The 144179-nt window shown below is 36.8% G+C and overlaps 1 protein-coding gene across 1 annotated transcript; it reads left to right on the top strand.

Annotated features, from left to right (window-relative positions):
* Nucleotides 1–82859: 82859 nt before the first annotated feature.
* AGTR1 (angiotensin II receptor type 1) lies at nucleotides 82860–132531 on the top strand. Its single transcript, XM_015072540.3, has 3 exons — nucleotides 82860–83114; nucleotides 92330–92414; nucleotides 126430–132531. Exon 3 carries the CDS (start codon nucleotides 126476–126478, stop codon nucleotides 127562–127564), a length of 1089 nt encoding a protein of 362 aa, XP_014928026.1. The 5' UTR covers nucleotides 82860–83114; nucleotides 92330–92414; nucleotides 126430–126475; the 3' UTR covers nucleotides 127565–132531.
* Nucleotides 132532–144179: the final 11648 nt, after the last annotated feature.

Here is a 144179-nt window from a genome sequence, read left to right as displayed (position 1 = left end):
AATTACCAAGCATAAACAGAAGCTGGAAAATATGAACCATATCTAATATTAAAAAAACCAATCTATAAAATAGAACAAGAAGTGATAAAGAAGACAGAATTAGGAGATACAGATGTTAAAGTGACCATTACATATATACACCATATTTTTAAGAAGGCAATGAAAAATATAACATGATGATGAAAGAAATAGAAAATAAAAAAAAAAAGACCAAATAGATTGTCTAGAGATGAAAATGCATTATCTGAAAGGAAATACACAGAATTGGAATAAATAGCACATTAGACAAGACAGGAAAAAAAGAGCTTGAAGGTATATGGATAAAACTATTCAAACTGAAGCACAGAGAGAAAAAAATGAAAAAAAAATATTTACTGGTAACCTATGGAAAAAATATCAAACAGTGTGATTAGAATCCCAGAAGAAGAAGGAAAGAACTGTGAGAAGAAATATAAAAAAGTGTTTTAAAGACAAAAACCTAAAATTCATACCAGATGAATTAAACCAGATGAAATCCTGTCTACAAAAGGTCATAAAGGGTGCTATAAATCAAAATATATGGCAAATATGTGGCCACATATAAAAGTTTTTTACCTCATTTAATAATCTCTTTAAATATTATTGGCTGTTTCAAGCAGAAATAACATAAATGAGTTGTGAGGTTTATAGGATTTGAGAAGAAAAATGTATCACAACAGAAGCACAGAGAACAGGAGGGGTATTAAGTATAGTGTTTTAAAGCTCTTACGGTTTATACAAAGTGGTATAATATGATTTGAAGGTAAATAGGGATAAATTAAAGATTTATATTCTAAAGCCTAGGGCTTAGGTCTAAACTTTTTTTTTCAGTACATATAAGTAATAAGAAAATGGTCATGATAAAATAGAATTTTAAAAAAAGAAAAAATGCTTCATAGAATAATGGAAAATAAGGAAGGAAAAAAACTGAGCAGAGAGAAGATGGGACAAACAGAAAAAATAATAGCAAAACAGATTTAAAACCAATGAGAGTGAAAATTGCATTAAATGTGGATGGTTTAATATTCCAATTAAAAGGCATAGATTTTTCAGACTTTTTTTTAAAGACTCAAATATACACTGTTTACAATAGGTCACTATAATTATAAAGACACAGGCTAAAAGTTAAAGGATGAAAAAAGATATACCATAAAAGTACTAATTGAAAGAAAGACAGCATAGCTATAATAATATGTTAAGTACATTAGATCAGATAGACAGTAAAAAGGTGGATTTAAATAGAACAGTATTAATTATTTTAAATGTAAATGGTATAAAAACTCTAATTAAAAGGGTAAGATTATCAGACTGCAGGCTGAAGATGAACAAAGATACAGAAGACTTCAAAATTATTATCAACCAACTTGAATTAATTGATAGTAACAGAACAATCAATCCAACAACTGTAGAATACATATGCCTTCCAAGTGCATATAAAACATTCACAAAGAAAGAAAAAAACTATTCTTGGTGATAATTACAATTAATACTTAATTTACTTAAATCATTATCTTAATTAATTTAAGAGTATAGAAATCATGCAAAACACAATCTTTGACCATAACAGAATTAAACTAAAATGATAATTAATATGAAGGCATTTGGAAAATCCCCTAAATATGTGGATCTTAAACAAGATACTTCTAAATAACCCAAGAGCCAAAGAATTCATTAAAAAATGAAAAATATTTGATACTGAATGAAAATGAAAACTTAACATGTCAAAATTTGTGGAGTTAAGCAAAAGCAGTGATTTGAGGAAAATTTATATCACTGAATATTTGTATTTAAAAAAAAAGAAACCATTGAAATAAATGACCTACACTTTTACCTTATGAAGCCAGAGGAAGAAGAGTAAATTAAACCCAATAAAAGTAGAAGGAAGGATATCACAATACAAGAGAATAAGTCAATAAAATAAAAAATAGAAAAGGAAGAATGAGGAGAAGCAATGAAACCAAAATCTGGATCTTTAAAAAGGTCCATAAAATTCATAAACCACTAGCCAGACTGATTACATATGAGAAAAGACACAAATTTCTAACATCAGAAATTAAAGACAGGCATCACTATAGAAATCTTCCAAACAGCAAAATGATAATAACACAACATTATGAGAAACTCTATTCTAATATATTTAACCATTTGAAAGTGGCTTGAAAGACAAAAACTGTCAAAGCTCATTCAAGAACAAATACATAACCTGAATAACCTCATATCTATTTAAAAAATTGAATTCAAATTTTAAAAACTTCCCACAAAGCTAAATCTAAGCCCAGATGATTTAACAGATAAAGTTTCCCAAACACTTAAGACTAATGCCAAGTCTACATTGAATCTTCCAGAAAACAGAAGACGAGCAAACACTACCTTATTCCATTTTATGAGGCCAACACTATTCTGATACCAAATGCAGATAAACATTACAAAAAAAGAAAACTATGGGCAAGTACCACTCATGAATATAAACCAAAATTCTTTAAAAAGTTAAAGCAATTAGAATCCAAAACTATATACAAGAAATAATTCATTATGTTGAATTGGTTTTTATCTTGGGAATGTACTGTTGGTTTAACATTCAAAAGTCAATCAATGTTATTCATCATTTAACAGACATATATATAATATAATATATTATAATATATATATTGACCAAATATATTAACCTATATATATATATATATATATATATATATATATATATATATAAACCAAATTTAATACTCACTCATAATAAAAACTGTCAGTAAACTAAGAACAGAAACTCAACCTTAAAGAAACATCTATAGGGGTGCCTAGGTGTTTATGCACCTGACTCTTTATCTCTGCTGAGGTCTTGTTCTCAGGGTTGTGAGTTCAAGACCTGCATTGGGCTCCACACTGGGTGTGGAGCCTACTTTTAAAAAATAAAATAAAAAAAAATAAGATTTAAACTTTTTTAACTTAAAAAAATTAAAAGAAGAAACATCTACAAAGCACCCACAACTAACATCTTAGTTCATTGTGATAAGCTGAATATTTTCTAACTAGATCAGAAACAAAGCAAGGATGTCTACTCTTACTGCATTTTTTCACCATTGTACTCTAGGTTCAGTCAAGTAAAATTGAAGAAAAAAAAATTGGGGCACCTGGGTGGCTCAGTTGGTTGAGCGTCTGACTTTGGCTCCAGTCATGATCTCACAGCTCATGAGTTCGAGCCCCACGTCAGGATCTGTGCTGACAGCTCGGAGCCTGGAGCCTGCTTCAGATTCTGTGCCTCCCTCTCTCTCTGCCCCAACCCACTCACATTCTGTCTCTGTCTCTCTCAAAAATAAACAAACATTTGAAAAAAAATTAAAGACATATATATTGGAAAGGAAGAGGTAAAACTGTTCACAAATGATGTAATTTTCTATGTAGAAAATCATAAGGGATCAGGGTGCCTGGGTGGCTCCGTCTGTTAAGGGTTAAACTCTTGGTCTTGTCTCAGGTCATGATCTCATGGTTCATGAGTTCAAGCCCTGTGTCAGGCTATGCAGTGACAGAAGCCTGCTTGAGATTCTCACTCTCTCTCTCTCTCTCTCTCTCCCCTCCTCTCTCTCTGTCCCTCCCCTTCTCTCTCTCTCTCTCTCTCTCTAAATAAACTTAAAAAATAGATTTAAAAAAACTAATTTTTGGTACTTATTGCACCAATATTTATAATAGCTAAAGAGTTAAACTACAGTTCATAAATTGTGGAGTAGCTAAATCAATTAAGATATATCCTACTGTGCAAATGTGTATTTGTTAAAACAATTCTATTAATATAGTTTGAGCAAAGGATTTTGTAAAAAAGTATACATATGTTCGTACACATTTTTCCATAAATGTTTATATATAGGTATATGTATGTATAGGTTTCTGTTTATAATCTCTGGAAAATTATACACAACATAAGTAACACTGATTGCCTTCAGGGAAGAGAACTGAGTGCCTATGCAAGAAAGTCATATAATTTTATACACTTTAGATTTTACATCATGTATATAATCTATTCAAAAATTAATGTTAATTACAAAATAGATACAAGAAAAGCTTAGTAGTTTAGCGTTGACTACCCATGGCAAGTCATTCAAGTACTATGATATATTTAGAAATTTACATTATATGTCGTAATATTAACCTGTCAGAAAGTAAACTGGACTGACTGTCCCTGTCAGAGAAGAAATACTGAACAGGATAAAATTTTGAACTAATATAATAGCTTTTCATATATTCTAGAGGTGGATATGAGGGGAGTGCATTGACAGTGGGCATGGTAGGCTTATGTTATCTCCTACTGTTCCAGTTTACTAAAGGTTTAAGGGTGTGTGTGTCGGGGGTGGGGGGCGGTAAGAGAGAGAGTGAGAAGCAGGCAACAGGCATTAATGAGAAAGGGAAGCCTGAAACTAAGAAGAGTTAATGGTTCTTTCTCTTTCCCAGAAACGGCTGCCTTTCAGCACATTATGGAGTGAGTGCCCCTACAGGATTTATTTAACTGTGACACAGGGCACATTAAGAACCTTTCGGAAGGCATGATGTTATTTTAAGACATGTTTATTACTACTTGACATCGCCAATGTAAAACAGACTTGGGGATGAGACTAGCACTGGCACTGACGTCTCTCCCTGTGTTCTAGAACTGACTAGATGGCCCAAACAAACAAAGGGAATGGCTTGCTTGAACTTCAAGCTTATATTCAACTAGTGGCTTGTGTAAATGCTAGGAATATCCTTTCCACTTAATCTACAAATACCATTACAGTTGTTCCAACTTATAATTCTAGCCTTATCACCACCTGTTTTCCTACACCACTATACTGCAAGCCAAATTAGAGTGTGCACAACCCCCCCCTCCACACACACACACACACACACACACACACACACACACACACAATATCTTATTTTTCAAAATGTCTCCTAACAAGTAAAAATGAAGGCAAACAATCACAACTTTTGTTTTATTTGGTGTGGGGGAGTGAGCTTTCTAAAGAGAAGCAATTAGTAATCCTTGATCAGCCTAATTAAACAGATGGATTTTCAAAAATATGTATGCTCTTCCTTTTCCCACAACATATCTGCATAAAGCAGCATATTCACACTGCACTTCCATGAAAGCCCAAGGTAGAAGTCGTCTTGAAGGGGCGCTCGACAAGAGGATACAGCCCAGCAACATGGTCCCCAGTGAAAACTGAGTATGTGACCCAAACACGCAGCAAAACAATAGAACACACAGACAGATATCATTACCGTGTTTTTAAAAATCTAGTATTTCATAAAAATTTTGACACATTTTGTTGTCATAAAATAAAAGTTAAAATAATTTCTCTAAGCTGTTATTATGGTAATTTTGGTTTTGCTCAAAGTAAAAACATGTACGTGAACACCAATTTTTTCATATATTACAACTGGAAAATCATATGTTGCTTTCTACATTCTCCCCAGAGTATCTTTTAGGTGATGAGCTCCTGTGTGCATTCTGTTGATGTGTTATCCTTATAAAAGTTTTTTGTGGCCTCCTTAAAAGGCTGAGGCTCCCTAGGAATTACACTCAGCCCTCTCTACGTCTCACCTCCCTGATCATTAGGATCTCAAATTCCAACTGCTTCTCCCAACTGACATAACTACAAAAAGCCACACCTACATTTCTAGTTGTTTTAGCTGCCTACCCACCTCCAAGTTCATATTTCTAATCGAATATACTAATGCTCTCTCTAGATGCCCCACTCTACCTGCACAACTAACTCTTCCTCTTCATGCTTTCCCCACTTTGGTCAGTGACATGTTTTCCAACTATATCCCTGAGAATTACATTAGCTATCTCCTTGTTTCTTTCCACTCACATTTAGTTTTTCCTCCCTATTATCTCAATAATCTGAACCCTTCTCCCAAGTCCTACTACGCTTCAAGCTTTTATTATCCCTTGTTTGTTGAATCACAGTAGATCCAAGTGCCCTCTCTTGTGCTTACCTTCCCCAGCAACTGTCTAATCTGTTCCCCAGGGCTCTCAGTATCTTACTGCAGAGCTAACCACACTGTCCTTTGTATCCTTTGATTCTCCCATGGTAGCCTATACCAGCTCATGTGGCCAATAGGTGGTCTGTTTGTTTGGCTAGCCCTTTGTAGTTAAAGCTACAAGGAATTGCTGTTTAAATTTAGAGACACGAAATTTGAGATTTTCAGCTTCTCTCAAAAACTCAACCAACATGGTAGCACTGGGACCTGCATTCCCAAATCTGTAGCAAACAGCTGAGGTTAAGTAGAAGATGCTACATTTGAATAGCAGATAATGGCCTCTCCAGTTCCCAACAACTTATGTGATACTCATGCTTCTACTCAGCAAACCACCTTTGCCACCTGTTTGACACCTGATGGCACAGGACGTCACCTGACTTTATAACTTCTGGCCTACCAAGTCTCTGTCTGAGGTTTAATCTAATAAAATCTTTTAAAATTGTTCCTCTGGGTAAAGCACATTATCTCTCAGTTCATTTTTCTCACATACAAGGTGAGAAGCAAAGACCCATGCTTTGAGTTTATTCCCATGCTCAGATCTTTCATTCTCTAGTTCTCCAATCTGCTAACTACAAGGAGATGACTGGGAAAATAAATACCCTGACCTCCCTTTTTTTCCTCTCCATTCTCCCACTGCGGTCTTCATTGCCTGAACCAAAACCAGAAGCTCAAAAGATGGTTTAGAAGAATTTAGAATCCCAAATAGTCAGGAAGCATCTAATTTACCAAACCATAACTGTGCCTCCTGGTTTCTAGCAGTCCTCTCTAGAACCTTAAAATTCATAGAGTCCAGAGTTACAGGGACAAAAGATAAAAATAATACCAGTGGGTCGGGGCGCCTGGGTGGCGCAGTGGGTTAAGCGTCCGACTTCAGCCAGGTCACGATCTTGCGGTCCGTGAGTGCGAGCCCCGCATCAGGCTCTGGGCTGATGGCTCAGAGCCTGGAGCCTGTTTCCGATTCTGTGTCTCCCTCTCTCTCTGCCCCTCCCCCATTCATGCTCTGTCTCTCTCTGTCCCCAAAATAAATAAACGTTGAAAAAAAAATTAAAAAAAAAATAATACCAGTGGGTTAAGAGGAACAATAGTGAGAGAGAGAGAGAACAATCTCATCTCTATCCCACTGTTCCTAGACATATTCTGACTATATAGATGGAACCAAATATTTGCTGCTGGCTTATAGAATAGTAGTGAACCTCACAAAATTTTTTTTTCATAGATAGTACTATAACTTAGCCTTCCTCATGCCATTAAACTGTTCTATCAAGATAATGATTTGGGGAAGTTAGGTCACAAAGTAAGATCAGAGCAAATTCCATAGGCACAAGTTCAAAGCCACACTTTTTTGCTGTAAAATAAGTCCCCTGATCAGAGATGATGTTTTATGTGCCATGGATACAGCAATCTGTAATTTATGAACCAAGATGCTGGCAGAAACCCTGAAGGCAGGGAAGCAAAATGTGTTTCTAAATAAATCTGTCCCTCTGTGGACAGGTACTACCTTCTCCTTGATAAGACTGTCAACTGTCCCCTTAGTAAATGATGCAGAAACTCAGCGTTGTCTTTTGCTATAGTCAGGTTAGACACCAAGTTGAAGTTCTAGAAGCCAGATTAGCCTTGGAGAGAGCAGATCCATGTTGTGGAGCCTATGCACAACCTCCATTCCTGATGCTATAGCCCCTTTGTAGTGAACCCATGGAACAGGTGAGTCTGGGATAAGAAACTGATTGATATCTATGATGGGTTAAGTGGTCTACCTTATCTTTAAGAATCTCCTTCACAGATGAAGCCTTCTATAAGCATTTATGTCAGTCACAAATCACTCAGTGCCCATTATAAGAGACTCACCTATATACCTATTGCCTAGACCTCTTTTGTCACCAATATTCCAAATGTGTTCTTTCAAATTCATGACCAGCCCATCAACCCATTAGCCACTGTTCATGAATCAAGTCCATGCATCAAGTACATGAATCAAGTACTGGCCATTTTTGCTTCCAGAATTGGTGTTCAATCACACGAACCACCAGTTCTTCCCATTGTGGGGATTCCCTTCTACCATTGTTTTTCATTGTTTAGTAGTTGCCCCTTTCTGGCTCATGCTAATTCTAACATGTAGTATGAGGCAGAAGGAGGCAGAGTCTTGTTCTCCTAATATTTATGGCCCAAACTATCCAGATCATGTGATAATTTCTACAGTTTCTTCTCTCAGATCTATAAAGAGTAAAGAACAGCCACCACCACCACCCTCACACATAACCCTATACCAGGTTTATCCCTGAACTAGAACTTCTTGTTTCAGAAACAATTTCAATAAGGCTTATAAGCAGTAATAGTCAACTAGCAATTAATCTTTCTACAGCATTAGAAACAGGCAGCAAAAACATTCTTTTCGAAGCACACATTTTTTAAAAAAAATTAAACTTTGTTTTAGAGCTAGGTTAGTTTCCCTCCCTCATTTCTATTGTAAGTGAACTTACTCTTACTGGAAGGGATAAAACTGATGGCAGGAAAAGCAAATAGCACTCACGCATGTAAATAATCTCACCTGTAATTCATTAACCCTGCTACCCTCAGCCTCCTAGAAAAAGTGTCCCATTTATTAGCTTCCAATCCCAAGTTCATGTTTGTCTTTCAGTTCTGGGGCATTATTGGGCAGTAAAGAAAGGAGATTTTCTATTACTGGTGACGTCTTGTACATGGATTTAGCAATCTTACATGGATGGTATAGGTTGTTTAATGAACTCTTTCCATCTCTGCTGGATTAGCCACCCCACTCTTCCCATTATTTGTATTTCTTACCTACTGAAGAAAGTAGAAAAAATACATATTATTGAAGTACCTCACTACTTTCTCATTCTCCCATCTAAACCAGGAGAAACAGAGACTAAAATAGCAATAGCTATAAAAGAACAGCAATGCCTCCCAAAGTGTGGGCCATGATTGTATTTGAGATGACTCTAGTTAGTATACAAAACTACTGATATCAGGGGATACTCTAACCAGGAAAATTATATTTAAAAATCATAATAAGAAAGTTATTTCCTTTCATGTTTTCCTTCAATTCTTTAATTCTATGAGGGAAAAAGTCTCCGTTTGGGGCTAGCCATTTAACACTCAATGTTTTAATTCAGAGAGCTGGCATGCTCAGAATATTTGGTGGGCAGCATCTTCTATCTAGAACTTATTATCATTATTCTGTTTTTGTTGTCAGTTTATGGCAAATGATACCGACTGCATAGTAGTGATAGTGAGATTTCTCTTGGTTAACAAGTTTTACAAGTAAGTTATTTTAAGTGAAAGTGTTAAGCAAATAATAGAACAGCTAATACATGAATACAGTGTAAGCCTCAAAATGGGAATACAAAAGAAATTTTGAAAACACTGCAAGTGAAAAAGAAAACTATAACTATCTATGACAGGACTTAGTTCTGAAGATAGGATTCGCTCAAAAATTGGTGGCTGCTTGTGTCTGGGTTGCATGTGGATGTGTAGGAAGGCAGTCAGGGTTCTGAACTTTCTTCTACTCCTCATTTCCACATGATGAAAACACTATATTATTGTCACATTTCCACTGTGTCAAATACATATGTACATTGTATAAAATATACATAGATATGGTAGCACTGGCTCTCTATATAATATTTTTCAAATTGGTATGTGTGTGCATCACATTTTTACTTTTTTACTGTTGTATTTAATCCTGAAAGTTCCTTCTGAAATATCAGCTATTTCCTTCAATTACATATATAATACATTGTTTTGTGAACATTATGATCTTTGAGTATTTGTTTCTGGATTATCTTCTATTTAGAACCTACACTTAATAAACTCATTTTATTGACATAAATGTGTTTGGAGATCTTGTTCTTCATAAAAAATAGAAGTAATTGGCATTTTACGTACAGGAATAGAAGAGCCTTTGTTAAATGTCATTAGTCTTATTCAACTGAGATTAATGGTTAAAATTGTATTTTTCTGCAATTATTTATATTTCTCTCATGCAGTCATATGCAAATTATATTATTTGTTAATTTCACATAAAACAACTGACTATATAAACAGATCAAAATGAAGGGCTTATGCCTATTTAGAATAATTTTTCATTTCACCATTGTCAAACATTTCCTGTCAAACATTACATCATTGAAGACTGTAATACAAGGATGTGATTACTTAAGGATTATCACTTTGCCAATTTTTGACTTTCTGACATTCCACTAGGTTTCCCAGCAATTATTAGTGCCTACTTCACTGGGAATGCTCCCCATAGGTCACTAGACATTTAAGGTATCCCAGATACTTACTAAGGCACAGCATGTTATTTTCCTTCATTGGATTCTTGAATTGGAGCTGAAAGTACTGTGGCTTTTGAACATAAATAAATGGACAACGTTCAGGATTGTTTCTGGATTATTGAGATTATGATTTCACTCATTCTCATGAAAAAAAAAAGACACTTTTGTCACATGTGTATAAACCCAAAGGGATGCTGAAAACTCTCAGAAACAGATTAGTAATCACTGTAGAATAAACAGATGTACACTTTGGCAAGCAATGAATTTTTTAAAGAAAAAAAAAAACAAGTTGGTCAAGTTTATTCCCATGCTCAAATATTTCATTCTCTAGTACAGAATGCACTTTGTAAAGCACTTTTTTAAGCATAAAAGGTTTGCTTTGATATTGAAACTATGTTTGGAGTCCTACAGCTGTAAGTAATATCCTGGGACCAGGAATTAGTTGTTCGCCATCATATAGATATTTTTAAACACTCAGCAACAACAACAACAACAACAAAAACCATGAAGTTCAAGACAATTTTTTTCCATATTATCTCTAGATATACATTGTTTTTACTTACAGGACAGCTGACATCTAGCAAAATCACATCATTTAGAAAATGGTTCATGTGTAAAATATAACTTTAAAAATTATATAAAAATATAGCTTTTTAAAAGTCTCTATTAAAGAAAAAATTTCTTTAAACCTTTTTTTTCTTTTACAATATCCAATATTGATCTTTACATTTATTTTACTTATTTTTTAAATGTTTTTATTTATTTTTTGAGACAGAGAGACAGAGCATCAGCAGGGGAGGGGCAGAGAGAGAGGGAGACACAGAATCCAAAGCAGGCTCCAGGCTCGGAGCTGTCAGCACAGAGCCTGATGCAGGGCTCGAACTCACGGACCGCGAGATCATGACCTGAGCTGAAGTCAGACGCTTAACCGACTAAGCCACCAAGGTACCCCAATCTTTACATTTATTTTAAAGTACAATCTTTCCTTATATATCTATTACAACTTACATTTAGTTTTCAACTAGTTTTTCAATTTATGTTTCATGAATATTTTAAGGAACAAAGAAATATAACTTTTGTAGTAGCTGATGAACTACTGAACAGCAAAGAGCTTTTTTAGCATAAAAGAGAAATTTCATAATACAGTCATTAAGACATTAAACATATCTGAGTACTATCAAAGTCTGTCACTTTCTCCCCAACAAGACACTTGCAATCAAGCAATTAAATTTATAAATAAAATTTATTTATAAAAAATAAACTAAAAACTTGAGACTATGTATCAGCTGAGAGTTTGAGGCCTGTATATATGGAAAGACAAGTTTTCTGGAAATAAAATGTAATATAATCAACCTGTCATCCAGATAGCTTTCAAGAAACCTTCACTCTTACATCTTATAATAAAATTAAAATCAAAACCAAGCTGAATTATTAGTTAAAATGAAAGAAAACCCCAAAGGGTTGGAATTGGCTCATCTGATGTTATTATAGGGTTTTACAATGCTTTCTTTTTTTACAAATATGAAAAAATAGTTTTTTAGGGCTTGTAAAAGACAGAATACTTTGTTTTATGTTATTTGTCTCCTGTTGAAAAGACTCATTGTGATCGATTACAAAGAAAATTATAAGGAAGATATAGTGCCAGTATAAATTATACCAAACATTTAAAACTGTATTTGGAAAGGGAAACCTTACTTAATTCATCCTGGAAGAGAAAAGCTTCAAAACAGAAATACAGCTGGTAAAAAAGGGGAGGGATGGATAAGCAAATCTTAAGAGACCATGCTATCCTGAAATGCCATTTCATATGGTGTTCACTTGTGAATGTGTGCTCTTACTCTGCCTTTTGGAACCAGTGCCTGTCCTCTTGTCTTTATAAAAAGCAAATGTATCCATGTTCTTTTTCATTTCTCCTTCCTTCATCATGTGCTAATTAATACCCTAATAGTTCAAAATCAGGCTGCATGCTTATAGTTCAAATTGTGAACTGAGCCCAGGAATTTATCAACCTTCCATCCCAAAATCTAATTAAAAATTTAAAAATAGTAACAGCAGCAGCTAAACTAACAGTAGATAATTTCTATTGAACACCAGTTATGTGTCAGGCATTCTTCTGCATGTATATAATTTAATCCTCAGCAACTCCCATTTTACAGATGAACAAATGGGGGGCACCAAAAAGTTAAGAAAATTGTGTCAATTCACAAAATCAGTATTTACTAAAGCCAAGGTTCTAATCCAGAGCCCACGAAGGGGGCCCTTTTGCTACACTGCCCATAAAGAGAAGATGATGAATAAGGTGGAGGAGAAGAAAGAAAAGGAATCAAAAAAAGTCATGAAAATAAGAAATGGTTCTTTCAGTAGACCAAAAGTTTTGAAAATTTTCTGGAAGACAGAAAACGGATTGATGTAGGGAATACAATCATAAGAACAGTGGCAGACAATAGGACAATCATTATTAGAATATTTAAATTTAAGAAATGTCTATGATATAGCTAATTAGTCATTCTCCCTCCCCAAAAAACATAGTGAAGCTGCAGAATTTGTCCTCACTCTACAGTAGGCTCTACTATATGAATCAGGGTCCCACCAGGAAACAGGAAGTATTCACAGCAGAGAGAATTTAATGCAGGGAACCAATTACACAGTGGATGGTGGTGCTAAGAAGTCACACAAGGAATAGACGACAAAAGCAGGAAGCAGGGTGGACATGGTGTTCCTGAAGGTCAAAGGTCAGGTCACTCAACCTGGCTTGGAAGCAGCCTGTCCAGGGAAAGTATAAGCCACTTCTGGAGACACTGCCTACATAAACAGGCAGAAAGGGAGTGGGGAAACAGGCCTTTTCATTGTCCTCCTCCATATCCTAATCTGCCACGTCCTTGCCCTATTGGACAAACCCATCCAGAGCCATCTTAGACAATACCTAGGAATCACACCCTACCGGAGCCAACTTTCCTGTGATACAGAGCAAAGCAAGGTCAAGGAATGAATTGAGCACACAAGCTCCACACCAGCATGAATATTTCTAAATAAAGTGAAAGACTATCCTGGCAAGCTGTCCCAGCATGAGTGTGAGGGCCAGAGATAAACACAACAGAGCCTGATATAACCCTGGACTCCTAACTTCATCAGTCATGGGGGTCTGAGCTCACCTGTCTATTTCCCACATACTCTAAAAGGAAGCCCTTAACTAGCCTCCCCATCTCAGGGTGAGGTCTTCTCCATAAAGTGGCCTACAAAACTGCAGAAGAATCACAGTATTAGTTGCCTAGAATTATCAAACTAATCCTTCATTCATAAATATGAAAGGACATCCTAGAGTCAACAAGTGTCTGGGGAAATGAACAATATCAAAGACAAGGACCATGATAAATAAACACAATGCTTAATCCTGGAGGAAAGAATGACAGGCAGAAGGGAAATTTGAAATAACTCTAAATTAAAGTCAGAGAAATTAGATAACACCTGCATCTATAAAACTAGAATATACTGCTATTAAAAAGAAGCAATCAAAGAAACAGAAAATGTTCTTGGAAAGTAGGTCATAAAGTTATTAATAAAATTTTCAAGCAGGATGAATCACAGAATGAACATTACTTAAGATGGAACTTGTGACATGGAAGATAAGGCTGAATAAATCCCTGAGGACAAAAACAAAAACACAGAAATTGAAAATATAAGAAAAAAGTTCACTCCAAATAGACAAAATAGAGTTCAAAACACTAACAAAATAATAACTGAAGTAATACCAGCAGAAGAAAACATTCCAAACTCCAGAAAGATACAAATCTCTAGGCTGAAAGGACCTATCTGGAAGTAAGCAGAGAACAATGAGAAAAAGATACACATTGAGACATTTACTAAATCCAATGAACATAGAAAGAACTCTGAAAGCTTCCACGATGTTAAAACTAGCTACCAACAAAGAAATGAGAATCAGGCTTATGCGAGAGTTCTAGTCAACTGTACCAAGCGCCAAAATAAAACAGAACAATGGCTTCAAAGTTTTGAGAGGAAATGATAGATGCCGATATGGGTATAGATACAAATAGGTATAGTCAAAAACCAGAAAAAGCATATACACTATACACTTTTATTATTATAGTATACACACTATAATAATAAAAGAAATTATTCTAGGTAGAGACTGGTAACCTGTTTGTGTTTACTCTTCACTGCATCTAGCACAGTCCCTCGCATAGATAAGCTGCTCCATCCATATTCTTGGCTCTATGAATGAACTACTGTTGAATGGAATACAGAAGGGACTGAATAACACCCTGAAGTCTTAATTGGAAGCTATATATATAACAACCACTTCACCTATATGAACCATTACAACTCAATGTTATTCTCTTGAGGAATTTTTGCTTTATGAGAATGATTTCTTTTTACCCTCACATTTAATTCATTTAAATGCAGTTTGATGCACTGGCTGAAAACAAGCATAAAGCGGGCTTGTGCCTCTGAGGACATCTTACCTAAACACTGCCAAATAGCATTCTACATCCTGTTACAGCAAGCTTTACCACTCACAACCTATCTTTGGTAATATAAATGTCAAGGGAACATAGGAAAGATCAGCTCCTCAAACTTGGCTGGTGTCTTTTGGCTGACTGACCTGTTGACGCCTGTTTTACACCTTCATTGTGGAGGACCTGGGATTCCGTGAGAAGGCTGCTAGGTGTTCCTGGCTCTCTTGTGCCATGTTTAACTACAGTTGACTTCTATCAACTCAAGCAATACCTTTCATATTATAGGAACCTGACCAGTACATATTAAAAAGGACTATTACATAGGAAATACATATTCATTGTATAAAATATAGAAGAGAGCAGAAATTAAAAATTACCCTAATTCAATAACCCAGGAAAACTTACTGCTACCATGTTCTTCTTGGAAAAATAACATCACATTTCTTTTCACTGAATTAAATATCACTACCATCCTTCCATGTCAATAAACATGCTTTTATGTCATCACTTTTCGTAAGTACTATGGTTTATTTTATGGATATATCAAAATTAATATCAGGAAGATCCTATGATTGGACATTTTGGATATCCTCAATGTAACTAAGGCATTTTGTGAAAAGTAGTATCTTAGATGGCCGGTAAGACTCTAAATATCTTTCTGATTGCATCATCAAAACTTTTTTTCAAAAAAAAACCTCCTTTCTCTCCCTTATAAAGCAATAGTAATACATTTTGAAAAGATGACTTTTTATCTTCTAAAAGTCAAAATAATACTTGTCCATAGTAGAAAATTTAGAAAATGCAGAAAAATTTCTTGAAGAAAATTAAAAACATCCTAATCTCACTACAAAGCAAATTGACCACTGTTAATATATCATTAACTATTCAATTCTATCTGAAGAATTAAATTGCACTCTGCCTTTAGGATTAAGGGAATTTATCAGCATATACTTGCTTGTTTTTCACACTGTCCTATTTCTTGTATTCCTCAAGCAATGATTTTTGAAAAGGAGCATGTAGATAAACTTTCTGAGTCCATGTTTTCCAAAACCGTTTTTTATTTTTCCCTCACACCTAATATTTTGGGTGCAAAACCTACGTTTATAATAATTTGCCTCAAAACAGGTGAGATTTAAACTGTCTTTGGAACAATTAAAAAACATTAACCAAGAAAAGCAAGAATAAAAGTGTTCTGAAAGTAAAGATGCTAAGTGATTGATTGCAATTTGGGGACTAAGGAAGACCTATTTACATAGAAAAAAATCCTAAAATGGAGTAGCAGAAGATAGGGTCAAAAGATAAGTAGAATATGAACATCTTAAAAGACAGGAAAGGCTTCTGCCAATTTATTAGAAATTCTTGGGTGGCTTGAAGGATATGAAGTGAGAAGGACTTCCAGATCTCAGTAGCATAATGACAAGCATATAGTAGGAACTTAATATTTGTAAAATGAATGGAGAAAGTTTGACATTAAACAAATCATTAGGTTAAAAGGGTCCACACTAGAGAAAGTGGTAATGAAAACAAATGAGATATTCATTAATCATGTGTGAGTTTCAGACAGGACGTAGCAAAAGGCAACAGACACTATTTGCCCAAGTATCTGAATTTTCCTATAGCAATGATGGATGTGAAATCGTTCACTCATTCTATGACTTTCTGGAACAGTGTCAGAGAATTGTAAAATAGCTTGTTTTTAGCTGGGAATATCCTAAGACATTTGTCTTATGAGTAGCATATTCTAACTTTAAATGTCTCTTTCTTAGAAGTGAAAAAAAATATTAATGTTAAAAAAGAGAGAGAGAGAGAGAGAAAGGGCAAGCAGGCTAGGGGCAGAGAGAGAGGGAGACAGAGGATCCGACACAGGCTCTGCGCTGAGAACAGAGCCCGATGCAGGGTTCAAACCCACAGGCTGTGAGATCATGACCTAAGCAAATCCAGACACCTAACCAGTTGAGCCACCCAGGTGCCCAAGAAGAGAAAATTTGTATCAGGGTACTAAAAGGCCTATAAAAAGTCCTTAGTTATATTAAAATCAAGATTCCTGGTCTTTTTTCTATCTCTGCTTCAGTCTCCCTGTGTGGCCTTGAGGAATTCAGCCAATTGGGATGTGTCCTAAGCTAACTTCCTAATGTAGTGCCCAGCACACCACAAGCTCTCAATAAATATTTATAGGACAAATATATTTACATAAGTACATTAACTGCAAAGTAGTTCCATTAAACAATTAAGCCCTTGAGTTTCTATAGTACTTTTTATTTCCTGGGGGGCACTTTCACGTGTATTTTCTAGTGAAATACAATGCATTGCATATGGATGTTTCAACTGTCATTAATAGAAAACCTAATTCAAACTGGCCAAACAATAAAATCCAAAGTGTCTAAAAATATTAAGATTTTCCAATGTTGACTCATCTGGAAACTTAATGATGTCATCAAGAATCCTGATTCTCTGCTCTACTTTCCATAGAGTCAACTTCATCATAACTGCATTTCTCAGAGGACCACTGCCAAAAATAGAACCAGAGTTACAGCCTTCCTCTTACATGTACAGTTGAAAAGAGTCTCTCCCTCAAAAGTTCTTTCAGATAACGAAGGGAAAAGGTTTCCCAGAAATTGCTCATTGAAACCCCTCATTGTCCTAAATCCAATTACATTTCTATTACTAAATCATTCACTGGCCAAGGGCTGTGACTGCTCTGATTTGTATTAGCCAATCAGAGCTAATTTGTGGACTTGGTGTGTACAGTGTGTGTGTGCGTGCACGTGTTTGTGTGTGTGTGTGTGTGTGTGTGTGTGTGTGTGTGTAGTGGGAAGTGGGCTGAGAGGATACCAGAATAAAATATGAACAATTTAGGCTAAAGGAAGGGAGGAATGGATGCCAGGAAGACATTCAACAACATCCATTCCAGTCATTTCCTTGCTTGCTAATATGAAGACCTGGAGACTGTATTCCATGCTGAAAATATAGTATCATAGACTTGTATAACTGTAGAAGTGGAAGGACCAGAGAAGTGCTTTAGTTTAATCTTCTTTCTTACAAATGAGGAAACTAAGGCCTTGAGATCTTGAGAGGTTAAGTGCCTTACTCTAGGTCACCAGATAGAACTGATAATAATACTCAAATTATTTAATGGTCCACCATACGCCTTGTAACATTCCTCTTCAAAAAGTAGAATGATGACATTGTAGATAAGATAGTTGCTGACATGTCAATAGATTGATGAAAATAACTACAGTAGTTAATGGGTAAAATTATAAAAAAAAAAAGATTAATGATTAGAATAAATATTTTTAAACTAGTTGATTAATGGATAAATTTTGTTGCCGATTGTTTATTATCAGTGGACCATAACACTTAATCTTTAGAAAAAAATTCCTAAGACTCCTTCTCTTCTACAAACTAGCCACATTCTAAGAAATGCTTGTATCATTGGATCCCACCCAAATCAAGAATAAGAAGAATGGGTAGAATTATGGTTAGCAGACCTTGCATATGCATAAAGTAGGAAAAGTATTAAGCATTTTCTTTTTTTTTTTTAATTTGAGTATACTGACACACAATGTTACATTACTTTCAGGTGTACAACTTAGTGATTTGGCAAGTTTTTTAGTCTCTACATTCTTTATTTCTGCTCTGATCTTTATTATTTCCTTTCTTCTATGCAACTTGGGCTTTGTTCTTTTTCAAGTTCCTGTAGGAATAAATTTAGATTGAGTTTTTTTCTTGTTTCTTGTGGCGAGCCAGTATTGCTTTATACTTCCTTCTTAGAACAGTTTTTGCTGTGTCCCAGAGATTTTGGACTGCTGTATTTTCATTTTCATTTGTCTCCACATATTTTATTTCTTCTTTGATTGATTCATTGACCCACTGGTTGTTTAGCAGTATTGTTTAGTGTGTTGTTTAGTCTTCATATGTTTGTGTTTTTTCCAGTTGTGTATGTGATATTTATGTTTAGTTTCATACTGCTGTGGTCAGAAAAGATTCATGGTATGATTTCAATATTCTTAAATGTACTGAGTCTTGTTTTTTGGTTTAATATGTGATCTGTTCTGGGGACTGTCCCACGTGCACTTAAAAAGAATATGTATTTTGTTGTTTGTGGATGAAATGTTCTGTACATACATATCTGTTATGTCCATCTGGTCCAATGTGTCATTCAAAGACATTGTTTCCTTACTGATTTTCTGTCCAGATGATCTATCCACTTATGTAAGTGGAGTGTTAACATCCTCTACTATTGTTGTTTACCACTAATTTCTCTATATCTGTTAATATTTGCTTTATGTATTTAGGTGCTTTGGGTGCATAGATATTTATAATTGTTACATCCTCTTCTTGAATTGATCTATCATTATGTAAAACATTTATCTCCTGTAAACAGTCTTGTTTTAAAATCTATTTTGTCTGACGTAAGTATTGCTACTTTAGCTTTTATTTTTCACTTCCATTTGCATGGTGACTTTTTTTCCATCTCTTCTCTTTCAGGCTGTATGTGTCTTTAGGTCTGAGGTGAGTGAGTCTCTGGTAGACAGCATATACGTGGGTCTTGTTTTTTTTATTCATTCAGTCATTATATACCCTTTGATTGGAGCATTTAGGCCATTTACATTTAAAGTAATTATTGATAGGTGGGTATTTATTGTCATTTTAAAAATTTGTTTTCTGGGTTTTTGTAGTTCTTTGTTCTTCTCTTGCTCTTCTTTGTGATCAATGAGGATCTGTAGTGTTTTGTTTGGTTTTCTTTCTCTTTATTTTTAGTGCATATATCATAGGGTTTGGATTTGTGGTTACTATGAGGTTCATATATAGCATCCAAAGTAAACAGCAGTCCATATCAATTTGATGATGATTTAAGTTCAAACACATTATAAAAACAAAAGAAAGAAGAGGGAAAAGAACAGAAAAAAAGCAAAGTCTTTTTTTCTTTTTCCCCTTCTCTTCCCTTTTTACTCCATCTCCACATTTTATGTATATGTTGTCAATTTTACATCATTTTATACGTATCCTTCTTATACCTAATTATGGCAATTTCTTTTCTAACTAAAGAGATCCCTTTAACATTTAATATGAGGCTAGTTTAGTGGTGATAAATCCTTTATCTGTTGTTTGGGAAATTCTTTGTCTCTTAAAATCTGAATGACAATGTTGTTGGGTAAAGTATTCTTGGTTGTAGATTTTTCCATTTCAGCACTTTGAATATACCAAGTTACTCTCCTCTGGCTTTCAAAATTTTCTGCTGAAAAATCAACTGATAGTCTTATAGGTTTTTCCCTTATAGGTAACTTTTTGTTGCCTTTTTGCTGCTTTTAGAATTCTTTCTTATCTGTATCTTTTAACATTTAATTATTATATGCTATGGTGTGGATTTCTTTGGATTCCTCTTGTTTGGAACTCTCTGTGCTTCTTGGACTTGGTATCTATTTCCCTACTTAGGTTAGGGAATTTTCAGTTCTTATTTCTTCAAATACGTTTTCTATACCTTTCTCTCTTATCTTTTCTGGGACCCCTGAAATGCAAATGTTTGTTCACTTGATGTTGCCCCAGACCTCGCTTAATCTATCTTCATTTCTTTTTTCTTTTTCTTTTGTCTATTCAGCTTGTGTGCCTTCCATTACCCTGTCTTCCAAATCACTGATATACTCTTCTTCATCCTCTAATCTACTGTTAATTCCCTCTTGTGTTTTTCTTATTTTATTTCAGTTATTATATTCTTCAGTTCTGATTGGTTATTTTTTAAAATTTTCTTTTTATTGACAGTCTCACTGAGTTCTTTCATTCTCTCCTCTTGCCCAGTGACTGTCTCTACATGAAAAATAGTAAAAGAAAAAAACAGAGAACAAGAAAAAAACAAAACAAAAACCAAAAAGAGAAAAATAAAAACAAGACAAAATTTAAAAGTAAAATAAAATAAACCAATAAATACACACACACACAGACACACACACACACACACACACACACACACACACACACACACACAACTGTGGCTTGTTTGCTTTGCCCCAACGCCACAGGCCAGCTGGTTTAGGCTTGGGGACTCTGGGTGCACTGAGGTCACAAGCTGTCTGTGATGACCAGATCTGCCATTTTGACACCAAGAGTGCCCATTATGGTGTGGGGAACTTCCAATTATGGCAACTGAACCCATTCTTTATGCCAGCCAGATCCTATTCTGTGCCCCAGTATCACAAGGGCTAGCATGGGCTTGTGGACCCTGGGCTCACTGTGAAGTCACAAATTCACTGAAGTCACAAGCTCACTGAGACAAATGGACCCACCCATTTTGGTGTCTGGATGCTGCTCTAGTCTAGACTTTTAAGAATATGTAAGAACATAAACTGTGTTATTCTCTAGTCCTTCTGACCTGGAAAACTTCCCCACAGCTCCTCTGCCACTTGGCAGAATTCTAGTGTTGTCTCTTTTATATGCTAGTTAAATCATGTTTTGTTTTGTTTTTCTGTACCCGAGGACAGAGAGATCTATTCCTATTCCCTCAGTGAAATGTCTCCCCACTGAGAACCACAGCAATAGGGGTGGTGGTTCCCTTTGTTGCCGTGTCTCCATCTCTCTTGCTGTTTTCTTGCTATTCTCTCTGTCTGGTTTTTCAGTAGCTGTTCAGTCATGAAATTATGTCAAAGAGGCTTTTAAAAGGTATATGTTTTTCCTAGTCACAAAATAGCAGAAACTACTTCCATGTCTAAAACGAAAAGTTTATTGTGTAGGAAAAAATTCACCCTTGTCTTGTTTTTTTATTCTTTTCCTGACATAACAGAACAATATGTTGCTTTCTAGAACTGTAATACCTCTGTCACTAATGATAATTGCTAATGTGTTTCAACCTTTCATGAGGTATTAACAGGATTCTAAGAAATAATCATTAAAATATTATAGAAACAAACATGTGAGATTAATAAAATTAGCCATTCCCAAAAAAGAAAGGACTAAGAACACTAACTATGGCTTTTAAGCCATTAAAACTTACATTTAATTACATTTATTGTTATGGTTCCCAGCTAGTGAATTTTTTAATGCATAACCTTGAAATGGGAAATATTTACAGGAAATACTTTATCAGGCATAAAAATTAAGTCACCAGGCAAGAGAACACCAGTTTCCATTACTTTGGACATAGCTGTCAAATAATAACTTATATCCTGATCCAGAGGACATTAACATCATTTTTCCCATTATTCATCTTCTGCTTGATATATTTGGGATAATGAGATGCAAAAACATTTAAAACTACACATGAATCCTCTGATAAAATTCCAATAATAAAAAATTAAAGATCAATCATTTAATGGTGCAAGTTAATCTATGTGTTTGGAGGAAAAAAAGAAACATCAAGTATAAATTTTAAATGTTTCAAGATAAATTAACTGGTATTACAATTACATAATTATAATAGGTAGTGTAATATAATTATAATTACATAATTATAATCTCAAGTTATTTTTGAATTCCAAGATAATCCTAGACATGTTCACGCTATTTTGAAACCACTTCTCCATACTTCTTTGCTTTTGAATTTAGTAGTTATTGTATCTTGATATTTCAACTTTTTGCATGCTGATGATCATTTAATAGTTATTGCATGCTGAAGTTTCAAGCCTACACCAGGACTCAGGCAAAGGAAATACCCATTTACAAGTAAAATTTTAATGTATATGTAAAATAATGTAAACACTTCCAGCTAACCACACCTTACTTTTGAAAGCATTTTATAAATTAATATTCACATTTATTTAACACTTGTTCATCTCTGGACAATAAAGGTGTTGTATTTGGAAACTCAAATATGCTAAGAAAGTAGTGTCCTTGACTACTTCTCTCGAGGTGTAGCTATCACTTTACTACTCTCAACTACATACCTAGCAGGTCAGTTGTTTTAGTGGTCCCATTCTACAAATTAGGAGACTGAAAACAAAAATAAACCAGCCTTTATGAATCAAAATTCAGACCTGAAATATCTAATATCAACAAGAACAACACAGAACCACACAAAGGCTTTAGAAAGGTAATGGGGGTAATATTTTTGAAATATCTTTTGGTGCATTTTGCCTTCTTAATTAGATGGCCTTTATTCCCATAACCATTGTGTTATTACTGGCCCAGAAAGAGAGAAAGCAATTACTCCAGCACCGGAAAGAAATATATGATTCAACGGAAATAATGTTTGTCAAACCATCTCATTTTCCTCCTGTGCATACAAGAAAACTACCATTCCTAACTCCCATACACTTATATCTAAGTGGGACCATGTATCTAATATGGAGCCAGTAAGGAATGCTAATTCTAGACCTCACCATTACAGTTCGTGAGTTCAAGCCCCCCATCAGGCTCTGTGCTGACAGCTCAGAGCCTACAGCCTGCTTCAGATTCTGCATCTCCCTCTCTCTCTGCCCCTCCCCCACTTGCACTCTGTCTCTTTCTCTCTCAAAAATAAACATTAAAAAAATGTTTTTTAAAGATTTAAAAAATAGGTCCTGATAAAAGGAAAAAAAGGTGACAAAATACCCAGCTGGGTGCCTCCCAAGGTAGAAGAAGCAGTACTTTTTCGAGTGGAGCCCAGGAAAACTGCAAGTCCCTAAATGAATTTTCAAATTTAATGTGATACTGAAACAGCATGGTGCCACCCATACAATAGTCTAAGAATGACCAAGGAAGTTATCATGCAGAGTGGTTTGGGCGAAGGTCGCCAGTCTGCACATGGTATCAGGAATACAGAAAATCCCACAAACCTTAAGGCTATAGACTTTTGTAAGTTTGCAAACCGAGACTAGGTAAGGAGTAAACTTCCACTGAAAAATCAGTGAGTGGATACTGATGTGAGTGAGTGGATACCAGCATCACAGCATACACCACGGTGGTAAATTAGTGAGAAGCAAAAGGAACAGCATATGGACCCAAGGTTTCTACATATGACGCCAGCTGAAGATATAATAAACTGATCTCGGCCACCATTTGGCGATGTAGATGAGGGGGAAAGGTGAGTTTCCTAAGAAGTGAGAAACAGCCATGAAAGTAAGTTTATCTTAAAATTGACCTATATATTTACGCCTCAAATGCAGAGCTATCCCTAAATTGTTTTAAACAAGAAGAGCCCAGAACACTCTGAGTTAAGTTTTTGTTTGTTTGTTTGTTTGGGTTTTGTTTGTTTGTTTGTTTCCTGTACTCAACAGGAATGGGAGCTTGGGAGAAAGGATGGGATCAATTATAGACAATAATGGTATTTATTTGGAAAGAAAAGTATCAGTTTAGAAAATTTATGAGAAAGCTGAAGACCTGGATCTGGAAACAGGCAAGAATCAAACAATGCCCCAAAAGTAGCATCAGGAAGGGCAGGAACTGGCCTGCAGCAAGTATAGTCTGAAAACAATGTGTGGAAGTTAACAAACACCTGCCATTTTCAGCTCTTCTGGTCCAGGAAGAAGCTCTTGAAGCCAAGGTCCAGGAAAACCCTAGCCATCTTAGAGTATTCACACAGCTCCCATATTCTACAGGCAACTGATCAAAGAATAAGCAGAACTCTGAAGAAAGCCTTGCTTACAATTTTTTTTCCTAAATATTCATTTTATAAGAACCACAATTCACAAAAACACAGAAGTGACAAACGACAATCCCAATTTATAGTATCCAACAAAATACAACTCTCCCATGTGAATATCTATATTTAGACCATTTCTATAAAGGTACTTTCCCAAGTACCATGACTGGATACTTGCTTTAAATATACATAAACTTAAAAGTCAAATTATTTTATTTTTTTAATTTTTTGCTTCAAGAAAAATGGTCTGTCCTAAAGGTAAATTAAAATTTCCACCTCAAAACTATCTACCTGACAAGTAGAGAAGACTGCCCCCAATAAACGCAGAATACACATTATTTTTGAGTATATACAGAACAGTTACCAAAATTAATCATACAGTAGTGCATAAAACAAGTGTTAACAAATTTTCACCAGCTAATATTATACAGAAGATGTTTTCTGACCATAAAGGAATTAAGTTAGAAATCAGTAACAGTAATGACAACAACCAGAAAAAAAAAAAAAAAAAAGAAAATCCTCTTATGTTTGGAAACTGAGTGATGTACTTCCAAATAATACTTGGGTCAAATTAGAAATCACAATTGAAATTAGGAAATATTTTAGGGGTGCCTGGGTGGCTCAGTCGGTTAAGCGTCCAACTTCGGCTCAGGTCATGATCTCGCGGTCTGTGAGTTCAAGCCCTGTGTTGGGCTCTGTGCTGACGGCTCAGAGCCTAGAGCCTGTTTCAGATTCTGTGTCTCCCTCTCTCTCTCTGACCCTCCCCTGTTCATGTTCTGTCTCTCTCTGTCTCAAAAATAAATGTTAAAAAAAATAAAGAAAATATTTTAAATCTAATGTGTAGATGCAGCAAACTGAGCATAAAGGGAAATTGACAGTATTAAAGGGAAATTTATAAAATCATAAAAGAAAAGGGCTAAAATTAACAATCTAAGTTTCATCTCAAAGAGCTAGAAAAAGAAAGGAATTATATCCAGAATAATTAAAAAATAGATAAATTTCTAAAAAGAAACAAAGAATAAACATAGTTACCAAAATTGACATAAGAAATAGAAAATCTGAATATTTCTGTACCTAATAAACAAAATTAAAATAATTATTAAAACTCTACACAAAGATGATGGTAAGGCCAGATATGCTGCACTCATGAATTCTGTCAAACTTTTAAGAAATTATGCCCATTTTATGCAGACTTTTCCAGAAAAAAATAAAAAAAAAATGATTGACATAATTCTCTATGTAGATAATTCCAAAGAATATATGTTTAGAATTAATACATCAATTTAGGAAGCGTACTGGATACAAAATCACTATAAAATCAATTTTATTTCTATAAATGAGATGTAATAATTGAAAATTAAAATTTAAAAACAATAATTTAGGGGCGCCTGGGTGGCTCAGTCGGTTGGGTGTCCGACTTTGGCTCAGGTCATGATCTCGTGGTCTGTGAGTTCGAGCCCCTGCATCAGGCTCTGTGCTGACAGCTCAGAGCCTGGAGCCTGTTTCAGATTCTGTGTCTCCCTCTCTCTGTCCCTCCCCCGTTCATGCTCTGTCTCTCTCTGTCTCAAAAATAAACATTAAAAAAAATTTTTTTTAAATAAAATAAAATAAAATAAATAATAATAATTTAGGGTAGAATAAAAAGGCTTTTAGTACTCAAGAAGTGGGGATCTTCCAACAAAAATATAACAGATTTCTCCATCATATATATATATAAATATATATATATATGGCTATATATATATGGTTTTATATATATATATATATAACATCATTTAAAATAAATAATATTTAAATAAATAGAAAAATATATTAAAACTAAGTTGTTGGACTTAGAAGACTCAAGATTATAAAAGATGTGAGTTCTTCCCAAATTACTTTTTAGATTCAATGCAATACAAAATAAAATTCTAGCAGAACGGTTGTATAGCAATCTGATTCTTAAAAGCACATAAATTTAAATGGCCAAGAAGAGCCAAAAAACAATCTCTGGGAAGAAACAAGTTGGGACACAACTCTAAGTTATTTTATTAGACATTAGGACTTACTACTAACATGTAATAAAAGACAGTTTTTCTTCTGCAAAAATGGACAAATACAAACCAATGGAGCAGAATAAAATTTCAGAAGCAGACTCACACATCTGGGGAATGTGGCATTGTAGAGCAATGGTTAAAGACTTCTTATATGGTGCTGGAAGAATTAGCTGTCCATATGGAAATGATGAAACTATAACCCTTCCTTATACCACACAGAAAAATTAATTCCAAGTAGATCACAGATCTAGAGATGAAGGATAATAACCGAGCTTCAAGAAAATAACATCGGAGAATATAGTAATGATCTTAGGGCAGCAAAAATTACTAACGTAAAAACCGAAGAACACCATAAAATAAAAGTTGATGAATTGGATGATATGAAAATTTAGAACTTCTTTTCAAGTGTGTGAATAATCAAGACACAAAAGTACAGAAGATTAATTATAATATATATATAATTGACTAAGGACTTATATATCAAATATATAAAAGACACCTACAAATCATACAAAAAAGACAAGAAAATAGAAAAATGGGCAAAAGGTTGGAATAGGCTCTTCATAAGATATTCAGATGCATGATAAATATATTAAAAAGTGTTCAACTTAATTAATCATCAAAGAAATAAAAATTAAGTCCAAATATGGTATCACTCTACACACATCAAAATAGGTAATTTTTTTTCAAACAGACTAACAACATCAAGTGATATTGAGAATATAGACCAGCTGGAGTCTAATACTCTGCTAGCAGAAGTGTACACTGGGGCTATTTCGAAAAACTGGCAAAATCTACTTAAGATGAATGAATACATGTACACCCTTTGACATAGTAATTTCACGCCTAGGGATGTGCCAACAGAAAAAGGTACGTATGTTCATGAGAAGACATGTAAAAAAATATTCAGAGTAGCAATAATGGTAATGGATAAAAACTAGAAACAATTCAATAGTAAAAGTGATACAAAATTAAATAATTCACCGAAGCCCTACTATGGAATACAATAGAAATGCAAATAAACGACTTCTACAAAGAACATGAATGATTGTACAGCATATGTTGAGAGAAAATAGCCAGACCCAAACGTTACTAGGCTAGTAGGTAAATTTTAAAATGTTCTAGATTATTCTGGCGTTATAAGCCAGAATGGTGTCACCTTTGGAAGGAGGGAGGGGATACTACTGGGAAGAGACATGAGGGTTTCTAGGGTGTTGACAATGCTTTATTTCTTGAATTGGGTATCTTCAATAACATTCCAAAACAATCATAGAATCTATATTCTTTCAAGTCACCATGATTTATATATATGTGTGTATGTATATGTATGTATATATATATACACATATATATTGCATGTGTATATATTACATATATATATGACATGTATATATAATAGTTACATGTATATATATATATATTACATATATATTAGTTATGTGTATATATATATTAGTTATATGTTAAATGTTAACTTGGAATGGCTAGAACAAGTCAACAGTGGAAAAGAAATAAAACTTAAGAGTATGTTAATGTATTGGTAAATGAAATAACAAACTTAGACCTCAGCCCTGGTTAATTATCTCCAAAATGCTTTTCTCTATTAACTTGCTGGAAAAAGATATGAATGTGACACTCTCCACACAGCCAGAGAAACTCATATATTACAACTCCATAGATTGACTTGGATCATTTCAATGCATTCTTCTTTCACTTAAGGAAGCAGTCATGAAGGAAAATGTGTGTAAGTAATAAAACAATGAAGAACATTTAGATAAGAGATTAAACCAATGTAAAATGAAAACACAGTGTTTTTACAGTTCTATTGTTACATAAAATGTTCCCACTAATGGAAAAGGAACATGAAAAAAATGACAAACTATGGGAGTTACTGAAAAGTGAACATGTTAGGCATTTGCTTTGAAACAGTACTGATTCATTCTTGGTATACAGTAACACATGAAATAAAATTTAATTGCCCCACCACAAAAATAAACAAGTTCAGACATAATCATCCTTCATCTGCAGACCCAATCAGAGCATTTGGTCTCAGTCCAGAGTTTAATGCTTCTAATACTCTTCAAGTGGGGGTATATAAGCCAAATGTTCACTCTATTTTCGGGATTTTGGTGCTATGTCAGGAAAGGCATAAATCCCTGGGGCAGGCAATGTAAGTGGTGATAGAATCAAAACAGAATTTGAATTCCTTCAAGTTAACTTACCCGACAGAAACAGAGTAGAAGGAAGAAATACTTTACATGGTATTTTACTTTGGTTTATTTTTGACATTTGAGGTTTTTGTTTTGCTTCGTATGTATGTATGTATGTACGTATGTGTGTATGTATAAGGGTTTTGAAAATCCAACCTGCTGAGAACTGGCATTTCACTTTCATATTTTCGGTTGATTTCTCCTGGTTGTTCATGTATTTGGTCAAAATCTAATCAAGTAATAAGTTAATTTCTTGGTTTCCATATTTGGAAGAAAGAGGATGAATCCATGTGGTTTAGAGTCCACTGAGTTTGGAGTTAATTCCTTAAGTGACTGGCACTTTGAAATTGCTAAATCTATCTTCAATGTTACTCTGCATTTCTGAAACTGCATGTTATTATATTAAGACTTTGCTTCAAAGGTCTTATTGATATGTTTGGATTGATTGTGGCATAAAATGTACATGTGTCCATACAGTATTTGACACTGTAAATTATTTTTCTCCTTAACTCCTTAAACCTAAACCTGTGGTCAATGTTCACACTCAGCCGTTCCCAGGAAGCCTGGTGAATGCAATGCCCCTTTGATGTTTTTCTTTCCTTGCTTTATACCATATATAACTTGTTTTACTAGATCATCTTGAGCAGGATATGTACTGTCAGGACACCATGAAAAAGGTGGTGGTGCTGGTGGAGTATAAACAGGGAGACGAGAAGAAACAAGTAGTCAAGGAGGAGATGAGAGGGAAATATTGACGAGAGTTAAGTTTAAGTGACAATATGGGAGAACCTACCTATAATTGCAAGTGCCTGGCACAGAGTAAGCATACAATAATATGTTAATTACTACCATAATCAATGATTCTCAGAACAAAACATGGTGGAAAGACCAAGATCAAAAGCTAACTTGTATGACTTTGGGCAGCTTCCTTGATCTTCGTTTTTTTTTTCCTTTTTTTCTTCTTTTTTTTTTTTACATTTATTTATTTTTGAGAGACAGAGAATGAGCAGGGGAGGGGTAGAGAGAGAGGGAGATACAGAATCCGAAGCAGGCTCCAGGCTCTGAGCTGTCAGCACAGAGCCTGACACTGGGCTCAAACCCACGAACCGTGAAATCATGACCTGAGCCAAAGTTGGACACTTAACTGACTGAGCCACCCAGGCATCCCTACTTCCTTGATCTTCTAAGCTCCTGTTTTTCATCAATAAAAGGATGAAAATCACATCCACCAAAAACTTCCGTCATAAAAGTCAGAAGAGACAATTTATGTCAAGCTCCCAGTAAATATCAAGCAAGAACTACTAGGCAATCCATAAATGATCAACTATTACTGTTTTCTAAAGTGATTGTTTATATATACACATATGTAGCTATATTCAGATCGTGAAAAATGTTGAGACCAAAATATACTTTCAAACAGGGAAAAAGTCATTGAAAGTTGTGCTCATTTTAATATAACTTGCTAAATGCCTCCTGCTAAACAGGTTTCATAACCATTTCCTGATTTTAAAATGCCTTTCCAAGGGCATGAAAGAAAAAGTAATGACTATGGCTGCCAATTTTCACATCTGGACATCATAGAATGTTAGATAGTCCTTATACTGGTAATTATTTTCTCTCTGGCTCAGTGAAATGACACAATCAGTTATTATTTATTTGAAACAAGGGATATTATGTGGTCAATAATAGTGTTACTTATACTACATAAAAGCTTGATGGCTTTAAAAGTTACTTACGCTATTTAAAAGCATATATCTTAAAAGGCTGGTATATAGCTTGGCACCTTTTATAAACTTATAACAGATGTAACTAATAAGTAACATGTTTTCCTCTAAATCAATATGGCTGCTTCCACCAGGTTTGGCAGAATCAGTCCAGTTCTGGTCATTATTGGGTCTGTCACCTTCAAGATTATGCATGGACCCTGGGAATTTATGTGGCTCCAGAAGACCAGGGAATGGGCCTGAACTTTGGTGGTCACCACTTTTATTACAATTCCATTTATTATTGCGACCTTCTGGTCCTTCACTGTTATCTCCAGACGGGTCACAGAGATGCCCTTGATAGCTATTCATAGTCATAGGGGCACCTCACACCTTGCTCCTCAGAATTCTCCCAGTAAATATACACAACTATTCCCTCCTTTTACAAAACACATCCTAAATATTTCTTAGAAATTCACTAAACCCAAACCCTCCATTCTCCCATCCTTTCCCCCTAATGGGGTTTGTTTATTGCCTTTGAAACACAAAATAGCTTCAATTTCCCTCGCGACAAGAGATCCCAGAACAGATTGGCAAGACTGTTTTCTGAAGGTGGTATGTTAGGTAATGTGAGGGACAGAGGGAAGAAAATTACTATTCATTCAACTTCCCATAGAACCAAGAACAAAGTGGAAGTTAAAATCTCAGTAGAACATCCTTCTACATAAATTATATGGAAGATGAAAAAGCAGTCTTGAGTAATTGGAAGAGAACAGAACAGGGCTCACAGTCAGACAGACCTGGGTTTAAGATCTCTGAGTCCATGTGCCCAGCAATCCCATTCCTAGGTATATATACCCAAAAGAAATGAAAACATTTGTCCACACAAAAACAGATGCAAATGTTTATAGCAGCATTATTCATAGTATCCCCACAATGGGAACAGCAAAATTTCCATTCACTGATGAATGGATACACAAAATATATCTTATCCATACAGTAGAATATTATTGAGCAAAAAAACAAAACAACAACAACAACAACAACAACAACAACAAAACCCCAAAGGAATGAAGTACTTATGCATACTACAACATTGAGGAACTTTAAAAACATTAAGCTAAGTAAAAGAAGTCCGTCAAAAAGACTTCATGTGGTCTGATTCCATCTATATAAAATGTCCAAAAGAGGCTAACTGATAGACAGAAAAAGTAAATTAGTAGTTGCTTATGGCTATCAGGATGCAGGCCAGGGTATGAGGGTGGGTGGTGATAGGTGGCAGAGGAATGAGGCATGACAACTAATGGGCATGAGGTTTCTTTGGGGGATGATGAAAATGTTCTAAAATTAGAGTGTGAGAATGGGAAGTCATTGAAAGGGCTACTGTCATTTCCTATTTCAACTCATCACCGGAGTGGAATATTATTTAGCAAGGGACAGATGCATGCAAAAAAGTCACATCGATAATACCTAAAATCAACAAAAATTTGGAACTCATTAGGATGATTTATGACCAATTTGTGTTACTAAATAACCTAATTTACTTGGAAAACTAAAGAAATATATGTGCTGACATAGATTGATTTATATATTAATTAATGAGAGCTATATCTCAATGCACTTGTATTAGGAATACACTCTTTTAGAAAATATAACACACTAACAAGGTACAACTTCTACATATTTCTTGAATGTGTGAATACCTCCCACAAAAGTCCTGGAAGTGACTTCTATTCTATTCTATCAGCTCAGGTCACAAGTCCATCACTGAACCAATCACTCTGCCCTAAAGGTTACCTTATGCTGATTTGTCAGCATGGGTCATTCGACCACCATAGGGCCAATGGATGAGGTCACTTCACTAGGACTGAGACAATAGCAAAGGCATTTTTTCCGAAGTAATATCAGAAGGGAAAATTGTTGTGAAGCAAGTAAGAACAACGGAAGCCAAGAAACACTGGGGGGAAAAATGCCTTTACTTATGTTTAAGGGATGAGTATTTATCAGGCAATAGGCTCATGTAATTGCTTTGGTTGTGACTACAGATGTCCTCAATGTGTAAAACCGGGATCCATCTATACTTCTGCACATCACTATAAAATTCTTATAATTTACTAAATAAAGGAATACAATTTACAAACTGGAAGGACTTCAAGTTCATTTGTTCCAAATCCCATGTCTTATAAATAAAAAAAGCTAAAGCTCAGAGAGATTGGCTCATCAAAGTCACATACATCATGGCATGATAGAGGCTAAACCCAGCTTCCTCCATGCCTCCAAGTGAGTTAAATGGCATTTAGCATGAACTCAAATGACTGTAATACAATGATGAAAACAGCAAGTGCCATTAGAAAGGTACAAATAGAGTGCTCTGAGAATTCAAATATAGTAATCATCTTTGGGAAAGAGGCAGACCATGCATTTCATCCAGATAGCTCAACCTTACCCCTTTGGATGCTCAAACCGATTTTTTATATCATCTTATGCAAATTTTTGAAAACTATATTAAATTCTTCTCTGCCTTTTTAAAATAGCAACTGCTGAACATAAAATGGCCTTTTTGATAACTGTGCCATCATTATGAATCGTTATCACTGCACAATTCTGTAAAACACACACAGTTCTGTGTCTGTGTTCTTAATTTTTTGCTTCTCCCTTTCTTACCTAATAACTGGCACTTCATTATTGCCAGTTTCTTTGCTTCTAACATTCCCTTGCCCCTCTCTAACTTACTTCTAATCTACTTTGAGCTGGGAAACCAGAAAACCCACTATTATTATGACCTCAGTTAAGTAAGAATAAACAATCTCTAAGTGAGAGCACATAAGCCTTCAAGAAGGGAAGTCCATGGCTTTAGTCTGGGGACATAGTCTATTTTGGGTACACAAGGACCTTTTTTGCTTACTTCTAAGTTTGCATTCCAGGGAACAGAGGGTGCTGGGAGCCTGACCTCTGGCCAAGTAAGACATTACCATGTAAAAACTTTGTAAAGATCTACTAACAAGGGGTTTCACCAACAATGCCACGTTATTGTGCTGCCAGGTGAGTGTGGCTATTGTGGCAACCGGCTCATGCAGAAACATTTTCAAGACACATTCCAGGAAAACTCCTAGAATATTGGCCGTGGTTTGAGCTTGTTTAACCATAAGCCTAGAGTATTTTATATCCCAATTTCCATTGGCAAGTAAATAACCCTCTATGCAGATCCCCTAAAGTGCTAAATCATTCTGACAGTTTCCGAGGTTAAAACCAGGAGTCTCTTCCCCACCACAAGGGTCATCCAAAATGCCTGCAAGCCAATAACATTGTTGTAAGCCCCCTGAAATGTCAAACCTGGCCAAAATTTCCAGCTCATCTTACCCAACATATAAATTTCTGTTTAAACTCAATATTCTGGGGCTTCATGAAGGAACAGGATCACAGCAAAAATTGTAACTCACATTTCACTGGCTCAGGCCTTTGACAGAAAACCTTCAGTGCCCTACAAAATCCCCATCAAATATTTGTGGTAATTCCCAAAGGATACCTCACAAACAAGAATACTCCAATGGGGCATCACAATCTCTAGCAAGCTGTTCTTCCATCTTTCCCCAGGAACCAAACTTGCCAACTGATGTCCCATTGTTCAAGGAAGCATTGTCCATCGTGGGCTCAAATGTGCCTATTACCCTACCTGCTTCATGATGTCTACAGGCATCTCTAAAGCTGTGTTATTTGTGTTCCAATGACTTGCAAAGTTTTCAGGTAAGCAGGTCTCTCTTGTAGCTGCTCTAATCTGCATAGGACTCACCCATGAGTATGGGGGTAAAGATGCTTGAGCAAGATGATAAAGCTGAAGGTCAGTTACTGTGTTGTACTCAAAAAGACTTTCTCACTCATCCATGGTCTTGATCCAGGTGCCTTTTTCTTCAGGGTTAGTGTTTTCCAAGGAGAATCCTCAGCCCCCACGCATAAAGGCCTCTGGTGAACTTGTCTAATCAATTTGTGATTTATTTCCAAAAAATAGTCTCAGAATTTAGCTCTAGAGGTTGGAAGGGGAGAATGTATGTGAATTAAAAATATGGCAATCAGGGGCGCCTGGGTGGCGCAGTCAGTTAAGCGTCCGACTTCAGCCAGGTCACGATCTTGCGGTCCGTGAGTTCGAGCCCCGCGTCGGGCTCTGGGCTGATGGCTCAGAGCCTGGAGCCTGTTTCCGATTCTGTGTCTCCCTCTCTCTCTGCCCCTCCCCCGTTCATGCTCTGTCTCTCTCTGTCCCAAAAATAAATAAACGTTGAAAAAAAAAATATGGCAATCAATAATCTTTTCCCCTCCCTCACCCTTATTTTTACTGATCTTCACCCACTAGTGGTACCTAAATTTTAACTTTACATGTTAGCCTTTCTTCATCTTGTGTCAGATAAATCAATGATTATTGTATGCAATCAGCTTGAATTTAAAGAATTCCTTGATGAACTGATTTATAAAGGGGATAATTATTTTATTATAGGATTATTCACTCTTACTTTGTTTCCTGCTCTACCATTCTCATGACCCATTTTCTAAAAATGGGAGCCTGATGCAGATGGTCGCCACTGTTGCTCTGAATCCCAAGTGGCAAAAACTGGTATATAAATGAGTAAAACAAATACGTGTACTCCGTGGAAATGTGTAAAAGTTGCACACTGTAAATGTTTCATATTTTCTAGAAGAGTATTCCCATCAAAAAGATAAGTTCATTCAGATGTAGTCCTCATTGCTTTCCATGTTTCTGAAGCAGATACTAACAGTTTCCCTCTTCCGGTTACGAGATACAACATCCTTCAAGAAAAAGACAACGTCTATCTAGATAAATAAAACAGCTGTGTTGCATGGTTGGATACCAAGACATCTCAAGTACTGATATTCCTTTATAACAAAGTTACAGGCATCTTCAGAATTTTGGAGACTGGTCAGCCAAATAGCAGAGGATTTGGGGGAAGTGGGAAAAAACATTTTCTCAGTGTGAAAAGCTCCACTGGCTTGGCAGGCCAGTCCACAGTCTTCTCAGAGACTACAGAGCCCTGTCCGTTATACCATTGAGGTCCCTGTCATCCCGAGGCCAAGTGCCCACTCTGCATTTTTAGAGGATGTTTGAGTAAAAACTGCACATACCATTGCATGGGGGCTCAAGAGTACTTTCATGTACACATAGGTGCACATGCACATAGTATTTGACACCATTTAAATGGCACCTTTGCATACATGATTCTAGGTGAGCATGCTTGAAAAGACAGCGACATTAGCCTTTTCCCATTCTATTTCTTCTTTTCTTCTCCACCTTCTCTCCCACTTTTTCCTTCTTCTCTCTCTTCTTCCTCTCTCCCTGCTTTCCCTTCAGGCATGCCTCTCCCTCCCCTTTCTTCCACATTCCCCAACACCTTCCTCTCTTTAGCTTCTGACAACATCCTGAACATGTGGGAGCACTTCTCTGGGCTTCTTACATTCATTTCATGGTTAATAACAAAGTTTTTAAAAACTAAGGGATGATGTTGTAACATTTTCCTTCATGAACAGCACAATCATTTCCTTGAGTAAAAGGCAGAGGATAGAGGAAAAACTCGATGTCCCAGGTCATCCAACCTCCCTTACAGATATGAGGTTACCCTGCCCCCCATTGGACTAAGCACCTCAACCTTTCCCCAGTCCTCAGACAATTGCCCTTCCCTGTGGATGGCGCTGAGCCTCAGGAAGTCTACTCATACTGTACAATCCAAATTGTACCTGGTCCCAGAATCACACTATGATTTCACACATTTCCATTATTGCTTTATGCCTGTGTCAACACAACATATTTTTCATCAGCCTCTTGCTGTTTTAATTGGCATTTCAAGGAAGAAAGAGATATATAGAGGGCTCTGTTTGGAGAACAAGTAATTTAGTTCAGTGTTGCCAGGGGTCAGGTGAGCCTAAAATGTTCATTTGTCACTCCCATAAACTACTAAGATTATTCTACAGAAATATCTATCTGAGCGTTTGAGAAATCTGTTAAAAATGAATCTGAACATCTGAACTCTGTACCTCTTCTCACGTATATATGAGGAAGGCAAATTTTTAAAAGAAAGGCTCCTTTTGCCTCCGTATTTTAGTCATTGAACTGCATGTTCTTTTATAGATCATTCTTATTTCTCTTCTGAGAATTGGAAAATGGGAGACACTTTAAGGGATTTTTTTCAATTAAAATGACTTGCAGAAAACTAAGAAATGTAACACTTCATTAGCAGGCATTTAATTCCCTAGCTTTTTATTTTTAAGGAAATTAAAAAACCGTATGCTCTCTGGTACCATTTGTGTTTTTTCAATTGCAGTATACATTATAACCTAGAACAGGGAATTTTTTTGATAAATATGAGGTATTAACAAAAGACTTCAACCAGAATTACTAACAGTGATTTCTGTCATTTAATGCCAATGAGTGTATGTTGTTGTTTTTGCTTGAAGAAGCAAGAAGAATGATTAAAAAGCATATATTAGAAACTGCACACACTACTGATGCAATGTTTTAGTGCACTGGTTTAAAATGGTGGATGTCAAACAGTTATTCTTTTAAAGTATTTCTAGTAAATAAAATGTTTATTTTTAATAAATACATTTTAATGTTTATAATAATGCTCTCTATAATATAAAAGTCTACTCACTCATGAAACATTTTGCCTTTACATAGCATTTTTTAGAGACCATAATATAATGCAGTCAATTCTAATGCATTCAGACTGGCAGGAGATTTTTTTTTTTCGATAAGCTGAGAGCTTTCATACATGTTATATACATATTCAAACTTCTTACAGAATTCAAGTCCAGTCAATATACGTTTTGCACTAAAGCCACTCAGGAACAAAATTTAATTTTTCTATGATGGTGGTGCAAAAATCACTGGAAGGTCTGGTAATCTGTGGGTTTTCACTATGTGCAGCCATTCTCATTGCACACTATCTGAATTTAAATTCTATATACTGGACATTTATGAAGTACAAACTGTTTGAAATCTGTACAAAGAAAAGTTTAACATAAATTCAAATTCTGCAGCATGGTATCCCCCGGCTTTGGGATGTCCAGGCACTGTTCTAACATTAAGTATCTAAGAAACAGCTCCACCAATGGAAGAGCAACTAAATGTCAAAGACTAGACCATATTATCTTGGAATAAATTAATATTGCCACATTCTCTCCTGAAGAGAATATAAACTACCCGTTTTTCCTTACTTCCTTTTCTGTCTTCCGGTCTTTAGATCAGACCAAAATTCTTGTATATTCTATCTGCATTTTAATTTTTGAATGTGACGTGTAAGAATTAACAACTTTTCGTGGGTAGAATTATACTCACTCTTGTATGCACAATCAGTAAATATTAACCAGTATAACTTCTGATCAAAATGTCACTTACAGATGATTCCAAGAGCTTCCTGAAATGCTTCATTGAGGCTCCTTTAAATGAGACTTTCAAAATTAGTTCTAATTAAAAAAAATTTTTTAGAGCTTCTCTCCAGGTCACATTAGTCACCATTCAGCTTTTTTCTCCTTTTTTCTCATTTTTTTTCTTTTCTTTTCGTTCTTTTTTTTTTTTTTAATTGCTAGGAGAATTCCTAGCTCCTATTGACTCATTCATAGCCTAGGACCACTACTAAAGATTTTAAGATACACACTCTAGAAACAGTCACAGGTCTTTTACTCAGTGTTTTCTGCCTTTATTTCCTTTAAATAAAATATTTTCCATTTCACAAGTCTAAGCAAATATAATGAGCAATTTGTGATAAAAGGGTGACAGTTTAGAGATAGTATATGCATTTTACATGCTGACTACAAAAAAGATGGAAATTTCAGCTGAGCTCTTTATCTGCCACTTACCATTCTTAGAATAATGGCTGATAATGATAGAAATCACACTGGCTAATAGCACTATTAACATCCTCCATGTTAGCGTATATTCTTGCTATATAGGAGCTCCTTTTGTAAATTTTTTAAGTTCTAGCTAGATTTTCTATGCAGGAAAAAAAAAAAAAAGGAAATGTGCCATAAACCACAGACATTCACCAGTCTGCAAGCTGCCCTCCATCTTTAGGCTTCTTTTGCTAAAACCAGAAGATTTTGATTTCATATTCGAATAATAATTTTGCTTTTAACAATCCTTTGAAACTGATCTATGCAATCTCTTATGGATCTAGTAGGCCATTAAGTGGTACAATAATCATTAGATGTATTTACCTTTCTGAACCAATGTGAGGTCAAGAAACAGCATGACAGTGATGCATATGTCTTTTCAGAGGCTGCAATTTCATAGATGCGGCATTATTAGCCCAAGATTGAAGGGGATACATGTGCATCTTTATTAAAGATACAAAACTATCATGAACAAAATGTCCTAAGTGAAATGTATTTTGTTTATTTGTTGTGCTCTTTTTGTTTTGATGACCTTAAATGGACACAACTAACTTACTGAAAGAATACTGGCTGCAAAATTGAATCCACAATCAGTTATGTAGCTCTTTCCCCTGAGGAATCTTTGCACAATTTATTTTGGCCAGTTTCTGTTCCTTATGATGAATCATAGAGCCTCTGCAAAAAAAAAAAAAAAAAAAAAAAAAAGCCTAGGTCTCTTGAGCCAAGATAATTACAGCTAAAAAGAATGGATTCATTTCTTGAAGATGGGGAAGTTAAAACAGTCGTCATAGGTTGACTAGAAAAGGATTTTTGCTGCTCTCTAAGAGATATGGCATAATTTGCTTTCTGCAGTGTAATTGTGGACACAAATAATCCATTTGCAGCAATGGTTCCCAACTTATTGTTTATAAACCAGCTTTAATTTAAACCATCAGAATAAGTTCCAACAGCGCCCTTGTAACTCAGTTATTGGGAGCTCAGAGTGTATTTTACTGTGGATGAAATATTACGAATATTCTTTAGCCAGCTAGGCAAGATCACAAAACTTATTTCATACTTCCCATCCTTCCGTTATGTGTTTATCAAGTACCAATCAGGCACAATCTAAGAAACTGTGGATTCTAGTATAACAGAAAAGAAACTCAGAATTTGTACCAGGGACATATATCCAGGCTTTTCAGCAGTGTTCTATACGAACATACCACCCTCCCAAAAATCTGCATAGATAATTCAACCTAAAACAAGGCAAGTTCTGAACAGTACACAATCAAGTATATGGGTTTATCTTCTATTACTAGAGAAATGGAACCAAGTTTGCTTGCATGACAGCATGCAGCAGCGAGACAAGTGACGCTGCGGGCAGACTTTCAAGTACTGCTGGCCTCCTGGAGTTTGTGTTGTCTGGGTTATTAGAGCTCAGAAATTTCAAGTAAGCTGAACGCTTCAGAGGAGTCAAAGTACAGTGGGAGAGGCAGGGCTGTGGTTAAGGTTACCTCTCATGGCAACCTCAGGGTTACAGGGTAGTTGAGTTCTATGAAATGGAGGCATGCATTCTTGAAGGTTTCCCCCCATGATTCAAAACTGGCATTATTCAAGATTATTTCTCCCAATGGAATGAATGGAAAGTGTTGGGGATACATCCAGCCTGCATATATCTACAATCTTTAGAATGTAGTTTTGCTTAATGCTGCTTTTTTTTTATTGTCTCAATATTATCCCTGATATTTTGCAAAGAGCTCTCTCCTAAATTACCATGGCAATATTTGGCCTTCTTCGTAGTGTTTTTAGACATCTAGCTTTGGTTCCAAAATTGCTCTATCTCCACCACTTAGTGAATATTCATGGTATTTTCAGAGGATAATTTTTAAGATTTCAAAGGATAATAACCATGAAAGTGAAAAGAGGAGTTGTATAGTGACCAAACCCTACTCCCTAAGAAGTACCAGGTTCTATAAGACTGTGATACGGTTAGCTGTCATTTCTGTTTACCAGCTATAGAAATAGACTAGTTTGCAAATTACTGGACCTGTCAGTCATTGAAATTACACAAGTACTGATTTTGTTGCTTTTGTTTTTACTCTTAATTTGGAGCATGGGACAAACTCTTGATCTTGATTTTTAGCATAAATGCAAAACAGGCAAGCAGAGCCTGAGATCACCCTGAACTTCTGGGTTTTAAAATAGATACAAGAAAAGTTACTGTAGCAATGTCACTTGATTTCCAATTTGATGTGGCAGTGAAATTTCATTAATATTTTAAGTCATAATATTTCAAATGATCATAACTCAAATGTGTATATTTACACACATATGTACACATATATGTGCACATATATGTAAATGTATAAAATGTGATCAATCCCCGGACCCCTTACAGAGCAAGCACCCTGATTTTCTTCCCCACAGTACGGCCTGTGAAATGGGGGTTATAGGTCCAACATCACATTGGGGAAAGAGTTCGTTCGGAAAGAGGAGGAAGAGGAAGTGATAGCAAAGGTCAAAGAGAAGAAAAAGGTTTGGGCCCTGAAACCTGACGTGGTTCAGCAAGTATTGTCATCCTGGCCTCTGCCCAAAGTGAGCTGGAGCTGAGGCCAGTGTTCCCTTCCTGCAAGCCCAGCGTGCCTGGAAACCTGGGTCTGATGAGGAAGTTAATGGAAAAAATGTGCACAAGAATGATAAACATTGAGCTCCGTGCCACCAGGTATAGTCTTTAAGGAAAAAGGTTTAAGAGCTTTTTTATTCAGGACCAATCTAGTTTTGTTTGAAAGGAGTGCAATGTCCACATCAGTATAATAAAAACACTGCAGAAAGGGTATTTATAAAAATAACACAAGTTTGAAAATGTGATTTGTAAAAAGAGATATCACTAGAAAAGCACAGAATTGTGACCTAAACTTTTTCTTTGAGCCTTGATTGTGACTGGTACTCTTTCATGTATCTCTTTTTCAATCTTCAGTAAATCTTAGATTTTATCATTTGGGTATTGTGCTGTTGTTTTTCTAAGCTTTATCATCTCTTTACTTTAAAATTAAGTAAAAGAAAGTGCATGTGGCTTTCTATACACGATCCCACCAACATTTAAAAAACTCCTTTCATAATTCCCTCTACTTACACCTGATGTTTTTATTAGTGCCTCTGGGAACCATGCAGGGGGTTATTGTTTACGATTCCCTCTACTTACACCTGATGTTTTTATTAGTGCCTCTGGGAACCATGCAGGGGGTTATTATTTACGCAAACCTATGGAGGAACTTTTATTGTGCTTTTCTACCAGGACCCTGAGATTCTTTCCCTCTTAAATGTTTTGCAGCATATCATATGGCTACTGACAGCGCATTCCTTTTGAATTCAGTGTCTAGGATCCTTACCTTATATCCCTATATATTGAACAACAGATACCATTTATTCACATGTGCTCTTTCTAGTGTCAGTACCCTCAGTTTCATTGTGTCCTTTATGTTTACCATCCCCCACCACCATGTTATGTCATCTGCACATTTCATCCCATCACATTTCATTTTGCAAGTGATTGCTCTAGGTGTCTATTTTAATTGTCTCTAATGCATCTGGTGAAGTTCTACAAGATGCTTTTACAAAGCACAAATTAAAATTTTAACTTGCTGAAATCTTCATTTTTTAATTCTCCCATGTTTTTCATTGCAATAAAAAATATATCGGTCTCCTAAAAGAATCATGTTTGGGGTATGTGACTTTTGTAACATCTTTTCATGACTGGGAGCCTTTATAGCAACTAAACGTCTTTATGTTTTTGTCCAAGATACACCTGCCTTATATAGATTTTGACACTAGCAAAAAGGGAGCAACCATTATATCTGGAACATGGAATCTTATCTAATAATGTGTGGAATCCCAGGAAAACAAATTACATAAATCGCTTGTAACTTTTCTGTGTAGAAATTTCTTATAAAATTATTAGTATTCAATTTTTCCTCTGTATTTTGAAATACCTCTAAATTATGTCATGACATTTTCCCAGTTAAAATCAAGTATAATTCCATAATGATATTGATTTCTGTGACTACTATTATCCTCTTATTCTAAATCAGGGAACAAAAATAAAATTATAGTTTTCTCAATTTCTAAATTCCTTTGTTCTTCTGTCCTCATTTTACTCTGTGATTACATTTCTAAGTTACACAATTAAAAGGTAACACTGGGAGATCCTCATTAGACTGTGGGCTCCTAGCGGGAAGAGACTCTGTCTTATTTATCTTGTACCCTTTTGGAAAATAACCCTGCTAGTAATAGAAAACATATTTGTCAAATTGACTTTTGAACGCATTAATTATTTTCTCCAACAGTTTTACTGCCTTCTTAATTTCCTATTAAATTCTCTGCCATCTTCAGGTTCTTCTCATTCTGTTCTCCTGCTACATTTTCTTTTGCATTCTCCACTGTAGAATAAAACACATTTTGCTACTTTTAATTAAATTTCATTAAACAATATATAATCAAAGGAGAAAAATAAAAAATATAAAATCAAATTCTCCCTGAATTCCTCACCCAGAGATAGCCATGATGATTTTAGTGAACATATTGCAAATCTTTTTCTCTCTACCTACAAATGCAACAAATACGTGTTATATATATTTGTAAAACTTGGGATTAAACTACATATGCTTATTTGCAATATCGGGAACATCTTTGTATGTCAGTAAAGACGCAAATATAGCAATGTTTTTAGTAATGGCATTTTGTTCTACTACAGATTTTCATATCATTTATTTGGGGGGGGCAGTTTGCTTTGTTTTCAATCAACGTATTCTTTAAATGTTGTATAGTAGCACCCCATGACATAGGGCCCACAACTAGACTCGTTTTTTTTTTCCTGCATATAATTTTAAAATTTAGAAATGTCTTAAAAGAAATATAGATTTCCAGTCTATTTTGACAAATCAAAAACTCTAGCAAGCCTGACGCAATACCCACACATGGCAACCGTCCACTAAAGCTACGTGTATGATTTGCCACCACTCCCTCTCATCCCATACCCTGCCTACTTTGCTAATTTCAGTCACCTTTCGTTTGGGTTAGTGCCTCTGATTTAATAATTCTCTGTTTGAAAGGACTTTTCATTATTCCGTTGCCTTATGATAAATAATCATTTTTATACATTTATCTTCGTACAGTCTTCTGATTTTTTTTAACGAAGATAAGTTCCTCATAGTGGAACTGCTGGGCAAAAGCATATTTTTAAGACTTGATTCCTATCACCAAATTACTCTTCAGAAAATTTTAGAGTTGAACATGCCTACCATCAGATCCTGTGAATGTTTCTACCCACTAGCCCTCCTCTCTCCTATCCAAGCAGCCCATGATAGTCTACTTATGTTTTATTGATCTGGAAAGGATAAGCAAAGTAATTATTATAGCAAGGGTGAGACAGAAGTGGGATATCCCATTCTTGCATAAATCAGTATTTCTCTTGCAGTTTGCCTACATTATAAGTATGCATTTAACTCTCCTATTAGATGACAGTTTCTAAAATTCCAGCATTTTTCACAGAGCTAGAACAAACAATCCTAAAATGTGTATGGAACCACAAAAGACACCAAATAGCCAGAGAAATTTTGAAAAAGCAAAGCAAAGCTGGAGGCATCACAATTCTGGACTTCAAGTTATATTACAAAACCGTAGTGATCAAGACAATACGGTACTGGCACAAAAACAGACATATAGGGGCGCCTGGGTGGCTCAGTCGGTTGGGTGTCCGACTTCGGCTCAGGTCATGATCTCGTGGTCCGTGAGTACGAGCCCCGCGTTGGGCTCTGTGCTGACAGCTCAGAGCCTGGAGCCTGTTTCGGATTCTGTGTCTCCCTCTCTCTCTGACCCTCCCCTGCTCATGCTCTGTCTCTCTCTGTCTCAAAAATAAATAAATGTTTAAAAAAAAAGACATATATATTAATGTACCAGAATAAAAAAAAAAAAAAAAACCGAAATAGACCCGCAATTATGTAGTGAACTAATCTCTGGCAAATAAGGAAAGAATATCCATTGTAAACAAGACCGTCCCTTCAACAAATGGTTTTGGGGAAATTGGACAGCAACAAGCAAAAGAATTAAACTGTACAACTTTGTTACGCCATACACAAAAATAAACTCAAAATGGATGAATGAAAGACTTAAAAATGTGAGACAGGAAACAATTAAAATCCTAGAGGAGAACACAGGCAGCAGCCTCTTTGACATCAGCCATAGCAACTTCTTACCAGATATGTCTAATGCACAGTCGAATAAACATAGACAGAAATGTTATACTATATGTCATATGAAAAATATTGTTACAATAGCAATCATATTACAATATATAAATGTATCAAAGTCACGTGTGGTACGCCTTAGATTTATGTAATGTTGTATGTCAAATGTATTCAATAAAAATTTATAAATAAATAAAAACACTTTACAATTCATAGTACGTTCACATAATTTCATCAGATGTTTATATACACATATATGTTTACATACACTTACACAAATACACAACTATATATGTGTGTGTATAGATATAGATATACATACACATATGTACTATTACTTAAATCATAGTCACAGCTACAGTACATCCTTAGGTTTTACAAACAGGGCTATTTGCAAAGAATTGTCAGAATTAACAAAAATATCTCCAAATATCACACATTTATGAAAATTCCTAAAGGCAAGAAACTTTCCATTGGCAAAATATATCCTGGGAGAAATTACATGTCTCCTTCTCCAATAAAGTCTTGGAAACCATGGCAATTTCCAAACCTCAAGTGAGACAACCGAGGGTAGTCTCTTTTCCACCAAAAGATACTGATGAGAGATACTCACATCAGCATACAATGCAGCATTATCACCAATGAAACTTTTTTCCCAAGAAATAATAGAAATAGAAATGAGCTAGTGTTATTTTATAAATCATATTTTGAATTGTGAATTTTTTCAGGTGACTAAACTGAAGGGTAGAAGATAGTAAGCCATTTGCCATTTAATCCATTTCATTTAAAGGATCACTAGCTATATTTAATGACATCCAAAAATAAACTCTTCAGATGCTGAAATACTAGTCTGGGAGGCAGGCAGTAGAAGCAGGAAGGTTATTCCAGTTTTATTTCATTTTCTTGAAGGGCAAAGGCAGCTTCTCATTCATAATAAGAAACTGACCCCAAAGTGACAGAAGGTAAAAAACTATTTCAGGCCTGTAGAACCTGAGTTGACAGTTGATATCTATCCACAATAGTAGCAAATTGTTTCCTTCTATAAAAATTCAAGATAGAGTCTCTACCTCTTATGAAGCTACATGCTATACTAGTTACTAATTAATCTAAATGATGTGAGGAAGTTTTATATACCAAAGTATAAGTAGACCAGGTACTTGGTTTTGTGCAAACAGTTCTCAGTGATTGTGTGATGTACACTTTTCAAAGGACCTAAGACTCACCAGGAACCTATTTCTTTTCAACATCCATTGTAATTGGGCCATTTTATTCAACAGTGTTCAAGCGCATTAGCATTGTCAAGCTGGATAAGAACATCAGGTTCTGAAACGTTCTCCTTGTATTTTTTTTATCTTAAATTTGCATATTAGGACTTTTTTTCTTTTGATTTCAGGTGCAAAAAATACCCACACAGATTATATCTGTCAAAAGCTGTCTTTAGTAATTAGGTAGCTATTGCACAGTCAGATGGTTTAGCTAGAGTTGGCACATAATATTTTTAAAACAATTCTTTATTGGGATGTACCTGTCTCTGTTACAACACTGTGTTTCCTATTGCCTTTTCTCCTCTCTAGAGACCCTGGATTCTAACTAAGGAGATCTCTGGCTTACTCATGTGGAATCCATTTATTCTTATTGAGATGGTAACTTAATCTCAGAACCAGTAATTATTGGTGGAACACAGGAAAGAGATATGACCTGACAAGGAGTGTCATATCAGAATCATCTATAGAACTTTGTCATGCTGCATATATAGACATCCATCATGGGAGATCTGACATTGCTTCCCTGGCAGGTAGGAATGGGAGAAAACAGTACATTCTACAGTTAGAAATCAGTGCCACCATGAGCTACTGTTGTTGCCTGTGAATATGTGGTATCCCTTAGATTGCTGGTATAGAAAAAGTTGAGGACTCCTCTTCTAAATACCACCCATTCAGAAATATACTCACAGTTCTTTTCCTCTTCAAGCACCATGCCTAGTATATAACAAGTGCATAGATGATGTTAAATAAATGAGTGAATCAATTTATGGATCAATTGTAAGTTTTTCACATAAACTGATAATTTTAACATTTGATTTAAAGTCTAAATTCTTGAAATCATTGTGGGACAGGTGATTTCATACAGCTTCTCAACAAAACAATCCGAGATCTCCATCAGTGAATTAGTAAAGTGAGTACTAATTCTTTGACATCACCAATGAGGATTTGATGTAATCAAAGGTTATAATTTTGCTCTCTCGATAACTAAATCTCCTTGTCTCCTAGGGCCACATCTGTGCACCCTCTGAATCAATCTTCCCTTCAGTGGATCCACACTTGCTCTGAAAAAAAAAAAAACAAAAAAAAAAACAAGGGGTTTCTACCATCTATGCTCCCTCTACGAGCTATCTACCACATCTCTTCAGTTCTAATTACAGCCTTAATCAAACTGATCAGTGAGAAGTCAATGTGGCTAAAGGGATAAGTTGTTCCTCGTGGCTGAGATGGCTAGCTCTCCAACACACGTGGTAGTTCTCCCTTTCAGAATATAAGCTCCTGTTGAGAAGTGGCTGCCCAGTCAGGGATTGTATTTCCCAGCTCTCCTTGCATTGAAGTGGGACCAGAGTGACTAGTCCTTGCCAATGGGATCTCTGCAGAATTGAGATGTGTCACTTCTGGGCTAAGGCATGTGAAGAAGTAGGTGTACCTTCTCCTCACTGCCTCTTTCCACTTTCGCCAGCTGGACACAAAAACTAAGTCTCGAGGGATGTTTGTAAAACCACAAGATGGAAGGAGCATGGACCCTTGAATCACTATATGGGGATAAAAGAAAGGCACTTCCCATCAAGAATGCCTTCGCTGCCCCCTTACATGAATAAGAAATAATCTGTGTTATGTTAAGCCACTGAAATTTGAAGACTCATTTATTAAAACAGCAGGAATTATAATAATAAATACATTCCCCTACCTTTTGCACTTTATGCTTTGGCAATAACGATCTATGTACAAAGTCCTAGGTTGAACATGCCCCACATGCCCCCATGTGTTTATACATGCTGGTGCTTCTGCTTATAATCCCTAATTTTCTCTACCTGTCTGACCCTTTGTCTTTTTTTTTAATGTATGTTTATTTTTGAGAGAGAGAGAGAGAGAGCGAGCACGAGCGGGGGAGGGGCAGAGAGAGAGGGAGACACCGAATCTGAAGCAGGCTCCAGGCCCTGAGCTGTCAGCACAGAGCCCAACGTAAGACTTGAACTCACAAGCCATGAGATCATGACCTGAGCTGAAGTCGGACACTTAACCGACTGAGCCACCCAGGTACCCCCCGACTTTGTCTTTGATATACTTGTATTAATCCTTAAAAATGCAGCTCCTAAGCTTCTGTGAAGAATTACTCTGTCAGTGGGATCCATTCCTGCCATGTACTTCCCTAGTTTGTATATGATTCCACTTTTGCACATGTCACAATATTTTAGGATACTCTGTCTATAAATATGTCAACCTTACAGCATACACATTTGTCATGTTTCCATATTCTCAGGCTCCTACTACAGTGGTAATAGTATGCTAGCTTCCTATCTAATTATGACTTTGTTTATATTAAATTAATCTGATCCATGGAGGATCAGAAACAGAATCTATTGACCACTGGAAGATGAGGCCAGCAATGAAGGAAAGGAATCCTGTTGTATGTTGCTAATTACTCACAGAATAAGTAATAGCAATGCAAGCTTGCAAATAAAAAAAAAAAAAAAACAAAAAGAGAACACATGCACTCCTACAGATTTCTAAATCTGGCAGAAGTTCAAGGGAAACACAGATCCTGATATGGGGCAAGGCCTGATTTTTTAGGTTAAAGCCAAGTGTTTCAATAGAAGGCGTTTATGGCATGGAGTGTTTGTGTTTTCATATAAGTGGATTTTATTTTAAAAGACATAATCCCATTTTTTCTGGCATTTTTGTGAGGATCAAATGAGATAATACACGTGAAAGCACCTAGAACAGGGCCTAGAACATAATGAGTGTTCAATAAATGTTGGACCGATGTACTTACAGAATTATGTCAAGGACCAAAACAATAACTATTTTTTAAGCCAAATCCATCTGGTTTTACATCCTAAGTGTTGACCTAGGTTTTTCATCCTCTTAATCCTTTCTTGACACAGGGTTAGAAAATGATACATGGGAGGAGAATATGAGACACTGTGGATAGTCATAAGGCACTGGGAGGTGAGAGGACATGTTTAAAAACTTTTCTGTGCCCTTCATTTGGTGCAAATATGAGACAGGTTGTTTTTTCAATTCAGAAGGAGAACCTCTCGCTGAATTTTTCTTTTTAAATTATATTTTATTCTAGTCACTAGTTTTACACTGGTCCCAATAAAATGTACATTATAAAAAATAAAAAACCTCATTTGATAAGCCTATTACCTTATGTTCATGGCTGCCAGCTTTATGCTATTGAATTCAAATTTGCCTGTGGCAGTGCTTGGTATCTAATTTGTGACTTTTACAAGGTGAACCTTGCATCATTTTCCTTTGCCTCTGCTTTCATTTATCTAAATGAAAACAGTTTCCCTTAATGCATAGGTTTGCTGAAGAAGCCATTAATACCACAGATGGGCCCTGAAATGCTCATAAAAAAAAAAAAAAGCATCACAATAAATATTTATTGTTGTTTCACCCAGACACACAAACCCGGCATATCTTTAATATGGCTGGCTAGTTGGTTTCTCTTTTAATAGCGTGTATTTACTTGATTTCATTTTCTCAAATAATTGTTCTTCCTCTGAGGGTTATTTGAGGGGAAGGGGTGGCTGAAAGAGTGGAATGAATTTTGAAATATGTGAGAGTGAGGCCAGTGGTACATTTAAATTGATTAGGAGACTGAAATGAAATGAGGGTCAAGTGTTTTGTGCTTCAATGGATGAACTTGTATGGAATTTATCTAACTCAGAAAAATATCTGTGTTAAACACAGTATTTCATAAACACAGCTTAGGGAAAAACAAACAGTTTTCCTGGCTTGCTTATTTCACAGAGAATAACTCTCAAAGGGAAAAACAAATCATGGGGGAGCTAATGGCATTTTCTTTAGCTTCTATATCCTTTATAGTTAGCACCTACTATATTTTAAAATCATATTTATATTCCAAATGACTTCTACCATATGATTAGCAATATTTGCTTAACTTTCAGAAAATCCTTAGGAACTACTTAAAACAATAAATTTCCTTAGACAGTAGGCAACAAATTGAAAAATTCCTCTCTTGTTGGCAGAACTCTGTGAAGGGCACCTCACTAGACATACAGTCCCCGAGGGTCCAGAGATCGTGGTTCAATGGAAAAGGCCACACGAATGTGCCAGTGATACAAAGAGAGGAAAATCAGCCCAGGGTGGGTTTCAGGGGGCCTTTCTTGGATTATATGGCAATGGAAATGGTTTTAAAGAATGTGAGGATACAAAGGAAGCAGCTGGCAAAAAGGGAAGTAGAGAAAAGGAATTCTGTCAGAGAGAAAAATACAAACCAAGTTTGCCAGGTGTGACACAGCAACGTGTGCAAGAGAGATTACAACTATTTCTATATTGCTAGAACATGTCTTAACTTCCTTTTCTTGATGGCATTTAAGGGCATTGTTTCCAGGAATTACATCTTCTCCACTCCTAGTTCTTTAGCTGGACATTCATGTGGTTAAACCGTGTTTTTAAGTATACGTAATGTTGAAGATGGAAACATGGAAAGCTCTAATGTCCCTTGTTACACAAGGAAATCTACCACTTGTTATATTTGTATTTACTACATGTATATACGAGACTCTGAGGCATCTGATCAATTGTGAAAGCCTTGGAAAGAAAAAGGAACACATTGAAAAAACTAAGGTTTCCTTTTTTAAAAAGTGATCATCAAAACTAAGAAAACTTTTTTACTTAGAGGCATTTTACATGGCTTTTTACAATTAAGGGAGAACTTGGGGTGAGTGAAGAATCTTTATTTAAAAGAATGATGACTTTAAAGAAAGTTATTTGAAGAGACTGTAAATAAAAGTAAATTTAATCTACTTAAGCTTAGATTTAAGAAATCCCTGGTGCATCATTTGAGCCAAATGAAAATTACCTCCTATAGATTCCTTCAGATATTTCCCTGGAAATAGCATCTCCTGGGAACCAAAAGAGATATGACTAATATTGGGGAAGCATACCCCTACTACAAAGAAAACATAGTTTGTCGTTCCTTGGGGTTTTCTGTGCTGACAGTATAATATTTACTTGTTAAAAGAAGAGGTTCATTTCTTATTTCCTCATTTTTAATCCACTCAATTTCAGGAATTATGTGCATTTGAATTTATTCCATTCCTAGCAAGTGATTATATGTGGCTTTTCTAAATAAAGCTTTCTAAATTGAAGGAGAAAATAACTTACATTTTGTCAGAGGAGTTGAGCCTGCAGAAGATTCTCATTTTATAGGTGGAATGTAATGCTAGGACCAGTGTTAATCTTGCAAGAGCAGATTCTGAAAACCTCATTTCCCCGACCACAACAATGTTGGGTAGGCTCAAAAATGTTCAGAAAACTCCTTTATGATAAACTATAATAGGCAACCTAGTTAACACATTTCAGTAACCTTTCCATATGGATAGATATTGATTCCATAATTGGATTGTGAACTCCGTGAAGGTAGGAATTACTATACTGTATACCATCTCAGAAACTGACTTTTCCTCTAGAAGAATCTGTATTTCCAATTTTCCCATTTGTCAAAAAATGCTGGTTACTATCCAATTTTTTTATTAAGATTTCATCTTTTTAGAGCAGTTTAAGGTTCACAGCAAAATTGAGAAGATAAAGAAATTTCCCATAAATCCCCTACCTTCACACATGCACAGCCTCCCTCATTATCAACACCCCCCATTAGAAATGGTACATGTATCACAATTGATGAACCTACCTTAACACATTAGAATCACTCAAAGTCCATAGTTTGCACTAGGGTTCACTCTTGGTATTATACATTCTATAGGTTTGGACAAATGTATAAGGGCATGTATTCACCATTATGATATAAGAGTATTTTCACTGCCCTAGAAATCCTCTGTGTTCCACCTATTCATCTCTCCCCTTCTCATCCCCAAACACTGGCAATCACTAATCTTTTTACTGTCTCCAGTATTTTGCCTTTTACAGAATATTAAATAGTTGGAATCATACAGTATGTAGCCTTTCAGATTGGCTTCTTTCACTTACCAATACACATTTAAGGTCCCTCCACATCTTTTCGTGGCTCGGTAGCACATTTCCTTTTAAGCACTGAATAATGTTCCATTGTCTGGATGCACCACAGTTTAGTTACCCATTCACCTGCTGAGGGACATCTTAGTTGCTTGCAACTTTGAGCAGTTACGAATAAAACTACCATTGCTATAAAGAGCCACATGCAGGTTTTTGTGCAGACAGCAGTTTTCAACTCCTTTGAGTAAATACCAAGTAACATCATTGCGAGATCTTCTGGTAAAAGTATGTTTAGCTTTATAAGAAACCACCACACTGTCTTCTAAAGTGACTGTACCATTTTGCATTTTCACCAGCAATAAATAAGAGTTCCTACTGCTCCACATGCTCACTAGCATTTGGTGTTTTCAGTGTCTAGGTTTCAGCATTCAAAACGATATTGTAGTACTTCAATGTTGTTGTAATTTACGTTTCCCTGATGACATATAATGTGGAGCATTTTTTCATGCTGTTTGCCATCTATATTTCTTCTTTGGCGAGGAATCTATTAAGGTCTTTGGCCCATTGGCCCATTTTCTAACCAGACTGTTGGTTTCTGAAGAGTTTCCAACTATTTTTTTAACTTGAAAAATAACCTTTGGAGCATTAGTATGAACTAGATGACTAATTCTCAAACACAAATCTGTCAACTAAAGGAGAGGTGACATCCCATAATAAATGACCCTGCAACACCAGGCAGATGAGCATAGCAGTGATTCCCCAAGTTCTCCCCCAAAGGGTCTTACAGCCGCTTACTTGGGTATCAATATACTGAGGGAAGGGAATACTTGTTGGACACAGGGCCCCAGTTATGCTGATTCAGGCATCTAAAGCACCATAATGGCTCCTCTGTTAAAGCAGGTACATATGGGTGACAGGTAATAACTACAGTCCTGGCCCAGATCCATCTCACAGGGAGTCCAAGGATCCATCTCATGGTCATTTCTCCATTTCTCAAATAAATATTTGGAATGGATACATATACTAAGCATTGGTAAAATCGTCAGAATGATCCTTTGACCTACAGAATATAGTAAGAAACACCAAATAGAAGACCCTGAGAATACCCTTCTATACCACCAAGATACTAAATCAAAAACAACGCTGCAACCCAGGAGAATAGGAGATTAATGCCACTCTCAAGGATCTAAAAGATGTTGGAGTTGTAGGCTCTGTAATATCACTATTTAATTCACCAATCTGGCCTTCACAGAAACTAGATATATCATGGTGGGTGACAGTGAACTACCACAAACTTAAACAAATCATAGCTCCAGTTACAACAGCTATATTGAATATGGTATCTTTATTGGAAGAGATTAACACAGCCTCAGGTACATGATATTCAGCTACTGATATGACAAATGCATTTTCTCCATACACATTAGAAGGAAGGATCAGAAGCAGTTCAAGTCCATTTGGAATGGACAGCAGAGCATATTCACAATTTTGCCCAAGATCTACATTAATTCTCCCATTCTCTATTATAATATAGTTCAAAGGAGACTGTATAATCTGATCATACAGAATATAACTTTGGTCCATTATATTGATGAATCATGTTTGTTAGACCTGATAGGCAGGAAATGTCAAGTACTCTGGATGCCTTGATAAGACACATAAGATTTAGAGGGTGGAAGAAAAATCCTGTAATGATCAAGGACCTTCAACATAGGCATCTGGTGGTCTGAGGCATACTGGAATATCCTTTTTAAAGTAAAAACTACCTCATACCACTAAGAAAACAAAAGCACAATACTTGGTGGGCCGTTTTGGATTTTGGAAGCAGCATATTCCACGCTTGGGAATACTATAATGACTCTTTCATTGGGTCATACAGAAGGCTGGTTGCTTTGAATGGTGCTCCAAGCAGATTAGGGCTTTGCAACATATCCAAGCAGTGGCAACGAAAACATCATAGGAAGTCTTTGGCATGCTAGAAGATCTGTTGTAAAGACCTCTAGAGTATTAGAGCAAGATGAGGTCATCTATAGCAGAGAAAAATATATCATTCAAAAATGTATCACCAGTCCTAGCCTGGTGATAGAAACTGCACATCAAGTGATCATACAGCCTGCTATCAAACCAGTTAATTAATAAAGTTGGGAGAGCAGTAGTAATCCATTACTAATGGATTATGGAAGTGGCATCTCTGAGGCTATGGTCTGAATGTGTCCCCCAAAATTCGTATGTTGAAATCTTAACCCCCAAAGATAATGGTATTAGAAACTGGAGCCTTTGGGAGGTTCTTAGGCCATGTGGAGAGAACCTCCATGAATGGGATCAGTGTTCTTATAAAAGATACCATGCAGAGTTCCCATGCCCCTTCCATCCTGTCAGAACATTGTGAGAAGTCTCCACCTATGATTCAGAAATCAGGCCCTCAAGAACACCAAATCTGCTGAAGCCATGATGGACTTCCCAGCATCCAGACCATAAGAAATAAATTTCTGTTGTTTACAAGCTACCCAGTCTATGGTTTTTTGTTATAGTGACCCAAACGGGCTGGTTTGGGGATTAAGTTCAGAGGGAAAAGTCAGCTAAAAGTCACCAAGTGTCCCATACTTCATGTCACCTGTCACTGTTGCACTGACATCACTTCTTCCTCTCACATTTATGACCAGTGAATGAAGAAGGAAAACACCTGAGCTTGGTTCATGAATGGGCTGGCTTACTAAGTGATTTTAGGACACAAGTAGACTGGCGCTGCATGAAGGCCTTACTCAGGGTCGTCCTAAAATATTGAGGGGAAGTCATCCCACTGGGCAGCGTACCTGGTCTTTCACTTTGTGTGAAGAGAGAAGTTGCCTAAAGTAAGGGTCCACACAGATTCATGGCCTATGTAGAATGGCTTGGGTGGTTGATCAAAGGCCCAGAAGAAACAATACTGGAAAAAGAGACATCAAAGGAAGAGGTATATGAAGAGACCTATGAGAGTGACCACAAAGTATGAAGATACTTTTATTGCAATTAATGCTCACCAAATAGCATTCTGCAAAAGGCACTAATTAAGCCAAGGGGACTTAGTCTACAAATGCCAGTCAACCTCTATCCTTGATTACCACAGTATTTACACAATTATCATAAACAGAGTAGCCATAGTGGCAGAGCTGGAGGTATGCTGCCTGGTCCCAACAGCCTAGGCTCACTCTCACCAAAGTTGATCTAGCTACTGACACTACTGACTTGCCAGCAACAGAGACTAATGCTGAGCTCCCTGTCTGAGGACCATCCCTCATGGACAATACCCAGCCATTTGGTAGCAAGTTGATTACATTGAGCCCCTTGCACCTTGGTTTCCTGATCGCCAAGAGTACATGTATTTTAGGTATGGCTGACTTTTCTGCCTGCAGTGCCTCAGCCAGCACCACTATATAAGGCATCATAAAGTGTCTTCTCTACCCTCATGGAATCCCACATAACAATGTCTTAAACCATGAAATCTACTTTAAAGCAAGGAAAGTGCTGTGATGAGTAAATAAGTGTGTGATATAATGATTCTATCACATAGCACACAATTCAGAAGGTGCCAGAATGACCAAGTAAGGAAATGGCTTCTTAAAGGCATAGCTAAGGTACCAGCTTGGATATGACATCCTATGAGGATATACACCAAACCAAAGCCATTACATGGTGCTGGGTCCTCCATTGGTAAAATACATGGCTCTAGAAACCAAGTGGTAGAAGTAGGAGTGGCACTGGCCACCATCAGTCCCAGTGACCCACTTGAGTAATTTGTGTTTCCTGTCCCTGCAGCTTTTGACAATGTAGGATTAAAGGTCTTGATTTCCAGTCAGGAAAGCTCAAGCTTAAAGCCAGCCCAGTAGAAGTGCTAACCAAAGTGGAAGGGAGCTAGAATAAGTGATGGAGGGGAAAATGAGGAGGATCAGTTCTAGCCTGGGACCCACTACAGCAACAGGGCTGATGACCTTGTAATGTTCCTCTTGTCAGTTTTCAGAAATTGTAACCAAACAAGAATCTTGGAGAAGCTGTGCTTGGATAGAGTAAAATTAAGGTGAAAAGCAAGTGTTACTGCGTTGTGCAAGGGTAAGTCTGTAATGAACACTACTGATGCCTAGCCTAGACTCTCTTTCTGGCCAGTACACCCCTCTCCTAGTGGTTGAGTGTTGGCTGCTAATGGCTCACAGATGCCCCCTTCTGGGAGCCTCCTGGTTCTGGAAATTAGTACTTCCCTCACATAGCCAGGAATGAGAGGACCTCAGACAGTGACTGACTGGCAGTGCCCACAAGAGGTCACCCCCCCTTGCTTCAAAGTAGATCACCTCAGTACTGTAATTTGGGCTCCAGAGCTTCCTTGTGGAATCAGACTGAAGCTAGTCTATGAGACTACATCCTTGGTTAGCTTTTTCCCCTGACCCATCCCACTTCCCTTGCTCCCCTTCTTCTGAGATTGTCCCCTCAGTAAATCACTTGAATAATAATTCCTGTCTCAGGCTCTGCTTCCAGAAAGCCCCATGTAAGATACTATTTATATAAATTAAGTACACATGCACACCACCAACAATGCATATTTTCAAGACCACACATAAATAAAAGGAAGCATATCAAACACATTAGAAACAGCACTTCAGTGGGGAATAGGCATAAAACAGAATAAATAAGCAAAATAAAAGAAAGGACTTGCACAGACCAATGTAGATACTATGACATGAATTGAGGGCTGTGGTTAACTCCACACTGTATACCTGACATCCAAAAATCAATAAACATACAGACAGGTAGTTAGATAATTCTTTTAAGCAAATTCTTATCTCAAACTATGCAAATGTATTCGGGGATCAGATTGTTCTTTCCTTAACATTTGTTGTTTGAATATTCTTTTACCTCCCAAGAGGTCAACTTGAAAAGTTTGAGGAAGGTAAAATCCCAGTTGGTTTTTATAGGTCTGGGCCATCCTTATTTCTACTATTCAAAATTGGAAATTTGTAAGTAATGCTGAATTTATTACTTTAGCTGGGTCCTGCCTTTCCTTCTCTCTGCTTGACTGCATCTCCCCCTGCCCATTCTCCACCCAACCTTTTACCATGAATAATTTGAAAACTTCCCAGTCAGTATCAAAGCTGCCAAAAGCATTTGAGCCTGAACTCTTTTGGCAAATGCTGAGAGTATGTAGTAACGTCACTAACACATAAGAACAGAGAAATACAACTTTAGCATAGGAACTGAATAATGGATTTCCTTCAGAATGTATCTCACATGTTTTGATATCTCCATAATCCTAGGCACAACAATATGCAGTCTGTTTTTTTTTTAATTTTTTTAAGCTATTTATTTTTGAGAGAGAGAGAGAGACAGGGACACACACACACACACACACACACACACACACAGAGAGAGAGAGAGAGAGAGAGAGAGAGAGAGAGAGAGAGAGAGAGAATGTGAATGGGGGAGAAACGGAGAGAGAGAGAGACACAGATTCCGAAGCACGGTCCAGGCTCTGAGCTGTCAGCACAGAGCCCGATGTGGGGCTCGAACCCACAAACCATGAGATTATGACCTGAGCCAAAGTCGGACACTTAACCGACTGAGCCACCCAGGCGCCCCTGCAGTCTGTTTTATCTAACTGAATGTGTCACTGTGCTTTTTTCTAATTCAACTAGGTTCAACTAATAAATATTGATTAATGACCACTGCTCTTGGTTGCTGTAGAAATCATTAAGACAGAGTCCATCTATTTTAAAACTTTGTAGTCAGTGTTAAGGAGAATATTTGAATGTATCAGGTCTTCAAATTTTCAAGGAGAAATGTTCACATTCCTAACTTCCGAAAGTATTCTCATTTCCACTCTTTAAAAATTATCTCTATGCTTTGCCTAGTAAAGAGTTAAAATTATTTTCTGATATAATCTTTCTTTCCAAATATGCTTTTTGAGAGAGAGAGAGAGAGAGAGAGAGAGAGAGAGAGAGAGCAAGCACATGAGTGGGAAGAGGGAGACAGCATCTTAAGCAGGCAGTGTGGAGTCCGATGCGGGCTCGATCCCATGACCCTGGGGTCATGACCTGAGCAGAAACCAAAAGTCAGCCACTCAACCAACTGAGCCACCCAGATGCCCCTTCAAATCTGCTTTGCAGAAGTTTTATATTATCCATAATCTCTTCCTTGCCCTCAGATAGCAATGTTTTATTTATCCCTCCCTGTTGGATTGCTAAACTACCCAAATTAAACCTTGACAGATTCTCAAGTATCCACAACAACACTGCTCTTTCTCTTGATAGCAAAAGTGGTTTGAGACTGCAGGGATGGACAGGGATTTCATCAGAACAGGCAATTTGTATGAGAAGCAATTTGGGTCTTTTGGACATACCAGTGACTAACTCATTGCTTACGAATATTGAGAAAGTGTTCTGTGACCTCCTTCTGTTTCCAGAGACTCAGAGTCCTGCCAACTCCATTCATATACAAGCAACTACACTGTTATATCACCTGATGTCTTCTTTATAAAGCATAGGCATGAAGTTCAGATCCCTAGGCTAGTCTCACAATCTGGCTGTCCACTATCTTACTTGATTTATATTCCCAGTGTGACTTCTGTATTGTCCCAGTATTCCCAGGCATTTCATGATATTCCACTCCTGAGTGGTACTATATATACTCCTTTCTGATGCAGTGCCCTTGCCCCCTTACTCTACCTGGAGAACTAGGACTCACCTACTGAATTCATGACGGAATGCCCATATCTCTTTATCTCTTATGGTCTCCAAGATACAAAACTATTTGTGAGTAACATATTGGTGTTTCAGAACAGCTTTATTCCCATTCAGTCTACATCTGATCAACGGGACTGGCTGCCCAGCTCCTCCCCAAGTCATCCTCAATTCAGACAACTCAGCAAGAAACTCCAAGGCATTTTCACTTATCTACTTGCACTTCTTCCTCTCACTGGTAGAACTACTGACTCACTCTTCCTCTAAATTTCAACCAGCTTTACACTCTAACCATCTCTCACACCATCTCTCACTTGCACATGTTCTTCTGCCCCATGGACAGAAGTGCCCACATAAGGGAGTTACTGCCCTCTGAATGCCCATGTGTCATTTTCCATTCATGGGATTTATCTCTAGTCTAAGATTAACCTGAGAAGTTAACTCTTCTTTAGAAATACTACACATGGTTGAAATTCAGTCTTACAAGTCAAGGGGCTTGGAATTAGCTACCTTGTCTTGTGTGCACTTTGCTTTATCTCCCATGACATCTCCAAGTAAGAAATGCAAAATTTTAATGCAAAACTCAAAACACTTTAATTACTGGATATAAGAGCAGCAAAAGTCCTGGGACCAGTTTGATCATCTGTACCAAGAGTTCCCAGAACAAGTGATTCACCTCAGGAGCAGCTGACCCCTCTGGAGAGGACTGATCCTTCTCTCTTGCTATCAGACACCAGAGACAGCTGGGAACACTTGGTGAGAAACTTAGGAGCCATGAAAACCTTCTTGTCTCACATCTTTCCTTCACTAATCCCCTGTCTGCTCTGGGCTCCCACACCCACAGATTATTCCCTTCAGATCTTTCTGCTATATCCTCTGGAATATCTGTGGAATCATAAACAGACTGTCCTCTGTCCTCCATTTCTTGACTGAACATTTCATCTCCCACCTCCCCATATTGAAACTGGCTTTTCTCATCACACACCACATTCCCTAGGGTTTCACAATGAGAGACAGTGTCATCTCACTTCCCAGGGACACCTCCAGACCTCTATACCTCTTTCTAATGTGTGCAGCAAATGTCTGCCTCTTCAAGGCTTTCCTGCTCCGGCAATATCTGCCAGGTCACCATCACTGTTGGAAGACATAAGCACCTATTTTGGTGTTATTTCTCTACCTCAATATCTGTTGTTGCCCTAGGGCATATTAACATCCCATGAACCACCCAGCACCTTGACCTCTTTCCTTGGTCTTCTCATTGCTAAGGTTGTGCATATTCAGTTCACTCACAGCCTCCATGGACTCTAAATAGGCACTTCCAAAGATTAAATTAAAGCATCCTGCTTTGGCAATACAATCTTCATTCCTACGACCCACCTGCTGCAGTTACTCCTATTCCTATAACTTTCTGAACCCTCCAGTCCCACGGCCCTTCCACTTCATCCCAAGCTACCAATCCCTCCTTACTTCATCATTTTCCTTTTAATCTGAGCCTCAATAGGATTGATTGGGTGGCTCAGTCAGTTCACTAACAGTGCAAAACCTGCTTGGGATTCTGTATCTCCCTCTCTCTCTGCCCCTCCCCTGCTTGCGATCTCTCTCTCTCTCTCTCTTTCTCAAAATAAATAAACATTTTAAAAAATGAGCCTCAATATTTCAGTTCCACAACAATCGCTTAACAATATTCTCAACTCCCTTGAACATTATCTCTCCATAGAACCCATGTGGCAAAAAATCAACTTTATTTTTGCTGTTTTATTCCAGTATTTAACTTGGAATACAACATATTTATCTCACATGTTATTTTTCATCTGCTAGGTTTCATTATATTTTAATTTTTAGATGACTTTCCCATTTATTATTTATTATGATTTTCTTAACTATTTGGTGTAAAATACCGTGTACTTGAAAATGCCATGCAGAGCAGAATTCATGCTAAAGATATAGATAAGATGGTTTGCAGCCTGACTGCAAGCCCAATCATGGATTCTGAACAATGCAGGTCCCTGGCTTGCCACATGGGGAAAATTAGCTAATCTGTAAAGTATTTTTTATATGTTTATTTATTTTTGAGAGAGACAGAGTGTGAGCGGGGGAGGGGCAGAGGAAGAGGGAGATACAGAATATGAAGCAGGCTCCAGGCTCTGAGCTGTCAGCACAGAGCCTGATGCAGGGCTTGCACCCACTAACTGTGAGATCATGATCTGAGCTGCAGTCAGACACTTAACCAACTAAGTCACCCAGGCGCACCCAAAATTATCTAATTTTTAACTATACACTTATAATATTATACTCTCTATCTCCATCTGTAAAAGAAGCAGAGAGTTGGAGGTCAGAGTGCAAGGACTAAGTGGGAGTCAGTTGCAAGGCAAGTCTTCTGCTGTGTCTCCCTGTATGCAACCCTGTCAACCCTCCATGGTACGTGCTTCTCTTCAGGGCACCACAAATGTTTGCACAGGCTGCTCCATGCAAAAGAGCACCTAGCAAGGAAGTAAGCAGGGGCAAGCAAGAATTGAGTGGGTCTGCTCTGCTCTCTGACCTGTATGCTCTGGCTTAGAGGAAGAAGTAGCTTTTTCTAATTAATACAAAGGCATAATATAAATAATACAAAGACATAATTCATAATCCAGTGCTGAACCTCCAACTCAAAAACATTTGAGACAAGTTGATCCAGTCAAACTACTGCTGATCTCCTTTTTTTTATGTGTTGTGTCTGGTGTCAGACATACCTGAATTTAATCCCAGCTCAAGTGCTCATAGACTAGGACCTCAGACAAATTACTTGACCATTCTGAGCCTCAGTTTCCTCATCTGTAAAATGGATGGGTATTAAGTTTTTATAAAGATTAAATGAGATAAAAAGTCCCTAGTACAGTGCTTGGCATATAGCTTGTGCCTAATAAATATTTGCAGTTAACTAATAAGCAAGCAAAATGGATGGATGGAGGGAGGGAGGGATGGACAGATAGATTGATGGATGGATGAATGATGGATAAAGCAAATTATAATCTTGGGATATCTCTAGTCACTCTGCCTATAAGAAGTGACATATGATCTATATGACTGCAGTGATGATATTGGAGGAGAGAATCCTAAGAAAGCAATAAAGGAGAAATTTTTGATAAGTGACTTTATTTCTGGAATTTTCACAACTTATTTTGTTTCTCCAAGGCAGAGTTTTATTACTGCAGGATAAGAAATGATCTACATCCTAGGGAGCTGTCCATCTTTCAAGTCTCTGAGACTTTACACATAAACCTAAAGACCTTAAGCATTTTATGAATAAATTACTAGCATTGTGGGTGCTTAGTTTTACTGATAACTTGCTTACAGTGACATCCTAATTCTAAGAAAATACAACTTACCAATTTATAAATACATAGTACATGGGTGAGTAAAATTAGATGAACTAGTTTCAAGTAGAACATATAAAAAATGAATGAATTAAATAATTTAAAAATGAGAGAGATTCTCCATGATTCATACTTGTTTCTGTGAAGAACTTTTATAACTGTGTATTCATTGAATTTTAAGTGCTGACCAGGTATATGTGATTGTTCATGAATTTAAATATAGCAAAGGCAAGGTGACAGGATGACTTAGCAAAAATGTGTGTTAACTATGAAATAACTATTGCCACATTTTGATGTTCTCCTGTAACTAGTCTGTTCCTCCCTAACACATACACACACACACACACACACACACACACACACACACACACACATACACACACATACACACAGAAAGGTATGTATACACATAGACATACACCCATACATGAAAAACAAAAGAAAAAAAAGGTTGAAAATCAGACTCCACTTTCTAAAGTGACATAATATATCTGCTATGATTGAAAATATCAACAGAAAGGGAGTAAGTCTACTTCAAACACCAGTCTACAAAATGGCATGCTGCTGTGTGTCTCTATTTAATGAAAGCTGTCCTCAATTAGACTTATAAGCCCCCCAAAAGTTATTAAACATGAAAAAGTAGACTATAAGAACCCTAAAATAGAACCAAAAAAAATCAAACTTCTCTTTAAAAAAATTTAACAATTCAATCTCATTAATAAAGTCAAAACAGCATAATGAGCAAAGTTATCATTAAACAAATACTTATTGAGTGTCCCCTATATGCCAGGTGTGGTTCTGTGTGCTGGGAAGACATCAGTAAATAAGTAAAATCCCACTGGGGATTCGAGCCTGAGGAGAATGACCACTCCACTTGGCTAATTCCTAAGCATTATGAAGAAATCACTGCATATCTGTGAGGAAAAAAAAAAAAACATTTGTTCCAATGTTTTAAAAATTTTAGCATTTTTGCAAGAAACAGGACTAAGCTGAAGTCCCTTAAGGGCAGAAAATTGGGTAGACTTATGTACTAATTTTATCTCACAGAAGAAAATAAAGAGACAATCTGGAGAATTCCCAAGGAAGACTCTCTGATTCCTCAGCCAAACCAAGCTGTGCTCTATTTCCCATGTAATCCCATCCATCTATTTATGTGTCTTCAAACAAAAACTGCTTATTGAACTCATACTATATTCAAGAATATCAGATGCCAAAAAGCCTAGTTTCTGGTGTGTGAGACAAAGAAGTAATTGAAAAATTAAAGCACAATATAAAATGTTCCATTAAAATGGTATAAAGATCTCGGCCAATCTTAAATGATCCAAGAAAATCCACAAGGGATTCTTGAGCTGATCTTAAAACTGACCAGGAGTTGAGACTATGTGATGAATTGCTAGTATCTTTAGGAATGGGTAGGCCTTAGGATGTTTGCATAGGTGTGGAAAGAGTCACAACTGGAGAGGTTTGTAGAAGACTTAATTATGAAGGTCTCTCCATGCCATGCTAAGGATATGATTGTTTTTCTGAAATCTCCAACAAAATGCTGAAGTAGAGGAATCCCATGAAAAGATTTCTATTTTGGAAAGTTCCATTTTAGGTAATGTAGAGGACGGATTCTCAGACACACCAAGGGTAAAATTGGAGGGAAGAAGAGTAGTTTCATAGCTGTATTAATTTGCTAGGGCTGCCATAACAAACTAAGACAAACCAGGTAACTTAAAAGAACAGAAACGTATTTTCTCACTTTTCTGAAGAATAGAAGTTTAAAATCAAGGTGTCAGAGCTGCATTCTCTCTCTGAAGCCTCTAGAAGTGGATCTTTCCTTGTTTCTTCCTAGCTTCTAGTCTGTTGCCAGCAATCCCAGATATTCCTTGGCTTACAAATGCATAACTCCAAACGCTATCTCATCTCCACATGACAGTTTTCCTGTGTCTCTATCTTTAATTGACATTCTCTCCTATCGGTGTCTGTGTCCACATTTCCCTCTCCTTATAAGAACATCAGTCATTGGATCAGGGCCCACCCTAATCCAGTATGAGTTAACTTGATTACATCTGCAAGATCTTCTTTCCCCATAAGGTTACATTCTGAGTCTCTGGGTGAACATGAATTTGGGAGGGACATTATTAAACCCAGTACAGGAACTATTGCAATATCCCAGTTAAAAGATGAGAATGGGTTAAAACTAAAGTAGTGACAGGGAACCAAAAAATAAGGAAATAGGTTCAAGAGAGTTGGAGAAGATACAATCAATTGGGTTTAATGACTCGATTAGATATATAGAATGGTAGACTCATGATACTAATGGCTCCAGTAATTGATCTTCCTGTACTCAGCCTTTTGAGCTGTAATTTTATGGTCCCCTCCCCCTCTGAGTTTGACTATCTTGTTACTTCAATGGAGAAGAAAAATCAAAAACAATTCCCACTGGTCTGAGTGACTAGATATACAGTAGAAAATATAAGAAGAAAAAACAGGAAGTATTCTGTCACTTTACTAATGCTATTCCCTCTATTAAAATGTTATACTCCTCTAACGTTATATGTCTAAGTACAAACAGTTCAGGGACAGCTTAAATACCGTCCTTCCCAAGGAGTATTTTCTGGTGCCTGCCCAAACTAATCTCTTCATCTCCTGAACATTCTAGATAAATTATTTGGGGCACATCTCACTCTCCCTGACATCAAATGATTTTTCTGCCCCTCTACAGGGAGCATAATTCTTCCAAAACATATTTCACTGTTGGTACTAAATTCTGTATCAATCAGAGTTTAATACAGGAAGCAGAAACACTATGAGATATATATGATTTATGACAGAATGTGATTTTATGCAATTGTAGGAGTTGGTCTTCACCTCTGATATTGGTGGTTGAAGTCTACAGGGCAAGCCATTAAGAAGATGAATGTAAAATGAGGGAGAGAGAGGAGAAACTGTAATCCACAAGCTCAAACTGGAACCCAAGAGGACTGCAACCCAATCAGGCTCTGACTACCCCTGACTTTGATAATGTCTTACAAAAAAAGCTAGAGCTCTTCATCATGGAACTCAACATGTATGTTGCCCAGGAGTTGAGGAAGCTGAAAGAGGATACAGAGAAAGGTGAAGTGGCTGTAGGACAGGTCGCTGCCCCATACCAGCCACTGACAACATGAGTGAGCCATAATGGCACCTGCACTGACCTCCTGAGCATAAAAGCAATAAGCGCGCTGCTCTTCCATCCTCCAAACCTTGCAAAGTCTCCTGTGGCTTACCCCTACTGGAAACGTGGTGAAGGGAATTCTAAGAAATAAAGCTGAGCCTGGCCAAGCTGACAATTCACAAAGACACCGCAGTCTATCCCTTGTCATTATGGCACTCATACACACCTTTAAACCATATTTAACTTCCAAATAAAGATAATAGCAAAGCCATAATTCCAGCTAATACGATAGGACTATCCCATGCACAACTGAGAAGAGAATGTGAAGTCCTTTCACAGTCTTTGAGGGATGTTTATTCAGCTCCTACTTATGGCATTGTGAGGACTCAGTTTAAAAGTCCTCAGCCCAGGGGCGCCTGGGTGGCTCAGTTGGTTGAGCGTCCAACTTCAGCTCAGGTCATGATCTCACAGTCTGTGAGTTCGAGCCCCGCATCGGGCTTGGTGCTGACAGCTCAGAGCCTGGAGCCTGCTTCCGATTCTGTGTCTCGCTCTCTCTCTGCCCCTCCCCTGCGCTCATGTTCTGTCTCTCTCTGTCTCAAAAATAAATAAAAACATTAAAAAACAAAAAGTCCTCAGCCCAAGGTTCCTTCTCTTAGAGTCTGGCAATAGCATACGATACTGCTAGATCCCTGTGTGCTTCCTCGGGCCGCCAGGAACAACACGCCTGCACGTGTCCTATCGCTGTGAGTTTCCTCAAAAAAATACCCCTCTCTGAGGCCTGGTGTGTGCTCAGAGAAAACTGCCCCTTCTTTGCCCAACAATGTGTTCTTTCAAAATCAATGAACTATAATGAGGCAATTAAGAATTAAAATTTCCTAAAATTGCATTGAGGATAATATTTTCATGATTGTTCACTAAAAAGATCTCAAGCAAGTATATGATTTCCCCCAAATTAAAGAATCTATACTTCTATCAATTCAAAGACTTTTCAGTCTGAGTTCCTGACACTTCTCTTCTGCAAACTGAATGTCTTTCTCCCTATTCAGAATATCTTTTGTGGGGCAGCTGGGAGGCTCAGTCACTTGAGCATCCTACTCTGGATTTTGGCTCAGGTCATGACCTCAGGGTCCTGAGATCAAGTCCTACATCAGGCTCTGCATTGAGCATGGAGTCTGTTTGGGGTTCATTCTCTCTCTCTCTCACTCTCTCTCTTTCACTCTCTCCTCTCCTCTGCTTGTGCACACACACACACACACACACACACACACACACACACACACACTCTCACTCAAAATAAATAAACATTTTAAAAATATGTATCTTTTGTATGAAAAAAGTTAAACTAAATAGGTTATAGTGGTAAACTATGGAGGCAGATTTATCCAGCAATCAAAAATCTCACTGCTGTATTTAAAATCCTATTTACCTGTTGCTTATTGATTCTGATTTCCTTCTTTTTTCAGATGCAAAGTACAAACTGCTTTACTAATCTTCACATGTTTAATTGCTCTCTCTGAACACTGGACTTAGGCCAAAATCCGTCAACTTTTTCTCCTCTATAATTCTGGGACATAGTGAAGAGCTAAGAATAAAATGAGGAATTACCTTAAGACCAATAAGTTTATAACAGTCACTTAAGCCAAGAAATGAGAAGAATGATACGCAAGGATAGTTATTAGCCTGATTTTTAAATAGCCATGTGCATCCTCAAATCACTCTACATGAATTTATTGAAGGAAATTCCTCTTTTGCTTAATTTTTGCCAATATTTCATATATTTTAATAGGTAAGCCATTTTAGAATATTTAATATTTTTATTTATTAATAACTACCCTCATGATATCATATTATTAATTAGTCAGTTAAAATTGATTTTAAAATATAAAAACATTTTGAGGTCATTATCAATATGTTGAAAACACAGTGACACTGGGTGGAGGGAAGGAGAATTGGAGGAAGGTGGTCAAAAGATACAAACTTCCAGTTATTAGATGAAGTACATGATGACGATAGTTAACACACTACATGGTATATAGGAAAATTGTTAAAAGAGTAGATCCAAAGAGTTCTCATCAAAAGGAGAATTTATTTTTTGTTTTTATTGCATCTATATGAGATGACAGAAGTTGATTAAATCTATTATGGTTATCATTTCACAATATTTGTAAATCAAACCTCATACTGTACAACTCAAGCTTATACAGTAATATGTCAATTATTTCTCAATAAACTGGAAATGAAGATTTATCTTAATATCAGTATTGATAATTATCCTTCTCAATCATGATCAACCACCAATAAAATCATCAACAATAGTTTCTTTTCCTTTTTTGCAAACCAGTATTCTACTGTATTGATATACCACAAATTATTTATGTACCTGCCTGTGGATAGATATTTCAGTTGTTTCAAGTTGTTTTAGCTCTTCACACATAAAGATAATATATAAAATTGTATTACAAATAGAAAATATCATGGCACTATGTTAGTTTCATGTTAATTAACCAATTTATTCTTCATAAAATCTGAACGTACTATTATTACGTCTATTTTATAGATGAGGAAACCGGGACCTAGGGAAGTTACTTGCCAAAAAGTGGCAAAACACTACTACAACACAGATGGTGTAGCTCAAAGGTCATTCTCAACTACTGTGGTCTGCCATGTCATAATAACATTATGTGATGCTTGGCAGTTTACAAAATGCTATCACATAATCTTCTCACCAAACCAAGAAGTAAATATATCCAATCTCAAAATGAAGTTGCTGAGACTCAGAAAAGTTAAATAACCTTTCCAAAGTCTAACAGCTGAGATGTGATAAATCCAGGACAAGAACTCCAGTTTTCTCCCAATCTGCATTCCTTCTTCTATATTCTGCTTCCTTATAAAAGAAGTTGAAATTATCAACCTGTGAAATGCATGGATATAGTGAAAATTCTTATTTTCTGGTCAAATCACGCTATTTCCTTTAAAATATCCAGGATTTAGTCATTTCATTTAGTGCTTCTTTTTGCATGTGTGAAAGATATTTACACTCTAATAATGCATATGGGGATCAGGCTGGGAATTAAAATCTATATGATAAAAATAGAGTTTTTTCTGCTCAATTATAATTCTTTAGAATATTTGACTCCTGGTCCTGGTTTTATCAGTAACAAGTGAATCTGGATGAGTCACCTCACTGCTCTCAGCTTCAATTTTCTCACCTATATAATGAGAGGGTCCTCTAAATTCTTTCAGCTCCCTACAGCTCTAAGAATTGTGATAAATTAGTATATTTTAATAGGACACTTTCCATGTGCTTTACTAAGTTCGTGGCAAGTAAAGAAAGAAATCTATACAAATTTATTCAACAGGGAACTTTTAAAGAATGTATGGGTTAAATACAACATATCACATTGATGGAATATTGTCCCCCTAAAAGAAGGGAGAGGGATGTTGCTAATAATGCATTGAGCTCTTCCTATTTTTCAGATACTGTACTAAATGTTTTCCTATGCATACTCTCATGTCACACAGATCAAAATCATCCCAAGAACTTTAATCAGTTCACCTGGAAATGATGATTGGGTACTGCTAAACCTGCTCCTTCCATTGCCAATGTTAATTATGCTCTACTTTCGCTTTGGCATCGTACCTTAGTACTGATTTTTTCTATGATGTTAATTGGTTTCATCATGTATTTTTCAACATACTGAACACATTCAATTAAAATATAGTCAAGGATCAGAAACCAGAGTCATTAATTACGTAGCATTAAAAATTATATATATAGGGAGAGATACAGATATAGATAGATACATAGATACATAGATATATAGATATACATACCCACGCGCACACACACACACACACACACACACACACACACACTCCACACACATAGAAAACAATAGATGCATTCTAAATGCTCAGAAATTTCACTTATTTAGAACTTTAAGCAATTAAAAGTTAATAGAAAAGGAAAAATAATTAATTTTGAAAACTGTAAAGATACTGCAATGTCAAAGCAGCACTGAGCATCTATTCATACTGCAGTATGCATTAAAACCCATTTCATTTTTTATCTTTTCCCTAGGTACAAATGTTACTATCATGTGTTAATGAAAATTATATTTAAACTTGTCCTCTTTATTTAAAAGCCTTATGTTTTATGTTAGGAAAGGACAGTTGTAAAATTATTAACTGTACATTAGTCTCATACTGATTTCAAAGGCTATTAAACAATACAAACAACATCTTGGTGTTTGGGAATTAGCCTCAATCACAACATATTCCATAGGAGTTCTTCTTTACAATCTGTTTCAAACTGCATGCAAAACACTAAAGCTATAAGCAAAAGAACTGTTAGAACAGCAAATGAGGCTTGTATATTAATAAATATTTAGCAGGTATAAAGAATCAGAATGGATCTCTTCAATGAACTGATGACATTTGGCTTTCTCAACAACATATGGTCTTTATGAAGCATCTAACACGTGCCAGGCACTGTTCTGAGCAACAGGAATATCAAGGGCAATATTATACCATCCTTTTCCTTGGCCAAGGAAAAGACCAAGACCAAGGTTTCTTCTATTGTTTCAGTTTTACTCAGGTTTATGTATTCAAAGGCAGTCAACTAAATTATTTCAACAAATAAAATCTTCACCACTTCTACCTACCCAAGAGTAAAACAGTACCTCTGGAGTCAAATGAATAGACTCACCCTTATTTTTGGTTTTGCTTCCTATAAAGGTCTACAGCCTTTGAGTGTTTGTGCTTAAATATTTCATGTTTGTATGCTTATACATTTGATGTAACATAATAGTGATAGGAAAAGAGAGTGTTTTATATTATGTTCAAATTAAACTATAACTGTTTTTTAAAAATTAATTCTTTTAACCATTTGGCTAAAATTTGATAAAATCAAAATATCCAAAACAAAAACAGATTAGCAAGCATGTGTTTCCCCAATGTAGACTTAAGAATTCATACCAAGCTTAGAGCTATCAACCCCAATGCCTATGAAAGCTAAGCTAGGATTATATGCTCTTCTAAGGTCAACAGAGCAGGAATTCTGGAAAGGCTGTGCATATTTCCCTCTTCCAAGCTTAAATGCTGGAAAACTGAGGTTGAATCTATGACCGGTGAAATGTGGTTCTTTCAACAGTTTCAGCTTTGCTACTCTCTTCGGAGACCAGAACAAAAGGACATTAGATAAAATGCAGGGGAATAATTTAGTTGGTCTTAAAGAAAAGTCTCTTAAACACAATTATAAAAGTGGGGCAAATGATAAAACCTGAGTATCAGAGATTTAGAAAACCATGAATAATTTGATTAGTCACCAACTTTCAAACAAGGCATATGGGCTCTGATTTATGATTCTAGATTAAATCATATATTTCATATTTTGATTTGCTTTCATGCACATCACCTAATGTTTAATTATACATTAGTCAGTCTCTGATATCTCTTTATATTTGGATGGGTTTTTCATTTTTAGCAAAACTTTCTACTTAAACCTAAAATAAAATGTGACAACTATTCAGAAAATTTGAATAGGCATTGTGTTTAAAGAAACACAATTTCTATTTAATAGAAATTTAAAATACACGTTACCAGGCAGGGTCCCAGTAAGAAACAGAATTTTCCCTAGAAGGATCAATGAAGACTTTCAAATTCCTTACAGAAGTATGGGTAGGAATAAGGAACAAATAAGGTACTTAGAGGCAATCAATAGTAGGAAACCATTACCACCTCTAGGACTAAAGAGATGAAAAGGAAATGGTGGTCCTGGAACCAAGTGAAAACTGGAGACATAAAAAAGGAGTCTCCCATAACGAACTAGACACATGAAGGAGTGGCACTAATGCCAGAGACTCAATACCAAAACAGGGAGGGAGCTGAGAAGAAATATCCCAACCTCTCACCCCTCAGATTTCCTGCCTATGCCTCCTCTTAACCTAATCCAACAACGTGCCAGAACCAGAAGCCAAACCCAATCTATCATTGACCAGTTTTAACCAAAAGCCCATCAAGCCAGTCAGAAGACCGAGATGATGTCTCCAGTAGTAGTGAATCTCCCCAGGCATAGAATAGGATAGAGAAGGACACAAAATGGATTTGAGTGGTTTAGGGTTGCAAATGGAGATTAATCTTCATATTAGGATAGCTAAGTGACCTTAGATTTAAAACAGCAATTGGAGACATAAACAGGGTCCTTTATGGAGTTCACATAAAGTGACAACAGCATGAAGAGAAAAAGCATTCAAATTTATTCCCTAAGAGAGTGGTTATACAAAGCTATCACAAAATGGCCAAACTAAAATCAATGCTTTTACCACCTGGGTTTTTTCTCAGCAAAAAAGATGTGACGTTATCTTCTGGTGTGAAGAACGTAAGTATGAGGTCACATTTCTAAAATAATTTGTACTTGAAACTTATTTCAACAGACCCTGTGAGCCAGCTTATTCCATTCTAGGTATGCACCCTTGAGAAATGTGTATGTAAGTGGAGCCATATACAAGATGTTCATTCAAATAATACTCATATTAGCCAAAATGTCAATCGAAATAGCTAGCCACAAAACAATTCATGTGGTAGGTACATTCACACATTGAAATACTCTATCATAATGAAAATGAACAGACTACCATTATACGTAGCAACATGGAAAATTCATACCAACTTTATGTCAGCAAAAGTAGAAAGATGTAGGCAAATACATATGGTTCTATCTATATCAAGTTTAAAATCTAAATTGTTTAAAGATACATTCATATGTGGAAAAAGTATAAAGTAACACAAGGTAATAATTACCATCAAGATCAGCATGCTGGTGACCTCTAAAGGGAATCTGATAAAAAGGAGACACACTGAGGGCTTCTGACATTCTGGCAATGTACTATGTTTTTGCTTGCTTGGTGTATTGGTTAGCTAGGGATGCCTTAACAAAATACCACAGACTTGGTGGCTTAAATAACAGACATTTATTGTCTCATAATTCTGGAGGCTGAAAGTCCAAGATTAAGGTGCTGTCAGAATTGATTAAGGCCTCTCTCTTCCTGGCTTTTATAGGTCTGCCTTCTCACTGTGTCCTCACATGGCCTTTCCTCTGTGTACTCATGGAGGGGGACAGAGCTCTCTTGTGCCTTTCCTCCTTCTTGTAAGGACACCAGTCATATTGGATTAAGGCCCCACCCTTATGACCTCACTTTTATTACCTACTTGTTAGCTCTATCTCCAAATACCATCACACTGGGGTAAGGGGGTCAACATGCGAATTTTGGGAGAAAAAAGTTCAGTGTCATAACTGATGGTCTTTACATGGATGTTTGCTTTATATTTATTCACTACAGTGTATGTTTATTTTATGTATTCTTCTATACGTGTGTAACATTTCACAACAAAATTGTTTTTTAAATTATTACCTGAGTTTCTTTTACTTGAATATTTTGAGTTTTACAATAAAGAGATTTCTTCTTAATTAGATAATTCCTTTCCAGGAAATTTTATGCTTTGAAATAATTTCCTTTGATTCCTAATCTTTAATTAGAGCACTCCCCAGATGTAATAAATTAGAAGGAAAAATCCAAAACATTTTGTTTCTGAAACCTCTTTGGGAAAGACATCATAGGTGTATCCTTATCGATGAAGACTGTCCCAGAACACGTGTGCAAAACAGCTGTTTTTGGAAGGAGATACAGCATAGAAAATATAACTGCATGGTTTAATCTCAGAAGGGAAGAATTATAGTATAAAAACATCATAAACAATAATTAAAATAATACCAATGTGACAAATATATATAAAAGTTGGTTTTGGGTGACTTTGGACTGGGATTTATCACAGTGAGGGGCAAGCTTACTGATGAGAGGGTGATGTCCTCAGGGACAGAGAAGCGGAGAGAAAGCAACTCTAGGGCAGGAGGAAAAGGACTTCTGAAATTAGATGTAACTTAGTCTTAATTAGAGCTGTGAAATAATTTATTCAAAGAATAATCTAGGCTTAATATGACATATTTGATTTCTATTCCTTGAAATTTAGAAAAGTTCTAATTCACCTTGACATTATTTTCCTTTCATAGGCAAGCATGTTGGAGATGTCATATATTATAGGTAATAAGAAATACTGAAGTAATAATTTAGGGGGCTTGAGTATTAACCTTTTCTGTCAATTTTCTTTAACTTTTTTTTTGCACTTTTAATTTTAATTCCAGCATAGTTAACATATAGTGTAATATTAGTTTCAGGTGTACAATATAATCATTCAATAATTCTATATATTACTCAGTGCTCATCATGGTAAGTGCACTCCTTAATCACCACCACCTATTTCACTCAAGTAACCACCAGTTTGTTCTCTATAGTTAAGAATCTTTCTGGGGCACCTGGTGGCTCAGTCAGTTAAGCAACCAACTCTTGATTTCTGCTCAGGTCATGATATCTCACAGGTTCCTGAGATCAAGCTCACAGATTCATGAGATTAAGCCCAGAGTCACTTGGGATTTTGTCTCTCCTTCTCTCTCTGCCCCTCACCCACTTGAGGACCTTGTGCCCATGGCTGCACTCTCTCTTCCTCTCTCAAAATAAATAAAACTTAAAAAATAATTTGTTTCTTGGTTTGTCCTTCTCTTTTTTTCCCCTTTGTTCATTTGTTTTGTTTGTTAAACTCTACATGTGAGTACGACCAAAGAGCATTTGTCTTTCTCTGACTGACTTATGTTGCTTAGCATGATACTCTCTAACTCTATCCATGTTGTTGTAAATGGCAAGATTTCATTCTTTTTTATGGCTGAATAATATGCTATTGTATATATACACCACATCTTCTTTATCCATTCATCTATCAATGGACACTTAGGCTGCTTTCATAATCTGTAAATAATGCTGCAATAAACATATGGGAGCATGTATCCCTTTGATTTAGTGTTTTTGTATTTTGTGGGTAAATAGCCAGTAGTGTGATTCCTGAATCATAGGATAGTTCTATTTTTAACTTTTTGAAGAATCTCCAAGTTGTTTTCCACAGTGGCTGCACCAGTTTGCATTCCTACCAACTACAAGAGGGTTCCTTTTTTTCTACATCCTCACCAACACTTGTTTTTTCTTGTGTTTTTTTTATTTTATATATTCTGACAGATGTGAGGTGATATTTCATTGTAGTTTTGATTTGCATTTCCCTGATGATCAGAGATGTTGAGTATCTTTTCATGTGTCTGTTGTCCACCTGTATGTCTTCTTTGGAGAAATGTCTGTTCATGTCTTCTGCCCATTTTTAATGGGATTATTTGTTTTGGGGTGTTGAGTTTTATCTTTTACATATTTTGGATACTAAGCCTTTATCAGATATATAATTTGCAAATATCATTTCCCATTCAGTAGGCTGTCTTTTAGTTTTATTGACCGTTTCCTTTGCTGTGCAGAAGCGTTTTACTTTGATGTAGTTCCAACTTTTTTCGTATTTTTACAAAAATCGTATTTTTCTTTTAAGTATCACCTTTACACTGTCTTTTCCTTTCATGACAAACTTGTTAAGAAAGTTTATACTTATTCTGTCAACCTCCTGGTTATTCCCCAACCTGTTACAATGGTGTTTTGCTCCTTCCTTCTACCGAAACCAGTTTTTCTGGGTCATCAACTACCTCCTATTTGCAAAATTCAGTGATATTTCTTGGGCTCACATGTTTGCATCCCACACTTAACACCGCTTTTCTTTAAACCAAGGTTTAGTAAACTGCAGCCTGCTCCTTGTTTTTATAGGACCCATGAGCCTAGAATAGTTTTCACATTTTAAAATGGTTCTAAGAAATCAAAAGAATAACATTTTGACATATGAAAATTATAAGAAATTTGAATGTCAGTGTCCATAAATAAAGTTTTATTGGAACACAGTCATACCTACTTGCTTATCTATGGCTTCCCAGGCACCTCAGAGTTTGTCTAATAAGCTTAAAATATTTACTATCTGGTCCTTTGGAGAAGTTTGCCAATATCTACTTAAAATTTACTCCAACCAAGGTTTCTGGATGCCTTTCCTGGAAAAGCTCCTACTCTTCTGATAAGCTCTCCCAGAGTTGTTGTGAAGATTAAACTAGACAACATATGCAAAGTAACTAAGACAGCATCTGTCTCACAGTTTGTGTTCAAATCAATGTTAGCTCTCTTGTCTGCCGACTCTTCCCCCCTCTGTCTATCATTTAGATGTGTGTTCCTGGATTTCATCTTCATTTTTATCCTCCCTTTTGTCTTCACTCTCTTCTATATACCTCATTTTCTCCCATAACCTGAAGCATCATTTCCACACTCCTGAGTCCCCAAACTACATATCTCAGCCCAGATTCTGCTTTATTTGGATGCCCTTCAAGAAAACAAGCTGCACACATCCAAAATTAAATTCATCCTTTCTCTAAAATATGTTCCCTTTTGGTATTCCTGATCTCAGTTAATAGCAATGCCATCCACCCAACCTTCCAACCTAGAAATTTCATTGTTTCCTTTCTGCCTCTTTCTCACCCTTCATATCCAACTAGTCAGTCAATGAATTATTTCCACTGCATTTCAGAAGCTTTTTCCCCCATCCATAGAGCTACCACGTTAGTTTAAGTCCTCTTCGTTTTTCTTCTAATAGTTTTAATTCATCTCCTGGAATTTCTAACTCAATGGGCCCACAATCTGGTCCCATTTGGATGTATCCTTTCTCTTTCCACTAGAATTACTTTTTACCTTCTGACATAACCAATGAGATCATAGGACTCACTCCCCAATGACCCCCATGACTCTCATTACCCATAGGGTAAGTCCAAATACTTGAACCTGGCCTTTCAAAATCTTACCCTCACCTCATCCATTCATCCCTTCAACAAACATTTACTAAGCAAGTACTATGTGCCAACTGCTATGCCAGACTATGGGTACAGGAGTAAATAAAGTCACCACAATCTTCGCTTGCTGGGGGATTCTGACCCAGAAGAAGAGATCAAGATTTAGAAAAAGAACCATTTCCCTTCTACCCATAATGGAAAAGACACAACGGTCATAGTGTCATCTGCACATGTAGTGACCTCTGTCTAGAACACCCTCACCAAAGCATAGCTCAAACATCTCCATTGGTATGGTAACTTTCTCTAGCTTGTGGCTATCAGAGTTAATTCTAGACTTCTTTGCATTCTCTGAACATATCTTTAATATTTAAACATAGTGTTATATATCCCTGCTAACTCTACCTCCCTGCACTATTAACACTTTACATTCAATAGCTGTGTCTTACTGATGTCCTCATGCCTAATCCAGCAGTTATTATAGGTACTCTGATTAATTAATTATGTCTCTTCTGTGACTAAAGACCCCAAACTGGTTTATGTCTATACTATAATAGGCTGTATATGAAAAAAAAATCAAATAGTAAGAAAATATTTAAAGAGACAACATATGTTGCTCAAAGATAATTGATATGAATAAAATAGTACTTTATTTACATTTTTAAGTAATTAATTTCAAGAATTTTACTTTTACATTTTGTTCATTCAGGAAAAGCCAAATAATTTGCCTATAATAGTATATTTTAGCTGTTAATCCTTAATTTTTATCTGCTAACTTTATTTCTTATTCTAATATGTTCAAAGTATATTTTAATAAAGTATACATCTCTTTGATAAGAAATATTTGAGAATATTATCCTCACAGTAAGATATTTGTTTTACATGAATAATATATTTACATCCTGTATATCTTCAAGTCATAAACAATGCAGAAAATAAGAAAATGATGGATGGGCTGCAGAAAGATTCAAGAAAATAATTATAATAATAACTATTCTAATCTTTAAGATGTGCCAAAGGGGAGATCCAGGAAATTACTGAGAGGTTAACATCAATACTAGGAAAGAATAAGAACAAATAATAATAGAATTGATCAAGAAGTACTTAGGCAAGAACAATTTAATGAACAACTAGCAGCATGAGTTCATGTAGAAAGATTGTGGAATATTAACCAGACAGAAGGTGTGAGTACAAGCAGAGTCAGCCAAAGGAACCTGAATTTGTCCCTTTAAAATTATACAATAGCCATTGAAAAAGTGTCTTAAAATAATCCTACAAGGATGAATATAAAATTAACTTTTGGCTGATATACTAGAAAAGAAAGGACTTAATTTAAAAAACAAAAAACAAAAAAAAAACAAAAAACCTGCTAGCCAGAAGATACCTTCCACCAACCACATTTCCACCACTGGACTCCAAGTGGTACATATGACTGCTGATGGTATTACTTCAAAACTCTTACTCCATCTCCCAACAAACAATTGCTCAAACTTTGCTAACAAGGGTTTTCAAGCCCTCCAAATGTGGACTTTTTATATAGGCTGTCTTTGTGAATGCCTCCAGCATGAAACCTAGTATAGATGAAATCCTGACAAATGACAGCTGTTAGCAACACAGGGGTGGCAGGTGAGTGCGTCAAGTTTTACTCTTTTAAGGATAACTGGCTTATGTATAGGGAAGTATTTTTGACTGCATGGTCAAGTTAAAAATTCTAAATGGGCCAGAGGAAGCTTCATACATTAGGAATTGTCTCTAACCCAGTGGAGCTCAGATGAGCTATAAGCATCTCCCTTGTCAAAGACATGCCCTTCACTGGTCAGGGAGGAGCCTTCTGCTTGGACCAGGAATCCTGCAGCTCAATCAGCAGGGTGGGAGCATATCCTGGGCCAACATGGGTGTTGTCACAGTGGCCGGATGCCAAAGAAGCAGCAGCCAAGTGGGCAGCCTGATATCATGACCTCTGTGGTGAGTAAAGGACAGCCAGCAGGATTGTGTGAGTGAACAATCTGACAGTAAATAAGGGGCCAACCACCAAAATTGAACCAAAATAAGAAATATGGTGGGAAATATTTAGATTATACTATTCTGAAGACAATGAGAATTTAAATAAAATTGAGATAGCCTAATCTCCTTATCTGTCCTCAACCAATTAAATTCAAACACAATTCTACAAATGTCATTCATTTTTCTATAGTTTTTAATCTGAAAGTCTGTTGAATTCTTTATATGGGTCAAAATATAGCCTGTTTGCCACCCTAAACACTTACCTTGTTCTTCCCAGATGCTTCATTTTTCAGCACCTCCATCTTTTTAGCAATTATATAAAACTTCCTTCTTTTCAATTAAATATTTAATAAGTTGATATAATTCTTATGTATGTCAGTTCATTTATTCCGAGCATGATGTATTTATTCGATGATTATTAATAATGATGTTCATAGACTTAAAACACATATTACAACTCTCTTGTTGGGAACTTTGCGTAGTATTTTTTCATTCTTTCCTATCATCTATCAACACTTTTATTGGTGAGTTTACTAACCTTGTCTTTTTTTTTTTAGAAAGTGAAATTAATTCAGTACTAAATTGATCCATCTTCATTTACTACACCTGAGTTTATCTCTAAAGTTAAGAATAGTTTTATTCCTATGAGTTGTTCCCTCATTCCTTGTGGATATTTAAATAATTGCTAAATGTCTTACTCATGAAGCCAAATATAACTTAGAATAAAATATTTTACTCTTTTAGATTGTTCCAAGCCTCTACAGATTATATCACACTCGCCAGCTTACGGAATAACAATTACTGGAATACCCTTATATTCTAGCGAGTTACAGAACCTTGCAAATGTCCATTCTCTCTTTATAAATGAAGGTGATAAGAAATAGTAGAATAGCTGTCTAGTTAATGAGATGTGATATTTATAATTTGTTTTTTTAAGAAGTTACATAAGTAAAACATAGAAAATAAGAGGGGTAAAACAGTTGTTTACTCACTCTACATATTAGTTCCTTACAGTATACCATATGGACAATTTTTTTTCAATATATGAAATTTACTGTCAAGTTGGTTTCCATACAACACCCAGTGCTCACCCCAAAAGATGCCCTCTTCAATACCCATCACCCACACTCCCCGCCCTCCCACCCCCCATCAACCCTCAGTTTGAAGAGTCTCGTATGCTTTGGCTCTCTCCTACTCCAACGTCTTTTTTTTTTCCTTTCCCTCCCCTGTGCGTTTCTGTTAAGTTTCTCAGGATCCTCATAAGAGTGAAAACACCATATGGACAATTTAAATAAACTTCCTGAGACATAGATCCTCATTATAATACATAGCATTGTAAAACTTAGTTATACTTAATGAGGCTATCTACGTGCCCCAATCAAGAATATTCAACAATGAAAAAAAAAATACTCAACAATGTTCTTTTGTTGTCATAGCCTTCTCTTTCTCTATAGTCCTATAAAACTATTTAAAAAGCAGGGGTATCAATTTTGATAAAGTACATTAAGATCCCTATCTTATCAAAAATATTTCTTAGAGTAGGGACTATATTTGGATAATTGGACAACACACCTGTTTAGAATTATTGGGGTTATTCTCTTTTAAAGCTAACATTTTTTTAAGCACTAATATAGAACGGGCATTGTTCTATTTACTTTACATGTATTAATTCATTTGATCCTCATTCACAATGAATTAGGTCTATTGGTACTCACATTTTACTAATAATTAAACTGAAGCATAAAAAGGTTAAATATTGTTGCCCAAGTTCACATAACTTGTAAACTGGATATCAGAAAAACTAAATCTAAGAAAAGATCTAGATATCCATTGGCTTGGCCAACCTTCACTGATACCTCTTGAGAGAATAGAAAATGGACTCCAGGTCTCTAAACATCTAGTGAACATCTCTTTCCATAAATTCATGCTACTTTATATTTTCAGAAACAGTCACACAAAGTTCAAAGGAGAAAGTGGTAACTGCTGGTAGATGTGAGTGGGAAAATTAAAAACTGGCATGTGATCTGAGTCTTTGAGGATAGGCAAGTTTTCAAGTGGCAAAGATTGGAAGGTAGTCTAGAAATGGATCATCATGGGCAAAATGATGGAAATAAAAAACCTAAAGAGATGTGAAAGGCATCTGAGAGAATCTAGGCATAGAGGTAAAAATTTTAAAAAGTGGAGAGAGAGAAATTGGAATGAAGTTCCTTCGGTAAGTTTAAAGTTGATGAGGCTTAATGATATGTTAAATTTTAGAACAAGAGAAATACAGAAAATGTTCTTTTTTTCCATTTTGAATAATGTAAGTGGCCATATGTATGAGTTCCAATTTACAATCACCAGCAGATATATACTATGAATTCATTTGAAAGTACACATAGGATAAGAGTATATAATGTCATCAGTCTTACCCAATATTCTCTCTGAGACAATAAGCTGAAGCACATGCAATAGCAGACTAGGTTAATGTCTGCCATGGTATCCATCTCAAAAGCCTGGCTCTATTCTCTTAGAATAGACTACAGTCACAAGGATGGACCTCTATTTGGAAACAAACCTGAACACTGTGAATATTTACATATGTTTATAACACTTCCTCCTTATATAAATGCTAAGTACTGAATTGTCATAAGTGAGAGAACCAATTGCATATTCTAAACTACAGGAATACCCTGAAGTTCAGGTATAGGCATACTCATGTGGTTGCAGCCATCAGACCTTCAAGTTTAGTGGGAGCAAAACGTGTCCACATAGACATTCCTTGCTCTCCAAATAGTTCCTATGCTAAGCTCCCTGCCTTCTAGTTTACCTGATATACTGGTATAATTGTTATAAAAAATTTGGGTAATAAACACAAGCATAAAAAGCAAATATAATCTAAAATTTTCCATAAGTACTAACTTCAGAACAACCACTGCATGCATTTTACTGAAAGTACATTCATTTTTTTCTATGCATATGCATGCATGTATATATTTGCAGCTGGGCTTCAAATCCTTGTCTCTAGTCAACTCTAATGTCCATCTTTTTGAATAGTATTAATGTGTTATTATATCCAGAAAAGCCAGTTCTTAAACCATACCATTATTCAGCTGATTGATCACAGTAGTAACGATGCCATTAATTTCTTGGGAACTTTTCCTTCTCATCTGCTTGTTTCCGATAATATAATATTCCTAAGAGCAAAGCCCACCCTTTGAAGAGGTTGCACCCAAAACAGCTGACTCTCTAAGAGACTTCTGGTCCTCAAAAATATCATCATTTCTAAAACTAAGCTGGAATTTAGTACAGATCTGACTATGGCTAATTATTTATAGCACTAAATTTAGATATAAAGATATAAGGTAGTCCTGAATCTCACACAATAATTACAGGAGCATTTCCAAATTTCACTCACAGACTGGCACTGGTCGTCACACTGTTGAAAAGCTATTCATTCCCCCATTGAATTGTCTTGGTACCTTTGTCAAAAATTGACCATTAATATCCTAGAATTTCTGGACTCAATTCTTATTCTATTGATCTGTATATCAATCTTTATGTCAGTAAAACACTGTTTTCATTATTACAGCTTCATAGTAAATTTGGAAATCAGTAAAATGAGTCCTCCAAATTTGCTCTTCTTCTTCAGGATTGTTTTGGCGATTCTGGGTCCCTTGCACTTCCATGCGAATTTTAGGATCATCTTGTTAATTTCTTCAAAAACAGATTGTTGGGATTTTTATACAAATTCTGTTTAATCTGTATATTATTTAGAGAGTATTACCATTTTAACAATATGAAATCTTCCAATTCATGAACATAGAATGTCACTCCATTTGTTTAGGTCTAATTTAATTTTTTTCAATGTCTTACGGTCTTTAGAATATAAGTTTTCTACCTTTTTTGTTAAATTATTCCTAAGTATTTTATTTTTGCTGATCTGTGGTAAATGCAATTTTTCTTAATTTCACTTTTGGATTGTTCATTGTTGGTGCACAGAAACACAACTGATTTTGTATATTGATCTTATATCTGGAAGCTTTGCTGAACTTATTTATTAGCTCTACTAGTTTTTTTTTTTCACTGATTCCTTAGGATTTTCTAAATATAATATCATGTCATTTGCACATAAAAATACTTTTACTTCCACTCTCACATAGATGGCTTTTATTTATTTTTCTTGCCCAATTGCCCTGGCTAGAACCTCTAGCACAATGTTGAATAGAAGTGAGGAGAACCAACATCCTTGTCTTGTTCTTGATCTTAGATACAAAAACAGTCAGTTTTCACCACTAAGTATCATGTTAGTTTTTCACAGGTGGACTTTACAGACTGAGAAAGTTCCTTTCCAGTCCTACTTTGTTGAGTATTTTTATCATGAAAGGGTGATGAGCTTTGTCAAATGCTTCTTCTGATTTATTAAGATGATCCCGTGGTTTTTGTCCTTTATTCTATTGATATGATGCAGTCCCTCAATTGATTTTCAGTAAACTCATCTTGCAGTCCTGGGATAAATCTCACCTGATCATGGGTATTTTTATATGTTACTATTTTTGATTTGTTGATTTTATTGAGGATTTGTATCTACATTCATAAAAGATAATTGTTTGGGTTTTCTTTTTTCCTGATGTCTTATCTGGTTTTAAGATCAGGGCAATACTGTCCTCATAGCATGAGTTGGGAAAATATCCTCTTTTGTTTTTTGGAATAGCTTGTGAAGAAATTATACTAATTCTTCCTTAAATATTTGGTCATATTTTGTTCTTCAAGTTTTTCTATTTTTACAGTTTTAAACATGCAACTCTGATAGCATGCCCAATGGGAGGATATAAATGTCCACCCTTTCACTCTGTAAGCCTGAAATTAATCTATGGCATTTATGATCCACAACCCTATTGTCAAAGTTTGAGTTAGTCACAGGAAAAAGAAGTTCCCGAATTTGTCCTTTAAAAGTTTTCCAAGTTAAAAAGAGAGAGAGAGAGAGAGAGAGAGTAGGGAAACATTTATCCCGGGCATGAACTGTTTCTCCTGTACCCCCACTTCTCTTCCATTTAGCGACCCTCCCCAACGCAGGGCTCCGAGCCTCGTGCGCAGGGATCTGGTAGGTGACACTGGCGATGACTGTGGCATCCTCCCGCTTCCGTCAGCATCTGGAGAGGGAGGGGGTTGGGCCAAGAGGGTCTCCAGGGGCGGGGCGGAGGAGGAGAGAATGCAAAACAGTGCCTCATCCCTGGAACCTACCGAGCAGCAACGCCCCTCGCTATAAATTCAGAGCTGCCGCGTCGCGGACGATTCCAGCGCGCTCGTCAGCCCAGGGCCCCAGGCAGTGGTGGCAGGCACTGCGAGCATCTGTTTCGGGCTGGGACGGCGACTGATGGGGAGCAGCCCGAGCGAACCCCGGGAGTGAGGGCGCACCGCCGGGACGCGGAAGACGCGGGCGGAAGCCCCGCACCAGCGCTGCCAACTCGCTGTCCGACGTGAGCTCAGGGCCCCGGGCGCGGGTAAGTCGACCAGGACTGCCCAAGCAGATTCGGGGGCCGCGGGGCGGGGCTGGTCAGTTTCCTGTCAAGGTGTCCTCACCGCGGGTGCTGTGCTGGTGGGCTCCCGGGGACGAAGGAGAGAGAGAGCTCAGTTCCGGTCGGCGCCCACCGGGAACTGGCTGCCTTTCCCCAAATCAGGTGAGGGGCGCCTGGGTTGCAGGGAACAATTTGAGATTGCTCGCTGCGTGCCCCCAAAAGGTCATTCTGATTTGACCAGATTCTTTCGAGTACAAGCCAGAAATCTGCAGAAATGGGATCCAACCAAATAAACTTTCTTCCCGAGGCTTTTAGCTAACTCTTGTCCTTTAACCGCGTCCGGAGCAAGAAGCCGGTAGAACTCCGTGGGGCGTCCATTTAAAAGTTACGCTACTCAGAAGGTGAAGTTAAGAGTGTCCCCACCCTCCCCCTCTGCTTCCCAGGAAACGCCCAGCATGGCTCTTCTTCCCCTCACCCCTCCCCACAAACCCTGTGTGTCCTTGGTACTGTGCGCCGCCCCCACCAGGGACAAACTGTCCCACCTTCAGGTGTCCCCAGGTGCCCTCTGATTCATCAGATTGGTGAGGGGGAGAAGCTAGGGTGTCTCGACACCCCAATCTCCATAGCCCTGGTCAGTCCACGTTTGTAACTGAGGTGCGATTTTAAGAGAAGCTTCTGGTTGGCCCCTTCCCTCCACACCACCTATCTAGCACCCCATTCTCCAATTCTCTTAACTGTGCAGCCCAGTCTCTCTACAGCGCCAGCCTGCTACTTCTCCCCAAGACCTCAGCAAGTCTTTCCCAAAGTGTCTCCTGCCCCATCGTCTTTGGGCACCCAGTAGAAACCCCGTTATTGTATCCATCTAGGGCTTCTTTACCTAATCTTTGTTTTCTGGCGGTGTATCAGAATCCCACTACTGGAGCCCTCCAAGCGTCCTCTTCTCAGTAAAAGTTTGGGTGCTCATTTTCCCCTGGGATCAAATTTGGGAGTTGGCTATATTTATGTCTAGTGTCATTCAGAGAAGAGAAAGTAACAGTGAAGGATGCAAGAAATCTGGCACACACTGTTCTGTTTTATAACTTTGTTGAGCAACTTGTTTCTCCTATTAGGTACCTCATCCCCAACATGATTCTCTTGATAGACACCATCTGAGTGTCCTGGGTCCCCGGGTGTTTATTTCCTTTAGCATTAGCTATAACCCTTTTGTAAGTCTTCTCGAAGAAACTGCCTGCTCCCCCGCCTCCTGTAGTGTTTCCCTAGCTCTAAAGGCCCCACCTAGGTCATCTGTCTCAGGCTGTGGTGGATTCTGCCACCCTCCTGGCAGACAGTGCAGGGCAGTGCAGAAGCACAGGAAGCCGGCAAATGGAGAGACCCACTTAACTGGCTGCTTGCTTTCAGGAGAGTTATTTCACAACCCTGAACCTCCGGTCCCTGACCATAAGGTTCCCTCCAGTGATAAAATTCCTTGATTCCTTTTGTTTCCTATTTATTTGCTTAAAAAATAGTAGTCTAAAATAATTACCCTTTTGCCCATGCTTAGGACCCTCAAAACTCTCTAAATAACTCTCCTGGTATATTACCTATTCTGGAAAACCATTAGGTTTCCAGCGCTGGCTCCGAAAGTCCATCCCTCCTGATAATGGCTGGCAGTTCCCATAACGTGGTGTAAAGCTCAGGGAGTGTACCCTAAGTTGCCAGGTCTCAGCATTTGCTAAAGTTTCACATTTATGAGTGTCGAGTCTGTCATCTACTCTGTCTCTCCCTTTTTTTCCTGACTTCATTGTTCTTTGTGGCCATCCCGAAGCCTCGATTCCTGGTTCGGCTCTTCTTTGACCTTAAACTGAATCACTTGCTCCATCATCCAACTCAGAAGAAACCTAGTGTTCTTCTACTGGTTCCACTGATGCCAAAGAAAGAATTACCTTCCTTGAGATTTATAAAATGTCTTTCAGTCACTACATCGCTTTGCCAATGCTCCCCATCTCAAGAGTTCTGAGCTTAAATCTTTACTGTCATTCTCTAACCCTGGTTGTGTTAAAAAAAAAAAAAAAAAAGCAAATTTACAGATTGTTAAGGTTTCTTGCCGTGTGTGTGTGTGTGTGTGTGTGTGTGTGTGTGTGTGTGTTCTAGTTTGAGGTAAGAAGTGTGTGGGTGTGGGTGTGTGTGTGTGTGCATTTTTTGGTCTGTTGCTGCTGCTTATTACTGTTGTTGTTACTATCACTAATTATTTGCCCAATTCGAGAGGGAAAATAAATGAAAGAAAATTTAATCTGCTACTTATCAAAAGCCCAGGTAAAATACTTAGCTGAGAGGCATTTAAAACTAAGAGTTTAATTATATGGTGAATATCTCCATGTCCTTTTCAAACAGATAATGGACTTGCTACGTTTTGTTTTCAAATTTGTTACAGGGACCTAGACCAGTCCCATAACACTTGCATGTTTTGGCTGCCTGATGCAGGCTCCTGGCCTCTGGCCCCCCACTCTCATTAGTTTACCTAGTGCTTTGCCTTACTCGGTCATGACTGGGCTATGCCAGACAGTCTCCCAAGTAAGCTGGCAAATTAAGAATTTTATTTAGCTGTTGGAAGTAAATCCAAGTGTTGTGAGGGTTAGAAAGCTGTCCTGAAGACACACGGTGGCAATAAACAAATATAGAGCCAGACCAGTAAACTATGACAAAGCAGTCAAGGCCAGGATAGGAATGCTCTTCTCCCAGGTTATCTAGTAAACTGGGTAAATCACCTATTAAATTCATTACCACTGGAAAGTGCTATTATTTTTCTTCAAAATATGTCTAAGGGTTCCCTTACAAAACTGCCTAAAGTCATTGGATTACATGGTTTGTGTATCTTGTCATGTAGGTACTTATTAAAATAGTATGCCATAGTTCCCATAAGTAAAAGTAAGTTTTGTTCCATTTCTAGCCTAAATTTAGCTATTATTTTATATTTTATTCATTATATGAATTTTAGCTACCAAAATTCAACTTTTTGATAGCTTAATATATAAAACCATCTTAAATCAAATAGTCCGTTAGGGATTTAAGGTACTATTTAACTGAACTGGCAAATGACCACCATTATCCTCTTAAAGCTCTAAAACACATCCAAAATAAATGACAGCAAAAAAAGGAAAAAAAAGCTATAAATTTGCCAAATGTTTTATTAGTCAGTGATAATTTTAATGATATTTGACAAGTGGAAATAGAAAACAAAAGTTTATATCTAGAACAGTGATAGAAACAGAAGTAAGTGAATCTTGATATTAGTAGTTGTATTAACATTAAAAGTTTTGTTGATTTTTTTATTCCTTCTCTTCATAGCATATGGTCACAAGGGAAGAAAATTCCATTGAGTATTAAAAACAAAATCATCTTTCAAATATTTTACTAACATAGAATTCACTACATGCTGTAAATATTGTATGACTGCTATATTTTACATTATTCTTATAACTCAGTTTAAAAGAGATTTTATTTGTCTGGTTCCTAAATAGGTGCATCATTCAAATGTCTTAAGTGGAAATAAATGTCTAGAATTTGCAAATGATTATTAGAGTTTCCTTCATAGATCTAAGAATATTTTAAATTGTGTTGCTAGTATCACATTTAATTATTTTTCTAACATTTACTAGTTTAGAAAATGGATGAAGAAATGGGTATGCTTTGTTTTTCCTAATCACATTGAGCCTTCATATTCAAAGTCCTAGGTCTAAATGTCCTTAAAATTTAAAATTATAGATTAATAATCCTTCAGTTGGGGTGAAATTTTATGTGAATTCTTGTTCCTTTTATACACATATAAGCTGTTTTATTCTTCACCAAATTATGTTAAAACTTATTTAGATCAGTGGATTTAATACTTTGGTTAACTTCAGAGTAAGAATGTTGGAGTCAAATACATGTTTGTGTACTATTAAAGAGAGTTTATGATTGCTAATTTGCTCTCTAAGATGTCTTTAGCTATTTACCAATTAATATTAATCAAAGCTCCTCTTATCCAACTTGGGAAATAAAGAATTATATGTAGAAGATACTTACAGAGGGAATACTATGCATCTGAGTGATGTTAGATCCTTACGAACACATGAAAGTATAAAAATGGTCTTTGCCCTAGAGAGATGTTGGTCAAACTGAGTATATATTTGGCTATGAGTCTCTCCAAACATCTTAGTGCCACTGGGGTGGAAAGCCATTTAAAAATAAGCCTCCTTCTGTCCTACCTTTCAGAGCAGGTAGAACGTATGCTGGGGTCACACTGTTTGATTTCAGCCACTTCCATAATATCTACCACAACTTTCCCTTCCTTATGGGAGTATACCTCCTTTGATACTATGAACCACATCCAATTCATCTTTGTATTCTATTACTGAATGCTCCACACATCACTTTCTTGCCTGTTTGTTGTTTGTTTGTTTTCAGCTAAAGCTATGGAAAATATATTTTTCAGATCCCTATAGTTTAGAAGAGATATATTAGAGAGAAACCATTTGTCTAACCTCATTTGAGTAGAGTATCCTATTATACACAATAAAATGGCTTGAAATTGATGCTTTATTCTTAGTAACTGGGGAACTATTAATACTGTTTTTTTAGTCTAAAACAGTAATGGCAAGGGGGAAAGTAGAGAATAGAGTAAGAAATGGAGAAACAAAATAGAAGTTGAAATAGCAAATCAGTGGTTCTTCAGGCATTAGGGAAAAGGCAAGGCAAGCATATTACAATCACTTGGGATTTTAAATCTGTACATATTGTCTACACTTCCCTTATTCCCATTTTCCCTACTGAGAACCACTGTATTATAAATTAGGAGCAACCATCCACCATTGTCTCAGGTGTTAAGGCAAAGACCAGCCTTGTGGGCAACATGTGGGAACTTGTGAGAAATGCAGACTTTCTGACTCCACCCAGACCCATTGAAATCTGCATTTTTAACAAAAACCCCAGGTGATTCAAATGCAAAATGAAGTTAGAGAAGTCCAAGTGTGCATACAGCACCCAGGACTTGTTAGGAATAATTGCCTAGAGGTTATACTGGCTTTTTAATAAATTAACATTTTTACATAAAGCTAACATTTATTGAGCACATATAATAATATGCCAGACACAATGTTCAGCCTTTAATACTGTTTTTATATAATCCTCACAACATCCCTATGAAATAATCACTGCTTTATCCTCATTTTATAGGCTGGGATACTGAGTAATAACAAGATAAGAAACTCACCCAAATGTAGTAACTGGTAGAGTCAAGATTGAAACACAGGAATTTTGATTCCTGTCCTCTTACCTGCCACGCCGCACTGTCTGCTCTACACTACACTGCCTGCTTTTTAAGGCCAACTAATTATTTGAGAATTTATTTCACATTATCATTTGAAATCAAGTTCTGTTTCCCTCATAGAAAAAATAAGATCTATTCTATTTTAGTTGCAACATTTGCCTGTCATATTCACCTTTAAGTGAAATAATGGAGAATTCTAAAAATTCTTTCTTTAGTTGGGAAATAAATACTAAAATTATGAAAGCTCATTATTTAAAACTTAAGATTCAATATCTCTGTTTTTCTCATAACTTACCTATAATTTACTCATTTTATCTTTGGGTATTCTGATGCTATAAAAATGTTTTCTCTTAAACAAGTCATTCCCTACGTATACAAACTATTCAGCCTTCCAACTCAAATTATATATCACTCTTTCAGCTTTTAATATAAACACTTATCTACAAGCATGGTTCACAAAACTAGTCGAATATAGTTACTTACTAGTCAGTTTGCAAGCAAATGGTGACTTATGTTAAGCCAGTGACTCCCCAGATGATTCAGTCTCTGAACGATTTCTCCCAGTGCATGTAGATTTTCTGAGAGCTGTCAGTTGGATTTGGCCAAAAGCCTGTTGTTCTGACAGGGGCTCATTGATGTTGGTCAAAAGACTGAAGTGAGTCTGGGTTCCCTGTGATCACGTTTGAGAGGAGAGGTGTGTCAACAGGACTGAGCAGCTATAATTTTCTCAGTGATAAAGGGACATCCTTGGGAGATGGAACTTCACCAGCTGCTTAGATCGAGAACTTTAAGCAGCCCTAACAGTACAGTGTCTAATTTGTAACTTAAGGCTTAGGACACAACCAACCCAGGGCTGCCATAATGCCAAGCACCTGGGGCTTAGAGGGGCGGTAGTGCCCAGGAGACATCCTGCATGTAGCAGCAGAGTTTCTTAAAGCTAATAAGTGATAAATGATACAGCAGTGACTCTCTTATGACCTTTTACAGTCCTGCTGGTCTCAATGAGCCCAAATATTTGTGACTGGGGCTGCATAGAATCTGCACCAGGTTTTTTCCTAAACAAATTGAATGAATGAATGAATGACCTCACAGCATTTCTTCTAGTAAACTTTATACATTTATACTTTTATTATTCCCTTGACTTTTTGACCCAAACTCTTCTCGATATCCAATTCAAATGTATTTTACATGCTTCTAAATCTGTGTAGTATGCTGCTAGAACAAGAATGTTCCATTAACCCAGCTTTAGTAATCTTTCCATTCAAATGATGTCACTTCACATAAAACATGTTGTACCATGATGGATCCCAGCCCTTAACCTTCACACAGTTAATTGCTGCCACTTTATCAGGAATGGAAAAGAATCTGATGTGATTCCTACGTAATGATTTCTTGAATGTGTTGTGGCATTTGGTCTACTGAGTTAACAGAATACATTTTTGAGAGAAACAAAAATCTATTCTTTTACATTTCTGTTAGGTTAAGCCATATGATGTGACATTATATAGCCATTTTTACATATTTAATAATATTTAACGGCAAGGAAAGATAATCATTATAGAGCAATATATAAACATAAATCATGAGTGTGGTCCAGTGTGTGCGTGTGGGTGTTTAGATTACTGTCAAGTTGCCATTAAGGCCTTACTTGGGCCATTGGTATTCTAATGGAAACAGTTCTATTAGCACTGATTTGTGATTAAAATAACTGATATATTTTTTTAAATGTCTGCATCACTGTGAACCAGATAAGACTAGGAAAAATATATAACAAATCTTAGAAGCTTTTGAGGGTTATTAAGATCAAGGCTAAGATCAAAAGTGACTTTTTTCTTTCCTTTTTTTTTTGTATGTGCTTTCAAAAGTTCCTATAATGAACCTCTATTACTTTTATACTTCTTACTTTCTGTTTGTCTCGGAATTACTATTACTTTCAATCTAACCCACTCTAGATTTCAGATCTTTAGACAACTGCCATTAACTGTGTAGAGAATGATAATTGGTAAATCTGATACTTTCTCTAATTTTTTTTTTTTTTCCTGAGGGACACTAGTGCCCTACAAGAGTTTAGAAAATTAATATCATGGTAGTATTTTTAAGAGAGAAATAATCTTATGGGAAATTTCTTTTGCTATAACAACAAAACCACTGAAATATAGGGATAAAAAGAGATTCTCTAAGGCCAAAATCCTTCCACATAACAACATTATAGTAAAGTTGGTATACATTGTGGTTTAAAAGGTAACCTACACCACACCTATAGTCTTCTTGAATAACTTTTCAGCTTTAATAATATTCTTGCTGAAAAGTGTCTCCCAAATCCATAATGACAAATATTGCTTAATTTGGCTACATAAGAAAATTAAAATATTATATGGTAAAAAGGACCCATAAACAAAGTCAAAAGAGAAACAGGAACTTGAAAAAGCTACTTGCCACACATTACATGTAAAATGCCAGTTTCCTGAATGGAACGTGAGCTCTTTAACATGAGAAGCAATGAACAACCCAACTAAAAAATAAGCAAAACCCCAGGTGTGTGGGTGGCTCAGTCAGTTAAGCCTTGATTTCCACTCAGGAACGCTGACTGCACACACAGCCGCTTGGATTTCTCTCTCTCTCTTTCTCTTTGCTCCTCCCCACTCTCCCGTCTCTCAAAATAAATAAACTTTAAAAAAAATAAATATCAAAGGCCATTAATGGGCAAACTAGTAGAAGAATAACTACATACAATAAGGAAACAACAACAACAGAAAAAGCTCAACCTCACTTATAACTACAGAAATGCAAATCAGGACAAATATGTACTTTTCATTTATAAGACTGACAAAAAAAATTTAAGATTTCATAAAAGCCAGATTTGGGGTATCAAAAATTGGTATGGCCTTTGTAGAGGACATTTTTAAGTATCTTTCAAAAACTTGGAGTATGCAGTTTGCTTTAACAATCACATTTGAAACTTTTCTACTGATATACCACTTAAAAAATGCACACATATAAATAGAATCATTGACGCATGTTTTTAAGCAGCCAAAATGAGAAACTAAAAAAAGAAAACCTTAAGATCCATTAACAGGGGGCTGGTTAAATAAATTATCATGAATCAGTGCAATGAATACTGTATAGTCATCAAAATAGACGAGGTAGATTTATGCATATATTATAGATCTAACCATGTTAAGTTAAAAAAAAAACACACACAACAGAATAGTAGGAGGCGTAAAATGAAAAACCGTGGATATACACATCTGTATGCATGTGTATACATTTTTAAAAGTCTTAAAAGGATACACGAGAAACTATTAGTAGTAAGTATCTCTAGGAAGTGGATCTAGAGAGACCATTACAGAGAGCTAGGAGACATGTACTTTTATTTTACACTCCTTTGTAACTTGACATTTAAACCACATGTATGTTATTACTACAAAGAAAAAATAAAAACAGAAATACAGAAAAAAGATCTCTTTTTAAGAAGATTTTTTAAATTATGGTAAAATAACACTCATATAGGTTTATATTAAAAAGGATCATTTATCAAAGTTTACCTGTAGCTTCACGACTAAAAATCTAATCTATTATGATACTTCTTATACTAGGAGCTATGTCTACAGAAGTGTCTTAGAATAAGATTGCACTATTTTACCCAAAAACACTTTTTCTCCTTCTCCGGTGAGTATCTACAAGGGTATGAGGGAAGACGTCGACTACAACCAGGAAGAGGACGTAACCCCACGACAGACTGCCACTTAGTACGGCCTAACTCTACATAAGGAAAAATATATTCTTGATGTGGACCAGATGGTTTCATTCCCTTCAAAAATATTTTCAAGATGTAGTGTTAATACTTACTCTGTCAATTAAAAAATGAAAATCTGGCCATATTCAGTGAATCACACTAATCTTTTTGTCTTTCCAGATTTAATACATGATAAATTGGTCTAAAATGGCCAAGTTTTCATCTGAATAAGACACTGAAGCCATCCTAGAAGTTCTGCATCCAGGTAAATGTCTTACACTTATAGCACGGTACTGGGCAGTTGTTTTCTCTAATGTGTCAATAGTGGAAGCAGCACAACAAGTCACATATATCATTGTCTAGTGACAGAAACAGAGGATGCAGAAAAAAATGAAATTCCACTCTTATCTCATTCCTTATATGTAGCCTAAGAGCATATATTTATATGATTTTAAAGGTAAACCATGTTAGCATATTACCAAGATATTCATGTATTAATATAAACCATATGAGAGATTTGCAACCCCTCGGCAAGGATCTCCTTGTGGCCACGGATGGATTGCTCTGAACGGTACTCTTCACACTATGTAGGGCTTTAAGAGAAACGGGAGATTGTGTTCTCTCCTCAGCCACCCAATGGGGCTCTGTGAAGCACTCACTTCCAAAAGCCATGTCCAAAGACCATATGTCCAAAGAACATAAACCTTAAAACTTGATCTGCTCACCTTCAGAAAATCCAGATGTCTCTCAGTCTTATTTTCATGAAAGTTCCCCTTACTCCAGTAAGATATGGGGAAAAGGGCAATGTGGAGTTGGACACAAGGTACCCTTTAATCCCCACATAGCCTAGCCCTCCGGTAGGTATGAATCATGCCGCTGGGCATTACAGTCACAACCTGAGAGGGCAGCATAAGTAATCAGGGACTGCTCTCTCCATCCATTTCCTGTCACATGGCCCTGCCTGATATTTTTCATAAAAAGACTCCTGGATTTTCCAGATCAAAAGACTTTTTTCTCCTGACAAAAACTCAGCTCAAGGAACAAACCCTCAACTTCCTAAATTAACAGGGAGGACATCCCCTAGTCCCTCCAGGGAGAATGAAAAGAGTAGCTTATCTCCTTCTGAATATCTTGGGATTATATTTTATCAAAGCAGAAGATAGATAGGATAAGTGGTGGGTGGGTAGACAAATGTTGATTTTATTCTTCTTTGTTTCATTGGCAAGGAGGAAACAGTTGCCAGAAGGCACTCCATGGTAGAGTTAGGAAACTATTGAGGACTGCTTTAATCTTGGCGACAACCAAAATGAACAAATCAGGAGACTATAGATGCTGGCGAGGATGTGGAGAAACGGGAACCCTCTTGTACTGTTGGTGGGAATGCAAATTGGTGCAGCCACTCTGGAAAACAGTGTGGAGGTTCCTCAGAAAATTAAAAATAGACCTACCCTATGACCCAGCAATAGCACTGCTAGGAATTTACCCAAGGGATACAGGAGTACTGATGCATAGGGGCACTTGTACCCCAATGTTTATAGCAGCACTCTCAACAATAGCCAAATTATGGAAAGAGCCTAAATGTCCATCAACTGATGAATGGATAAAGAAATTGTGGTTTCTATACACAATGGAGTACTACAGGGCAATGAGAAAGAACGAAATATGGCCCTTTGTAGCAACGTGGATGGAACTGGAGAGTGTGATGCTAAGTGAAATAAGCCATACAGAGAAAGACAGATACCATATGGTTTCACTCTTATGTGGATCCTGAGAAACTTAACAGAAACCCATGGGGGAGGGGAAGGAAAAAAAAAACAACAAAGAGGTTAGAGTGGGAGAGAGCCAAAGCATAAGAGACTCTTAAAAACTGAGAACAAACTGAGGGTTGATGGGGGGTGGGAGGGAGGGGAGGGTGGGTGATGGGCATTGAGGAGGGTACCTTTTGGGATGAGCACTAGGTGTTGTATGGAAACCATTTTGACAATAAATTTCATATATTGAAAAAAAAATCTTGGTGACAAAAATGGGTACATTCTACAGAGTTCTGCCACTAGAAATCTTTAGGTTTGGGGGATTTTTTGTTTTGTTTTGTTTTGTTCTGTTTTTGTTTTTGAGGTACAGATAAGCTTAGAAAGCTGGGCTGTACACGTTTTCAGTAAAAATCCAGCTCTGGGAAAAGCACACTGAAATGTATGTCCTAATTAGAAAGGCACTAAGATAGGAAACTTTATTTTACATCCTAAGAGTACTGAACAGAAGAAACTCTTTGTCCATAATATGCCATCAACCTTGTTACGGAAAAAGCAAGACAGTAATCCAGGGGAGTTCCTGATAGAAATTTCTATATAACAGCCTCCCTTCTCCTGTGTTTTGGAAGCCCCCGCTTTCTAACATTCACACATTTATAGCAAAATAAATATGATTTTTTTGCTTACAAATAAAACAGTGGGGGAAAAAACCCTCCATAAAATTAACTTTTTCAAACTTTCAGTTTCAGGTGAATAAGCAAAACATGCTTAATTCTAAGTTATTTTTTGTTTGCTAAAGAACTGATGCTATACCAATTTGGCCACTAACTGCCAAAACTTTGCTTTGGGTTTCCTATAAAACAATCTCCAAGGCCCCATGCCATCCATGGGCACTATACTGAAATACAAAGGTGTGTTCAGAAGGACCTTCTGAACACTGCAATGTCTCTTTCACCAACTTACGACCAGAGAACTCTGATCTCTTATTGATTTAAACCAGTAATGTGTAAACAGCATTTCAGGGCTTGTTTTATAGGACCAAACGAATTTAAGTTGAAATCTACTTAGGACAGATGGGGAAAACCAGGACATTTAAAAGAATCAATAAAGACCATATTCCATGGCTTAAAATCTGTAGGCCGGCACTATCCAGTGTGGCATTCATGTGTCATGTGTGGCTACTCAAGTGTAAATGTAAATTAACTATAATACAATGAAACTAAAAATTCAGTTCCTCAGTTGTCCTAGGCATATTTCAAGAATTCCAGTAGATACATGTAGCCAGTGGCTACTCTAGTGGACAGCACAGATTTACAACATTTCTATCATCATAGAAAGTTCTATTGGATAGTATTCTATTGATAGTACTAACAACAGAGTGGACTCTTCCACTGCTACTTGGTAAGCAATTGTTATGCTCTTTTAAACTTATTTGGAAATTTTAAAGTATTTTTTAAATTCTAATTTTCTCAGTTGCAGGGTATCTAGTATATAGTTCTCGCAGTAACTTTTTCTTATTTATTTGCGTATTAAGATACATGGGATTAAGTATCTTATGTACTCTTCTAAAGTTAGAAGTTCTTGGTTTTCTTAAAAATCATGAGAAGAGGTACATGTAATTATACTGAACTAATAATATACAGCTGTTGGGTTCTTTACCCGCATCATTGACAACTCCAAGTAAAACAAAACTAGAAAAGATGTAGGGTCATCTTAATGACCCATATTTTTTTTATTCTGTATATTCTGTGAGGTTTGTTTTTCCTGCAGCAATAGATATGTCTCAATTGTACTGACCTAACTACAGCTGACTTCACATATTTTAAGAAATTGGAGAGGGGCGCCTGGGTGGCGCAGTCGGTTAAGCGTCCGACTTCAGCCAGGTCACGATCTCGCGGTCCGTGAGTTCGAGCCCCGCATCAGGCTCTGGGCTGATGGCTCAGGGCCTGGAGCCTGTTTCCGATTCTGTCTCCCTCTCTCTCTGCCCCTCCCCCGTTCATGCTCTGTCTCTCTCTGTCCCAAAAATAAATTAAAAACGTTGAAAAAAAAATTAAAAAAAAAATTGGAGAGACAAGAAAAATAAGTATTAGACCACTTATTTCTTTTCTTCTCTTTTTATAGAAATGTACAAGATATTAGAAGTCCCTATTTCTATTTCCAAATTATATGTACCAGAGAGAAGAGTAGTTTGTTTTCAGTTTTTAATTAATGTAACCATCCCATTATAGTATATTCTTAAAGTTCTTAGTCACCATTTTTCCACTAATATGATCCCATTATTAAAATGTCAATCTCAATTACTTTCTAGAAACTTATACCTAGTAGCTCAATTACATTTGGTTCCTGGACTAATGATTGTGTGTTACACAAGGCAAAAAATTAAAAACAACTTTGTCTTTGAGTCATCGAAGCATCAAGGATTTGAAACAGCTATATAACTAACTGTGAGAAAAGCATTTAAATATCCACACTATATTCCCTTTACTCATTTAATATTATTTTTCAATAAAAGCATATATAATAGAAATTTGCACCCAGTTTGGAATTATCAAGTATGAATCCTAGAGTCTTAGCAATGAAAAAAGGCAAAGTAAAGGGTAGCCATTTGAGGGGTGGTTCTTTCAATAAACAAACAAAAAAAGGTTTCTTTATAGAGTAACAGGTTTACTCCAAATAACCTATTATTCACAATATATGTATAGAAACACTGTTCCTAGGCTTGAAAAAAAATAGAACTAGATATGCTTAGCACCTAACTGACTAGGTAGGAGACTCACATTTGGATTACTGTTACTATTTTTAATAATTAAAAGAGCTCAGGGGTGCCTGGGTGGCTCAGTCGGTTAAGCATCCAACTTCAGCTCAGGTCATGATCTCACAGCCCGTGAGTTCGAGCCCCACATTGGGCTTTGTCTGACAGCCCAGAGCCTGGAGCCTGCTTCAGATTCTGTGTCTCCCTCTCTCTCTGCCCCTCCCCCACTCACGCTCTGTCTCTCTCTCCTTGAAAAATAAACAAACATTAAAAAAGGTTTTTTGTAGATAATAATAATTAAAAGAACTCAGAGAATTAGCATGTAAATGTAGAGGCTGTTTTGCTGGCAGGGAGAACTTTGGATTAGTACCAAAAAATTGTCATCCTTCCCCTTCAACTAGTCATTCCTTTTAAGACTTTTAAGATTTAGAGGCACCTGGATGGTTCAGTCACTGTCCAACTCTTGATTTCGGCTCAGGTCATGATCTCATGGGTTTGTGAGATTTAGCCCCATGTCAGGCTCTGTGCTGTGAGCATGGAGCCTGTTTGGGATTCTCTCTCTCCCTCCCTCTGTGCTCCTCCCTCCCTCGCTCGTTCTCTCTCTCTCTCTCTCAAAATAAATAAACATTTTTTTAAAAAAGGCTTTTAACAAGATTTATACATATAGGAATTTCTTTTTTTTAATTTCAGAAAGGTGTGGGATATCTTAGAAATGTAATAATACAGCACAGGCCTGGTAGAATGTAACCAGTTATCTGGGACTATGTCTTTGGCACCTTTCCAGAATTCAAACAAATGCTGGGGGCCCTGGGATGACAGGAACAATGTCATATTTCAAGCCCAAAATCCAATCAGGAGCAGCCTTCCTCCTCCTCTCATCCAGGCAAGGCCAAAATACTTCTATACACAGTATGGGTCACTACAGAAAGCAAACAGAGCTGCTGTAGATAAAACCATGCAGTGGGTAAAGGCTGTCTCTTGACATAGACCCTGAACCTTGGCTCCTCATCGATGCTCCCAAGTCAAAGAGGAAGAACAAGATAGGCATTTCACTGCTTCTGGTCCCTCTAGTATGGTCAGTGTCCAGAGCAGGAGGATAAAACAATTGTCTCAGCGATGTAAAGCCAGAAGTCCAACCCGTTTTGGCAATGTGAAAGCAATGCAAATTCAAGTCGGTAATGACAACAGCTTCTTATGTGATACATATAACACTAATGGACCAGACATACTTTATTCATCTCTAAACCAATGAATGCTAGTCTTCATTTTACATAGAACATGTTTATCTGTATACAGCTGAACAATTAAGGGGCTTTGGAAACGGCCCTATTTGTGAGAAGTACTGCCCACAGCACATCAGCTTGATTTGGGATAACTGAAGTAGTAGTAAGCAACCCCTGGATTTCTGCTAGAATGTAGACTTAATTAGATCGGTGAGTTAGACAGAACATGCCATCTGAATTAAAGAGTAAGAAATAGAATATGTACCAAATAAGTGAAGGAAGATTCATAATTATGAATAAAACAATAAATGTCAATAACTTAAAAATTTTTATTTTAGGGGCGCCTGGGTGGCTCAGTCAGTTAAGCATCCTACTTTGGTTCAGGTCATGATCTCGCTCTTCCCGAGTTTGAACCCCACATTGGGATCTGTACTGACAGCTCAGAGCCTGGAGCCTGCTTCAGATTCTGGGTCTCCCTCTCCCTGCTCCTCCCCCACTCACACACTCTCTGTCTCTCATGCTCTCAAAAATAAATAAATATTCTTAAAAATTTTATTTTAGCTTCTTTAAGATATATGACAAGTTTAACAGACCTAATTTAACATCTTAAAAGGAAGAGATCTATGTAACCTATTTGATGATTTTTATCTTCTTAGGAATATGTCTGACATCTTTAATTTTCATATTTTATCAATTTTTTTTCTGTTTTTATTTTCTATAGTGTCACTATCCATCAACCCATATTGGTTAAGTTTATATAAATATACATATACATATATATATATATTTTTTTAGATATAGATAGATAGATATAAAGATCCCAAGAGAAACTAATTCTGCAGTCCTCCTCAGCAATTCATTCTGCCAATTAAGAACCCTTAAGCTAAATAGAATAATTCATTTCACAGGAAACTTTTATTCAATATGTATAATTAGTTTTAGTTAACTTTATTAATGAAATGTCGCAAATCAATTAGGTTTGCAATAATCAGATGCTGAGGACCCAAGAGGGGCCATATCTCTCACAAGAGGGGAAGGTGATACACAATTTAGTTGGGAAGCAAATGTAATTAGATTTGATCAGTTGAGTATTTCTGTCCTGATGTGGAGTCAGGCACATACCCAAACCTGAATATATAGTTAAAATGCAGTTCAAAAACAGTGTGACTTAGAAAATGTCTTCATGGTCCTGTCAGCCACATACTGACAGCTGAAGTGGGCCTTTGAAACCACAGGTAGATACGTTTCCTTCAGGCAGTGCTGTGTTTTAAATTTCTCTTTCAAATCCAAATGCCTTTAAGTAGGACAGTATATAAACTCTCTTGTTTATCACAGACCCCATCATTCCCCGATAGGGTGCTTCACACATTTATTTAACTGCCCAAATCCTGATGACATTTCAGTTTACAACTATTGTGATCTTACATATTATTGAATGGGTATTGGTTAATCGTAAAGTTTCTTTCCTCTGACTCTAAAATAAAAATATCAGGGGCTCAGTCGGTTAAGCATCCTATTTTGGCTCAGGTCATGATCTTACAGTTTGTGGGTTTGAGCCCTGTGTTGGGCTCTGTGCTGACAGCTCAGAGCCTGGAGCCTGCCTTGGATTCTGTGTCTCCCTCTCTCTGCCCCTCCCCTGCTAGTGCTCTGTCTCTGTCTCTCTCTCTCTAAAAAAAAAAAAAAAAAAAAAAACATTAAAAAAAAAATAAAAATATCAAATGTCATGACCATAAGAATCCTTCTGAATGAGAATTAATTAAATATAAGTTATTCCTATTTAGGGTTGCAGTTTGCAACATAATCTGCTGTGATTCATTTAATAAGTAGTTTTGTTGGATACCCACGTGCCAGTCCCTGTTCTCAGCCCTGAGGACAAAGTGTGAACAGCAGACAAAAACCCCTGGCCTCACAGAACTTACATTCTAGCGCATGTACACAGAAAAACAATCAAGTAAAATATGCAATATGTTGCATAAAATGGAGACTAGAGCTAGAAATGAGAGGGGAAAGTGCAGTTTTAAAAGGGTATTTAGAGAAAGCCTCCTTAGTAAGAAGGAAGGAACTCTATGGACATCTGGGGAAGGACTCTTCTACGCAGAAGCAAAGCATAAAGCAAAAGCAAAGGCCCTTGGCAGTACGACACCAGCAAATTCAAGGCACAGCAAATACGCCAATATTCTTAGAAACCACAAAAGAAGAATGGATAACAAAAGGGAGATCAAGTTATCAAAGGCTAGTAGGACTAATAGATAAAAACTGGAGACATTAAGGATGGATGCCACAAGAGAAGAAACAAATGATTAAACCTAAATGGTTTAAAGACTTAACATACTTTGAAATGTAGTAAAATGTTTCCAAAATTGAAGATTTTAATCTTAAAAGAAGTCAGGTCTATGATTCAATCCCCAGTGGATGGTTCTATGGCTATAACTCAAACTCTAAATATTAAAATCCTGTATTTAATGTCACTTCCTCCTGGACACCCAAATGATATGTTTGGGGCCTTTGGTATACTCCAGAAATGCTTTGCTTATCACTAACCTGTAATCCATTGTCTCTGAAAGTAAAACTCCTCAAGCAATAAAGAGTTGGGGCTACACAACATTGCCATTAGATTATTTTTAGTAAAATCTCTGCATTCTTAGACAAACAAATATTCCAGTGAACTTAACACCAGTGAACTTAACAAGTCCTAGGGATACTACCAAATGTAAAATGATTTCATATATTGATTATCCCATTTCAGCTATTTTATCTTCAAGTCCAACAAAAAGAAAACTCTAAATAAAAAGATACATTTGGGATTGTGAATGTGACATTAGTCTACATATAACTAGGTATGAAATTATTTAATGGAAAAATTTCTAATTCAACCAACCTTACACATGTAAGATCGTCTGAATGAGAAGCAACGATCCTGACTTTGCATTATATTTTAGTGGTATTGTTTGCTCATAATCCCTATGCTTTTTTCCTGTCCGGCTATTCTTCAAGATTTCCTAATGAGCGTTAGGGAACAAGTGTATTTAACAATCTGTATTTGCAGGTTGGAAACAAGAAAATGAAGACTAATAGTTTCTTTCCTGCTAATTTGATTTTCTACAGCTCCTCTCCTACCAGCATAGGCAAAGGACTTAGTTACTATTTCTAGCAGATGAAGCCAAGGAAGAGACAAGCATCTCTGATGTCACGCTTCTCCCAAATGGGCCAGCTGCTCTATAGGTCTCCATTAGAGACTTCCCCAAGAGTAATAAATTAAAGTGATCACGACCAGAATGAGAAAAAAAAAAAAAAATGCAACTTCCTTTATTCTAGAAAAGCAGTACTCAATGGCTGGTTAACAACGCTACAGTGAATGTTTTTGTATATTCTCCTGCACATGTGGAGAGTTTTAATGTACTCAGAAGTGGAAATGATGATTTGATTTCCAAAGTGGCGGTAATTTCAGGAGATTCCTGGAAATGGGGTGGTGCTGAGTTGACAGAAAGATATGGGGGTTCAGCCCTTAACTGCTGATGTGTGGCTGGCTCTCTAAACTGAAATATGATCCAAAAAGAACTTCTGGTATAATTTTGGGTCCTAAGGCTAGTTAATAGTACAAATAGTTATTTATTTATAACAGTACAGGAATTTATTTCCCAGTACCCCTCGTGTCAATGACATCCCATAAAATCAGCCTGGCAAGGAACTAGAACATTTTAAGAATATCCAATACATAACTTTAAATGAGAGGTTTTCCTTTTCTCACACAAAAACATGAAAGTCAGTTTGAACTGATGTGGACTTCTGCCCAGGTGAGTGCCTCTGATTTCAGAAAGCATGTACCTCTTTTGTAACTCCAGTGTGTCCTTGGAAATCGCTGCATAAAGGCCAAACTGCCAAGTCTAGTCCTTTGCTGAGAAAAACCTTTTCAGTTATATGTCAGTAGCTGGTCTTTGTTCTCTTCAGCACTCATTGCAAAACACAGCAATTCTAATTCTAAATCCCAATAGTATTGGGAAGACAAGTTGAGTTAAAATAATGCCTGTAATTTAATCAGTATTCGGTCCCTAATAAAAAGCTAGTTAGTCACAGCTTCCATCAAATCCCTCTCCCACAGATTTCTCTCCTGAAAGGAGATACTTACTATACAGCATTTAGGGGAAAACAAAGTTTCCTCAATTGCTAGGGCCAGAATAATGAAAGGTTTGAAAACAGTATTTTTTAAGCACCATCATGTTTTTGCTTTCCATTCCCTGAGGTTGAACATTCTTAATTTCAGTTGTTTAACTTCCCTGAAAATAATTTCTGTCTCTAGTTAACTATTGTTTCAATGCAATATTTTATCTTCTAAGCTGGTAGGCTCACAAATTTAAGTTATCATCCAGATCAGAAAAAGTAAGTAAAACTTAAAGAATCTAAATGAAAAATCTTCTCACTCAAAAAAGTAAAAAAAAAAAAAAAAAAAAAAAGTCTCAAATTCAGGAATGAATCATCCTTGAAATTCTCCCAACTTGCAATTTAGTTTTATGGGTGAAAACTTTGGGAGACCAGTTTGGGGAAGCAACCATGCCAGGTACTATTTCATGTACATAATCTTACTTCTCATAGCAACACTTAAGAGATAACTATGATTGTTGCCATAGTATTATATTGCTATTTTATAAATGTGGACCCAAAGAAGCAGAGAAAATAATAGTTAACATCCATTAACTGGACACTTACTGGATCAGGCACTGGGTAACGCACTTCATCCGCATTTTGTTACTTAATCTGCCAACAAACAAACCCCATAGGCCAGGTGGTCTTATTGGCTTCATTTCTTCACAGACACTGAGCCTAAGGGGCCCGCTTTGCTAACCAATGTCAGGAACAGAACTGGAATTTGGGACTGACTCCAACACCCTGGTTCTGACCATTTTTTTTCCAGATGTAACTCATCAAATTCTCCAGAGGCTGAGTTCTTCCTGCTGTTGCTTTTAATTAACTGCTACACCATCGGCACTTTTTTTACATATATGTATAAAAGTGAACACCGTGTCAATATTTGTTTATAGTGATACCAGGTGCCTGTTTAAGCTAGCATCATATTGAATAGGAGAGTCCAAAGCTCTGACAGGAATGCTTAAGACAAGGTAAAGCAGATATTTTTCTGTCACATTTCAGTGAGGAAATTAATTGTGAATTCACATGCCACCAGCCATACACAGAAATGCAACAGGAAATGAAGAAAAATTTAACTACTTTAAATAATGTGGTCTGTAGTACAAATGAGTGCTCTGTGAATTAGATTCCTTCTGCTATAGAATCGATCATTTGAATTATGTTGGCAAGCAGGGTAAGACATTACTAAAATTATCCTTGAATCCTAGCTTTGAGATCTATGTAAGACACTAGGCAATTTGCCTAAGAATACACAGAAAATACTTTTTTAAAAGGATTGGGATGGGTTATTTCCCTCTCTGTTAAATATTAGCCTTTGAAATGAACCCAGCTGATCTGCTAAATAACACTTGCAAATTGTTGTGTTTTAATAAAGTGACAGACTGAGAGAGAAGCCACACTAGACCTGCTTATGCTTCTGGAAGCAGTGCAGGCCAGGAACATTATGCAATAATGCCTTTTAAAAGAAGGGAGCCTCTTAGCATTACACCTTGCCTGGCAACAAATGTAGACACTTACTCCAAATGTAGACATAATTAGAAGCTATGAAAATCTAGCATCAGAATCCCAAACCCCTGGTGCAATACACTGTAAATTACAGCTTTTATGTCTGTAATATTTTCAACCACTCCATTTAAATATGTGAATATATGAATGCGCTCTGTTTCAGGAGGCCTGTTCTATGAGGCTATGGAAAGGTTTTACTATTATTAATCAGGTGTCTTGTAAACAGGACGCCTCATTTTTAGATTTCTGGAAGGTTCAGATCCTGTACTGCTACTGGCAGAGGGCAGACCCAAATGGGCTATTCTAGTGAAAATCCCTGGGTAAACATGGAACACAGTGAAAACCTGGGGGACCCAATCTGCACTAGGTACCACTAACAGTCATCACCTCTATTACAGTTTGAACCATGCAAACCCAAGCTGATGTGTTAGTTTAGAAGACTGCAGCAGAACTTTATCAAGTAAGTCTGAAAGAACATTAATTCTTCATCTAATCTCGGGTGACCAATAAAAGAAAATCTTATTTTCAAAACCTTCATAAAAGATGCAAAATCAGTGTCTTAAATCTGAGAATAACTTTTGTTGAAAGAGAAAAATAAATGCTTTAAAATTTAAAGTTACAAAACACAGACATCTTCAAATAAATCGGGGAAACTATTTTGCAGAAAATAAATGGTGTTCCTCTGATTTGTGACTGGCCATGGAGTTCTGAGTTTCAGAGTATGAAGGTGTGCTCAGCTGTCTATTAGAAATAGCGGGGGAGACTCAATACCCTTCCAAATGGAAGGGTTCCTATTGGGTTTTCCCCTTCATTTCCTAAAATGTTGTGATTTTTTAATTCCCAGGTGTTATGTCTTAAAAAGATTTTAAAGTTTAAAAAATAGAAACATATACTGAAATTGAGAACTGAACTGTTCAGCCAGTTGGGTATGATTTTTTAAATAGGTAATACAGACCTCTAGTGGTTGAATAGTTTGAAAGCCTCTGCAAGGAAAGGAAATTGCAAGGCAAGTGCAGGCATTTTGAGGAGAAAACAAACAGCTGGTAGGTAAAATTATTCATGAAATTCATATATTTCACACAAACAATAAAAAGGTAAGCATAGCTCCAAGGAAACGTGAGGCACCTTCCATCCTTATCAGTGGCTCCTTGGTTCTCCTAAAATAAGCAAGGACCTTCCCACCAAAGTCCCAGCAAGAAGTCTGGATTGGTATTGATTTTCCTCTAAAAGATTAACATACAATTCATTTCTTATATGAATGGCCCTGACAGATATTTGTGTCATGTGAAAAAGATTTCTTTTCCTTGGGACACAGTTTTGCTCACTGGGACTCTTCTTCCTCTAAAGTTCCCATGAAAATGCAAGAAACCCTCACACAGCTGAAACTTACCTTGATGTTCCCAGGTCTCTTCAAGGGCAGCCACACTCCACTGGAATGGGCTCACTGATTGGGGTGCTCTCCAGTCTACGTGAAGGGCAAAGTACTGGACCCACGCACAAGCGTAAAGGATTATTAAATGTCCCTCTAGACTAGGTTTCTCAAACTTGAATAAATGCACAAATCACCTGCAGAATCTTGTTGTAATGCAGATTCTGGCTCAGTAGGGGTGGATGGAACCTGAGATTGCTTTCCTAGTGAACTCCCAGTGGTGCTAATGTGGCTCATCCAGAACTATTCTGGGAGTAGCAAGGAGACTTTATAACATCTCTCTTTATTTTTTTTAATTATACTTTTTATTTTTACTGATGCTTTATCTCTTTTTTTACTTTAATGGCATCTGTTAAAAATTAATTTTTGAATTTATAAAACTTTTTAAAATTCTTTCACTTGACTATGTACAATTATCACTGGGAACTTGTTACTCAGGTTTCATAAAGATGATCATACATTTTAAAAATGGATTCCGTGTCATCTGTTTAGCTCAGTCGGTTCGTGGTGGTTATGGGCACCTTTCTAAGCACTGGTAGTCACTGGGCACATGTAGCCACAGTTAAATATCTGATTAGCTATATTGGGACAGTGGGTGAGATCAGGTTTTGTGCATGTTGAAAAACTACTAAGGGCCCAACGTAATATCTAGATCATAAAATCAGGCAGAAAAAAAAGCACAAGCTGAAACCATAAGAGTCAACAGATCAGAGCAGAAAACAGGAAAATATATTTTTCAGACAGAATGTATTATAATTCCATCATCTAAATAACTTCCTATTATAGCATGTTGTCAACCTTAATTTTGAAATCCATAATTTTAGAACTTATGTCACAGAGTAATCTTTAAAAGCCTCTTGCAAACTTTTAACATCTAGTTTCAAATCAAAAATAATATACTAACAAGCCATAGCATGGAGGGAGTACATAAATTATCATCATTGCCCTGCATGAACAGTAATTCACAGGTTTGGCTCAGACATGACTTAGATGAAATAATTAACTATGTACAGTACTTAACGGTAAAAAAAGTAATTAATCTAGCTGCCTCATACTGGTTTGGCCTAAATAAACATGCAATAAAGAAAACCATACAATTTTATTATTTCCTCACATTACTTTACTGAGTTGGAATTTTAATATGTCAGAAAAAGATATCTTTTCTTTAAAAAAAAATCACTTTCTTTTCAAATGTCAATGCACTGATCATAAGCTGAATGAGTTCTACATATTTATAATTGTGGGCAGATGTTCTCAATTTAAAGTTATGCATTTTACTTCACAGGAATTTGGTGATTACTTTATTGTGAAATAAGAAAAAAAAATCAATTTTTTAACCACAAATTACACAGATTCTCTTAATGGTACTATAATTATATGGTGGTGTATTTTTGGCAAAATGTTTCAGATAAACCTGTTTTTTGACCCATGGGTTATCAGAGGAGACATGCTGCCTTTTGGCCTTTAGACCCCTTACCAGTAGGTCTGCAAGATAAAGGGCAGGGTCATTAAGTTGGAGTGAGGGCAAAAAATAAGGCAAGTGTTTGGGCAAGAGAAAAAGGTTCAGGTGATTTGTGCTAGAGAGAAAGTTCATCCCACTGAGGTGTTTTTTTGCTTTGTTTTGTTTTTTAAGTTCACCTTCAGTGTATGGATAGATACTCCTTTGCCTAATCTCATAGACTATGACATATTCTCCCCTATAGAATTCCATTGGTTAATCATTATATTATTATCGTCATGTCATAAATAGACAATGAAGAGGAAAAGGTTGAGCATTCTTCCAAAATCAAATAGCATACAAGATGTAGGGTCAAAACTCAAACCCAGAAACTTCTGCTTCCAATCAAGATAGAGTAACAGAGACTTATCTTCTTACCTAAAACTACAACTAGATAGATAGATAGATAGATAGATAGATAGATAGATAGATGATAGAGTCTAACAGACACACATATATATGAAACAATGGTGTGTGTGTGTATATGTGTGTGTGTATATATATTATATGTAATATATGCATACATATATTATATGTAATATATGGGTATATATATTATATGTAATATATGTATACATATATTATATATGTATATACATTGCATATTATATATATGTGTGTATATATGTATACATATATATATGTGTGTGTATATATATATACACATATATATATATATATATATATATATGAAACAATATATGAGAAACAATGGTTTCCAAGACAGTATACATCAGGCAACAAAGGGCAGTAATCTCTGAGGGATGAGAAACAAATGAAATAAAACCTATGATTGTCCGAGCTCACTACCTGGGGGTAGTTTCCAGCCATGGCACAAAGAAGAATTAAGAAGGAGCTCCCAGGTCTCCCTGAGTTGAGGAGATGGAACTAGGAGTCCAGAGAGGTAAGGAGCTAGAGTTCACAGGGCAGAGCACCAGAGAGTAGAGACCTTTGCAAAGGAAGAGCCCGATAATCTGCAAAGTATCCCCCTTGCATTTCAGCGCATATGTATAATTCATGGGGCATCGGGTAGTATACTCAGAAGGGTTTTTTGCCTCCAGAATAAGAAAAAAAAATGGCCCTAGACTAGATGCTGCTCTGGTCCCACCTGACAAAGCATAAAAGCCAGATCTGAGGAGATCAGACTGTTTGCGAGTAATTTAACTACTTCCCAGAACAAAGATGGAAAATTTTAATAAGATACAAAACGTCCAATAACCAACAAGGCAAAATTCACAGTGTTTAGCATCCCATTCAAAAATTACCAGGCAAGCAAAGAAGCAGGAAAGTACAATCCATAAAGAGAAAAAAATCAATCCATGGAAACAGACTCAGTAATGATACAGATGATAGAATTAGTGCACAAGGATAGTAAGTGGTTATTATAACTGTAACTTCATATGTTCAAGAAGCTAGAGGAAAGTTTGAACACCAAAGGTAGAGACATGGAAGATATAAAAAAGACAGCAATTGCATTTCTGGAGATGAAAAGTACAGTATCTCAGACGAAAACACACATCAAGACTCAAGATACTAAGATGTTCCTTCCACTGTACCCACAATACTCTTTCCTGGACCCTGAGTTTGATCCCAACAGCCTAATACTGAATGCTTCCTTATTTACTAAAATTCTTAGGTGAATGTTTCCTTTAAGAAGTGATTACCAGCTAAAGACAGCAGCATTCCTGAAGGCATAGAGCCTTCATGGGCCATGTGGCCCTTTCCCGCCTCACTTTGATCCCCCTACCTCCCTGCCTGTCTCTGCCTGTGGATCAAATTCCACTACCTTCCAGGGACTGCTACTCTTTCATTCTAGCAAAGAGATTTATCAAAAAAATAACTGCTAACAGTCCTTAGCATGACATCTCCTGAGTTATAAGGAAGTTTACATTATCAGACCAACATTTTCTATATTTGTTTTCTGTCTTACCTGGAAAACTATATAGTTTGAAAAAGCATGAAGTTTGATCTTTTCACACAAAATAAAATTAAAACACAGGTTAGTATTTTTCCAACTTCTCACTCTACCCATCTAAGGTCTTATGTATAAAATCACAAACTGTGTTCTTCCAGCTAACCAAGCAATTACCCAAAATGCACATGCTGTCCTTTTATTACAGAATGCAAAACATGCTCACGAGAACTAAACTACTTTTCCAACAAAAGTGAAAAATCAGCTTGTCCAGGAAGTTATATTAGGGCTAGAAGCCAAAAAAATGTATCTGCTAGCCAAGTGTTACCATTCACCAGAAATACTCCATGTTCATTATTAATCCTGTATAACTCCCTCAGTCAATGCCAGGTATATTCTTTTTATGTACTTTTTGTATGTATTTTTAAACCTGTATTGAATTAATTTAGAAAATATATTAGTATCAAAAACATAAATGTGTAGGGGCGCCTGGGTGGCTCTGTCGGTTAAGCGTCTGACTTCAGCTCAGGTCATGATCTCACAGTTCGTGAGTTCAAGCCCTGCTAGGGCTCTGTGCTGACACCTCAGAGCCCAGAGCCTGCTTTGGATTCTGTCTCCCTCTCTCTCTCCCCCTCCTCTGCTCATGCTCTCTCTCTCAAAAAATAAATAAACATTAAAACCACACATACACCCAGTGTGTAGATAATTCCATGCTTGGAGCATCTCAGTTCACTTTAGAAACACTTTACTTGACAATGAAGATAAATATTTTTCAGCATTTATTAAAAATATTTTAAAATTTAACCTCATTACTAGTTATGTAACCAGGGTCATTAGGTCAATATGGCTCTATGAAATAACATCAGTCCCTTTCATTATTGATCATCCTTTTGGTACTAGATGATATTTTTTTGAATAAATGTTAAAGTAATATGCAAGAATACCCAAATAGCGCAGATTCAATGTTGTATTCACCCATCTGGAGACATCACTTTGGCGAAATGCACCAACAGCTCTAAAAGGCTAATAGTACCTTAAACAATATGGAACAATTAAAAGGGAAAAATAAGTTTCTGTCTGGAACAGTGTAGCAGGTAGTGACATCTAGACATTCCAAGACAGTTCTCATACTCTGAGCTGGACTACCCTCCTGCACACCCAGGTGGGGCAGCCTGGCTGCAAGAGAGCAAGGATGAACAATAACCTCAGCCCATCGCATCTCTGTTTTCCCACTATCTCTAATTCTTCCATCACAGATTGTTGTTGAATGTGGAAATGGAAGGGGGGATTTCTAAAAGAGGTATGCTTCAAATATTTAGTGTAATATAAAAACACTGAAATATGGGGGTCTGCAGAATCTTGCTCGTGGTTGGAGTCTGTTTACTCAGTTGTAAAATTAAGTAGTTGGCCTGGATCCTAGGTTATAAATTGACAGCCCTTGGACCCAACTTGATCTGCAAAAGAGTTCTATTTAGTTCTACAGTGCTGCTATTGTTATTATTATTACTAATAATAATAATTATCATTATTTGCATTAACTGAAAACATTTCAAAATAGGAGATTTCAAATAAAATTTGAAATTTCCAGCTTCATCTTTTTAAAAAATCGGCTTGCGTCTCCCCATATCATAATTAGCATAAGTGGCTACACCTGAGAAGTGAGGCTCCCCAACCCCCACCTCCTCTGAGAAAAAGGAAGGATCCTCCATTCACCGACATGACTGCTTCACTCAACTCTGTTATTCCCAGCCCCTGTAAGTATTTGCATATGTGAACCTTGGAGCATGTAATTTCTAGAGACTATTCCAGCAATAAAATGTTATGAATCTCTGACTTAAGTTGTTTCAATAAAAGCAAGACTGTAGATAATAACAGTTCAACTACATTATAGGTGAAAATAGACTTGGCTTGAAGAACCTGGCAACAAAAACACCATTTAGAGTATAGTAATTGTGCATTTTTACAGGGACAAAGGGCATACATATATATTTTTCTGTATTTTCTGTATTTTTCTGAAGAAGAAAAGGAATAAATATGACTTATCAATTTCCTTCTATAGCAGAAATTTCTGTGACTTTCTGATCCACATTGAGATAAAGCTGCTGAAAGACCACAGCAGAATGACTTTTTATGTAAAGAGAACATTTTAATTTGTTGGTATAACATAAATCGTGTAGTTTATCTAGACAATGGCTTTAAACTGATCACTGACCTGTGTACAACTATGCCTACTGAAACAGACTGATTTCTAAACACTTCCTTTGAATTAGATGTCTTCATATCAATATAACCAAAATTATTAGCACATTACGTTATTCTCACAAAGTTCTAATGAACTTCACAAATCTGCCTGCTCTATTCTGAGTACAAAATATTTAGCCTAATTTGTTTTTCCATTATTTTATATAGTAATAAAGTAATACCAAAAATGTTATTACCAGAAACAATAGTGTTGTATAATTATTAGAAAGTGAATCTCATGAAATCATATTAAAGAACAATTACCACATGTTAAGTCAGATAATTCAAGGAAGAGACTTATATGAATACTAGGGGAGTTGCTGGCAAGGAAATTTTTTTCTCTGAATTCTTCATTTTGAGGAAAAATTTTCCCATTTAATTAGTTGAGGTTTGATTCACCAACCAAAGGTCTATAGTATGATATTTTTTCCTCCTCCAACTTAAAGTAATGCTAAAATCATCTGCCCTTCAGATGTTCATACTTTCACTTCTTTTAAAAACTGGGTCCTTCCTGGGTCCTTCATATTGCTTTATGGTATTAATTAATAACATTGTATCACCATATTGTATTGTATGGACAGGGCTCCTCACATCATTCCAATCTGCTTCTTGGCTATGTGTAATAACCATAGGTTATGTGACAAATTACACATATGTAAAGTAGAATTTTATGGGGTAATTAGTGTGGGGACATATGAATATATATTAAGAATATAAATAATGGTAACAACAGATAACATTTACTGTTTACTATATGGGAATCTTCCACCCCACCCCACCCCACCCCACCCCACCCCACCATGTTTTATTTAATCCTCACAATAACAGTATATACTAAGTTTTTATCCCATTTTAAAGATGAGAAGACTAAGGCTCAAAGAGGGTAAGTATTTTAACCATTTACATGATTAGTCAGAGGTGAAGCCAGGATCTTAACTGACTTTGTGACTGCAAAGCTTCTGGGTTATTTTCTATGGTGCTTGATAGCCAACAGACTCTGCTAAAGTTAATGCTTCCTTTTAAAATTCTAAATGTTGAATATATGCCTCTTGATATAACCATTAGCTTTCCACTTCAGTCATGTGTTAAACTTGTTTTTACTGTATCTAGTCTATTGATAATGAATGGGTATGATATACTGTGTTTTGAGGAAATTATGTTAAACATATCATCTTAACAACATTCTTCCGAGGGCATGGTAGAGGCTTTATGGTCTCATTCCCATTTGTCAGATCAACGTTGAATGAAGGTTTAATAATTTGCCTGAGGTCTCAATTTCTAGAGAGACAAAGAAAAAGCCTCCAAATCCCCTACCCCCAGTTCTAGATTAGTGTTTGTACTAAGTCTTTTTTTACCCTTGCTAAATCCTGCAATCATCTGATTTCTACTCTTCAACTTCTTAAATTATGTTGCTTTTTCACTTATGGCTTTTGGTTATATGTATTATTAAGATCTGACATTAGCATTTGCTATCATTTCACTCTTAATTCTGAATGTTTCCATCTGATTATTTATTTTTGTACTTTGTTGGGTTTTTTTATTTACTTTACCCCAATTATCCAGGAAAGGCTGCCTACATCTTTTTAAAGCTCTGATGTTCTCAATGAAAAGACCTTCTAAATGACCTTGTTTGTCTCCCATGGAGTTGCATATCACAACTTCAAATGCCTCACTAAAATGTTACCCGTTTGGCATCAGTATACAGAAAAGGCTGCACTCTGTGATAAGAAGTACAGTGGTGTTTTCCTAGTGAGAGAATAGAGTTCTTCATGGGAAAAGGGGGCAATATAATTTCCTCAGATTTAGCTGGTATTTCAAACACAATGGTACTTGTCTTCTAGAACTAGCCTATAAGGAGTTTGTAGAGACAATACCACATGAACCAATACTTAAAATTCTGGTCATGGGACTCTATCAATATTACTCCTTTAGAAATCCTTTTTCCAGAAATGTTCTTCTTTGGCTACAAAAACAATTACTTAGTGCCTATATGGATCAGAAAAGCAGTTGGGTAGAGGAGGCAAGTAAGAGAGACAAACTAAGTAACTGAAACTCTCGGGTTGCCAAACTTGCACACTATGGCTTGTAACTAATGGTATGTTCATCCTCTCTCACAAAAATGAGCGTACTTGTTTTATTCTAATGAGAGCCTCGATGACAGACTACACTTAATATGTTATTCTGCAGAGGGGAGAAAAGCCCTCATGTGAATATAAAGTTAAATTTCCATTTAAATATTGCAGTCAGTTTAGAACCTAACACTGCAGATTGACTCTGGCCCTGTCAGATTCCCAGCAGTGTCTATGGCAGTGATGCCACCAGAGGGCAGGGTTTGACTTCCAGACATGGTGGCTTCCTATTTCTAGAAGCAACTTTGGGGCCGCTACAATAGCCATCAAACCCGTTAAAGACCTTATAACGAATCCCAGCTCAAATTCTCTTTTCTGGTGCAGAATCCTAGAGTTCTGGAAAATGCTTAGAGAGGGTAATTTCTAGAATGATCTGACACAACAAATATTTAGTCAACTCGCAGTTTCAGAGCTCCTACTAAGTACTCAACATGGTCTTGGATATCTGAAGGTTACTCAACAGGATTTTATCTTTTGATCTGTAGTTTCCCTGGGATGATATGAATATACTACACGAAAAAAGCACTACCAATATAGTATACAGTTAACTTATGCCATAAAAGACAAGAACTACAGATTATCAAGAATTAAAAAAAAAAAGTAGGGACTAGAATAAGGTTTCTCAAGCAGCACAATTAACATCTTAGACCAGATAATTTTTTGTTGTGGGGTCATGCGTTGTGCCTTGTAAGATGAGTAGCAGTATCTCATCTAAGCAGTTACTAAATGCAAGTAACGTTGTCCTCTCCCAACTCCCCCTGTTGTAAGAACCAAAAGTGTCTCCAGACATTGCCAAATGTCCCTGGAGGGAAAAATTATTCCCCATTGAGAAGCATTGAACTAGAATATGAAATGATGACCTTACCCCTCAAAAAAATAACTGAACCTTGAAACTTTAAAATCTCAAAAATACAGATTCTATTTTTGATAAAAAAAGACCTGTTCTCTAAGCCTCAGTTTCCTCATCTGAAGAATGGGAATAATTGTGCTTATCCTCATAGGCCTTGTGGTAGTTTGTTATGTTTACCTTAATAAAATACCACAGATTGGGTGGCTTCAACTACAGAAATTTACTTTCTCATGGTTCTGGAAGCTAAAAGTTCGAGATCAAGGTGCTGGCAGGGTTGGTTTCTGGTGAGACCTCTCTCCCTCCCTTGCAGATAGCCACCTTCTCATTAACCTCACATAGCTTCTGCTCTGTACAAGCACATTCCTGATGTGTTCTTCCTCTTATGAAGACACCTGTCACATTGGATTAGGGCCCCAACCTCATGACCTCATTTACCCATAATTACATCTATATCTATTACAGTCGCATTGGGTACTATGGCTTTTGAAAGGACACAATCCAGTCCATAACAGGGTTCTTGCAGATATGAAAGCAATTATCACAATGCTTGACACATAATAAACATTCAATTAATCACAACTCATAAATATTACTAATGTTAATACTAAGCCACTTTTATAAGTCCTCTTTGTGAAACAGATACCAGTAAAATCCTAGAGGAGCATAAAACAACTGTACATTAAATAAGCTTATTTGAATTCTTGTGTGTCACTTTGTGCTGAAGTTATGTAACTGAAAAGTTGAAACTGACATTTTCCCCACCGACATAGCTAATCACTTAATGGGTGCTCTGTCTTCCTTTATGCGAAGGTCAAAGGGCAGTAGCTCTTGCATCCCCAGCATCTGATGAGTAATTAATGTTCCAGAAACAAACTTGTAAGTACTTTGGGGAATTTCTGTGTGTAAAGAAATTCTAGGTACAGTAGTTCCCCCTTTACATGTGGATTCGCTTTCTGCAGTTCAGTTACCTGCAGTCAGCCGTGGTTCAGAAGCAACTGATCTTCCTCCTGACATACCATCAGAAGGTCAAGAGTGGCCTGATGCTAGGTCACAATGCCTATGTCATTCACGTCATTTCATCTTACCACATGGGTACTTTATCATCTCCCATCATTAGAAGAAAAGTCAATAGAGTACAAGATATTTTAGAGAGAGACCACATTCACATAACTTTTATTACAGTATATTGTTATCATTGTTCTATTTTATTTTTAGTTATTGTAAATCTCTCACTATGCCTAATTTATAAACTTTATCATAGGTAATTGGTAATTTTGTAGAGGAAACATAAGTAATTTTGTAGAAGAAAAAACACACTATATATAGGGTTTGATACTATCTGTGGTTTCAGGAATCTACTGGGGGTCTTGGAATGTATCCCAAAAAATAAGGGAGGAGTACTGTAAATATTTCTCCAAGAAGATGCTTAAGAGTGATAATTCACTTTTACCCTCTTAATTTGATTTATAAGCTTCATCTATCTTACAGAAGACAGAACAAAAATAAATTGGGGAAAAAAAACAATAAATAGTTTCAAACATCCATGGTCTTCAGCTGGAACTGAATAACTGGAGATTTTGAAATTGCAAAGGAACATTAGCCAAAAATACTTGTTTATAAAAACTAGAGGTGTTAGATACTTCTGTCACACCGGCTTAGCATTTGAAATTTCTGCTGGTTCAAGCGCAATTGTGCTGTCCTATTTCCAATTGCGGGGTTCCCTCCCTAACCACAGTTGATTTCTGATTGGAGGCTTGCAACTTGGAGGACCAGAACAGAGTGACTTAGCTAGCTCGAAGAACAAGAAGAGAGTTTTACTATCACGAAGCGGGGAAGCATTGTTGTTACAGCAGGTTCAGGAAGAGTGGAGTCAACGTTGACAGCTGCTGACTTAAACAGTTTTGTTGTCAGTAATAAAAGCAGAAATGGCTTGATGAAAGGGAAGCCAGGAAAAGGAGAAATTGCTATGGCAAAACAAGAGGAGATGGTGGTCTTGGTGTGGCAGAGAATATTCAAAAATACTCTCCTTGTCCTTAAAGAGTTATTGCTGCACGGGTAATGTGCCACTTCAGTACATAGCCCCTCTATGCAGAAATGCTATCTTTCCACTTTACAAACCAAGGGATGCTTTCGTTTTACATTTAGAGGAGAAACAAACAATCAAAGGCAAAAGTGGTACAGTATCTTGTGCAGCTCTCTTGGAAAGAGTTCGTTTTTTTCCCGCCGCTCAGACTGCACACAAATACTGGGAATATATTTTAATTTCAAATCTGACATGTGACATCTGGTAACCCATTTATTGCTAATGAAGTTTTCACAGGGAGCAGCAGTCACCAGTATCTCATCGTAGTTTTCAATCGGCAAAGCGTTGTTACCTTTTATTGGCCCAGCATTTGTGCCGCTCATCACAGGCTGTTTCGTTAGAAAACACAAGTAGTCCCACATAGAAATGAATGGAGTGGTAATATAACAGCAGACAGAATGGTCTAAACTTTTCATTATAATCAGTGGCGTAGTATCATTGGAATTTATACTTAAAAATCATATAGGTATTGAAGAGAACGATTAGAGCCAGCAGAGGTGTCCAATCCAAGTAGCTTGTCAGTGCATCAGCCTCCCTCTCTGAGCCTCTCTACCTCTTTCTGGTACATTAGCCTCTTCTTCCACTTCCAGCACTGAGTGCAATTTCCCAATTCTCCTTATCCAGATTTGCTGGCCCAGGGGAAGTTAGTCATTTATACCATAGTATGAAGTTAAGAACACTAACAAAAGTCTCAAATCTACAGGATCTTATGATATCTCCACATGTATCACCTCATGATGTTCCCAACAACGTTGTGAGCCTAACAAGACAGATATTTTTTTACTTCACCATTATCATTAACTTCATTATTATTATTATAATTTTCCAGATGAAGAAAATGAGTCACAGGTTAAGAGAAAAGCAAAAGACCCCATAGGTCAGAAGAGGTAAATCACATACTGCCTCAGATTTTTTGGTTACCATCACCATGCCCTTCTACTGCTAGTCTGGCTTTCATCTGAGTCAGTGTATCTCCTTCCTCAGGTAGATCTTGGAGGCATGGAAGTGGGTATTGCCAACCCAATCCCAGTTAAAGAAATTCTAGACATTTATGAATGAGCGCAAGCAGTATTTTACTAGATAACATCCTGTTGGGCACCCTTTAACTATACCAGTCCTGAATGTTTCAAAGAAATACCCAGTCTAGTGAATAATTCCCAAGCTGTATTTCAGGAGTCTACTATTTAGGAGTTTAATTTGACTTTTTTAGTGTGGCTACTAGGAAATTTTTAATTATGTATGTGGTTCACATTAAGTTTCTTTTAGACAGCACTGACCAACAGAATCAGAAAATAGAGAGTGGCAGCGGTTAGTAAACTACAGAAAATTCAAATTCCAGAAGATATATTATAGAGTTTTTGGGGGCCAAGGAAAATATATGTGTTGGTCAGATTTAACCTTAGGGCTCCACTTTGTACCTAAACATTTGTTGCCACAAGTATTAACTGTGGAAGCCATGCAAGATCTACCATTTTACCTTTCTTTCCACATTCATCAAGTGCCTCATTATAATGCTTGAAATAAATGCATTAGATGAAAATAATGAAAAATACTTCTGCTGAATTTTTGGATGAAAATAATTCTATTTATTTTTGACGTTCTGCGCTTTCTTTCATTAAATTTTACTTACCCTTGCATTACATAAATGATATTATAAAATTTATATTTTCAAAGTGCTTTTATCTTTTCCTAAGACCTCACTGTTTACCTTTAACAACCTATGAAATAGAGGTGAGAACAAGTGTTAGTATTTCCATTCTAAGTATTTTGTAATATTTAAGAGATAACAAAGTAAGAGATTAAATTACCTGTGTCTGATTGTGTCACTGGTTAGTGACAGAGCAGGCTCTTTGACTGGACTCTAGTCCAGTGCTTTCTCTGCCAGACTATTCTGCTCTCAGTTTTTATAGCATTTTAATGTTTAAAAAAAAAATGAAGCATATGAAACTGTGTTTCAAAAAACAAAAAGTAACTCTATGATAAAATCAAACATTACCTTACAGAATTCATTTTCTTAGGACAAAAGTCCACTTAGCACTTCAAAATACTGACTAATAAAATACTTGAAAATGTTATTCTAAATAATATATTACCATGGGTTCTTTTATAATTCTCTGTCCTCATCTGTGTGTTTTTATTTGGGCAAATGAATCACATTAACTATTTACTAAACTTTAAAAAGTTGTATTTTCCCCACCAAAAAAAAAAAAAAAATTACCTGAAAGTAGGTTTGTTTTGTAGGAGTTATTTTAACAATAACACATTCTGCCACCTTCTTCATAAAATAACATAATCCTGACTCCGTAACTGCAGGGCCTGCTTCTAATTTTGATTTGCAGCCATGAAACAATCTGTCTCTACCTTTTCATGTAGGTCTCTACCTTTTCATGAATTCATTTCATTGCCAATGAATAACACAGGGGATGCCTGAGAGACTCACAGTCTAGAAACTAATCTAGCTAGTCTAGATAGTTGACCTCTATAACCTTGACCTCGATAACCTAGGGTCACAACCAGCTATCCAAATGCTGTGCTGGGAAAACATTTCTTTAAGTAGATAATCTAAAAAATGGGGGGGGGGGAATATCACTGTAATATAATACTCTTATGTGGAGTTTATTTATCCCCAGTAAAAGGTAAAATTCATTTTGTTTTTAAGAAAAAGACTTCTTGTATCTAACTAGAGAATGTTATTAAATCATTGTGGCATTAATAATATCTATATCAATTGATAGATTTTGGCTGATTTAATGATTTATCAGGTCATTTCTACTTGTCAAGCCATCATTGCCTTTATCTTCAAAAGATAAATACCTATTCCAAAAAAAAAAGATTATAAAATTTCAGTGTTTCAGGAGATTTCTTTAGCCATGTGTCAGCTCCCTGAGAATGCAGAGGTGTAGAAAAGCTAAGTGACTGGTTCAAGGTCACCTTGCTAGTGAATAAGAAAACCAAAATTAGAACCCTAGTCTCCTTATACATTGCGTAGGACCAATTTGAACGTTGGGCAATTGGGGGAAACATGTATAATACAGGAAATATTTGATCCTCCTAGCTTCACTTAAAATTTATGATTATGTGATTTCTATGTTAAAAACTTTATTTTTTAAAACTCTTTCAATGTTTATTTTTGAGAGAGAGAGAGAGAGAGAGAGAGAGAGAGAGAGAGAGCATGAGCAGGGGAGGGGCAGAGAGAGAGAGAGAGACACAGAATCTGAAGCAGGCTCCAGGCTCTGAGCTGTCAGCAGAGCCTGACGCAAGGCTCGAACTCATGAACCACGAGATCATGACCTGAGCTACAGTCGGACACGTACCTGACTGAGCCACCCAGGGGCTCCAAAATGTTAAAAATTTTAATCTGAAATGAATTGTCATGTGGCCAGTAATTTCTAACATAAAGCTGATAACACATAGAAATTCTATAAAAATTTCATAATTTCTTAAAAATATAAATTAATTGGCGCTTCCTCTGCTTCCCAGTAACTTCGCTCATACCCCTTAAAGTGGAATCTGAAATGAGATAAGCAGTTTATGCTGCTGATCTAGAGTCTCAGAGAAGCAAATATGCAGTGGCTTAACATTATGAAATTGTGGGTTTTGCTCACAAGTCAGATAAAACAGCTGTTGACTGAGATGCCCACATAGGAGCTGCCTTTTTCATCTGTTGAAAAAGAAAAGCTTGTGAACAGTCTCCAAGAGCCATATTATTAAAAATTATGTTTCCTCCCCTTTGATGAATGGCCGAGATGCTGATTCTTTAAAATGTGGTTATAATTCCCTTGAGGAAATTCTCCAAGTCCCTAAGTTTGAGGAATTTGGGAGTATAAGAGGACAAGAGTTTATTTATATACAAGCTTTTTTCCAAGTTATATTTATTTTATTTTTCTCCTAGTCTGCAGAGCACAGCTCTTTTGAGGCTCACTAAAGCCTTCAATGGGCCTCTATATTGAACATAACAATATTTTCTACTAACACCAATATGTCAGAGGAAGATTTCTAGCATATGATTAGAGTTAATGACATATATCTCATCCCTGCCTGCTTCTCTTTTCTTTTTGGAAAAAAAAAAAAAAGCGTGCAGCAAAAACAGCCAAGAGTTTAGAATAGAAAAGAATGGGAAGAAATATCATAGGAATGAAAGGAGCTCTTTGGGGGCTTGGGATATTCATGACAAGTAGGTTGCTTAAACTATAACTTATGATAAGTAGAAGCTTCTGAAGCAGAGAGAAATTTAATTGTAATTTAGTGTTACATTACTAGATATTAAAGTATTGAATAATTTCTAACAAGCAAAAATTTAGGATCACAATTTACTTTCCTTGAAATGTATACCCTAACTTGGAAGGAACTACTGAATTTCCTTTCATAAAGCTAAGTTCTTCCTATTCTTGGGGGATATTTTGGAAAGCAAAGGGGAGGGCTAGTTGAGGATGACAGGACATTTAACCACCATCACCACAGGTGGTTATAATTGGTGTGTGTAGAAATAAGATGGCAGCTTGTGCTGTTTTCATTTCCTGTGAGAGCAGGCCATGGTGGATGCTGTCGACTTGGGAAGAGGCCCAGAAACCACCGTTTACCACTTACACATATCATGTAGCCATTCATTAAGGACGCTGAATCTTGAGTACTTATTTAGTATGGCATTAGTAATTGTAATCAAACATATTGTGTGTGCTAAGAGAAACATTCACCTAGGAATTGCACAGGTGAGCAAAATCAGCTCCAAGAAAAGTATTTAACATAGAGAGATTAGGGGCGCCTGGGTGGCTCAATTGGTTAAGCGTCCAACTCTTGATTTCGGCTCAGGTTCATGGGATCCAGCCCCTCATTGGGCTCTGTGCTGACAGTGTGGAGCTTGCTTGGGATTCTCTCTCTCCCTCTCATTCTGCCCCTCCCTTCCTCCCTCCCTCCCTCCCTCCCTCCCTCCCTCTCCCTCTCCCTCTCTCTGACTCTCTGCCTGTCTCTCTCAAAATAAGTAAACATGAAAAAATAATTAAAAATAAAACAACATAGAGAAGTTAGGTTGGGATTGCCAGCCATTTTCTCATGCATCTGATTTAAAAGCAGTTCTGGTCATTTACCCCATGGTGCCAAGCTCTCTGCCATGCTCTCTTCTTCATGGCTGCCAGGATTACCACCATGGAGGAGAGTACCACCAGAAGGCCTTGGATTATTCATTGAAAGGCATGATGGGGGTTGGGGTGGGCATGAATAGGGGCAAGACTATAATCTAAAGATTTGGGGGTCCAAGCAATTTAACCATTATCTCCAAATAATGTGTAGGACAAATTCCAGTCAAGATGAAGACAATGAACGTAAGCATAATGAACACTACCCTTCTTTCTCAAAACACATAAAATAGAAAATCACAGCTCTGAATAAGAATTGAGACCACATGGGCCAGAAAAGGACCAATACCAGTTACACAGCCAAGATAAAGTTTCAACAAGTCTACCAGGATGGAAGTCAAGATCATTAGACGCGCATACTGAAGACAAATGAAACTGGCTTTCTTGGTTAAAGCCAGAAACTGGAAAATCACTGCCTATTGTGACCAAAGACTAGATAATTTCTGCAGACCAACAAAAATTTGAGAATGGGTGGGGGCCTCATTTGCAGTATCTGAAGAAAAAATACAGCATTGGAAACTAGGCTGAGAACTAGCATTAAAGACTTCCAGATCAAGTGAGTGTTGTATGCCCAAGCAGAAATTTCACAGGCCACCACCATCCAGATGCCAGGCCTCCTAAAGAAGTTAATTCCCACTACAGATTAACTCGTAGTCAAAGATTATAAAACCCAAGATGAAAGCAAATGCCAAGAAGGAGTGTCCACAGATGAAACAAATAGAATTCATACAAGAACTACAACCTACAAATAGTAAAGCAATTGATAGGGGCTCTTAACATACAGATGTTCAACATGTTTAAAGAGAAAAGGGTACAAATAGACCCCATAAAATAAGAACAGAAGGTTAAGAAATAAGAACAAGTGAATTTGAAAAAGAAACAAGTAGAAACCATAAAAATTTTACTGCCAACTTCTATGATTCAATGAATTCACAAATGGATACTAACAGTTGCTCCCTGTAGAATGCGTCATTCATTACTGAGGGGGAAAAACACACAGGAACAGAAACACTTGCTTTCTAAAGTCTGAATTATAAAATAAAAGCAATAAAGACAATGACTTTTGAACAGGATGATTTATTGCACTGCCCAGCACTACAAGCAAATGACCTACAAACACTAGTCTACTCTTTTAGATATTTGAGAAAGATACTTTTATAGAAGATTATTCTAAAATATAATTACTTTGTCTTTTAGTTCTCTCTTTATTATCATAGGAAACTATGTGGTATTTTTTTCCTTAGATTGCAAACTCATTAAAAAAGGAGCATGTAATGAACAATTTAATTAGATTGGTTTTGGCTTGCCTAAAAGCTTAAGAAGGTATTAATATTCTGATCAAAAGTCTTGGCGAAATATTCTTGGAAGGATGGAAGGAAGGAAGGAAGGGAGGGAGGGAGGGAGGGAGGGAGGGAGGGAGGAATCTTCTTTCTTAGGCTTGTTTTTAAGAATGAGGGAAGCTGTCAAGAAATACAAGGTATCTGGTATGAAAGCAATCTGTGGATAAATAGTGCAGCCACCAGGAGCCAACCTTGTGTTTACAGCAGACTGAAAGTTCCCACCTGACTCATGGCCAATGTATTCAGCTGCTTAAGATGATTTTTTTACTCACAGTTTGAAAGAACAACATCCTGGTATTTTTAGCCTTTTAATGGCACAAGAAGGAGCTTACCAATGATAAACCTTAAAAAAAAAAATCTTTCATGTTTTTTTAAGCCATGGCTAAGTCAATGTTTAACTTGCATTCAAAAAATAATAGTAGAGATTTTTTAAAAACACCTCTAATTAAACACTTACTTTTTGAAAGATATGCCCAATACTTTCATACTATCTCATTTAATTCCTACAACAATCATGTGCAATAAAAATCACTGTTCCCATTTCTTACAGATAAGGAAACTGAGGCTCATGTTCAGAGAAATGGGGTGATTTACCCAGAGCCATACATATTTGTAATTGGCAAAGAAAGAGTCTGTTATAAGTATTTTGAGTCAAATCCCATCTTCTTTCCCCCAAGAAGAAATGGTGCTATGGAATTCATATAAGCCACAGAGTTTATGTAAAAGCTATGGTGAGACCCAAAAATAGGGAGAGGTGGATCCTCCTGTGTTTTTGATCAGTATATCCTCCCTGCCTAAAACTCTACTGGGGGAAGAATGAAATGTAGCTGCTTTCTGGGACTCATAAGTTTGCTGTTCCTAATAGATCACATCTCTTTCCTTCAGCTCCTCATCAAAACAGCATCCTTTCAGCTTCAAAGGGAAAAGAACCCTACTCTTTCCCACTCACTTAGCATCAATCACAGGTGCCTAACCAGTCACAAGGGTTCCATTTTCCCCACACCACTGCCAAGAGGGTTGTGTGATATCTGTAAATTTATAAGAGCAGCCTCCCACAGCTGATGCTGCATACATCTGTAGGAGAGAGAAGTTCAAGTGATGACAATTTCTACTCTACCTCGGCTGGCCAGCTGTTGCCTTTAAGTTCTAACCACTTTGTTTTCCACGTATCCTCCAAAGTCCAAATGCCATCTTCTTTGGGAAGTGCCCCTGATCATTACCCAAGTCCCCCACCAACAAACTGGGCCAATGATAAATACAGAACATTCCACATGACCCTGTTATGGTATAGTATTCAACACTGGAGGTAATTCTGTCTTTAAAGCTCTTGTACCCCCACAACTAGACTCAAATGCCTCAAAGGAGGAGAAGGACTGTGAACTTTTTCACTTTGCATCCCTAACTCCAGCACCTAGTAGATGTTCAATGAATATGGGATAAATGGATGACAGCCCTGGATGCACTATTTTCATTTATATGCTTCCCTGTGCTTGTTCCCACTGGTCCTATAACCTAAAATTCCTCTCCCCTTTCTTCTACCCTCCAGTATGTGAGAATTTGTTTCCTTTCCTGGCAGGAAGTCTTAGTCATTACTTATATAAACATTTATGTAAAGTATTATTAGTATATTTAATGTGATGTCCAGAGTTTCTCCAGTGATATTGTCATTTAAATAATAAATTCCTTACTAAAATTTCCAGGATGTTCAGAGCAACCTTTTATGTATTACACATTAGTTGATATGGATCAATGGGAACTGAAGAAGAAACTGACTTCAGATTGTGATGGAATTGCAGTCCAAAACTATGTTTAAAACTTGGTCCTTTCAAATGCAAACTTTTTCCCATAGATTTTTTTTTTAATAAATGATGGTTACAATTCTCGCCTTGTCAATAAAATTCTACTCATTCCAGATACAGTATTAGTGGAACCAGCCTGAGATATATAGTCTTAGAGTTAGGCTCAAGAGAGAAAAGAAGAAAAAGAGGAGAATTTCCTCCCTGCTTTCAAGCACTCAAGCTCAGGGCACCAAAGGGATTCCAATGCATTAAGTTTATCCCTTCCTATCTGTTAGTAGTGTCCTTGTGCCCAAGCTGAAACAAATATTTACCTCTGCCCTGGTTTTCAGTTATGGAGTTCACCCAGGCTGCTTTTTAATCTTTGAGATTCTTTAACCTTGACATTTCCACTTTTTTCCTAGGCAAAATCCAACTGAAATCAACCAGATGTTAGAAGAATAAGTAAATTAATACACATTAAGGTGTAAATGACTGCTAGCACATAAACCTTTCATGAAGTATTTAATTTTTAATAGAGAATATTTGTTTACCTAAAGGAATTTATACTTCTAAACTGGCATAATTTCAAAAACTATAATAAAATAAACTGAAAAATCAGCAAAATGTAGGGAAATCCTTCTGGGTGAGAAAGAAATAGGTCATATCTCCCTGAGAGCCTAGCCCTAGTTTCCATTATATTATTCCCTCTTTTCATCTTCTGTTTTAGAAACCACATATTTCTAAAAGTACCAAAGATTTTTCTGTCTGTTTTGTTTAGTTTTGGTTTCGATTTTTTAATCCAAGGTGAAGCCTAGGTTAACAATGACTATTTTCTATCTTGATCCTCTCAGGAGCAAAATGTAAATTGTGTTATTAGCCCCACAGAAACTAGTCTCATTATGCTATACTCCTAGCTTTTAAGTTATATGCTATTTACTCATTCATTCATCCATTGGCTGTCTTATTCATCAGACATGTATCATCTGTCCCCTGGAATTGGCTGGGGCCTACATTAGTAAATGAGATTATTCGAAACAAGCCCTACCTTCAAGTAGCTAACATACCAATAGAGAAGACAGGTCAACACCACTATGATATAGTGTCAAAAGCTACATCCAAAGTGCTGAAGTGGCTTGGCAAATGGAACAGTCAATGGCCCAGATAAGTCAGGAAGGCTCCACAGAGGATGTGACATTTGCTTGTTTGTGGATGCTAATGTCCCCATGAACAAAAAGAGAGGGGAAAAATTAAATTATATAAGGCTGAGTACAAAAGGAGAAGATAATGGGGACTTGAAGCCAGAACCTTGAAATAAGTCAGTCAGAGAAAGACAGATACCATATGTTTTCACTCATATGTGGATCTTGAGAAACTTAACAGAAGAACATGGGGGGAGGGGTGGTGGTGGAAAGTTACAAACAGAGACAGAGGGAGGCAAACCATAAGACTCTTAAATACAGAGAACAAACTGAGGGTTTATGAGGGGTGGGGGAGAGGGGAAAGTGGGTGATGGGCACTGAGGAGGGCACTTGTTGGGAGGAGCACTGGGTGTTGTATGGAAGCCAATTTGACAATAAATTATATTAAAAAAAATCTTGGATGAGGAGAATAACTACCTCCTTGGGGAAGGCAAAGAGGCCACTTAAGAAACTTTTTCTTTCTAGTGTTCTCTCTTAAAACCTGGCTACCTGACTCTCATCCCTCTCACGGCACCACTTTACACCAAGATGGACACTACCTTAGGTGTATGTGTTCATACAGCTCTCCTGGATGCCAAGCATAGCTATCCTGGGAAGTCTTATTCCTGTTCCTCATCTTGCCCAGGACACTTTGCTACAAAAAGAATGCACAGCCATGCTCATCTAGGGACCTGCTCCTGGGGTAGCAAGAGGATCTTTACCCAGCACCCGTGCCCTGCCCAGACAGACTTGCCTATGCCATACGCTGAGCTTTTTACCTCAGAGTATGCCTGTACCTCATCCTGTGATGTTACCCCCACAGCATCCTCAGCCTCCCTTCCAAGGGTCTTCTGATGGACTCTGCTAGGGAAGAGTATGTTGATTTTCTAACTCATGTAAGTGAATAGCTTGTTTACTATGTAAAATATTGAAGCAAATATTTGCAGAAGCTTCTGGAAAAACTCAAGTCTTCCTGAATAACTAATTTAATTCAGTAGCATTTTCTGAGATTTAGACTATGCTTTTTTAATCAATGTGGAAGCTAGGATTTACTTCTAGAAAAAATGCAAAGAACCTAGATAAGTTTATTCACATAGCACCCCCATTTCTGTTTACCTGAAGGATATTTATTACTTTCTAGAAAAGCAATATGTTCTAAAAATTAATTTAAATGTGTAATCCTACCCTTTCTCGGTTCAGTTTTTCTCCAGAAAATATGATCTATTTTTTTTCCTAAGACTAAAGTGGAGTTACTGTATTTATGACTGAAAAATAAAACTATTTGTTTATAACTGAAAGTTCTTTTTTTTTTAACCTTTTCATTTTTATTTTCTCCAGGTGCATCTGGCATAGTGTCTAAGACTAATTAACCCAGGAGATCAAAATGATCCTCAACTCTTCCACTGAAGATGGTATTAAAAGAATCCAAGATGACTGTCCCAAAGCTGGAAGGCACAATTACATATTTGTCATGATCCCTACTTTATACAGTATCATTTTTGTGGTGGGAATATTTGGAAACAGCTTGGTAGTGATTGTCATTTACTTTTACATGAAACTGAAGACTGTGGCCAGTGTTTTTCTTTTGAATTTAGCACTGGCTGACTTATGCTTTTTACTGACCTTACCACTGTGGGCTGTCTACACTGCCATGGAATATCGCTGGCCCTTTGGCAATTACCTGTGTAAGATCGCTTCAGCCAGTGTCAGTTTCAACCTCTATGCCAGTGTGTTTCTACTCACATGTCTAAGCATCGACCGTTACCTGGCTATTGTTCATCCAATGAAAGCCCGCCTTCGGCGTACAATGCTTATGGCCAAAGTCACCTGCATCATTATTTGGCTACTGGCTGGCTTGGCCAGTTTGCCAACTATAATCCACCGAAACGTGTTTTTCATTGAGAACACCAATATCACGGTTTGTGCTTTCCATTATGAATCCCAAAATTCAACCCTCCCCATTGGGCTGGGCTTAACTAAGAATATACTGGGTTTCTTGTTTCCTTTTCTGATCATTCTTACAAGTTACACTCTTATTTGGAAGACTCTGAAGAGGGCTTATGAGATTCAAAAGAACAAGCCAAGAAATGATGATATTTTCAAGATAATTATGGCAATTGTGCTTTTCTTTTTCTTTTCCTGGGTTCCCCACCAAATATTCACTTTTCTGGATGTATTGATTCAGCTGGGCATCATACATGACTGTAAAATTGCAGATATTGTGGACACCGCCATGCCCATCACTATTTGCATAGCTTATTTTAACAATTGCCTGAATCCTCTCTTTTATGGCTTTCTGGGGAAAAAATTTAAAAAATATTTTCTCCAGCTTCTGAAATACATCCCTCCAAAGGCCAAATCCCACTCAAACCTATCAACAAAAATGAGCACACTTTCCTACCGCCCCTCAGATAATGGAAACACATCCGCCAAGAAGCCTGCCTCATGTATTGAGGTTGAGTCACACACTTGAAGCCTATCTGTGAAGTAATCCTGTGAAAAGAGAAGCAAGAAACACATTCCTCTACAGCACCTCACTACCAAAGGAACATTAGCTACTTTCCAGAATTTAATAAGAAAAAGGTTATGTGGTCTCAACAAACCTTTCTAAAGCTCTGAACAAAACCTTTTCTTTCCCTGTGCAACAAAACATAAAGTGAAGCCACATTTTGCATCAGACAGACGACGGCCACTCCAAGAACGATGTCAGAAGCTAGATGAATGTGTTCACTGGGAAAATTTTACTGGCAGAAATGCCGTCTCCGCAGCCGGCTCCTGTTCTGTTATTTTTGACTCTTCCACATGAAGGTATTTGGAATGTGTTCAACCTTGAGAGGAGCAACAGGAGGTCAGAGCTTAAGATTGCTCTGCCCAGTTTCCAAGGGGCAGTAAAGCTTTTTTGTGCCTATGGAGTTACTAGCAGCTGTGGCCCACCTGGACCTGCCACTGCACTTTTTGTGCAGAGACTTGCTAAGCAGTACTTGTCAGTACTTTCAGACACTTTTGCGAAATCCAGCTAGTGTCTTATAGATTCACACGGCCGAAACATGCCAGCTAATTGGCCTATTTGTATACGGAGATTACTAAAGTCATACATTAAAGTTAAACTACTTGTAAAAGTGTTACTCTGGTCCCAGGAAGTAGAGTCTTCCCAGTCATATCAGTTTTGTTTCATATCTGAGAAGTATATATATTTTGTGGTAAAAAAAAGATTGTATACCATAAAGTATGCCTTATGTTTTAGAAAGTGTATGTTCTACTTGTATACGTATTCTATATCTCTAAACTGTTGCACTTGATTAAAATCTGGCAAAGTTATATTTACATTAAAATACTGTTATTGTAATGTGTTTAATCTTCAATGCTTAAAATATATGCTGATTTATTTTTCAAACAAGTGTAATTATGAACCCAATTCCATTCAAATTTTTAATACAACAGATAGTTTAATACTATTGCTTATAGGTTTTATATCCACAGCATGGAATAAATACACCCTTTTGAGTTTTTCAAAGCTTTACATACAACAAAGAAAAAATTAATTTTTATAACACCAAAATAAAACATTATTTTACACATAATTATTTTTAAATTTTTTAATGTTTTTTTTTGAGAGAGACAGACAGACAGAACACAAATGGGGGAGGGGCAGAGAGAAGGGGAGAAACAATCCAAAGCAGGCTCCAGGCTTCAAGCTGTCAGCACAGAGCCTGACACAGGGCTCGAACCCATGAACTGTCAGATCATGATCTGAGCCGAAGGCAGACGCTTAACCAACTGAGCCACCCAGGCACCCCCACATAATATTTTTAATAGTAGGACTTTTCTGATTACATACATGAATGATCATTGTAGGAAATGTAGAAGATACAAGGAAAGTATTAAAAAATAAGTTATATTTAGTTCTCCTTATTAAAAATTACCATTTTTAACATTTGGGTGCATTTTCTTCTACATTTTTGTATTCATTATACACACATCCATACATAAATTGTGATATTGGAGTCAGAATATATACTTTGTATACAGATTTTTCTCATAATGTCATAGCATAGTAGCTTGCTACACCGTAAATATTTTCCTAAGATATTTTAATAATTGCATAACATTACAAAATAGAGAAAAACACATTCTGATACAGTTAGCTAGTCCTCAAATTGGGACATTTAGCTTTTTCTGATTTTTCGGTATTATAAATTGCACTGTGGTAAATGTTCAAGTAATGAACGTGATACATTCCTCATATTGTTCTAGATGTGGTACAACTTTATGAACATTTTTAATACTCTTAATACGTTTTATCAAATATTTTCCAGAAACCTTATAACAATTTACAATTGTTATATGTCTGAACATATCTCACCACAGTCCCAGCAGCATGAAATATTTACTAGATTTAAACAGAAAAGTAAAATTTACTGTAAGGATCCACATTCTACACACACAAACAGGGATGCACCTGCCCTAAAGAAACTACAGTAACATTTCTGCTCCCCTTGGGAAGTTGCCTACTTTTTCTCACTGGAGGCATCATTGGCTTTAGAGTCCACCTGGAACAGGCTGATGTGATTACCTGACTCAATGAACAGTGATCAAAAGACTGGGGTGATGTATGAAATAGTTGATGGAAGCTACAGGCAAGGGCGGGGGGGGCATTCAGAGAGCCCTTAGTGGGCCGGCCAGAACCTCCACAAAGCAGCCTATTACATTCACATTCCAAAGGACAGAGAATTTATTTTGAGAATAAATGTGGTTACATATGTCTCATATTATTTTCCCTTTACATTGTTTTTAATTTCATTAATATAATACCAGCCGCTAACTCTCCAAAGTTCTGTTACTATTTTCACAAAGTATTACCTCTAAAAAATAAATTCTAGCTCATCCCAAATTATAGTGTAAACTTATCCTATTTGAATTCCCTCCAAATCAAACATATGACTGTTCATTTTTTTTATTCAATAGTCATCCCAAACTAAGTGATTACAAGTACTTCAAACTTGCGGAACCATTTGATAAATTACAGTTGATAAGATTTCTGGCAGATAACTATATTTAGATACCCTCTATCTCACGTATTTATTAACTGGCATGAATAACATGTTCCAAGCCTCATATTCACTTCAATTTCATCAAATTATATTGTGATTTTTTCCTAATCCCATTTTGTGAAATGGACATTGGTAACTTCAGTGATTAATCTTGCTTCTTCAGTAAGAACAACTTAATATTGAAGTGGAGACTCTACTTACCAAAATGTTAGGATGAGATGCCATAATTTACGTTTCATGGACATATTCTGGGATATTTTAAAATTTAAGCATAAAGGAATAAAACTATGCAGAAAGACAGGTGCCCACCCGTCCCGACGTACAGTCCAACAGCAAACGTTTCAATCAGCTTCCATGGGCAGTATGAGATCGAGCCAAGTGTGAAGTACCCTGATTGGCAGCCATGGAAAGGCTCACAGAGATCTGATACCACAGTCTCAGTTTTATAACTCTATACACTGGGCCACTTTTCTTCCCCCAAGAAAACATGCCAAAATGGGGAACCAGACAAGAGAAAACAGATTCAGACAAATCACAAAAGTGAAGTGAATGAAGCAAATGAGTCCCAGGGAATTTTGGATATTGGAACAAAAGGTGATTTCCCTGAGGGTAGAGAAGGAAGTAAATCAGTAGCAGATGAGACTGAGGAGTGAAAAGAAGTCTGGAGGCAGCCACCCACTGCCTCAATGGTCAGGATGCAACCCTCATAAAAGAGGTGCATAGGGATGTTTAGGTCCCCAGAGCCATGTTGTATCCCCTGGACCCAGACCAACCAGAAGATGAGACCTAAATATTAAGGAGGGAAGCAAGTTATAAACAGTAGACAATGGTATGGGGCAACACTCAACTGTATGATTTTTATTTATTTCAGGCTGCATGTTAGGAAGGAAAAGGTCCTCTCTAGAACCACACTGGAGGCTTTGATAAGACTGAAAAATAAATGTAATGGGAATAAGAAAATGGAAGAGGTGGAATATTTGAGCTAGTGGTCAGAGAGTCAGATTTTTAAAATTTAAAAATTTGAAAGTTAAAATATGATTCTGTAACTATATTCACCATTGTCTGATATATTTGTGTAGTGAACACCTGTGCAACTATCTACACAGGGTGCCTTCACCCTTTATCATAGGAATTTCCCCACCTCACCCAAGGACAGGACCACCACCATTTATTGGCCCAGGCTTGAAGTGAACCAATTACATATATTTTCCCCTAAGAATCCTTCAAACAGATACTGATGAACAGCTGGTCCTTCCCCACTGCTGAAAGTTGTGAAATGTAAGTTTGGAATCTATTAGTAACCATGTCCCCAGTGAGAGTGAAGTTAACAGAAAAGACAAAAAATCCTGAGTTGCTTGAGTCCTTGATTCTACCTGTGTCTGATGCCATGTCATACTTCAGAACCAGCATGCATAGCTAATATCTATATGTGTTCCTTCCTGCTTGACCAATAAGAATTTCCTCTCTGATGGCCAAGAGACACATGAAAATATACTCAACATCACTCATTATTAGGAAAATGCAAATCAAAACCACAATGAGATATCACCTTAAACCTATCAGAATGGCTAGAATCTTTTTGATTCTAGAAATAACAAGTGTTGACAAGGATGTGGAGAACAAGGATCCCTCATGTACCACTGATGGATATGTGAATTGGTGTGGCCACTGATGAAAACAGTAGGGAGGTTCCTCAGAAAGTTAAAAATAGAAATACCAAATGATCCAGTAATTAAACCCCTGGGAATTTACCCAAAGGAATAAAAAAAAAACTAATTCAAAAAGATATATGCACCACTATGTTTACAGCAGCATTATTTATAATAGCCAAGATATGGCAGCAACCTAAGTGTCCAGTGATATGGATAAAGATGATTTGATATATGTGTGTACACACACACACACACACACACACACACACACACACACACACAATGGAATACTATTCAGCCATAAAAGAATGAACCTTGCTATTTGCAACAACATGGATGAACCTTGAGGATATTATGCGAAGAGAAATATGTCAGCCAGAGAAAGACAAATACTATGTGATTTCACTTATATGTGGAATCTAAAAAATAACAAACAAAAAGGAAAAACAGACCCATAAATACAGAGAATAAACTGATGGCTGCCAGAGGGGAGGTAGGTAGGGGGATGGGCAAAATGGGTGAAGTGGAGTGGAAGATACAGGTTTCTAGTGATGGAGTAAGTCAGAGGAATAAAAGGTACAGCATAGGGAATATAGTCAATGGTACTGTAATAATGTTGTATGGTAACAGATGGTAACTACACTTGTGGTGAGCACAGTATAACATATAGACTTATTGAATCACTATGTTGTACACTTGAAACTAATGTAACATTGTGTGTCAACTATAGTTCAATTAATAAATAAATTTTAAAAATTAAAAAAATGCTTAATTAAAAAATGTATTTTTTTCTTTTTTGTAGCAGCCAGGACATCATTCATTTGCCATCCAGCAGGAATGATACCAGTCTAGGTCCCAAAATATATTCTTGGTCCCTAACTTAAAGGGTCATATAGGGCACCTAGGTGGCTCAGTTGGTTAAGCATCTGGTCTTGATTTCAGCTCAGGTCATCATCTCATAGTTTATGAGTTCAAGCCCCACGTGGGGCTCTGTGCTGACAGTGTGGTGTCTGCTTACAATTCTCTCTCTCTCTCTCTCTCTCTCTCTCTCTCTCTCTCTGCCCCTCCCCTGCTCTCTCCCTTTCTCTCAAAATAAACAGGCTTAAGAAAACATTTATAAACATTTATAAACTTTAAAAACATTTTAAAAAGTAAGGGGTCATATGGGCTGTCCCTCTTTCATAGGTCTCCTCATGACAGGGTGGGGACAGGACATCCAGTATAGTGTGTATGTTAGAGGGAAAGAGGTGTGGTGACATGGAAGGATTTGCAGTTGGATGGAACTAAGGGTACTTATTGATAGTACTTACTATTATACGTTATTGTAAATGGAGATCTCCCCCTGAGGTGGCACACTGATAAAACACTCTTGTGTTGCCAAAACAATTATATGATCTAGACCATGTGAAATGGTAAGTACAGAGAGGAAATGAGCACCCCATATCACCCGAGAGCTCAAATGACCTGCATGTTCTCTAAATCTCATCGAACCTGTGAGTACCACTTCCTACCCTGCCTAAATCCAATGAATGGACAAGACCTTCGTTCAGTGAGTTGATCTACCTTACTTGAGAAATAAGGTAAGTGAGGTCCAAAGGAATAAATTTTCACAATCAGAAAGAGCCAGAATTAGATTACTATCTTTTTTTCAAAAGACTATAAGTTAGAATAAGAGAATTCAGCTTTAATAGTGTTTAATTCTAAATCACTCATACACAACTAAGCTCTGCATAATAACCCTCTACGAGTTTAAATACCCTAAGTTTTGCCCTTCAAGCAGAATGATTGAAAAATACTTATCTATGTGCACAAGAGATGTAAATTTGATGAATGTTAATTTTGAAACTATTAAAAGCCAGTTTGCTACTATAATTATTTTGCTTCAAATATCAAAACAGAGCCATATATGCCATATATATATATGCCATATATGCCATATATGCCATATATGCCTCTGAGCCCATTTCTTCATTCTTTCAATGTCCTAGTAAGCTTCCTTTGAAAAACTGAACAAAATGACAAATAGTAATCCTAGCTGACCCTCCCAATGAGTTGGGATCTATCTCACAGAACCTCTATGCCTGACGAAGTTCTGCTGTACCATATCAGTATACACAGTTGCTAAATGATAATTTTCACAAAATAAGCTTCAATTCTACTAAATGGCAGATTGAAAGCATGCTGGGGTTCACCAACAGAAAGAAGCCCTCATAGAGTTCACCACAGAGAGGAGAACATCATATATGCAGACTCCCAGGCAGAGTTGCTATGAATCAGCCAGCACCGTATGATGGGAAAGACCACAGATCTGGATTCTCTTTGATCTGGCATTCTCCTGGATGCTATTGTTATAGCCACATTTCTAAGGAGTATTGAATGGACACAAAGCAAAGTATATTAGCCAGAGGACATGTGAGCATTTCTTTAAAACTGTATCTCAATTTCAATCATTGAAGATATGCACCAACAAAGAAGAAGAGAGTCCCCAGATACATAATCTGATGCCCTTACAAATAAGTAACTGTGTTTTTCACTCATTCATGTAGCAAGTGGATAGTAGAAAGAACAAGTGAGAGAGAGAGAGAGAGAGAGAGAGAGAGAGAAAGAAAGAAAGAAAGAAAGAAAGAAAGAAAGAAAGAAAGAAAGAAAGAAGAAAAGAAAAGAAAAGAAAAGAAAAGAAAAGAAAAGAAAAGAAAAGAAAAGAAAAGAAAAAGAGAGGGAGGAAGGGAGGAAGGGAGGAAAGAAGGAAACTTTCCACTGATATCACTTTTATGGCTGTTCCTTGAGTCCCCCTATCTGTTCCACCTTCTTCCAGAAACAGCCCCCTATCTCCATTCAGTGTCTGCCCCTTCCCACAGTTAGTCCAGAGTATGGTTAGGGCTCTACTCCCATTGCCAGTATATCCAATGGGGAATGTGAGAAGGCCTAACCAAATCTGCCCATCATATTCCTCTGATTGCAATGGGATGGGCACATAACCTAAATAATCTCAATCAAGGTCAATTTCCTGATTTTCAAAGGGGCTAGGAGACAAAATGCCTGAGGAGTGGTTGTAACCATTTGATTATTCCAAAGGGAGAGGTGAGAATTTCTTGGCATTTTCACAGGAAGCCTAAGAACAAAGTCCATGTATGAAACCAACATATGAAAGTCTAGACCAAGAAATGGAGAGAAACCAAGTCCTGACGACATCATTTTAAAATTCGCTATCTCTTCCAGGAGATAGCATTACCCTACAGACTTCTCTTTTCTCTTAAACCAGCTGAGAATGGGATTGCTGTCACAATTATCCACCAAAATCCAATCTTCAGCAAAATCGAAATGACAGCCACCATTTATCAAATGCTTACATAGGACCGTCAGAGATCTCTGCTTATATGTATTATATTATTTAATCCTCACAACAACCAATCTTATCAGTTCTATCATTATCCAATGAGACAAAAAGAGGCTTAGAGATTTTGTATAATCGGTCAGTGCAAGATAACATGACTGTTAACTGTTAGAGCTGAAATTTGAAGACAGTCATTTTGACTTCACCATCTATGCTCATATTTACTAAACTATGTGGCATCCCTCCAAAAAAAGGGGGGGGGGCATCATAAACACAAATCATATAGGTACCTTCCAAAATATTGCCCACATCTACTTATTCAAAATCAATGTAAGTAATATTTTACTTTGTCTTAAACCCATACTTACTGGGTTTCAGGCTAGAATTTCAATAGTCTTTGTCCTTGAAAGTTGGGCTCATTAATGGAAAGTACTAATTGACCTTATACAATATAACACTGGATTTTACATTTATTGTAATTTGATTTTGGATGAGCTTATCCTGGGTCTAGCAAATAAGCAGGCTATGACTGCTAACCGTCACAGTAATTCGTTCAGTGCTCTCTGGTCCTCTCTGTATCCAAGATTTTAGATAGCATTTCCTAAATGGTAGGGGTAAGGAAATTCCTAAAATAATTTTCATCACAAATTTCACCTTCTTACAACCTAATGGAATGATGTTTAAAAAAAACATTATGGGGTACCTGGGTGTCCCAGTCGCTGAAGTGCCCAATGCTTGATTTCAGCCCCAATCATGATCCCAGGGTCATGGGATTGGGCCCTGCACTGAGTTCCACATTGGGTGTGGAGCCTGCTTGGGATTCTCTCTCTCTCTTCTTCTTCTTCTTCTTCTTCTTCTTCTGTCCCACCCCCATGTGTGCCTGCACACTCGCTCTCTCTCACTCCCTCTCCAAAGAAAGAAAGAAAAAGAAAGAAAGAAAGAAAGAAAGAAAGAAAGAAAGAAAGAAAGAAAGAAAGAAAGAAAGAAAGAGGATAAGGAAAAAGAAAAGAAAAAAAAAGCATTGTGGAGAAACTATATTACATTCTGAGACAGATTTTCTTTTACGGTATACAGTTAAGATTTGACAATAAATTTAGATGAAGAATACACCTGGATAAAAACAAAGTATGATTTATTTCAACTATGCCCAGAAAATGGGAAGATAAAGGTGATAAGATCACAGCCATGAGTCCTGAGGACAGTTCTAAGAGGATGACAGAAAATCGCCACAAAGTGGATAGTACTTAAAACTGAGAGATAAGAAGAGAGTTGCAACTGTTCAGGCAAAACACGCTCACCACTCCACCTTTTGCTTCTAGCTGCAGGACAGACAGAAAGCAGTGGTTACATACGAAACATTAAAAAACAAGGCAATTCGGCCTCAGGCTGAAAGAATGACCATGACATGATGAAAGTTCCAGCAGCCAAGATGAATCAGAAAGTAATGATGAAACCTATCATGATAGGAAAGGAGGGCATAGAGGTAGATCACTGATTCTCTCACCTGGGGATGATTTTGTGCTCCAGGGCATATTTGGCACTGTCTGGAAGAACTTTTGGTTATCACAGCTCAGGTGAGGAAACTGCTACTGGCATCCAGTGGGGAGAGGCTAGAGATGCTGCTACATAACACCCAGGACAGTCCCACAAAGAAAGAATTATCACTCCAAAATGTCACTAGGGCCAAGGTTTAGAACCCCTGGGATCAAGAAGGAAGGGAAGAGCACCATTCAAGCAGTGTGTATCAGCAGCCATATATGGGGGTAAATAAGAAAGCATTTGGTCTCCCAGGTTTTATGACCCCCTCTCTTTTACATGCTTCTCCCCTCCTCTCCCCCCACCCCCGCTCTTTTATGTGCTCCCACTCACCTTCTAAACTGCACTGCACACGAACTTCATCCAAACAATCTATTTGGTGGAAAAACTGTAATAGAAAATGCAGCATCATTTCCGGGGCTAAGTAGGTAAATCCACTAGGCTTGTGCAAAATGTTTTATATTTCAAATTCATTCATAAATGTGGGGAACAAAGGCAGCCGGTAGCAAGATGTAAAGCCTGTGGTTGCACTTCCACTTCCATGGGAGACAAAATGAAGGTGTGGGTCCCACTGAGCAGCTAATCCTCAGAGACGACACCAAGTGCAAAAATGAAAGACGTGGGCACGACAGGACAGCTGGTAGCTCTTCCAGGGCACTCTATAGGATTTCTAGCATTTGATGTGGTTCTAATGAAAATTTTTATTGAACAAAATCAAAGGTGTATTTTATTTTTACTCTAAATATTTCCACAGAGGATTTGAGCAGCTTCCAATAAACAGCACAGTAAAACAGGGTGATATTATAGAAACCAGAAATAAGGGCCACAGAAGAGAAAAAGCAAAACCGCTGACAATGCAGGCTAACAGAGAAGTTGTGACTGAAAAAGAAAACACTGGGTTCTGAACTTCTCACAGCTGGGATGAAAAGAAGAACATTACAACACCTCCAGTTCTTGTTATTAACAGCAGACCAGGTTCCCCAATGGAGCGGAGTCTTCCTGACACTAGAATCCTTAAGGGAATCTCTCACAGAGGATTGTTGATGCAGATAAAAAGCCACATGATGGATCATTTTCAAGCAGCATCTTTCATTTAGGCCTGAGTTTTATGTGATTGGTCTTGTACCGTTCCCATAAAGACCAAGAGCATGACACCAGCAATTCAAGGAAGGTGGTGACATGAGGGTATCCATGAGTCATCCAATGGTGTGCTTGTCAGGAGTAGTGATGGATTTGTGATGTCAGTGGGGACCTCTGGGTCCATTAAAATGTTAGATAAGATTGACTCATTCCATGAGGAAGTTCAAGATCTCCAAAATTTTCTGCAAAAGTCTGTGAAGTTTACATTTCCATGGTCTCATTCTATCTACCTGCTTCCCCCAGTTCAGTTTAGACATCATCTCACTATTCCATACAGGCTGTAGGATGCCCCTGTTCCATGTGATACACATGTAAAACAGCTCCAATTACACACACGCACCACATTCATAGGCATTAAAGGACACCTTTGATTCAAAGAGCCCTCCGTCCCTCTGGACATTTCTCCCGAAACCCCATGTAGTCCGCAGCCTCATGCCATCTCACCCACAACCCTCTTTCTCTGCACTTTCCTCTATTATTACCACCTCCCTTGAGAAAGCAAACCCAGTTGCTCTTATTTTCTCACATAAAGCAGCCTAGCCATTCATCCCAACAGCTCCCCACTGCTGAATATCAACCAGACCTGAAGAAGAGAGTCGTCTTCTCCCCAAAGCGGATCATCAGAATACTTCCTTAGAGAAATTCTAACACATACAACTAAGACAATTGTTCACCCATCACTGATTGTTTAATGATGCTCAATATCAGCACCAGTCTGAAATGGTGGAAAGCAGAAAAACTCATGGAATAAAGGGTCTCATAATTTTATTTATTCAGGATTCATCCTCCACCAATCTTCATATTTTTCTGCCCGTCTGATATGTCACTTCTTGCTATTCCTACCTGCCAGGGACTATCTACTGTTTTGTATATGGAAGTGCCCTCACGATCTGTGTGGACATCCACTCATGAAGGTACACTCCTGGGGTTCATCCAGTGGATTTTTAAGTAGAACCAGCTTCTCAACCTTTTTCCCCTTATATCCATTTAACATATCTACTGGGCTTAGTTTCTAAGCTCTCTCATATTCTACAATTGCTTGAAAATTTTTAAATGACATCATCTTTATTTTAAAATATAAAATCATTACGTAGCTAATACCTAAATGTACACATTCTAAGTAAAATAGCCTCAATTTACCATATGTGAGCTTAAAAATTATCAGTGTTAATACAACCTCACGTTTTAAAAAATACTGGTGGCAGGTGATTAATTTTACTGAAGTTAAAGATTAATTTTTGTCCCCTTGAACTATATGTTCTTTTCATAACCTTCAGGGCTAATGTCTTACTTCCCAAATACCTTACACTCTTATCAATTTTCTTCCCGTCCATTATCGGTTTCACCATAAAGGATCTAATAAAGTTTCACACGTGATCAACTTTAGGAAAGGAAAAGTCATTGAATATGATCTTCTGCAACCCCTCATTACCTAAAAGGTAAACCTAGCCCTCTTGGAGGCTTTCTGCTTTAACACAGGACAACGCCTTACAAGAAATGGGATTTGAAAATGGGATTCCAACTCTTAAATATCACACAGAAGGGAGAGAAACTTTGGAGAAGATGTTTCTAGGACTCTTAAAATCACACCATAGGTCAACCCTGATAATAGGAAAAGGCAATTAGAGGAAATGACAAGTCACCCCCCAGGGAATCTGGGGAAGGGGGAAAAGGTAAGTTAGGTTTGCAGGTAATTAGGAAGGAGAAGCCTAGGTTCATGTGGAAGCTGCTCAAATAAGCCAAACCCAGCTCAGCAGCAGCTTGTCATTATTTCTTCATAGTGACAACTTCCATATGCCCCAGGGTCATGATTCCCAGCTCCTGAGACCCTGAACCTGCAAAGCAAAGGGACTGTGACAGGGAGGAATCCAACCTTACTTTAGAAGTGTTATCTTCTCAAACTGTAGGTGAAGATCCACCATGGGAGGTCAGAGTTCAGCCAGAGTTTGAGCTTAAATTTCCTATTTCCTAGGTCTTTAAGCCACATGCTGTCATCTAGGAAGCATTTCCTACATTGTGAGAGTGTACAAAAATGAACCTTGGGGAGCTTCTGCTTGAAACTGGACTTTTGTTACTTTTGACATAGTAACTATCTATGAAGTGTCATTTAGGCTGTTTGGGAAATAAAATAGGAGAAACTCAAAACACTAAATGCATTCAAATCAGAAAACACTTCAAACCACAAACTAAGGTTGCTACGGCTTCTCCCACACGGATTCTCCGGTTTCCCTAATCTTGTTCTGAGTCATCAAACATCTCTGAAGTGTCTATGACTCTGTCCTTGCCATTTAATTTGGTATTACTTCGAGGAACAAGTTGAGATTTCTTGCCTGTTAAGTGGCAATGCTTAGACTTCATGTAAATTATAAGACTCAGTCTGCACAGCAATGTCTCAAGCAGACTGTCTATGTAAAGATGGAGAGAAAGAGCCATTATATCTCTTTCAGGGTTTTATCTTCTCTCAAATGCATATGGATGCACAGCAAGCAAGCAGCAATACCACACTTCCCTGGTCATTGAATATCCTGCAGTGTACTTCTTAATTAAAACCAGCATCACAAATATGATTGCTTAAGTGCCAAAAACCTGGCCGGCTTAATGGCCAATCAGAGAACTACATAATCATTAAATCCATTTGAACTACTATTTTTTTTTTCCTGAGGTGACTACGGTTAAGCTCTAAATATTCTTATTGTTTCCCATCCAGTGTATTTTTTTAAAAAAAATACTGCTTCTTTTTCAGCATCATAACTTCCACTTCAATTCTGTCATCACATTTAACCCTATGTTACAATAGTTTATTATAGTTTTTTGTTTTTTTAGCTGGAGTTTGTAGCAATGCCGGGGATTAAGGAATAATTTGAGTCAACGACACATACAGTGTTGCCTAGTAACACAGGCTGATCTGTACAAAGCCATAAATTGCAAAATTTCATAGCAGCATAAAAACTTTTACTGGCACTTAAGCATATTTTTCCCTGATTGAAGCAGAATTCATGCAACAATTACAACCACATGACAAAAGCTGGTAATGATTAGCCTTCAAGAGCTGCTGTTTTTTCCTGACAGTTCCAAAGCTATTTTTGTTTGTTTCAGGAAAGAAAGCATCAAATTCTTTATGGACCAGCCTCACTGACAAGGCAGGACCGAGCCGGTTAATTAGGCAGTGCCAGCCTTTTAACTACAGCTCCCAATGAAGAATGGAAGTGTTATGTAATAATTTACAATTCTAATTAATTTGTGTCAACCAAAACCATCTCTGAGTATATCAATACACACTTTAGAGGGCAGCGCTCCTTACCATGGTGCAAACATGGCTGAGACTATCATTGAGAAAAGAGCTTCAAGAAGATTAAAACTGGGAGCCAGGAAGGTTATTTTCAATTATTGTAACAAATATCTTATATCTTCAACATTTATAATTATTGAAGAAAAACTTGCAAACCGAAGTTGTTAGAGAGCTTGGGGAAAATTATTTTCACAATGAATTCAAAGCAACTTGTTGAGTAATATCCCTTTGCCAGCCCAAAGAAAACATAGGTTTGTGGAAATAATAATCTTTCATACCCTGATACACACACACACACACACACACACACACACAAACACACACACACACACCACTCACTGAATGAGTATTTCACTGACCGGATACTGAGCGACTTTTTTTTCTCTGACAAACACATGTTTCTATGAATAGATTCACCAATGTCAAGGGATTCGTACTACAGCTCAAGGAAATTGAGGAATAAATGCTTTGATCCTTCCGTAAACTTCTCATTCTTCTAGCACTGGCTTGAACAACAACAACAACAAAACGCTTACAAAAGTTTAATAGGTAATGCAGGCACCAAAGAATGCATCATGTAACACATGGGAAGAGCTGTATGTTCAGGCTTAGTCTTTCCATCAGCTTTGCGACTGAGCTTCCTGATATACATCTCGATAAGTCTTAATTTACTTTCACTCAAGCCCCATAATGTCGGACTCTGGCATGATTTCTCAGAATCCCCAAGCCCAACACAGCAACAGTAAGATACTTGCAAAGATCCAGATACCACAAAAAGAGATGGAACAAGATGGCACTGAAAGCAGAGGTAGACAATGAAATAAAATAAATATACAATAAAATAAACAGTAAGATAAAACCAGATAAGGCAATCCATCTAATTCAGAGATTCGAGGCCTAAGAAAGCCCATCCACATACCACAGACTTGGAATGCATGGAAATGGTCCAGAAGTACAATAAGCCCACAACTTAGTGACTGTGGGATATTGAGAAAGTTGTTTAACCTCCCATGTTCCAGTTTCCTCCCCCATAAAATTAAGGGATTGAATTAGATGAGCTCCAAAGTCTCTAACAGCTCTAAGATCCCAGAAGTAAATCTTGTTGCTGATGAATAAGAAAGTCTCCATGGCTTCCCACTCCAATTTTACTGCAAGCAAGGACAAAGAAACCAGTAGACAGAGCTGAGGAACTAAAATTATGCACAATGGTCAAGGTGTGATTCACTTTCCAAACATACAATTGCACAAAAATGAGACGTGTGTAATTACTTAGCATTTTCAGTGCAGAGCAGACACTCAGCAAAATCACCCCCCACCATTGCCACTCCTATATACACATAAACCTCCAAGCAAGTTTTGCTGTTTGCCGTCCTTTATGGAGTGTCTGTAATTACGAGTGTCAATTATAAAGACTGAAAATAACAAATCTGAAAAACTTATTTAGCAAGTGGCAGTAAATTGTCTGGATTATGTATAGACTGACAATTTAGCCACTAATTTCTGATTAAATTTTAGTGCCAATTCACTTGGATATTTTGCAAGTTGACATTCATCAAATAAATCCTAATGATAAGTGAAACATGCTTTCTACCCTGTGTTAGCAACAGAACACCAAATTCTTGAATGATCAGTAAATGAATTAAGTGAATATTTTATGTTTCACTGAAACTAATAACTCATTCTGAAAGGAGGCTACAGAACATGGATTCAATACTCTACTGAAGCTTAGAGAAGCATAATGAGACTAACAGAATCTCTGAGCATCTTTCTCCAATTAGCCCAAGAGAAAACAAATAGATTTGTCAAATTGCTACTCACTTAGTGCTGGTCAGAATAAAATAAAGCATACAGATTCCCTGAAATGTACTCTCTAAAATATATTACTTGAAATTTCCAAAGACTTCTTAAAGATGAATATTGTATAATTATCAATAACGAAAGTAAAAATTCTAAACTATATGGATTATCAGCATCATGAGTAATTTTGCAGTTTACTAAATTAACCAGCATTACTGAAGTACTTTCGACACTGCATTACACAAGTAGTATGCAATTTTATTTAAATTCTCTGGCCCAAACTGACAGGTAGAAATTTTGTGAAACTGCCAAAAAGACTTATGCTATTCCTTAACCTCATAACTTCAGAGTAAGGTCTATGTAACCAAAATTGGGGGAGTTTGGGTTCTTAGCCAACTAAAGGGAAAGTCCCAATTTAATTTTCTGTCTTATCTACAATGTTATTTCATTTCCAAAGGAAAGCAGTAGTTACACTTTTTATTATGTTTGAAATAGTTTTAACTATATTTAGTGTTCTTTGGGGGTTCTTCCCATTTATGTAAATGATGGTGGACACATATTTCCTGATGTAAGAGATCTAAAGCTTTGGTGAGGAACAGGTTTCTTAAATGTATTCTTTAAATCAGAAAAGTGTTCAAATAATGTACTTCTCTCAGAGGAGCGCGTAAGAAGCGCTCTGCCTTTTAAATAAGGTGTGACAGATAATATCATTATCACCCTTTATTTTAGAATTTGTAACAGAAGCACCATTAAAATGTTCATGATGAAGGAGAGAGGATAAAGTTTGAGTTTTGTTTTCTTCTTTCCTTTTACTTAAAAAGAGTGGCTTCCTAAAATATCATGGAAGACTGAAAAGTAGTTTTCAACTTAGAAACACAGAAAGTAAAATAGGTCAAAGTCCACTGCCTCTATTTTCAATTATTGAGACATACAGTCCTCAAACAGTCAGAGTCAGCCAGAATTGCCTGAGACCTAGAGATCACAACGAAAATATCTTATAGTAAAATGTATTCCCCATAGGTTTAAATGCAAAATGAGAACCCAACTTTTTATTACTCGTTAAATGAAATGTGCAGTCTTTTTCCCCTTTTAAGGTCAAGTATGCAGTATTTTGGAAAACGAACCATAAAAGCATGATTAGAGAGAACAGAGGAAGTCATTATTTTCTTCAGTCATAAAGAATGCAGCATCATTCTATCGATCTAATGTATCTTTGTAACGGCAGTGGCAGCATGTGGCAGTGCTTAAATTGCAAATACAGTATTTAAGAAAAAGCCTGAATTAAAAGA

Source organism: Acinonyx jubatus, chromosome C2, assembly GCF_027475565.1.
Source record: "Acinonyx jubatus isolate Ajub_Pintada_27869175 chromosome C2, VMU_Ajub_asm_v1.0, whole genome shotgun sequence".
In the NCBI taxonomy this organism is placed as follows: Eukaryota; Metazoa; Chordata; class Mammalia; order Carnivora; family Felidae; genus Acinonyx; species Acinonyx jubatus.
Note: the sequence above shows the minus strand (reverse complement) of the source record. Positions and strands in the feature narration are given on the sequence as shown.

Coding starts and splice junctions, on each gene's coding strand:
- AGTR1 (XM_015072540.3), top strand. CDS start 126,476: ATGATCCTCAACTCTTCCACTGAAGATGGTATTAAAAGAATCCAAGAT.